The sequence below is a fragment of the Salvia hispanica genome, chromosome 1 (assembly GCF_029641045.1).
Source record: "Salvia hispanica isolate PSC_SH4W2 chromosome 1, Shi_PSC_v1, whole genome shotgun sequence".
Classification (NCBI taxonomy): domain Eukaryota; kingdom Viridiplantae; phylum Streptophyta; class Magnoliopsida; order Lamiales; family Lamiaceae; genus Salvia; species Salvia hispanica.
In genome coordinates this window covers 39,217,853-39,358,715 of record NC_142692.1, presented here as the reverse complement: position 1 = coordinate 39,358,715, position 140,863 = coordinate 39,217,853, and the positions used below count along the sequence as shown (strand labels likewise).

At 34.3% G+C, this 140,863-nt stretch overlaps 20 protein-coding genes, 1 long non-coding RNA gene and 3 pseudogenes across 27 annotated transcripts in view; 9 read left to right on the top strand and 15 right to left on the bottom strand.

The window, feature by feature from the left end:
* LOC125219080 (transcriptional corepressor SEUSS-like) overlaps window positions 1-328 on the bottom strand; it is a 6,737-nt gene extending 6,409 nt beyond the window's left edge. The window contains exon 1 of the mRNA XM_048120945.2: window positions 1-328. This exon is cut by the window's left edge and continues 29 nt beyond it. The gene's annotated coding sequence lies outside the window, so the exon portion shown is untranslated.
* A 7,251-nt stretch (window positions 329-7,579) lies between these two features.
* On the top strand, window positions 7,580-12,348 carry LOC125218215 (uncharacterized). Of its 2 annotated transcripts, none has more exons than XM_048119844.2 (2): window positions 7,580-7,768; window positions 11,244-12,348. In XM_048119844.2, exons 1-2 carry the CDS (start codon window positions 7,746-7,748, stop codon window positions 12,085-12,087), a joined length of 867 nt encoding a protein of 288 aa, XP_047975801.1. In that variant the 5' UTR covers window positions 7,580-7,745; the 3' UTR covers window positions 12,088-12,348. The 2 variants fall into 2 exon arrangements, with proteins under 2 accessions (XP_047975801.1, XP_047975802.1); XM_048119845.2 differs by having other exon boundaries at window positions 7,580-10,340.
* Window positions 12,349-21,610: 9,262 nt separating this feature from the next.
* Window positions 21,611-26,759, top strand: LOC125222650 (uncharacterized). 3 transcript variants are annotated; one of them, XM_048125379.2, is made up of 4 exons: window positions 21,611-24,065; window positions 24,155-24,214; window positions 25,148-25,546; window positions 25,883-26,759. In XM_048125379.2, the coding sequence occupies exons 3-4, from the start codon at window positions 25,194-25,196 to the stop codon at window positions 26,652-26,654; spliced, it is 1,125 nt and encodes a 374-aa protein (XP_047981336.1). In that variant the 5' UTR covers window positions 21,611-24,065; window positions 24,155-24,214; window positions 25,148-25,193; the 3' UTR covers window positions 26,655-26,759. The 3 variants fall into 3 exon arrangements, with proteins under 3 accessions (XP_047981336.1, XP_047981335.1, XP_047981334.2); XM_048125378.2 differs by having other exon boundaries at window positions 21,611-24,214; XM_048125377.2 differs by lacking the exons at window positions 21,611-24,065; window positions 24,155-24,214 and having other exon boundaries at window positions 25,113-25,546.
* A 2,964-nt stretch (window positions 26,760-29,723) lies between these two features.
* ADH1 (alcohol dehydrogenase 1) lies at window positions 29,724-32,442 on the bottom strand. Its single transcript, XM_048123968.1, has 10 exons — window positions 32,303-32,442; window positions 32,055-32,191; window positions 31,414-31,460; window positions 31,009-31,334; window positions 30,753-30,835; window positions 30,602-30,677; window positions 30,459-30,520; window positions 30,290-30,385; window positions 30,054-30,209; window positions 29,724-29,953 (listed from the first exon to the last, which is right to left on the bottom strand). Exons 1-10 carry the CDS (start codon window positions 32,364-32,366, stop codon window positions 29,831-29,833), a joined length of 1,170 nt encoding a protein of 389 aa, XP_047979925.1. The 5' UTR covers window positions 32,367-32,442; the 3' UTR covers window positions 29,724-29,830.
* Window positions 32,443-32,949: 507 nt separating this feature from the next.
* On the bottom strand, window positions 32,950-39,054 carry PIN6 (Auxin efflux carrier family protein). The gene is made up of 7 exons (XM_048121854.2): window positions 38,568-39,054; window positions 36,813-37,342; window positions 34,698-34,887; window positions 34,101-34,186; window positions 33,805-33,962; window positions 33,412-33,488; window positions 32,950-33,097 (listed from the first exon to the last, which is right to left on the bottom strand). The coding sequence occupies exons 1-7, from the start codon at window positions 38,993-38,995 to the stop codon at window positions 33,031-33,033; spliced, it is 1,536 nt and encodes a 511-aa protein (XP_047977811.1). The 5' UTR covers window positions 38,996-39,054; the 3' UTR covers window positions 32,950-33,030.
* Window positions 39,055-43,857: 4,803 nt separating this feature from the next.
* Window positions 43,858-45,692, top strand: LOC125224219 (uncharacterized). Its single transcript, XR_007176844.2, has 2 exons — window positions 43,858-44,132; window positions 45,152-45,692. It is a non-coding gene; the product is annotated as an uncharacterized LOC125224219 (long non-coding RNA).
* Window positions 45,693-51,434: 5,742 nt separating this feature from the next.
* LOC148933768 (uncharacterized) lies at window positions 51,435-52,608 on the bottom strand. The gene is made up of 3 exons (XM_089061435.1): window positions 52,494-52,608; window positions 52,156-52,415; window positions 51,435-51,683 (listed from the first exon to the last, which is right to left on the bottom strand). Exons 1-3 carry the CDS (start codon window positions 52,606-52,608, stop codon window positions 51,435-51,437), a joined length of 624 nt encoding a protein of 207 aa, XP_088917561.1.
* Window positions 52,609-64,371: 11,763 nt separating this feature from the next.
* On the top strand, window positions 64,372-65,177 carry LOC148933767 (uncharacterized). The gene has a single exon (XM_089063424.1). It carries the CDS (start codon window positions 64,379-64,381, stop codon window positions 65,174-65,176), a length of 798 nt encoding a protein of 265 aa, XP_088919550.1. The 5' UTR covers window positions 64,372-64,378; the 3' UTR covers window position 65,177.
* A 35-nt stretch (window positions 65,178-65,212) lies between these two features.
* LOC125220720 (uncharacterized) lies at window positions 65,213-66,551 on the top strand. The gene has a single exon (XM_089063420.1). The coding sequence runs from the start codon at window positions 65,213-65,215 to the stop codon at window positions 66,500-66,502; it is 1,290 nt and encodes a 429-aa protein (XP_088919546.1). The 3' UTR covers window positions 66,503-66,551.
* Window positions 66,552-68,395: 1,844 nt separating this feature from the next.
* LOC148933766 (receptor-like protein EIX2) lies at window positions 68,396-71,275 on the bottom strand (annotated as a pseudogene).
* Window positions 71,276-75,637: 4,362 nt separating this feature from the next.
* LOC125218412 (Spc97 / Spc98 family of spindle pole body (SBP) component) lies at window positions 75,638-82,723 on the bottom strand. Of its 3 annotated transcripts, XM_048120069.2 has the most exons (21): window positions 82,459-82,723; window positions 81,142-81,248; window positions 80,644-80,689; window positions 80,284-80,418; window positions 80,028-80,159; window positions 79,455-79,538; window positions 79,272-79,370; window positions 79,098-79,189; window positions 78,596-78,668; window positions 78,374-78,526; window positions 78,173-78,292; window positions 78,026-78,079; window positions 77,703-77,786; window positions 77,549-77,623; window positions 77,321-77,452; window positions 77,020-77,145; window positions 76,833-76,940; window positions 76,662-76,724; window positions 76,504-76,578; window positions 76,087-76,274; window positions 75,638-75,999 (listed from the first exon to the last, which is right to left on the bottom strand). In XM_048120069.2, the coding sequence occupies exons 2-21, from the start codon at window positions 81,243-81,245 to the stop codon at window positions 75,876-75,878; spliced, it is 2,067 nt and encodes a 688-aa protein (XP_047976026.1). In that variant the 5' UTR covers window positions 81,246-81,248; window positions 82,459-82,723; the 3' UTR covers window positions 75,638-75,875. The 3 variants fall into 3 exon arrangements, with proteins under 3 accessions (XP_047976026.1, XP_088917732.1, XP_047976028.1); XM_089061606.1 differs by lacking the exon at window positions 81,142-81,248; XM_048120071.2 differs by lacking the exon at window positions 82,459-82,723 and having other exon boundaries at window positions 81,149-81,248.
* A 629-nt stretch (window positions 82,724-83,352) lies between these two features.
* On the top strand, window positions 83,353-83,751 carry LOC125220721 (cuscuta receptor 1-like). The gene has a single exon (XM_048122870.1). The coding sequence runs from the start codon at window positions 83,353-83,355 to the stop codon at window positions 83,749-83,751; it is 399 nt and encodes a 132-aa protein (XP_047978827.1).
* A 355-nt stretch (window positions 83,752-84,106) lies between these two features.
* Window positions 84,107-86,021, bottom strand: LOC125218200 (transcription factor VIP1-like). Its single transcript, XM_048119824.2, has 4 exons — window positions 85,490-86,021; window positions 85,068-85,200; window positions 84,562-84,646; window positions 84,107-84,481 (listed from the first exon to the last, which is right to left on the bottom strand). The coding sequence occupies exons 1-4, from the start codon at window positions 85,852-85,854 to the stop codon at window positions 84,348-84,350; spliced, it is 717 nt and encodes a 238-aa protein (XP_047975781.1). The 5' UTR covers window positions 85,855-86,021; the 3' UTR covers window positions 84,107-84,347.
* A 4,699-nt stretch (window positions 86,022-90,720) lies between these two features.
* ETFALPHA (electron transfer flavoprotein alpha) lies at window positions 90,721-94,071 on the bottom strand. Its single transcript, XM_048121486.2, has 8 exons — window positions 93,916-94,071; window positions 93,357-93,539; window positions 92,153-92,364; window positions 91,891-92,051; window positions 91,567-91,728; window positions 91,341-91,393; window positions 91,086-91,226; window positions 90,721-90,922 (listed from the first exon to the last, which is right to left on the bottom strand). The coding sequence occupies exons 1-8, from the start codon at window positions 93,988-93,990 to the stop codon at window positions 90,845-90,847; spliced, it is 1,065 nt and encodes a 354-aa protein (XP_047977443.1). The 5' UTR covers window positions 93,991-94,071; the 3' UTR covers window positions 90,721-90,844.
* Window positions 94,072-98,699: 4,628 nt separating this feature from the next.
* On the top strand, window positions 98,700-99,627 carry LOC125222432 (vacuolar iron transporter homolog 4-like). Its single transcript, XM_048125037.2, has one exon. The coding sequence runs from the start codon at window positions 98,750-98,752 to the stop codon at window positions 99,353-99,355; it is 606 nt and encodes a 201-aa protein (XP_047980994.1). The 5' UTR covers window positions 98,700-98,749; the 3' UTR covers window positions 99,356-99,627.
* A 1,243-nt stretch (window positions 99,628-100,870) lies between these two features.
* LOC125222433 (cytochrome b-c1 complex subunit 6-1, mitochondrial-like) lies at window positions 100,871-102,612 on the top strand. Of its 2 annotated transcripts, XM_048125039.2 has the most exons (5): window positions 100,871-100,923; window positions 101,229-101,273; window positions 101,366-101,444; window positions 102,239-102,328; window positions 102,397-102,612. In XM_048125039.2, coding segments are annotated over exons 2-5 (204 nt in total). In that variant the 5' UTR covers window positions 100,871-100,923; window positions 101,229-101,271; the 3' UTR covers window positions 102,430-102,612. The 2 variants fall into 2 exon arrangements, with proteins under 2 accessions (XP_047980996.1, XP_047980995.1); XM_048125038.2 differs by lacking the exon at window positions 100,871-100,923 and having other exon boundaries at window positions 101,073-101,273.
* Window positions 102,613-103,077: 465 nt separating this feature from the next.
* LOC125220723 (actin-58-like) lies at window positions 103,078-103,995 on the bottom strand (annotated as a pseudogene).
* Window positions 103,996-104,855: 860 nt separating this feature from the next.
* LOC125223889 (actin-11-like) lies at window positions 104,856-106,853 on the bottom strand. The gene is made up of 5 exons (XM_048127200.1): window positions 106,745-106,853; window positions 106,534-106,602; window positions 106,103-106,466; window positions 105,229-105,800; window positions 104,856-105,158 (listed from the first exon to the last, which is right to left on the bottom strand). The coding sequence occupies exons 2-5, from the start codon at window positions 106,591-106,593 to the stop codon at window positions 105,093-105,095; spliced, it is 1,062 nt and encodes a 353-aa protein (XP_047983157.1). The 5' UTR covers window positions 106,594-106,602; window positions 106,745-106,853; the 3' UTR covers window positions 104,856-105,092.
* A 437-nt stretch (window positions 106,854-107,290) lies between these two features.
* LOC148933765 (actin-like) lies at window positions 107,291-107,686 on the bottom strand (annotated as a pseudogene).
* LOC125223890 (actin-3-like) lies at window positions 107,686-109,959 on the bottom strand (the record flags this gene model as incomplete). Its single annotated transcript, XM_089061429.1, has 3 exons — window positions 109,894-109,959; window positions 109,269-109,593; window positions 107,686-107,846 (listed from the first exon to the last, which is right to left on the bottom strand). Coding segments are annotated over exons 1-3 (552 nt in total), but the record flags the coding sequence as incomplete, so codon positions are not given.
* Window positions 109,960-111,751: 1,792 nt separating this feature from the next.
* LOC125223129 (actin-like) lies at window positions 111,752-113,947 on the bottom strand. Its single transcript, XM_048126121.1, has 4 exons — window positions 113,820-113,947; window positions 113,258-113,326; window positions 112,154-113,161; window positions 111,752-112,058 (listed from the first exon to the last, which is right to left on the bottom strand). Exons 2-4 carry the CDS (start codon window positions 113,315-113,317, stop codon window positions 111,993-111,995), a joined length of 1,134 nt encoding a protein of 377 aa, XP_047982078.1. The 5' UTR covers window positions 113,318-113,326; window positions 113,820-113,947; the 3' UTR covers window positions 111,752-111,992.
* A 1,298-nt stretch (window positions 113,948-115,245) lies between these two features.
* Window positions 115,246-121,796, bottom strand: LOC125222673 (uncharacterized). The gene is made up of 7 exons (XM_048125414.2): window positions 121,047-121,796; window positions 118,707-118,785; window positions 117,958-118,106; window positions 116,939-117,062; window positions 116,587-116,772; window positions 116,302-116,373; window positions 115,246-116,209 (listed from the first exon to the last, which is right to left on the bottom strand). The coding sequence occupies exons 1-7, from the start codon at window positions 121,550-121,552 to the stop codon at window positions 115,409-115,411; spliced, it is 1,917 nt and encodes a 638-aa protein (XP_047981371.1). The 5' UTR covers window positions 121,553-121,796; the 3' UTR covers window positions 115,246-115,408.
* Window positions 121,797-122,630: 834 nt separating this feature from the next.
* On the top strand, window positions 122,631-132,109 carry LOC125222298 (exocyst complex component SEC5A-like). The gene is made up of 21 exons (XM_048124822.2): window positions 122,631-123,338; window positions 123,716-123,852; window positions 123,932-124,026; window positions 124,456-124,650; window positions 124,729-124,856; window positions 124,936-125,094; window positions 125,628-125,732; window positions 126,080-126,154; window positions 126,419-126,556; window positions 126,643-126,813; window positions 127,329-127,448; window positions 127,752-127,878; window positions 127,988-128,198; window positions 128,909-129,024; window positions 129,134-129,371; window positions 129,661-129,754; window positions 130,402-130,479; window positions 130,568-130,624; window positions 130,878-131,027; window positions 131,343-131,543; window positions 131,737-132,109. The coding sequence occupies exons 1-21, from the start codon at window positions 122,955-122,957 to the stop codon at window positions 131,959-131,961; spliced, it is 3,204 nt and encodes a 1,067-aa protein (XP_047980779.1). The 5' UTR covers window positions 122,631-122,954; the 3' UTR covers window positions 131,962-132,109.
* A 540-nt stretch (window positions 132,110-132,649) lies between these two features.
* Window positions 132,650-134,341, bottom strand: LOC125218617 (sm-like protein LSM3A). Its single transcript, XM_048120328.2, has 3 exons — window positions 134,171-134,341; window positions 133,377-133,472; window positions 132,650-132,922 (listed from the first exon to the last, which is right to left on the bottom strand). Exons 1-3 carry the CDS (start codon window positions 134,285-134,287, stop codon window positions 132,842-132,844), a joined length of 294 nt encoding a protein of 97 aa, XP_047976285.1. The 5' UTR covers window positions 134,288-134,341; the 3' UTR covers window positions 132,650-132,841.
* Between the last annotated feature and the right edge of the window lie 6,522 nt (window positions 134,342-140,863).

Genomic DNA, 140,863 nt, shown 5'->3' with positions numbered 1-140,863 from the left:
TAAATCCTCGTAATTGAAGCTAAAACACACAATATGTTCCCTTTCCAGCTCTTTCGAGCATCAATATGGATAAATTCAGCTTCCTCCTTCAAACGAAACCCCCAAAGTCAAGCGCACACAACTTGTGCGTTTCCAGTTTCTACAGTGCGTGTATCGAAAAAAGTCGTCCCCAAATCTTTCAGCGAACTAGAGAGAGAAGCAGACAGTTGATTTGAGCTCACTTTTTAGAGAGAGAGATGAACAGAGAGCTGAGTTTGGATGGGTTTTATTGCGGACGTCAAAATTCCATTTGATTGGATTGGATTTTTTCTCTCTCTTTTCCATTCTCTCTCTAAACGAAGTCAAATCCTCTTCCTAGCTTATGCCCTATGGTATGGATGTATGGGTATCAATGGCCATGATTTCATGATGCTGTATGTATGTGTCTAATGATTGCATGCATCATCATTATTAGCGAAGACAGCTCACCGGTATTTGCGTGATTACCTCTTTGGCCTGGTAATTGGATTAATTTACAGAGATGCCACTACATTTTTATTGGATGTGGGCGCGAATTGCATACTATTGTGGAAAGCTATATTTATAAGCGTGATTGTTTAATAAAGTTTTTATTTCTATATATATTGGTAGAGAATGATATTATATATTAGAATGAGAAATTTACTAAAAATAGAAAGTGATCAATTTACCGTCTAAAATAAATCAGATTATGACCGTGACTAGTGTTTTATAATTAAGAGGGAATTATACTTGATCTTTCACTTTCGCACATAAATTATACCTAATTTTTATATTATATTGTTTTTGTACCACATGATAAAAATAACCCTAGGTACCAAACATGTGATTGTTTGTTATGGAGAATATTTTTGGAAATTTTAAATGAATAGAACCAAATATATGATTTTTTTTCTTCCTTTCTTATTTCTTTTTTTCTCCTTTAGTTTATCCTTTTTTTCTTTTTCTTTTTTCTTCTTCATTTTCTTCTTTCTTTTTAGTATTTTATCTTCCTTTCTTATTTCTTTTTTTCTCCTTTAGTTTATCCTTTTTTCTTTTTCTTTTTTCTTCTTCATTTTCTTCTTTCTTTTTAGTATTTTATCTTCCTTTCTTCTTTCTTTTTAGTGTTTTATACACACATATAATTGCATTCATAATATAAATTAATAATAAAACACCTAATTAAATTAATTATTTAAAGTAATTAAATCAATTGAATGTTTTTAATTAAATTATTTATACTCATTTTAGGGTCGAAACACCTAACTAAAAATATTCAACTCTTTATCATTATGAATACAATTCACAATTTTAAACTTTGATTAAGACTATATTGATTAGCTATTACTAATATAATATAAAATAATAAATATTATTTATTAACATTACTACTAGTTTTTACTATTATAACAATAATATTATTATAATAATTAAATATAATTCTGATTAAATATATTTAAATGATATTAAAAATTAATTAATTATTACTTTATAACATCAAAGTAATAATATTAATATTGATTAATAATAATAGTATAAAGAGTGAGGAAAATGAGAGAATGTATTATAATATCACTTTTGGTACTAGTTTTGTCAATGCCCAAAATACCCTTAATAACACAAATGGGAAAATAAATTTGTTAAGAGGATATTTTGGAGTGAAAATTGCATCAGGTACTAAAAATGTGATTAATAGATACCAAAAACGATATAAAATAAAAATCAGGTACCATTTATGTGCGAAAGTGAAAGATCATGTACTGTTTATGTAGTTCACTCTATAACTAGAGATCAAGTTGTTTATAAATCGAGACTTGATTCAGTCTGATTCGCATCTTTTGATCAATTGGTTAACAAACTGCTTTAAATCAGAAAAACTTATGGATTTATTGTCAGCCGTCAACCAATTGAATCATTTTTTAATTTTGCAAATATTATTTATAAAAGGTTTTGAATTTGCTTAATTAGTTTTTATATTTTGACGCGTGGCCAATTGAATCATTTTTTAATTTTGCAAATATTATTTATAAAAGGTTTTGAATTTGCTTAATTAGTTTTTATATTTTGACGCGTGGTCAAGTTGTAAACACATCTATCATACCAAAAGCATTAATTTTTAATATTTTTATATGATGTATATTATAATAGAGGCACATTATGGTCCATAAAGCAGATTCTGTCAAAAATCAAAGCAAATATCAGCCATTGGATTCTTAGATTGGATGGTTGTGATCATCATATCCGAGCTACATTATTGCACTAAAAGCGTTACATTATTAACTAGACTACATTATTAGACTGCACAATCTACATCATTAGACTAAAGCGCGTTACATTATTAGACTACACGATCTACATTATTAGATTACACGTGGCATTAATCTAACGGTTACATTACAGGATCCAATGGCTGAGATTTGCTTTGATTTTTTACAGAATTTCACTTATAGACTTGATCACATCCCTACTATAATAATTATTATATATGAGAAAAAAAAGTTATGTATTTTCAGTTAAATGTATATAAAGTAGTGTATTTTGGTTTGACAAGTGATCAAACCAATTCGATCGAGGAAAACATGCTTGACAAAACAAATAAAATTACTTGAAAAATGGTTAACTTTGGAAAACGTATAAATTAATTGTAACTGGGGACCTAAACCATTCAAAAGTTTCGATTAGGTACATATTTAATGTATCACAATTAATTACACCAACTCTATGTAGTTTAGAATTGCTACATTACTAACCTATATTTGCTGATTATCCCCATGCTACAGTAGATTCCCATCTAAGTTCGATTCTTTTTACTACATATTAATTTATTACATCACTTATTTAGCTAAGTATGCTCGAATATATTGACACAGTATAGATGTGTGTATATGTAGGTATTGGTTATACTACCAATTACTATATTGTTTTTAAAATGAGAATACATAACAATCATAATGCAACTGTATTTACAATTAAAATGAATTATCCATATCAATGGGTTATACCGCATAGTTATGGTAATCTTGAGGTCACGAATTCAAACTCCATCACCTATTAATAGACTTTTGGCCTCAGTAATAGTTATTTTTTCCGTTTTTAATTTACATTTGAGTAAAAAAATTATTGAATGGATGTATATATATACGCATTAGATAACTATTTATAATTATAGAGATGAGTAGTATTGAATGATTGTTTTCTAGATTATCACATCATTCATTATGTATGTATGTTTGAATTCTTGGTTTCACTATTATAAAATGGCATGCTTATAGCGTTGATGGTGTGTCATGTTTGGGCAAAGAGACACGTGTTTTTTTTATTTGTGTTTGTTACAAAATTGAATCTAATAAAGTTGATCACATTATCTTTCATATACTATTAAAATTGTCTTTCTGATGCTCCTTTAGCTATATTAGTTGAGTAAGAGTATTATTATGTTTCAATTGATTCTCCCCTATCACATAATGATCGAACACACCTCTAGAAGGAAAAGTACAGTAATATTTGATTTTGTTTTTACACTTCAAGTTTCTAAAATAATTTTTAAAATTGTCATAATCTTGATTCATATTGATGGGAGAGGGTAACTGGGTAAGTATGTAAAAGTATTTATCCTATAGGTAGCAATTATCACGGCTCGAACAAATTATTCTCCGTTCACTTTTATGACTAATGTGACTCGAATCTCAATAAAACTGTGTTGCCTAACGCGATAATATACGTTGAAATTTTGAAATATACTAAAGGAAAAAATCTTACTATTCTCATTAAAGCACGTCTATATATTAGTAGTATGTATATTACATAAAGTGGGGATATGATAATATGATCATATCAATTGATTTCTATATCAAGCCCACGGAATAAAGTCCTTCAACTTAGACATTAAAAACTTTAAAGCTTGTGACACCAAAAAAATTATAGCCAAAAATCTAGGCATACTCCTAAATTGCTAAATAAGGGGCAACACCTCAGCATGTATCACATGTTATTTGTCCATTTGGTGAAAGTACTAATGCATATTCTTTCATTTTTATTGACGTAAAATGAACCTTCTCCCCTAAAAAAACATGAAAGGAATAAATTTGAATATAGATATTAATTGAGCAAAAAATTAGTGATCCAAAAGTACATTATTACATTGTATATTTAGCCAACCACAAATATAGAATTACAGTCACTGTTGGTACATACTAGAAGTAAATTATTCAATAAACTTTCTAATATGGTACTACTTACTTTGATAATCAATACTGCCTTCGTCCCTAAAAGTTTAGCATAGTTTACCATTTCAGTCCGTCCCTAAAAGTTTGACACACTTTCTTTTGTTATTATTATTTTTAGTAGGGGACCTCATATTTCACTAACTCATTCTTTCTCACATTTTATTATAAAACTAATACTTTAAAAGTATGACCCACATCCGACCAACTTTTTCAACTCACTTTCCATTACATTTTTTAAAACTCGTGTCGGAGCAAAGTATGTCAATATTTGAGGGGGCAGATGTATGAAGAAAGAGTTCATCAAATAGTCAAATAAGAGTATATCAGTAAATGAGTTTATACAAATAAAATTGTATATTTGGGACATTAAAAAAACAAGAACAACAAGCATAATATAATTTAGAAAATTAATGGATTAATAGTTTCTTATTTCCCTTATTGAAATTAAAACTAGTTTCTGTGCATTTATTATCAAACATAAAACATAAAAAAAAAAAAAAAAATTACTAACAAATAAAATGACAATACTTAAATTTCCTTATTATTGATATGGCTGGATGCCAAAGAATACCCTAGCCAGATATAAATGAACATAAAACTAAATAATAATGCTGTATAAAGAAAGAATATACACATGATTTTGTATTAATAAATAACATCATTTAACTAATGCTAATGCAGATGTTATCCACGTATGCTTTTTCACCACAGCATGCATGCATATGCAAACCCATCCACATGCATTGATGGCAATTGACGGAGTGGGACACGTGGCATTGAGATCGACGGAAAAGCAGAAACCGTTAAGGGAAATAACGGCCGTGAAAAGCTATATATTTGGCTCTGCTGACAGTTGGGTTTTGGCTCTTAACTGGTTTCTAAGGGAGATTCTCTCTCTTATTTAATATGGCATTTGGGATCCGGTTGCCTGTCGCTCATTCCACCGCAATAAGATGCACCCTCATCGTTTAGCGTGCATGTGGCTCTGTTGTGATGATTGGGCAGTTTGAGTGGCTGAAAATCTCAACCAGATAGAGCTCTGTCGCACATGATCTTGGCCGTAGATTATCATTATCTTTCCCATAATGGCACTGTTTAATTTTTTTAATAGTGCTTCAATATCAGATGAGAATAATTTGAGTTTTATATGTATGGATGACATTTTAAAAATTTTGGTGAGAGTATCAGGTATATTAAATTCGATAAATAAAAAATAGGTTAATTATCCATTGATACGACGCTTCATCTCCTATGTTAGATGTTCAAATTGTACACATGTAAATTTCTTTAATTAATATCTTGAAACCATAATTACTTTCATATGTAATGTTCTATAGTCACTCCACGCAGAGAAGTTTTATTCTAGAAAAAAAAAATAAAATTAAAAAGTGTCTTAAATAATTACTCTGATCATGTTCCAAAGTAGACGTTACAATTTTTTTAGTTTGTTTAATTATATTTTCCTTTTTGGAAAAAATTATCTCACATCATATTAAAATATATTTTCACCTTCCATTTAACATATTAAGTATAAAATAAAATTTTCTAAAATCTCAGTGTGAAATCTATTATTAGAGTAATAGTGTTTTAAAGTTAGCTTAAATGTTTTTTTTTTTATAAGGCTACATATTGGGCCTAAATATTTCGGTTATATATGGGTCGAATAAGTATTGAAAATATGCACACACATCAGATCACTTTAGCCCATTAAAAGTCCCTATCACTTTTTTATTCCCCTTGTCCCAAAAAATTTTTAATATTAAATTCACCATCACCTTTGACAAAGATAAAAAATGCATGGAAAATTATAATAAGTGTGTGAGTTGTGACTGTTACTTCGGCAAATTTCATTTTAAGTTAGTTTACCTGAAACAAGTGTGTTATAAAAAAATGAACGGAAAATTATAATAAGTGTGTCATAAAAAAAATGGAATTCAACAGGTTGTATCACAGTTGACAGCGTGGAGTTGTGGTGATCTTGAACTCATGAGATCAAATCTGCTACCTGCTGAGAAATTTTCGGTCTTAATCTGCAAACTTAGTCAAAAATGATTATCGAGATTCGGTACACCTGTAGTAAAAGAAAATGCATAGAAAATTATTATAAGTGTGTCATAAAAAAAATGCATGGAAATTCAATGGATAGATCAATACCTTTGGTATAGAGAAATTTTAAATTATTGGACTAATTATTTATGTTTATAAATCAACATGATAATTAGGGATGTCAATCGGGCCGGCCCATCGGGTTTCGGGCAAACCCTACTCGGGTTGCGGGTCAATCGGGTGCGGGCTTGCCGGGTTGTGATTTTTTTCGGGTTGTAAAAGTTCGGCCCTAACCCTAAAAGCTCGGGTTTCGGGCTAGCCCGTCGGGTTAATCGGGTTGCTACCGATAAGGTTAAGGCTCGAACAATCCAATAAATCGTGATGAAAATTAGTTATATTTATAAAATATAAAATATTTAATTATGATAAATTTGATATATATGCTTAAACTCAATCATAAAATACTAATATTTGTGATATTTCGTGAAATTTTAATGCATGTTAAATTTAAATATTCTTCTAGTGAGATTAATTTATTTAACAATTATTATATTAATAAAAATTCAATATATAATTTATATATTTACCATAAAATTTTTATTGAAAGTTATCTTTTTTTAGTTATCTATGTCGTAAAATTAGTCAACGAAGTGTCAATTAGGAGTAAAAAAATGAAAACTATAAATTTTACCGGGTTATCGGGCCAGCCCATCGGATTTTCGGGTCTGGCCCTAATGAGTTGCGGGCTAATCGGGTGCGGGCTTATCGGGTTTTATTTTTATCGAGCTAGAAATTTCTGACCCTAACCCTATAAATTTAGCGGGCTATTCCGGCCAGCCCACGGGTTGCGGACTACATTGACGTCCCTAATGATAATAGTCATAAATAAGCTCCCAACCCGTGGTCTAATAATAAAATAAAAAATGTATGCAAGTTATAGTTAAGTGCCAAAAGAATGTGTCCACTGTCCGCTATAATGGGACGAAATGAATAAATAACTAATAGTACTATTGTAGTATTTAATTTTAATTTTTTGAAATGTAATTACCTAATAACTTTGTACCAAAAATGACTATATTATAGTGAGCTAAAAGAATTATAATAAAAATATTTAATATTTCTCTTCAGTTTTTATATTTAAAAATAATTACGCTTTATAATTTTGATACATGTAAATATTGGATAGAATTGGTAAAGTTAATAGAAATTGACATAACATTAATAAGTACTATCAAAATTTAAGATAAAATTGATAAAATCAGTAAAAATCTGGAAAACGACAAAAGATAAAAAAGTTGAGTAGTTGGATTCAGTGCAAAAACTAAGGTCAATTGTTTGATTATACACACAAGAAAACCCAATTAGTCTTGTTAGCGATTCCAATGCCGATTCTTACCAACCATTTCAATCGAACGGCCGGAAAGACGTCGGAGCTCCGGCGGAAGATGCAGAAGCCCCTCCGTCTCCGGAAATGGGATGGCTACATCTATTGTATACAGGTGAACAAATTCCGTTGATTTTTTGGCCCTCCATGCCCTCTATCTGTTTGACGAAATGCCCAAACGTCGATTTTGTTAATAATGCCTGTGTCCTGCTCTTGATTTCCTCATTTGCTGTGTGCAATGCGCTCTCCTGAATTTACTTGGATTGCTGGTCCCTTGTAGTGTTGAATTAATCTATTCTGTACAAGTTCAATCCAATGTCTGCTCTACGAATTAGTGTAACTATTGTTTGAAGTGGCGATGCGACTTGCTATTTTAATATCTCTCATGTTTTTGAATGTGGATAAGTTTGATTTGATTAACTGAATAAAGTTTCGAATTACTGTGAAATATGATGATCTTTAACACCTAGGGAGTGTCTCAGTGCTTGTTCTCAGCTGCAAAGGAACACATAAGTACTGTGGCAGTGTGGCTTATGTCGGATTTTTTTTGTAGAAGTCGTAGTTTTAGTAGTAGAAGAGTTTGCCGTATAAAGAGATATGCTACAGATAACTTATAAACAAGATGATTAAGATACCTGTGAGGATTGTTACTCGAACAGATATAACACTTCCAAGTGTAGGTAGAAAAACAAAACAATCATGGATTTCTATCACGACCTTAGGGGAACATAGTCTAAACAATCATGGTTTGCTATCACGACCTTTGGGGAACACAATGTAAACATTTCTTTGTCTAGTGTATTCTAAAAGTAGTGAACGCAAACGAATTCATTTGGGGGGCTATTGTTCAAAGTTCATATATGGGGTATATATATATTTTAAAATGGATTATTTTGTTTGAGGGCAGGGGGGGCTTCAGCCCTCCTCAGCACCCTGGCATATTATTTCAAGCAATCCAACAGAATTTATGGAATCCATCCCATACCTTGTTTTTTTTTGGAGAACAAATCATCTGTATCTCTATTTTAATTGGGAACCACACTCAAGAATATAAATTTTCAAGCAGTTCAGAAAGAAAAACTAATTGTAATAATCAACCATAACTCGCATTTTACTAACTAAAAATGAAAATATAAAAATAAAAGATATTTATAAAACACTAACTATGAAATATAGAAGAAAAGTTGAAAAGGTTGATAGTGGTAGAGATATGGTACACCACAGCTTGGTATATAAAATAAAAGATAGGAAAAGAAAACAAAAAATAGTACTCCCTCCGTCCCGGAGTATTAGACTCACTTCTTTTGGGCACATGATTTAAGGAATTGATATTTAAATAGTTAAAGTGGAGAGAGTAAAGTATGAGAGAGGGAAAAAGTAGGGAAGAGAAGAGAGAAAAAAGTAGGTGGAGAATAAAATAAGATAGATGTTTTTTGCTAAAAAAGGAAATGAGTCTAATATGTTGGGACATCCCAAAAAGGAAAGTTGGTCTAATACCTTGGGACGGAGGGAGTACCAGCACACAGTTTCTCTTTGTCAAAATATGTGATTCTTTTCACATTTACAAAATTACTTCCATATTGGCCCATGGTGCTATGAAAACAGGGTTCGGATGGAACTGAGTGAATATAAATCTGGCATTCAACAATCTTAATCTGTTTTGTAGTTAATGATAGCGTCATAGAAAATGTAATGGATGCAACAATGGGCTGAAACTGGCCCAAATCATTGATTATCAAAGCAATCAAGTACATGCATATTTTCATCAGCTACATTATAAATTTGTGATATATGTTGCCTAATGTAATATGTTTAGAATTAGTAAGGTGATTGCTTCTCATTGCTCAAGATTGAGTACTCTACCTCATTCATGTGTAGTCCTATTAGTCAACTCTAATAATGTAATCCATATTATTTCTATTATTTTCTCATACGTTCTGCTTGCAGTAGATTATCCAACTAATAACTGGTGTTTGGTGTCAAAGTAAATTCTTATGTTCGTTAATCAAATACACATATGCGATAAGTTAATTACACAAATGCAATAATAAGAAAATAGTAGATTACAAAGGTGGCCAAGTGGCTTCTGAGAAGCTACACACGTAAATTTTTTCCGAAATAGAATAGTTGAAAATAGCATTAATCACACCTTACTTATAATGCTTGCATACGTAACATCTATCATAACACGTCACAAGACCTTTATGGCACCCACACTCACAATCACTGACCCTACAATCATATACGTGTGAACGAGTGAGTATCTTTTATTAAATCAACTGTGATTGTAAGGGATTATTACAAAACATAAAGATTAAGAAAGCCAGGTGGCTGTTAAGCGATACCACTGGCCACTTGTTCCAGGCCAATCAACTTTACTCCATGTAACAAAAAGGATTATTGCAAAACAAAAAGATTAAGAGAGCCAGGTGGCTGCTAAGCAATACATACAGGACAAAAAAAGACAGTAGGATCATTTAATTTTGTAACGTACGCGCACTAGCTTGCTTGCCCAGCGCCTATATAAGAAGCACAGGTTAGTCCATTGTCTATGCTTCTTCAGAGTAAATATTACTACTATAAATCTAGTGGCCGGAAATTTCTCAGAGAATAAGCATATTTCTAAGGATTTGGAGGCCACAGTTGCCTTTTTTGTGCAGTCTTCGCCAAGAATTATTTCCTTGAAGGTAGATCTGTCGTTTAAAGAATTTTAGTTACATAGCTATACACAAATGAAGAAAAAATTGCATCTTTTTTTATATATTTTCATGAAGGTATAAACTTAATTAATGGTTTAGTTTCTCCATTGTGTAGTTAATGACAATCGATAGATTATATGTTTTATATGACTGCATGTTGAAATTCCATGGAAGGGAAAGAAGATCTGGTATGTTGATGTTGTTTGTGAAATAATTGTCCGAATCAATGATGTTCACATTAATGCTTTAGCAAATAAAGTAAGAGAAAAAGCACAAATAACTAGAGAAAAGTAAATGTGGAGCAATCGCTGAAATTGAGATTCTTGATTTTATTTTGGAAAACATTTCTGAGTATTTTAAGTTCATGTTTTTGGTGATGTTCAAAATGATGTTGCACGGATTAAGTTCATGAAGCATTGTTCTTTTAGTTGGAGTGCTTGGAATTAATGGTGTCGCAGATGCGAGTGTGGGACTTTTTCTTATTCCCAATTTTTTTTTGGATTCTTCAATTGTATGCATGTTTATACTCTCCTGCTTGTATATTTCCAAATAAACAATTTAGGGATCAGTCCTTTACTTTTACTCATTTTCACAATCAGTTTTAATGAGTAACAGTTGATAATTTTTACATTTTAACCCTGTTTGAGTAATCACTTCTGTCATGTCATACTTTCCTAGTATTTTTATTTTACAAGTTGTCATAAAAAACACCCCATTATTTTCACTTCTGTAATATATTTTGTTTTGCATGTATGTGTATATAAAACAAAGACACACATCTAAAGTGCACATATATTTTAGTTCTTCGTGAATTCTTGAGGTCCTAAGCAAAATGAGATGAATTTGATGCCAGTTTTCTCAATAAAATTTGATGAGTTCAAAAATTTACAGGTCAGCATTCTCTGTTCTCAGTCAAGCTTTCCCAGTTGCCTCAAACATGAATTCAGACCGGACATCCAACAACTGCTTCTGGTCGATGGGGGTGGATGATGCTGCATCAAATGATGCACACACATCTTTGAATTGGACAAGGGAGGAGGACAAGGCATTCGAGATTGCTCTCTTTACCCACTATAATCATGCTGATATGTGGGGTAAGATCGCATTGGCAGTTCCTGGGAAAACAGTTCAAGATCTAAAACTTCACTATGAAGCCTTAAGTTTGATGGCTCTTGAGTCTGGCAAGATGCCTCTGTCCATTTATTCGACAAAAGGCGATGTTCTAGAAGAGAAGAAGCTGAAGTCACAGCAAGCGACACGAGAGTCTTCTACATCTAGAACCGGAGAATTGCTTCCTGGAAATCTTGGGAGAGCAGCAGCGCATGCTGGAACCCAACTGCTGTCAGGATGCGCAACGGTCGCTTCAGGTGATGCTTTCGGGAAGCGCAGGCGCCCTAAGAAAGCTTCGAGGACCGATGAAAACAAGCTGATGCTGGGGGCAAGGTATCCTAGTAAAAAGAATGCTGTTGCACGTAACGAGAGCCAATTGCTGCCCGGGAAGCTACTGTGGTCCGGGTACCCTCATGAAGCTCAAAAGGATATCGGGTATCAACTGCTGTGTGGGTACCCTAATCAACTGGGCCTCCCATCTGGCTCACTCCCGACTACTTCATATGGCACAGGTGCAGCAATGCAGGATGTTGACGAGCTTGCTGATGGTCGATTTGATATCGGTTCTAGCACCGATATTTTGGATGATCCGGATCTCTCTTTGTTCCCTTATTTTTGGAATTGAAATGGTTTCAAGGAAGTTAATACATTTTTCTTTCAGAAAAGCGCACTTTTGATGGGATGGTTTGTAATAAAGTTTGCTAATCTCTACAATGTTTCATCTTCTTTAATTAAGTTCTATGCGTTTGGTTATAGCTTACTATTTCCTATCTTCACCTTCTTTTTTGTTTTTGTTTGCTTAGAGATTATGGTTGAAACAAATGGGAACATGATAGTGAAGTGTAATATATAGATTGCATTCATTATTCCATTGGTTATTTTTTGATGAGATTTGTTAATATGGGGATCAGATTCATTATCCCAATTGTTTTTTTAATAAGGTTTGTTAATGTGAAGATGATGTGTTGATGATATTTATTATTCCATTTCTCTTTTTAATGATGTGTTAAAGGATTCTCTAATGTGAGTCCTCCACAACACCTGCTACTATGCACATAACTACACTGTTTCATTTTTTTTTTCAATATCCTTCTATTTTTAGTATATATGTACAATCCATTATTGTAATTATTTTTGTGTTCCGAATACCCATACTAGTTTATTATTGGACTTATTTTTATGTGCACTAAAATTATACAGTGTTTTATTCAAATTCCTTTTTAAATTTTATAATCCTTACAATAATAAAATAAAAATGTCATGTAAATAATACTCCCTCTGTCCCATTAGAAATGCAACGTTTTCCTTTTTGGATTGTCCCACTAAAAATGAAACGTTTTCTAAAATGGAAACATCACTCTCTCTATTTTTCCCTCTCTCTTACTTTATTCTCTCTTCATTAACTCACAAACCAACACTTGCATAAAATCCTGTGCCGGAAACCAAATGTTTCATTTTTATTGGGACGGAGGGAGTATAATTGTTTGATTTCAATATGTAAACAAATAACTCGTCTTAGTTATGTCAAATTTTCATAACTAGAGCTCATTGTGATCTTTTATTTTTATTTTTATATTATACAATAATTCATTTAATTGTAGTCAGATCATGGATTTTATTCTTACTCAATCTTTCTTTTTTTTTTTATAAAGAAAGCAGGCTAAACCTAAGAAGAAAGGAAACTAACGACAATAAGAAATGCCTAACCCTTTAAACCATCCTAACCCTCGTCTATCAGTTTACAATATCCTTAAACAATCCTAACCCTTTACATAATGCATATAAAGGAATATGAATAAAATACAACACAATTTTAGTGCACGTACAAATAAATTATTAAAAAAATTTAGTTATATGAACAATAGAATAGTATTAAAAATGTTAAAAAAATAAACAAACTAGAACAACTAATTTTATTAATGCAACAACTATTTTTTATTAGACCAGATGCCAAAATGAAGAGGAAATGAAAAAAAAGTGATGAAGAACCAGTGCCGTCATCAATATTGGTGCATGTAGAAATGAGTTTAATAGAAAAAGATAAATGGTGCAGATTTGTGCACATCACCTACTGCTATGCACAAAGCTGCACAATAAAAGATAGTGAAGGAGTTATAACCACACCCATGATGCCTCTGTCCATTTATTCGACAAAAGGCGATGTTCTAGAAGAGAAGAAGTTGAAGTAAGAGCAAGTGACACGAGAGTCTTCTACAGCTAGAACCAGAGAATTGCTTCCTGAAAATCTCGAGAGAGCAGCAGCGCACGCTGGAACCCAACTGCGGTCCGGATGCGCCACGGTAGCTTCAGGTAATGCTTTCGGGAAGCACGAGCACCCTAAGAAAGCTTCGAATACAGATGAAAACAAGCTGATGCTGGGGGCAAGATATCTCAATAAAAGGAAAACTCTTTTAATGAGGTTTGTAGGAATAGATAATGTAATGTGCAGTTTTGTGCACAACACCAGGTGATGTGCACAAAACAGCACCACTCAATCACTTTTATATTTTATTTATTTCCTACTACTCCTTCCGTTCCGCGTTAGTTGAGTCATTTCATTTTCTGCACTCATTTTGCAAGATGCCTCTGTTGAGTCTGGCAAGATGCCTCTGTCCATTTATTCGAAAAAAGGCGATGTTCTAGAAGAGAAGAAGCTGAAGTCAAAGCAAGTGACACGAGAGTCTTCTACAGCTAGAATCAGAGAATTGCTTCCTGGAAATCTCAAGAGAGCAGCAGCGCACTCTGGAACCCAACTGTAGTCCGGATGCGCCACGAAAGCTTCAGGTAATGCTTTCGGGAAGCACGAGCACCCTAAGAAAACTTCGAATACTGATGAAAACAAACTGATGCTGGAGGCAAGGTATCTCAATAAAAGGAAAACTCATTTAATGAAGTTTATAGGAATAGATTATGTAATGTGCAGTTTTGTGCACAACAACAGGTGATGTGCACAAAACAGCACCGTTCAATCACTTTTATATTTGAATTATTTCCTTCTACTCCTTCCATTCCGCGGTAGTTGAGTCATTTCATTTTCTGCACTCATTTTGCAAGATGCCTCTGTTGAGTCTGGCAAGATGCCTCTGTTCATTTATTCGACAAAAGGCGATGTTCAAGAAGAGAAGAAGCTGAAGTCAGAGCAAGTGACACGAGAGTCTTCTACAGCTAGAACCAGAGAATTGCTTCCTGGAAATCTCGAGAGAGCAGCAGCGCACGCTGGAACCCAACTACTGACCGGATGCGCCACGGTAGCTTCAGGTAATGCTTTCGGGAAGCACGAGCACCCTAAGAAAGCTTCGAATACTGATGAAAACAAGCTGATGCTGGGGGCAAGGTACCCCAATAAAAGGAAAACTCTTTTAATGAGGTTTGTAGGAATGGATTATGTAATGTGCAGTTTTGGGCACAACACCAGGTGATGTGCACAAAACAACACCGTTCAATCACTTTTATATTTTATTTATTTCCTTCTACTCCCTCCGTTCCGCGGTAGTTGAGTCATTTCATTTTCTGCACTCATTTTGCAAGGATGCCTCTGTTGAGTCTGGCAAGATGCCTCTGTCAATTTATTCGACAAAAGGCGATGTTCTAGAAGAGAAGAAGCTGAAGTCAGAGCAAGTGACACGAGAGTCTTCTACAGCTAGAATCAGGGAATTGCTTCCTGGAAATCTCGAGAGAGCAGCAGCGCACGCTGGAATCCAACTGCTATCTGGATGCGCCACGATACCTTCAGGTAATGCTTTTGGGAAGCACGGGCACCCTAAGAAAGCTTCGCATACTGATGAAAACAAGCTGATGCTGGAGGCAAGGTATCTCAATAAAAGGAAAACTCATTTAATGAAGTTTGTAGGAATAAATTATGTAATGTGCAGTTTTGTGCACAACAACAGGTGATGTGCACAAAACAGCACCGTTCAATCACTTTTATATTTGAATTATTTCCTTCTACTACTTCCGTTCCGCGGTAGTTGAGTTATTTCATTTTCTGCTCTCATTTTGCAAGATGCCTCTGTTGAGTCTGGCAAGATGCCTCTGTCCATTTATTCGACAAAAGGCGATGTTCAAGAAGAGAATAAGCTGAAGTCAGAACAAGTGACACGAGAGTCTTCTACAGCTAGAACCAGAGAATCGCTTCCTGGAAATCTCGAGAGAGCAGCAGCGCACGCTGGAACCCAACTGCTGACCGGATGCGCCACGGTAGCTTCAGGTAATGTTTTCGGGAAGCACGAGCACCCTAAGAGAGCTTAGAATACTGATGAAAACAAGCTGATGCTGGGGGCAAGGTATCCCAATAAAAGGAAAAGTCTTTTAATGAGGTTTGTAGGAATGGATTATGTAATGTGCAGTTTTGTGCACAACACCAAGTGATGTGCATAAAACAGCACCGTTCAATCACTCTTATATTTTATTTATTTCCTTCTACTCCCTCCGTTCTGCGGTAGTTGAGTCATTTCATTTTCTGCACCCATTTTGCAAGATGGCTCTTTTGAGTGTGGCAAGATGCCCTTGTCCATTTATTCGACAAAAGGCGATGTTCTAGAAGAGAAGAAGCTGAAGTCAGAGCAAGTGACACGAGACTCTTCTACAGCTAGAACCAGAGAATTGCTTCCTGGAAATCTCGAGAGAGCAGCAGCGCACGCTGGAACGCAATGCTTTGGGAAGCACGAGCACCCTAAGAAAGCTTCGAATACTGATGAAAACAAGCTGATGCCGGGGGCAAGGTATCCCAATAAAAGGAAAACTCTTTTAATGAGGTTTGTAGGAATGGATTATGTAATGTGCAGTTTTTTGCACAACACCAGGTGATGTGCACAAAACAGCACCGTTCAATCACTTTTATATTTTATTTATTTCCTTCTACTCCTTCCGTTCCGCGGTAGTTGAGTCATTTCATTTTTTGCACTCATTTTGCTAGATGCCTCTGTTGAGTCTGGCAAGATGCCTCAGTCAATTTATTCGACAAAAGGCGATGTTCTAGAAGAGAAGAAGCTGAAGTTAGAGCAAGTGACACGAGAGTCTTCTACAGCTAGAACCAGAGAATTTCTTCTTGGAAATCTCGAGAGAGCTGTAGCGCACGCTAGAACCCAACTGCTGTCCGGATGCGCCACGATAGCTTGAGGTAATGCTTTCGGGAAGCTCGAGCACCCTAAGAAAGTTTCGAATACGGATGAAAACAAGCTGATGCTGGGGGCAAGGTATCCCAATAAAAGGAAAACTCTTTTAATGAGGTTTGTGGAATGGATTATGTAATGTGCAGTTTTGTGCACAACACCAGGTAATGTGCACAAAATAGCACCGTTCAATCACTTTTATATTTTATTTATTTCCTTCTACTCCCTCCGTTCCGCAGTAGTTGAGTCATTTCATATTCTGCACTCATTTTGCAAGGATGCCTCTGTCAATTTATTCGACAAAAGGCGATGTTCTAGAAGAGAAGAAGCTGAAGTCAGAACAAGTGACACGAGAGTCTTCTACAGCTAGAAACAGGGAATTGCTTCCTGGAAATTTCGAGAGAGCAGCAGCGCACGCTGGAATCCAACTGCTGTCTGGATGCGCCACGATACCTTCAGGTAATGCTTTCGGGAAGCACGGGCACCCTAAGAAAGCTTCGCATACTAATGAAAACAAGCTGATGCTGGAGGCAAGGTATCTCAATAAAAGGAAAACTCATTTAATGAAGTTTGTAGGAATAAATTATGTAATGTGCAGTTTTGTGCACAACAACAGGTGATGTGCACAAAACAGCACCGTTCAATCACTTTTATATTTGAATTATTTCCTTCTACTACTTTCGTTCCGCGGTAGTTGAGTTATTTCATTTTCTGCACTCATTTTGCAAGATGCCTTTGTTGAGTCTGGCAAGATGCCTCTGTCCATTTATTCGACAAAAGGCGATGTTCTAGAAGAGAAGAAGCTGAAGTCAGAACAAGTGACACGAGAGTCTTCTACAGCTAGAACCAGAGAATTGCTTAGTGGAAATCTCAAGAGAGCAGCAACGTACGATGGAACCCAACTGCTGACCGGATGCGCCACGGTAGCTTTAGGTAATGCTTTCGGGATGCACGAGCACCCTAAGAAAGCTTCGAATGCTGATGAAAACAAGCTGATGTTGGGGGCAAGGTATCCCAATAAAAGGAAAACTCTTTTAATGAGGTTTTTAGGAATGGATTATGTAATATGCAGTTTTGTGCACAACACCAGGTGATGTGCACAAAACAGCACCGTTCAATCACTTTTATATTTTATTTATTTCCTTCTACTCCCTCCGTTCCGCGGTAGTTGAGTCATTTCATATTTTGCACTCATTTTGCAAGATGCCTCTGTTGAGTCTGGCAAGATGCCTCTGTCCATTTATTCGACAAAAGGCGATGTTCTAGAAGAGAAGAAGCTGAAGTCAGAGCAACTGACACGTGAGTCTTCTACAGCTAGAACTAGAGAATTGCTTCTTGGAAATCTCGAGAGAGCAGCAGCGCACGCTGGAATCCAACTGCTGTCCGGATGCGCCACGGTAGCTTCAGGTAATGTTTTCGGGAAGTACGAGCACCCTAAGAAAGCTTCGAATGCTGATGAAAACAAGCTGATGCTGGGGGCAAGGTATCCCAATAAAAGGAAAACTCTTTTAACGAGGTTTGTAGGAATGAATTATGTAATATGCAGTTTTGTGCACAACACCAGGTGATGTGCACAAAACAACACCGTTCAATCACTTTTATATTTTATTTATTTCCTTCTACTCCCTCCGTTCCGCGGTAGTTGAGTTATTTCATTTTCTGCACTCATTTTGCAAGATGCCTCTGTTGAGTATGGCAAGATGCCTCTGTCCATTTATTCGACAAAAGGCGATGTTCTAGAAGAGAAGAAGCTGAAGTCAGAGCAAGTGACACGTGAGTCTTCTACAGCTAGAACCAGAGAATTGCTTCTTGGAAATCTCGATAGAGCAGCAGCGCACGCTGGAATCCACCTGCTGTCCGGATGCGCCACGGTAGCTTCAGGTAATGTTTTCGGGAAGTACGAGCACCCTAAGAAAGCTTCGAATGCTGATGAAAACAAGCTGATGCTGGGGGCAAGGTATCCCAGTAAAAGGAAAACTCTTTTAATGAGGTTTGTAGGAATGGATTATGTAATGTGCAGTTTTGTGCACAACACCAGGTGATGTGCACAAAACTGCACCGTTCAATCACTTTTATATTTTAATTATTTCCTTCTACTCCTTCCGTTCCGCGGTAGTTGAGTCATTTCATTTTCTTTACTCGTTTTGCAAAAATAATATAATAAATAGTTAAAATGGAAAGAGAGTAAAGTATGTGACAGAATAAGGTAGATAAGATTTTTATCTACATTATTCTCTCTCTTACTTTATTTTTTCTCCATTTTAACTATTTATTCTCATTTTTCTAAAATGAGTGCAGAAAAAGAAATTACTCAACTAGCGTAGAACATAGGGAGTACTTTTTTGGCTATTAGTATGTACATAATAAATACTTTATGCTAAGTAGTTGTCATTTAGTTTATGTATAATCCACTATTTTTATTATTCTAGTGTTCCTTTTAATTAGTTTATTATTTAACTTATTTCTACGTGCACAAATATTGTGCGATGGCTGCACCGATTTCTATGAAGAAATATATCGTCTTAGCCGGGCCGTGGAAGTAGTATTATTACTAGTGTAGAAATAGTCGAGGTACTAGCATAGAAATAATTAAGGATGTCAATTGGGCTAATCCACTCGGGTTCGGGTCAAACTACTCGGGTTGTCGGGCTATTTGGGTGCGGGTTATTCGGGCTATGGATTTTTCAGGTTATAAATTTTTGGCCCTGACCCTAACTCTTCGGGTTACGAGCTAACCCACGGGCTATTCGGGTCAGAAGTGATCTTATTTGTTTCTTTTTATCCAATTCAATATTCTAAGTTATAAAAAAACAAATTGTCGTAAAGTGAAATATTAGCAAAGTGATCAAGAGAGGAAAATAATAGCTATTGAAAATTGAAACAAAATACATAAACATATCGCTCAAATAGTAGCATGTGTGAATCTGAATACTAAATGACAATTAAATAGAAATCATGCATTTCAAAAGGAGTTAAATAACTTTATTAATTGTATAAAAAAAAATAAATTCTAATAAGTTAAAAAAGATAGTATAGATAATAGTATGTCAAAAAATAAATTCTATGAAGTTTAATGTGATTATATGAGTACATATTATTATATTAATATACTCTATATTTCATATAACCCTAACTTTAATTTGAGAAAGAAGACATAATTACCATATATAATTCATATGCCATATATATTTCATATATATAAGTATATAAACCCAAAATTTGATAGTAATATTTTTTTTAATTGCTCAACCCATGGGCTAACCCGCAACCCACCCGGGCCAGCCCGTGTAGCCCTGTTATGTATTTGGGTTACAATTTTCTGACCCTAACCCTATGATTTTACCGGGTTATTTGGGTCGATCCGCAGGTTTCGAGCTAGATTGACATCCCTAGAAATAATCGAGGATCTAATTTTTTGAAAAATTTTAATTAACGAGATATCATTTACTTGCACAACACTAATAATGGGCCTAACTGTGGATTATCATCCCCATAATGACTGTTTAATTTTATTAATAATGCTTAAATATCACATGAGTATAATTGGAGTTTAATATGTATGGATAATTTTTTAAAACTTTCGGTGAAAGAATAAGGTATTTTAATTCAATGATAAAACACAATTCATCTGATAAGACACTTCATCTTCGATCAGTGGTGAAGCCAGAAGTTTTACGGTGGGAGCCAAAATTATTGTTAATAGTTATAGAATTTTTTCGATGTTCATGACGTCAAAAGCTCGATTATTTGATATTTTCAATTTTTACGTAAGTATAATGGATGGAAACGAATTTTTTACGATGTTTAAATGTCACCATAGAAAATATCAACAAAAATATAAATTATAAAAAATAGAATACAATATTTTTTGTAATGACTATAATGATGGAAGAAAATAATTTCGAAATAATAAAGAATTAAAATTAGCATAATTAGTAATGTAAAAGAAAATAGATAGAAATTATATTTTAAAAAATAGAAAGCAAAAGAAAAATAAAATATACACATTATACTAAATAAACAGAAAAAAGAATTAAAAAAGTTGTATAAATATAAAGTAGAGAAAATAAACTTTAGAAAATTGTCACCAAAGAGGTAAAAGTAGCATAATTAGTGGTGTAAAAGAAAACAGATAGAAACTATATTTTAAAAAATAGAAAGCAAAAGAAAAATAAAATATATACATTATACTACATAAACAGAAAAAAGAATTAAAAAAGTTGTATAAATATAAAGTAGAGAAAATAAACTTTAGAAAATCGTCACCAAAGAGGATCGAAGGTAGGACATTTTTACTAGAGACATAGTACCTAACCTACGGAGCCACCAAATTCATATGTAAACATTTATTACACAAACTATATATACATAAAAGGAAATTTGATGGGGGACCAGGCCCCCCCAACCCCAACACTGTCTTCGATCAATATATTGGAGGTTTGAATCTTATTAGGTTTAACTTTCTTTAGTTAATATCTTAATAAGAGTATAGTTTTAAGTAATCTTAAATGTTTGTTTTTTAATTAGGCTATGTAATGGGCCTAAGTATGCTGATAAATATGGCTCCAAAAATAATTGAAAATATGCAAACACATCAGCCCACTTTAGCCCATCAAAAATCACTATCACCTCACTTTAGCCCATCAAATAATCACTATCACCTTCTTTCAGATAAAAACATTAAACAATTAATAAGTCTTTGTTAGTTGGACGGATTTCATAAAATGTTCATTATCCTAAAATAAATGTTTCATAAAAAAATATATGAAAATTATAATAAGCCTGTTATAAAAAAAATTCATGAAAATTTACAAACGGATCACTACTATCAAATATGGAATAATTTTAATTGTTAGACCAGTTATTCCATCATTTGAGATGTCTATAAATCATGAAGTAATAATAATTATAATGAGATAATGACCTAAAATAAATATTAATATTTCTCTTTAGTTTTTTTTTTTTTAAATAATCACCTAAAAACCCTTTATAATTTCAATACAAGCAAATATTGTTATAAAATTGATTTAATTAAGAGAAATTGACTTATAATTAGTAAGTTTCAAAGTTTAGGATAAAATTGATAAAATTAGTAAAGTCACAAGCTCAAAGATGCAAAGATTAAACCCTTATACCAGTTGTTGGATTCATTGCAAAAATCAAGCTCGATTGTTTGATTATACACACATGAAAACCCAATTAGTCTTGTTAGTGATTCCAATGCCGATTGTTACCAACCATGAGCGGCCGGAAAGGCGTCCGAGCTCCGGCGGTATTCTCGCCGCCGGAAGCTTGGAGGGCTATATCTACTGCATACAGGTGAACAAAGTCCGTTAATTTAATTTCAGCCACTTAACGCTGCTTCTCCATGCTCTCTATCTGTTCGATGAAATGCCTGAATGACGATTGTGTTAATAATGCCTGTGTCCATATGATCTGAATGTCGATTAACTTGGATTGTTGGTTGCATTGCGGTGTTGAATTGTTATGTTAATTAGTCTATGTTTTTCTGTACAAGTTCAATTCAGTGTCTGCTCTACAAATTAGTATAACTATTGTGTTTCAATGTCTCACATGTTTTCGGAATGTGGATGAATTTGATTTTGTTGCTTGTTCTTTGTTATCTTCTTAGCTCAATGAAGTTTGGAATTACTGTGAAATAAAATATGATGATCTTTATCAAGTAGGGAGTGTGTCAGTGCTTATTTTCAGCTGCAAAGGAAGACATAAGTAAAGCAGTTTATGTTGGATTTTTTGTGCGGAAGTTGTAGTTTTAGTAGTAGAAGAGTTTGCCATAAATAATAGTAAAAGAAGTATGCCACACAGCTACAGATAACTAATACAGTAAACAAGATGATTAAGATATTTGCGAGATTGTTACTCGAACAAATATGGAACTTCCAAGTGTAAGTAGAAAAACAGAACAATCATGGATTCCTATGAAGACCTTTGGGGAACATAATGTAAATCTTTTTCTTGGTCTGGTGTATTCTAAAAGTAGCGGACGCAAACAAATTCATTATGGGGATATTGTTCGAAGTTCATATATAAGCGTATATATTTTTCTTGATCAAGTATAGATATTTTGAAAAAAGGATTATTTTGTTTGGGGAAGAGGGGGGGGGGGGCTTCCGCCCTCCTCAGCACCTCTGGTATATTATTTCAAGCAATCCAACAGAATTTATGGAATCCATCCCATACCTTGTTTTTTTGGAGAACAATCATCTGGACCTCTATTTTAGTTGGGAACCACACTCAAGAATATAAATTTTACCAACAGTTGAGAATGAAAAACTAATTGTAATAATCAACCATAACTCACATTTTACTAACTAAAAAAAAGTTGATAGTGGTAGAGATATGGTACACCACAGGTTGGTATATAGAACAAAAGATAGGAAAAGCAAACAAAAAAATGTACCAGCACACAGCTTCTCTTTCGTTAAAATGTGTGATTCTTTTCACATTTACAAAATTACTTCCATATTGGCCCATGGTGCTATGAAAACAAGGTTCGGAAATCTGCTGGGTTAGAATACTGTGCACTCAACAATCTTAATCTGTTTTGTAGTTAATGATAGTGTCATAGAAAATGTAATGGATACAACAATGGGCTGAAACTGGCCCAAATCATTGATTATCAAAGCAATCAAATACATGCATATTTTCTTCAGCTACATTATAAATTTGTGTTATATGTTGCCTAATCTAATATATTTAGAATTAGTAAGGTGATTACTTCTCATTGTTCAAGATTGCTATGACTTATTATTGTTTTGTGTGAAAGTACTCTGCCTCATTCATGAGTAGTCGTATTAGTCGACTCTAAAATAATGTAATCCGTATTATTACTAATATTTTCTCAGACGCTCTGCCTGTTGTAGATCATCCAACTAATAACTGGTTTTTGGTATCAATGTAAAAATTCTTATGTTCTTTAATCAAATACACGTGCGATAAGTTTATTACAGGAATACAATAATAAGAACATATTAATAGTAGATTACAAAGGTGGCCAAGTGGCTTCTGAGCAGCCACACGTTAACTTATTCCGAAATAGAATAGTGGAAAATAGCATTAATCACACCTTACTTATAAGTTATAACGCTTGCTCAAATGCTTTCATACGTAACATCTATCCTCACACGTCACAAGACCTTTATGGCACCTACACTCACCATCACTGACCCTACAATCATATACGTGTAAAGGAGTTTGTATCTTTTAGCAAGTCAACTTTGATTGTAAGGGATTATTACAAAACAAAAGATTAAAAAAGCCAGGTGGCTGTTAAGCGATACCACTGGCCACTTATTCCAGTCCAATCGACCTTACTCCATGTTACAAAAATGATTATTACAAAACAAAAAGACTAAGAGAGCAAGGTGGCTGCTAAGCAATACACACAGGACAAAAAGCGACAGCAGGATCATTTAATTTTATAACGCATGCGCACTAGTTTGCATGCCCAGCGCCTATATAAGAAACACAGGTTAGTCCATTGCTTATGCTTCTTCAGAGTAAATGTTACTGTAAATCTAGAGGGCTGAAACATCTCAGAGAACAAGCGTATTTTCTAAGGATTTGGAGGCCACAGCATCCGTTTTTGTGCAGTCTTCGCCAAGAATTATATTCTTGAAGGTAGATCTATCGTTTAAAGAGTTTTAATTGCATAGCTATACACAAATGAGGAAAAAATTGCATCTTTTTTTATAGATTTTCATGAAAGTATAAACTTAGTTAATGGTTTAGTTTCTCTGTTGTGTAGTTAATGATAGATTATGTGTTTGAAATGGCTGCATGTGAAATTCCTTAGAAGAGAAAGTAGATCTGGTAACTTGATTTTGTTTGTGAAATAAATGTCTGAATCAATGAAGTTCACATTAATGCTTTAGCAAATAAAGTAAGAGAGAAAACACAAATTACTACCGAAAAGTATATGAGGAGCAATCGCTGAAATTGAGATTCTTGATTTTATTTTGGTTAACATTTCTGAGTATTTTAAGTTCAATTTTTTATGATAATTTTGTGTCCATGGTTGCTATTGACAAATTTATTTTAAAAATAATGTTGCAAGGATTAAGTTCATGAATCAGTGTTCCTTTTTGCTGCATTATTACACAAAATGTCGATTTTTAGTTGGAGTTGGATGTAATGGTGTCGCAGATGCGAGTGTGGGACTGCTTTTCTTTTCCCCAATTTTTTTTTTTGGATTCTTCAATTGTATGCATATTTTATACTCTCCTGCTTGTATATTTCCAAATAAACAATTCAGGGATCAGTCCCTTAATGGTAATTGGATGCAAAATTCCTCTATCTCTACTCGTTGTCACAATTAGTTTTAATGAGTAAGAATTGATAATTTTTACATTTTAACCCTGTTTGAGTAGTCATTTTTGTCATGCTATTACTTCTGTACACATTTTGTTTTGCCTGTATGTGTATACAAAACGAAGACACATCTAAAGTGCACACATATTTTAGTTCTTTGTGAATTCTTGAGGTCCTAAGCAAGATGAGGTTAATTTGATGCTAGTTTTCTCAATAAAATTTGATGAGTTCAAAAATTTACAGGTCAGTATTCTCTGTTCTCAGTCAAGCTTCCCCAGTTGCCTTAAACATGAATTCAGATCGGACATCCAACAACTGCTTCTGGACGATGGGAGTGGATGATGCTGCATCAAATGATGCAAGCACATCTTTGAATTGGACAAGGGAGGAGGACAAGGCATTTGAGATTGCTCTCTTTACCCACTATAATCATGCTGATATGTGGGGTAAGATCGCATTGGCAGTTCCTGGGAAAACAGTTCAAGATCTAAAACTTCACTATGAAGCCTTAAGTTTGATGGCTTTTGAGTCTGGTAAGATGCCTCTGTCCGTTTATTCGACAAAAGGCGATGTTCTAGAAGAGAAGAAGCTGAAGCCAGAGCAAGCTACACGAGGGGCCCGTTGGACAGAAGAGGAACACAGGTAAAAAGCGTTTAGCACATCTTACTTGCATGAAGAAATATTATAATTTTGCCAAGATCGCTAAGTGCTTTATACTGTTGATGTGCCTAATGTCCACTATATATATTGAGACGAGACAGTACAATTTTTCTCAATGTCACGCCTGTTGAAAGGCATTGCCTGTCCAAAGGCATTCATCATAGCCAAGTCATGGCTTCATATAATCATGTTCTGCATCTTCACTTATAAAGTTACATTTTGATTCTGATAAAAACTGAAATTCCACATATTTGAGAAGCATCGTTTGTTGGAACAGGTTCAACTAATGAATGACCACAAATTCTGTGTTTGTTGCAGTCAATTTCTAGATGGTTTGGAGAAGTATGGTAAGGGTTCTTGGAAGGACATTTCGGAAAATTTCGTGCATACTAGATCAAGTACCCAAGTTGCAAGCCATGCTCAAAAGTACTACAGAAGGCAGAGTTCGACTAAGAAAGAGGGTAAACGGCTCAGTATTTATGATATCACAACTCTGAAACCCAAGAAATTGTTACCCTTCGAGAAGGCAACGGCAACCTGCATGCCTGAATGCTGCAAGGGAGAGTCTTCTACAGCTGGAACCGAAGAATTACTTCCTGGAAATCCTGAGAAAGCAGCAGCGCACACTGGAACCCAACTGCTGCCTAGATCCGCCATGGGAGCTTCAGGTAATCCTTCCGGGAAGCGCGGGCGCCCTAAGAATGCTTCGAGTACTGATGGAAACAAGCCAATGCTGGGGGGAAGGTATCCACAGAAAAAGAAAGCTCTTGCATGTAACGGGAGCCAATTGCTGATTGGGCCAAAGAAAGCTCCATCTGATGCTGGGAAGCTATTGCTGTCTGGGTGCCCTAACGAAACTCCCAAGGATATCGGGTATCACCTGCTGTCTGGATACCCTAATCAACTGGGCCCCCCATCTGGTTCACTCAAGATAGTAGGCCACCCGACTCCATCCGGGACGGTTGGGCGTAGAAGAGGTCCACCAGTGCAAGACATTGACGTGATTGCTGATTGTCTACTCGATATTGGTTCTGACACCGAATCTCTAGATGATTTGGATCTGACTTTGTTCCCTCATTTTCTGGATTGAAATGCTTGTGAGGAAGTGTAATAAATTTTCCAAAATACTATTTCCATGACTAATGCCTACAATGTTTTACTTCTTTGATAAAGTTAATGTATTTGGTTATAACTCCTTCTCTACCTTAATCTTCTTTCTTTGTTTTTTGTTTGCTTAGAGATTACACTTATGGTTGAAATAAATGTGAACATGTTAGTGTTAATGTAATCTACAGATGATATTCATTATCCCATTTGTATTTAGTGAGGTTTGTTAATATGGAGATGAAATTCATTATCCATAGCTTTTTTCATGAGGTTTGTTAGGTTAAATATAATGTGCAGATGACATTTATTATCATTTTTATATTATGCAATAATTCATTTAATGTATACATAGATATTCGTTATTGTAGTTCGATCCATGATTTTTTTCCTTCCTAAATATTTCTCATTTATCAGTTTACAACATCCCCAAACCATCCTAACACGTGATACTCCATAATGCATATAAAGGAATATGAGTAAAATATAACACAATTTTAGTGCACATGCAAATAAATTTAATATCAATTTTTAATTATATAAACAGTAAAATAGTAAAAGTGTTAAACAATACAAAAATTAGAAATCAGGCCATATTTGTGCATGTAGAAATCAGTTTGATAAAAAAAAAGTAATGAACATTGCATTTTTGTGCACATCATCTATGTTGTGCACAAAATTGCACAGTAAAAGATCATTTATAATGAATGTCACCTATACATTACATTTACACTAACATATTCACGTTTGTTTCAATCATAAGTATAATTTCTAAGCAAACAAAAAACAAAAAAGAAGATGAAGATGGGGAAGGAGTTATAACCAAACACATAACTTTGTTAAAGCAGATAAAACACTGTAGACATTAGCCATGAAAAATAGTACTGCCATTACAAGCCATCCCATGAAAAGTACGCTTTCCCGAAAGGAAAATTTATTAACTTCCTCACAACCATTTCAATCCAGAAAATGAGGGAACAAAGAGAGATCCAGATCATCCATAATTTTTTGCTAGAACCGATATCAATACCTTGCATTGCTACACCCATCCAACATGAAGGTGTCGGGTGCCCTGTGATGAAACTGTGCAGTTTTGTGCACAATCAACACCAGATGTTGTGGAGGTCGACTCCACAATGGAGGATATTTTCCGAGGTGGGCTAGTATAAATCTAAAGTATAGATGGCATTCATTATCCCATTTGTCTTTTAATGAGTGTGTTAGTGTAAATGTAATGTATAGATGGTATTGTGTGCAAACTAGATCAAGTAGCGAAGTAGCAAGCCATACTCAAAAGTACTTCAAAAGGCTGGCTTCGACTAAAAAAGAGAGTAAACTCCTCAGTATTAATGATATCACAACTCTGAAAATGCAATGTTGCAACGGAGAGTCTTCTACAGCTGGAACCGGAAAATTGCTTCATGGAAATCTCGAGAGAGCAGCAGTGCACGCTGGAACCTAACTGCAATCCGGATGCGCCACGGTAGCTTCGGGTAATGCTTTCGGGAAGCGTGGGCGCCCTAAGAAAGCTTCGAGTACAGATGATGTTGGGGGCAAGGTATCCCAGGAAAATGAAAACTCTTTTAATGATGTTTGTAGGAAAAGATTCTCTAATGTGCAGTTTTGTGCACAACGCCAGGTGATGTGCCCAAAACTATACCGTTTCATCACTTTTATTTATTTTTTTAATTCCTTCTACTCTTTTGGGCTATTAGTATGTACATAACAAATATTCTATACTAAGTGGCTGTCCTTGAGTTTATGTATAATCCATCATTTTTATTATATATTCTAGTGTTCTTTGTTTATTATTAAACTTATATCTACTTGCACCAATATTGTGCGATGGCTGCATTGATTTCTACTAAGAAATGTATCATCATAGACGAGAAGTAGTATTATTACTAGCATAGAAATAATTGAGGATCTATCTTTTTGAAAATTTTTAATTAACGAGATATCATTTACTTGCACAACACTAATAATAGGCCAAGCCGTCGATTATCATCTTCCCCATAATGACACTGTTTAGTTTTATTAATAATGCTTAAATATAATATGAGTATAATATGAGTTTTATATGTATGGATAATTTTTAAAAACTTTTTGTGAGAAAATAAGGTATTTTAATTCGATGATAAAGCACAATTCATCTGATTAGACGCTTCATCTTCGATCAATATATTGGAGGTTTAAATCGTATTAGGTGTAACTTTCTTTAGTTAATATCTTAAAATCATGATTATTTTCTTAGGTAATGCTCTAAATTCACTCCCGCATAGAAATTCTTTTTTTTTTTCAGATAGTAAAAGAAAAAGTTAAAGAATGTCTTTAATAGGAGTATAGTTTTCAGATATGTATGAACAAAATAATGTAAATGTTGTGTTCTATTCATTTTTATTTGTTTCTAAGGATTAATTGCATATTAAGTTTAAAGACGACCAAAACTTTGTACTTTGGGATTTAGGGGTGAGAGAAAATACTGAATAATCAATATATCATCCTTACCGTATTAACAAAAAAATAAAAAATCTTGACTTTCGGCATTTTGGGTAAAGTATGATACCATATCCGTAAATTTTGGCATGATAACAATATCATTTTCCAAATAGTACTAAGTATACTAATGTAATATAATAATCTTTAAGAAAAACGGTAATATACTGTGGTATATAGGAGTACTATTATTATTAGTAGCATAGAAAATTAGAAATCATTGTAGATCTATTTTATTGGAAAATTTTAATTAACAAGATTTATTTGCGTATAACGCTATAGTAAAAGGCTAGGCCCAATAATATACTGCCTATGTTGTTGTCTTTTTAATAACTTAGGGTCTAGCCCAATCAATTTTCACAACTTATATCTATGACTATGAGGGCCTAATTATCAATAACCAAATTGATTTACTTATAATATTTTCTTATTTTATTTACAAAATAATTTAGTAAAATTATTGATATGTATACTTAATCATATGATATGATGTTGAAACCATTTTGTAACTACATCCTTCTAATATCGGAAGACTTAGGCTACTTGTGTTGTTACAATGTAGGCCAAAATCTCATGTTTATTATAGTTAAACTACACATAAGAGACATTTTATAAGAGTACATTCTAAGACATTGTTTATTTTATTTATTGATATTCGAAACTCGATCAGTTGTCCATGGTGATGATGCAGCGGATCGATTCGCCTCGGAGCATATAGTCGAAGGCCTTGTTGATCTCCGAGAAGGGAACGCGGTGCGTGATGAACTTGTCCAGCTCGAGCCCCATCTCCTTCAACGCCAATCAAAATCAATTTAAATTAGCCTGATTGATCAGAGAGTAAACGTCTTATCAACTAAGACACGTTTCATCACTAACGTCTAAATTTTACCTTGTAACGTTCAACGACTACCGGAATATCCGTGCGGGGCTTGTAATTGCCAAAAAATGTCCCTTTCAAAGTCCTCTCATTCAACAAATTCATAGGATGCGTTTTGAACGCGTCGTCTTTGTTAGGAACCCCGACCAGCACGGCCACGCCCCAACCCTGCCAACGACCCGACATATCAACCATAGTACGAGACAACATTATAATACGAGAGTACGAGGTGTCAAAGTTAGTTATACATCATGAACACATTCAAATGCGGATATCATCGCGCTAACGTTCCCCGTGCACTCGATGCTACGGTCGACTCCACCATCGGTCATCCCGAGTAGGACCTAAACAATTCACCAATAACATCTTAATCACCAAGAAATGTTCAAAGATTTGAAACAAGGAACCATTATCTACCTCCTGAATAGGCTTGTCATGATCTTTTGGATTCACGAATTCGGTGACACCAAATTTCTTCGCTGCAAGAAAAAAAAACGCAACAGTAAATTTCAACGATCGTTACCAAACGGAACATGCTTCGAAGATGGATTATGACATACCTTCATTGAAACGGTTCGCGTTAAGATCAACACCGATGATCCTTGAAGAGCCAGCTATCCGAGCCCCTTCTGCAGCCTGAAAATCGACACTTCAATAACACTTTAAAAAATTAATAACGTGCTACGAAAAATGTGGATTTGTGACACTCACAGCAAGGCCAACCGCACCCAACCCGAATATAGCAACGGTCGAGCCTTTTATCGGTTTGGCGACATTCAGAGCCGCACCAAGTCCTAAAATCCCCAAAATCAAACCACAACTCAACATCAACAAACAAATAACCAATAACATAACACCCCAAAATCAAATCAAATCATATCAAATCGAATCACAACGAGCAAATAATCGATAAAACAACATCATCTTCATCAACATTACGAGTCGAAATCAGGGTAACCCGACCGACCTGTGGAAATGCCACAGCTGAGGATACAAACTTTATCCATGGGGGCGGCCGGATTTATCTTCGCGAGGCAACCAACGTGGACGACCGTGTACTCACTAAAGGTCGAGGTTCCAACAAAGTGGTAAATAGGCTTCCCGTCTTTGGAGAACCTCGACTTACCATCCCCGATCATCACTCCCCTGTCCGTGTTTATCCGGAGGAGGTCACACATGTTGCTCTCGGCTGATTTGCAATGGCGACACTCCTTGCACTCGCCCGTGAAGACGGGGAGCACGTGGTCCCCTGGCGCGAGCTCGGTCACACCTTCACCTACACTCTCCACAATTCTATGCACAACATACAAATCAAACACATCATAATCAACAAGATATCACAATTGCGTGCGAATTTTCGACATGATCATACCCTCCGGCTTCGTGGCCAAAGATCCGAGGAAACAGAGGTGTCTGTCCCTGCACGATTCCACATCGTTTGTGTGAGATTTATAGACTAAATAAGCTGTCTCTTCTATCTAATAGAGGAATTTTTAAGTTCTCCTTTTTTATGTGAAAAAGTGCCGTGTTTCATTAAAATAAGTATTTTTTTTCTTTATATTCCTTTAGTTACTCATTTCTTTTCTTATTTAGAGAAATAATGTCGTTTTTAACCTCAGATAATATAGAAATATTGAAATTTCGCAATTTAATATTCCAATTTCAAAGGTCGTGAGACGAATCAGAATTTAACAAAATTTTATGATTTAAACGACTATTAACCTTTATAATATTAGTAATTTTATTGGAAGGCCTAGTAACTCATAATGGCGGCCTGATAAAGAAACCAACCTTAACTAACGTGGAGGTGACTAACGAGGACGTTTTGTGAGGCAATTCAGAGTGGTAAGTTGACAAAGTAATTAATGGATGAGTGCTTTAGCACTTAGGAGAAGTCGATTATTACATACTCCAATGTCCTAAATGGTCTTTACACTGCTAAGACGAGTATTTTGGGATGAGTTCTCGGTTTTTCATATGTATAAATAATAAAGCATGTAAATGCAACTATACCTTGGCCTCCCAGAAATGGACATCAGTGTGGCAAAGGGAGGTGAACAGAATCTTCACACGGACTTCCATTTTCTGCGGCGGCGCCACCTCAACTTCCTCAATCACCAAAGGCTTTCCGGCCTCCCACGCCACCGCCGCTACCACACAAATTAATTCACACAATTATTTAAATTAAATCCAACAAATCCTACAAAATTATGGATGTATTCACAAACATAAAATAGTAAAAATTGTGATCAAGGAAGCACCTTTGCATCGAATAACTTGGGAGTTAGTGCTAGACATATTTTCTTTTCGGTGTAGATGAATCATGAATATATGATTATATATATAGTACTATAAAGGTGGTACGTGGAAGCACTATATATGTTGCATTGAGGTTATCAAAAATGGGATTAAATTAAGAAATGGAAAATTGGAAGGCACAATCAAATCCCAATTTGGACACTTGAAAAAGGTTACCTCACTTGTGGCGAATTCGTGTCGGTTAATTAATGCAATATTTGTCGGAAGTTGGAAAATAGAGTCCGGTCAATGCTGAATTGTAGTCAAATTAAATAATAAAAACTAATTTATATTTTGATTTTTTATGAATACTAAATCGAATTGTTTTAATGTGAACGATCTTTCAACTCATGGGCTTGGTGGAGGCTGGCAATTTTTTTCTCCAACGAAATTATATTTTAAAGTAAAAGAGGTATGAGATGTAATAAAATTTGAAGATATGTATATTCTCATAGTACATTTCACATATAATTTTGCTAGTTTTAAGTAAATTGTGAATTGTTGATACGAATTGAACTAGATCGGCGATCAATAGTTTATAGTTTAATAACTTGGCTGTAAACATGAATTATAAATTTGTAATTATTAGTACCAAATTACACACATAATGTATAAATTGAAAATCATTTGTGTATTTGCGAATTAGATATGCAGTCATACATAGTTAGGACAAAAATATGATCGTTTCTCTTCACAAGCCCAGCAGTATGTAATATAATAGGGTTACTGGCAAAGAGACCAACATTCCAAAAATGACCCTGCAAATATAAAAGGATTATTGTTAATTATTTTGGATAGATTCATAATCATATTATGGTCCACTCTAATAAAATGAGAAACTAGAATATTAAATTATAAAATTTTAATACTACTACTATTTTCCAATTGTCTCATCCATGTACAAAACAATTGCAAAGGTTCAAAAAAACATTATTTCATTTAAAAAATGTATATTCATATTCTCATCAAATCCTGCGTTGAAAAAATAATAAAATTGTAGTTTAATATTTCGTTTTAAAACTCTATGTAACTGATAATTTAACTGAAAATCTTGATTTAAATTAGAGTTTACCCAGTGCTTAGTATGTCAGGGTGTAACCCATACTCTCGTGCAAATACAAATGGGACAATTCCTTGCGGCAGAGCTGCCTATATTTTGAGAGAAAAAAATTAGTCAAAAAAAAATAGCAAGAATAAATTAACTAGTAAAAAAATGAAATCAATTTGATATTGGAATGTGAATGATTTCACGCCTATCATATCAAATATAATTTCATAAAATAATTCATAGCTGATAATTACGATAAAATTCAAACTACATACTACGATTTTTCGGTTCATTTTTAAACTTACGCAACTGACTAAAATTTGATCCAACTTTATGTTTTTTTTCCGTCAATTTACCATTTTCATAGGTTTATTGGTAAACCATAATCAACACGCAATAAATAGATTATCGACGTACCTGAACCATCGCAGCGTGAAGATGCGTGCCTCTAAGGCCCACAGCTACGGATGCAGCCGACATCACCACGGGGCCGGCGATGAAACGAATGGCCATGGATATTGCCGCCATTTTTGCCCCACAAGCTATTATCCGAGGCTGAAGTGCCATGAACAATCCTGCAATACTAATTTCTTTAAATCTTTCACTATATATAGAGTTAACAATTTATTTGATAGATTTTGGTGACATAATTTAGGCAGCTGTGAAATTCTCTTTTGACTTAGTAATAAAATGAAATAGAAATAAATGCATACCTAAGCTGAACATGGCCATCCCAAGGCCAGCATCAGAAATGATTTTGATTGAGTATTTCACCACACTTGGCATCCCTATATTCCATCTGTAATTTGATCACACAATAGAAATTAGTTAATTTATTTTATCACACAATAGAAATCAGTAGAACATACTTCTTCATTTAATACATTCTTTGTATTTTACTAATCTTACATTAAAACTTATATAATTATATCTATATATCCTACATCTATAGGCAAACAAAGTAAGAAGGGTTTCGTGTTGGATTATGAAGTCTGAAAGGAAATAAATCAGTTTACGGCCACTACTTTTGTCTATATATATTCTCTCTTATTATAAACTTTATTCGACAATTATATACTCAAAGTCATGCCTTGCCATCACTTCTAATGTGCTAGATATACATTATTCAAATTAGGTAAACAATTCTTTGACTTTGTCGTTTTATATTCATAATTACATTTGTAATTATTTACTAAAATTCCGTCTCTACCAATTTTTTACTACTTTATAAGTTGTGGTAATTATTAAAAATATCTTCATTTCTTATCAAATTGACACCTAGAAAACTATACAAATAAATAAGGACTTACTTGAAAGAGATTAGAGACCATATTAGGCCTAAAACACTTGAATAAGTATTTGGATTACGAGAAAGCTTCCTTCCAACCATAGTCAAAATTAGTTTTAGCATAACCAGAGCACGTGGCATCTCTTGATTGGTTGTTGCATCTCCCTCCCTCATTTCGATCTTTGCGCAGTCTCTGAAGCTAAGATCTTTTTCTGCATTAATATAAAACATAATATTTTTTCATAAAAAATTATACTACTACTTAATATATAATGATTAATTAGATTTAATTAAACTAACTACAAAAATTTAATTATAAATTAATAAATTATCATCATTCAAAGTAACACATTTCGCCTTTTGTGATGCACTATTCAAAGTAACACATTCTAAAAAATAGAAAATGTATGAAGTTTAATGTTGAAAAAAATTCAAATAATATGAGGAAACTTAAAGAAATAAAGTTAAAATTGGAATGACACAATAATTACTAGAATTGACAAAGAGGGACAAACAAATGTAGTGGGAAGATCATCAAACTGTCTTTACTACATAATTCAAATGGGGAAATAATTGAATCCCACATATCAAATCCCAATTATAACACACGTGCTTTTATGTAATAATGTAATCCATTAATAAAAGTTTTTCAACATCATTGTTTCATCTCCAAATCCAACCACTAATTAATGGACTAACCCCTCACATTAAAATGAAATAAATTATAAATATAAGGAAACAAAACTAAGAAGATGAAGATAGAGTATGGAAATAATTTTCCACCATTTGATAATAAAATAATTTTCCACCATTTGATAATAAAACTATTCAACCACATTACGACTGTCAAAGAATGTTTTTTAGTGGATACATAGATAGGATAACTTAATTTTAATAATTTAAATATCAATAATTTAAAATTTAAAAAGTATTTATAGACAGTCATAATGTTGTTGTGACTAAAACTATAGTCCCGGCACAAATTATGAGAAATTAATCACTTTTTGGGAAAAGGGAACAGTAAAAATAACTTTAGAATATATCAATAAATAAAGAAAAGAACATGTGCAATTAGTATGTAATTAAAAGTGAAGAACCTTTATAATTATGATAAAAGAATCCTAGAGCATTGTGACACCAAAACTTTATTGGTTTTGCTTCAGTTACAAGCTTACTTAATTGCAATTCAATTAATTTAGACACAATTATAATCTGTATAAGAATCTTATCCTCCTTCAATTTCTTCAATTTATGTATTTCGCATAAAAATCAACACATTTAATTTAATCTCTTTCTCATATTATAAAAGAGGTAACATTATTAACAAAACAAATGAGACATTGAAATTGAAAGTGGTAGAGTCAATTCCTGTCTGGTTAGACCAAGTATATGACAAAATGAAAACAGAATCTTGTGACATAAATATACATGCAAAACCCAATTTGACAGCTACACCTCTCTGCATGTACATATATAGCCTACTGTTCTTGTTCCCTAATTCATTCTCTTTTTTAATATAAAATATTCAGAGTAATTGTACATAAAATTATACTCCCTCCTTTATATACTAATGGGGGCAAAAAATTTTGGCACGAATATTAAGAAAAATTGTGTTAAGTGAGTTAAGTAAAAAGAGAATAAAGTGGAAAATGAAAAAGGTAGAGAGATGAAGAGAGAAAAAAATAAGAGAGAAAAAAGTAGGTGTGGAAAAATGTGTTGACTTTTACTAAAAAGAGAAATGACTCTATTACTATGGAACAGACGGAAATGGAAAAACGTCCTTATTACTATGGAACGGAGGGAGTATATTTTTGCAATTGTTCAACAATAATTAAAATTAAAATATGTGAGTGCTAATCAGATATAATGTGACAACAAAACCAAGTTATCCATGACAAGTATTTTCTTTTATTATTATGAAACAATCGCTAAAAATAAAAAAGATGTGATTCGAATAAAACTTGTCTTGTTTAAAAATTAAAATGACTTGTCACAAAATTTCAATTTTTCACAATTGTCTAAACAATTACGACGAACTAAATCGCAATATATCATCCAATTTTTAAAATTACGAGACGAACCAGAATTCGACAACTAATAATTAATTATTCATGCACAATGATCAAATGCGACATACCGTAAACATCGCCGCTGAATCCATACGCCTCCGCCGGCGCCGGCGACGGCGACTCCCACACCATCTTCACCGCCGGCGACGCCTGCCGAAACACCTTCCCCGTCGGCGGGCTGACAGCGACGGAGATATCAAACTCATTGAAGTTAGACGCCCTCGGAGTGGGCTGCAGCGAGTAGGCGTCCGACGAGGCGTAGCCCGACAGCCTCGGGCTGACGGGCCGGAGCCCGAACCCGAACTCGTGGGGCGTGTTGATGGAAAAAATCTCGGCGTTGGAGAGGTTCGACGCCCTGGGCGTGGGGCCCACGGAGGAGGACGGGGCCGCGGACGACGTGGACCGTCGGATCCTCACGCGGATGCGGCCGTTGTCGTCGATCTCCGAGTCCGTGCAGAGCGGGTCCCGCCCGTCGAGGGAGATGACGTCGTTGTCGATTTCGAATCGGGTTATCGCAGCGGCGGTTTGGCCCGGGAATTGGGTTTGGATTAGGATCTTTGCGGCCCGGTACTCGAAGAGGAAGAGGAGTAGGGTGTACCTAAGAATTAAAATTAAATAAAATTAAATAATTAATCAATTATCTTTTCATTTAATTTGATTTATAAAATAATTACTTTTGAGATCACTTATTTAAGCTAAAACATGATGACTAGTTTGTTAAAAAAAAAGAAATTCATTAGTAACGAATTGACTAATCTTATCGTGAGAGACGGCTCATTTAATCTATAAAATACGGATCGATTGTCTTATTGGATTAATGATGTATTATTCCAAATATGTTGGTATGATTACCCATCAATTTTTATGACATATGGTGCAGGCTCATAAATGGAGACCTATAGAGTAAACAAAATATATTTTTTGGACATTTAGTTAGATTTGTAGCCAAATTCAAAATCGACACCTAATTTTTATCAATGAACGTGTGACAGATAGTGACTTTACATTATGATAAACAAATTGCGAAATGCAATAAATGTCATGTGACAAGTTTTTCAAATCAAACAAATGATGATTAAAGAAAAACAAAAATGGTGCAAGATTTTCTAAAGTTTGAGGAATCCAAAGGTGAAAGCGACAGTGTAAGAAACATATGTGTAGAGTGGTCAAAAGATAAATGAACAATCACATTCCTACCTTCACAATTATGTATCTTGTATTTTTAGGCCAAAAAAAGTTTCACTTTATGGCTGCCCCCCATATGTTTGACTTGTGTTCCCCCTACTCACTTTTGTATACTAAGTTTTTCACTTAATAGTTAATAACAACAAAGTCTTAACTCCTTAAAATGATGTCATTTATTGGTTTTTTTACTTATCATATTATATTTATTATTTATTAGTAGAAAATTAAACAAACAAATACTAGTATCATACACAAATCACATGTTGGTTTTATTTTAAAATTCATGAAATTCTATCATAATATCGGATTGGGTCATCGACTGGCACAACCATATAACCAAGCCGAAACACACATTAATATTTGACTCAACTATATAAATGAGCTTAATTTGGTCAAATTTCAATGGATGGCGAATTAAACGAACAAATATCTCACATTAAATGTAACTTTAGAACTCGACCAAAATCATTATATAAGTCTCATTGTCAGCTTCGAAGACATGTCCATCTTGATCAGAAAAATGATTGACGCAACAATATATTCAGTCTAGTTTGAACCAATAAAAAATATTCCAACCCTAACTCGAAGTATTAACAAAACAAACAAATATCCCACACCAGTGTAAAAAGAGAACGTACCAAATAATGCATTGGAGAACAACAAGCTGGACCATCAATGTCTGCGTGAACTCCCCATACATGGCTTTAAGCAAAGGGATTCCCATCACCAAAGTGTTGGGCAGAGTCGAGACCGAAAACAGCGTGATGAGCCACTCGAGCCGGCCCCCGAGGAGGAGGCACCAAGCCGAGAGAAGCGCGAGGACGAAGGCCTTCGAGAGCGTGTCAGCGAGTATGAACTTGGCGTCCATTTGGTAGGGGTTGTTGTGGGCGATGAAGTGGAAGGAGAGGACGGGGACCGCGAAGACGGCCACGAAGCGGTTCACACCCGAGCACTGCTCGGGGGTGAACATCTTCCACCACTTGACCGAGGCATAGGCGACCAGCATTGCGGAGTAGAGCGGGACCATGGCGCACATCACGCTATAGAGGTCGTCGCCGCTTATCATATTGAGTGAGTGAGTGAGGAGTGGTTGTGAGGGAGGGGGTGATATTATGTAGTGTTGGAGTGAGTTTGTGGGGTTGGGGGATTTTGTTTTTACTTTACGTTATGTAAGATAGGTAAATATTTACTTATGTGTTCCACTTTGACTCTGTCATGAGCTTTAATAAAAGGGGAAATAGTCATTTAAATTATTATGTTTGGTCAAAATTTGGTCTATCCCACAAAGTTTGAAATCCGTTAATTAAATCATGAAGTTTTAATTTTTCTAGTTTATCACATAAGTCGAATTTTAGGAGGAATCTTTGTTGACGTGGATTGACATTTATACCACAAAACAGATGCGTGTATAGTCCGAAGTGTGATCACAAGGAGCTTGATCTTAAAGTTAAATTGAGATTTCAAGATGAATTTCAATGTAGAGATGCAAATATTCCACCTGAAATTTGACCCGTGGGATAAACTAGAAAAATTGAAGCTTCGTGAATTAATTAGCGGATTTTAAACTTTGTGGGATAGACCAGATTTTGACCAAACTTGGTGATATAAATGGTTATTCACCCTTAATAAAATGTAAGTTAAGAAATTTAGAGGAAAGAACTTCATATCCTCCCTAGGTCGTACTTTAAGTGGAGCAATTTTTTATTCGACATGAAATTTTATAGAGTTTCGGTTTGTGAGTTGAGTGGAAATTAAGAATAAATATTCATATTTTAGGATGTGTTATTTAGAGAGGGACATCTATAAAAAAAAAAGTAAAATGAATCACTTAAAGTAGAAAAAAATGAGTTAGTTTTATAAATAAAATGTAAATAAAAATATATTTGTGGAATGGAAAAATGAGATACGTATTACTACCTCCGTCCCCCAAAATTTGCTACACTTTGACCCGACACGGGTTTTAAGAAGTGTAATGGAAAGTGAATTGAAAAAGTTGATGGGATGTGGGTCCTACTTTTAAAGTATTAGTTTTATAATAAAATGTTAGTAGGAATGAGTTAGTGGAATATGGGGTCCACTACCAAAAATGGTAAAAGTGAAGTGTATCAAATTTTCAGGGACGGACTGAAATGGTAATATGTATCAAATTTTCAGGGACAGTAGTTTTTTTCAAAGATGAAAAAATAAGACACATGCTACTAGACAGACAATCTCTATTTATGAATTATACTGTTTGATGTGTTATAAATCATAATAGAGGATCTTGAATACGTATAACCTCCTTTTTGGAGTTGACTCCTATTACAAATTTTTTTAATAAAGAACATAATACTCACAAAAATGCATTAGAAAAAAGAGTGAAGTATTGATTATAGAACATGGCCGGATTTTATTGCGTCATGATTTGTTCGTGCGTTTGTTGTGTGTTATATATCATGAAAAGCTTTTTAGGCGTGCAAAATGAGGTCTGAATATTGTATGAAGAAGATCTAGCCTCAAATTCAATCATTGTTATCAAACTCATATACTTTTACCTTTTCAATTTAACCCCCACAAAAGTTGTCCTATTTTTGTGATTTTTCTATTTTTTTTGCTAGCTATCAGATCTCTATGATGAATGATGTTGGAAGATAAAATTCGGATGAGTTATGTTAATTGCCTACTGTTTTTGTCTATTGATTGATTTCAGTATTTTTGCATGCCAATTTTTGGCCCTGTTAATTTCCATGGCTTAAGTTATGAGTTAGGTCGGTGAAATATACTTTATCAAAATTGACAATTGATACGAATAAAAGCACATGGTTACTTTATCAAATTTTTCAATAATACCAAAATTTTGATATGATCAACTTAAATAAATGTTATATGGAAATATCGTTATATCAAAATCTTATTTCATACAGTTATATATAATATATATATCGAACTTTAATGTTAAAAGTGGGTGGTTTTAGGGTTCGACACAAACAATAATTAATGTAACAATGTGTAGTAAATGTCACTATCCAACAGTTGAAACTTTTGTTATGTCTCCAAAGTTGTGCAACTTTTCTAATTTATTGCTTTCGAAAAATAGTATCATACCCTATACATATAATTTTAAATACATTCAGCGTATAAAGTTAAGATAATTATATTACTTATTGTTTTATTTCCGGACTAATTAAAGTTCACATTTCTAAGTTTACCTTGCACTGCTGATATCACAGCAATGGGAGATGGAATATCTCAATAAAATACTTGAGGAAACACATTTTGATTTTAAAAGATGCAGATCTAGAATTGCTTTTGCAATGATATTTTATATTAGCTGCTTAATCTAGGGAACTCTAGGTTTCATCCTTAACTGAAATCACAACATACTTCCAATCTCATGCTGACGCATGACATGTAACATGCAACATTGTAAACACTAACATACAATATATATCTGTGGAAGTTTTAGATGGAGTTTTGCATATTGCATTTTAGTTATAAGTAGATTGCATTTTAGTTATAAGTAGATTACATTTTATATTGTTGAGTTTTGAGTATATACTTGATTTCTAAACATTATCATCCAATGGAATAATAGTCATTAACATTCAATTAATTTCATACTAACACTAATGATATTTCATACTAGTAACATGTTTGGATCTAACGATGAAGACGAAATATTGTGTACGAACGAGTCGAACAACGCTCCGAGGATGAATTTCAATTCCGAAAATTTGTATAAATATAATAGACAACTAACAAGAGGAGAAAATACGAGAAGGTTCACAAAACGAGATGATACGAAAAGTATTATTTGGATGACAACATTAAAAAATTAAGAAATTAGATGTAAATAAGTATTGGAGTATTGTTTGATTGGATATAAATAAGTATTATTATTATTTCATTAAATGTTAACATTGGGAAATTAATTACATATGCATGTAGTCATTTTTATAAATAAGTATTCTAAAAATGATTTAGTATTAAAAAATTAATTGAATGTTAATGATTATTATTCCATTGGATGATAATGTTTAGAAATTAAGTATATACGCATATATTCATTTTAATAACTTAAAATTTAAAGAATTATTTAGTAATAAAAAATAATTGGACGTGAATGACTACTTAATATTTCGTTGGATGATGACGTAAAGGAATAAAGTATATGCACATGGAGTTGTTTTTATAACTTAGAATTTAAAGTTTAATTAACAATAAAATAATTGGATGTGAATGGATATGATTATTTCATTAGATGACAATAATAAAGAAATTAACTTAAAATTTTAAGAAATTGGATCGAAATGACTACTCATATTTCATATTGGATGATAACATTAAAAATTATACTCCTATTCTATAATATAAAAAGTGAATATTGAATTAATGGTCTCAATAAGAAACAAAGTTGTGAAAAATGATGAATATACAATCGGAAGATGAAATAAGTAGTATATAAATTAGTAGTAGACATTTTCCATAATAATAATAATACCACAAATTAGTTGCGATAATAAAAAATTGTTTATCAGAAATATCAAAAGTTCTGAAACATTAAACAACTAAACATTTTCATCGTCAAAAAAAGAAAAAAATGTAACACCCGCCTTTTTCTATTCTTTTGGGATTTTATTTTTAATGTTTTCGAATTATTTTTTTATTCATTCCTTGTTTTGTTTATGTTATGTTTTGAAGAAATTCAAGCATTAGGCCTACTTCATCTAGCCCAATTCTTCTTTTAGTTGTTGAGCCCAAAATCAGTCCTCTTAATTTTCTTTTTCAGTCCATGAAGTGCTTTAATAAAACTGTGGAATAAATAAAAGAATAGTTTTGAGTAATAATTATAGTAGTTAATAAGAGATTTTTTTCTTCTACTTTTGAGTGAGTGATATTTAAATGAATTTATAAAAGGAGTGTGAATTTTGCTATTTAGTGAGATAAATCGAGAGAGAGAGTAACGAAACTTAGGAGTGATCTGCAAATTGAGATTTGTTTTTAATTCTTTAATATTTTTTTAATGTTCCCTCTATCTCATTAAAAATGATTCATTTCATTTTTTTAGACATATTTTAAAAAAATTATATTAATAAATAGTTAAAGTTAAGAAAAAACAAAGTATATAAAATACATGCGAAGAAAAAAGAGTCATCTTAACTGGGAGGGAGTATAATTTATTTGGAATTAAGTTTAATAGTTTCTTATACTATTATTATTAGTATATACCATATCATATTTAAATATTATGATATTATTTTTTAGTGCTAACTACTTTTATATGGTTATATTCTGAATCATTTAAATAGAATTAAGATAATATATTTTATTTTAATGAATCTCGTAATTTTATTAAAATTCGTGGATAATGATGTGAAATGCACAATGTCGTGGCCCAATCAAACCAATATCTACGTAACAATAAAAAATCTCAAATATTTAATCTCAAATAAATGTTGCAATTATTTCAAAGTTCTCAAACTAAGAATCAATTATCGTATTGGTTAAACTAATAATTATACTAATTATTTTTGTTGTCTAACGACATCCGAGCTCAACGATTGAACACGTAAAATTAATTATTAAGATCACCTAAACAATTAAAAACAACCCAACTACATCATTCTCTTGGCCCACACCTAAATCAAGGATTAATTTGGCCCAGGTGATTTTTAATTATTCCATCCCAAACAACAATTTAAAGTGGCCCAAACAATTAAGGTGACCAAACACAAAGGACTTTGACACTTATATACATTCGACTCGGGGTGTATTAGGGTCCTTACACCTCCTTAGTCTTAAACACAGCACTAATATCATCCATTGGATGATAGTTTCGGATGGTTGAGATTTAAAATCAGTGCGGTACATTAATCCAATTTCCGGATACATTATAAGGGTAAAAATGGAACCATTTCAAGTAAACAGTCCGTTTCAACTGCATGTCCATAATTTTTGGGATTTTAATTACACCCACGATACGTTTCACTCTCTCTCCATCACGTATTCATTCCAGTCTCCCCATATTCTCTCAAATTTCAATCACAACCCGCCGCCACATCTGAGAAGCAAAAACCTAGTTTTCACGCTTGAATCTGAAGACTCGCCGGCGCTGACAACTCTGTTTTTAATCGAACCCGTTGTCTACATTATTTGGCTTTGTTGTGTTGATTTAATCATCTAGCGCGTTCTTCTGGGTAGGTTTCACGCGTGACGAGAACAAGGTAACAATAGTTGACCACGAATCTGGGGGAAATTTGCTTAATTGAACTCATACTTCTGATTTTTGTGTTGTTGAGAAAGTTTTGTTGGTCTTGTTTCCAGTTTGGTTTATATTACGGTAAGAATTTCAGCGATTTTCATCATTTTTTCAATGATTTCGGTGCATTTGGTTTGTGTTTTTGTTGTTTCTTTTCGTTGATTCGATTGAACCATGTAAAGCAGATTTTTTTAGCAGGGAAAGAAATCGGCATTTTTTTTGCTTATGCTTTGCTACATTATTCATGTTGTCTACTTGTGTTATGTTAATGTTGTACTTTATTGCTTTTACATTATCCCAATAATTTGCTACATTATATGGTTACATCTGGAATTTGATTATCATGTGTTATTACATTATTTCACTGATGAGCTACATTATATGGTAAACTCCATTCTCTGATGTCTCTGTACATTGTTTACTTGAGGAGCTACATTATCTGGTCAACTCCATTCTCTGATGTCTCTGTGTACATTGTTTTCTTGATGAGCTACATTATCTGGTCAACTCCATTCTTGAGGTCTCTGTATACATTGTTTACTTGATGAGCTACATTATCTGGTCAAATTCATTGTCGGATGTCACTGCGCATTGTTTTTGATAAGCTACATTATCTGGTCAATTCCATTCTCTTATGTCTTATGTCAAAGCCATTGTCTAATGTCTCTGTACATTGTTAGTTTTTGAGATACATTATTTGGTCAATGCCATTGTGCTTGTACATTAATTCTATGAAAAATGTACAGTATCGGGTTCAAATATGCATTTGTTGGTGTTTTTTTTTAATACATTATACCCAACGGTGCACCCCAACCATTATCTGGATCAACCACGTCGGTATATTTGTTGTATTTGTACATTATATCATGATGGAGCAACATTATATGCATAACTGTTGCATTTGTTGGTGTTTACATTTAATCCTCAATTAGCTACATTATCAGGTTGAGAAATGCATTTTAATGTAACTTCAATTCTGCATAGGAAGTACCTAGCTGATGCACTCGTGAAGTTCAGAAGACCCAAGCTAGCATGGCTAATTCGTAAATGTTCAACCTATCTACTCTCTATGCCATGGAGAGGCCATTTCAGCAAGGTTGACAGTGGTGTGTACTTGATGGGCCATATGAAAACCTTTTTCAGAGAAAAAGACAAAGAATGGGAATGTGGGTTCACGGCATGGAGCACTAAAAGCGTGGAAATGTCAAGGATTAAGTTCAACACGACCTTACTCCCATTTGAGCAAAATATCAGAGGAAAGGTGAATCAAATTGCAACAACTAAGCACAGGAAAGAGAAGCCGTCAAAGTTCACTTTCGAAAAGTATGTTCAAATTTATGGTTTGGAATGAATGATGTGCCTGTCAGAATTGATTTGTGAGAGACATAGATTGTTTTGCTGTTTTTTTTGTGGAAACTAGATTAGAACTGGTTATACTTTTTGCACCTATGTGTTTTCGGAACTATGTTAAGCACTACTCTATTACATTATTGCAGAAGTGTGGCTACTTTCGTTTTGGTTTTTACATTTGTGCATAGGGGTGGAAATATGATGACACATGACAGTGTGTAACAGATTAATCAAAAATTTGTTCTCCAGTAATGTACTGTTACTATATTGAAACAATTACAAAAACCCTTTGGTGAAGAAAATTGATGACACTTGTAAAATACAAATTAATCGTTGAGAGAAGGTTATAGATGAATCTAAACTTCGTTCGTGATTAATGTAATGTTTACTTAACTAAATACAGTTCTTTTTTTTTCTTCCTTAAATAAATTGGTGTGGCAAGTGAAATTTACATTAAAGAAATGATAAGGAAATCGTAAACTCTTATGTGAAATTCATAACACTAGTCAGGTAACATATCAGACTTAACAATTTACTGTTTAAAATTACAATTATATTATTTGAGGCAAATATATATATTACTGACGAATAATTGATTCCTCTGATGAATTCCTTTCTGTTAGTTTTGAATAAAAAACGAATGTAACACTGTGGTATACCATTCTTGCTCTAAACATGTATAAGTCAATAATAAGAGGAATAATGTAGCGGCAACAGAAATAATGTACTGCGACAAAAGTCAATAATAAGTGGAATAATGTAGTGTCTAATTGACAATAATGTACTACGATGACAAAGAGGAATGAATATTTCTCTGTGTGAGTTTCTGTAGATAGGAGATTAAGAAAAGAAAAAAAATCAAAACAAAATCAAAGTAAATATACCATGAAATACACGTCTACATAGAAGGAGATAATCAAGGGAATTGAATAACTGCTGCATTGAGGATATGCCTAAACTAACCTTTTGGTATTTTAAAATTAATATTGTTAATTACACATGGCATGAAAATCGGCCATTAGATGGCAAATATCAATGGCTTGGGATTTGTTTTATGTTTTACAAATATTTGTTGTAAGGACCTGAATACATCCCCATTCGACTCACTCTCTCATCTCAATAATTTCTTTCGTCCCAAACAAGGCAAATTCAGCGCAACTATCATCAACAAATTTTCACCTCTCTCCCCTCTCACCTCTCATCTTCTTCCTTCTCCAACTCTCTCTACAATTTTCCTTAAAACATATATACTTTATCTTATTTTCTTTGATATGCAGGGTAGCATTTCAAATTTGAGATTCATATGATCGTTCTCTAGGTAGAAACCTTTCTTTTTTTTTATAAACTTAAATAACTAATTGTGTTTGTTCTTTTTTTGGTTTGGTTGTGGTGCAAATGTAGTTGTTTTTTTCGTATCTTGTTAAGGAGAAACCACTCAAAAAAAGGTCTTAACCTTTAACCTTTTTTTGAGTGGTTTCTCCTTAGTAGAAACGGAAAAGCCAACTGCATTTGCACCACTGACCAAACCTTAAAAAAAAAAAAAAAATTAGTTCTTTAATTTTATAAAAAAGAAAAGAAAGGTTTCTACCTAGGTAACTGATCAACTTTATGGTTACATCCAACATTGGTGGCGGCACTTTCTCTTGAAGATTAAATTTAGAGGTGCCTTAATTTGTTGCGGAATTTTTCGAAATGAAATGGTGTGTGATTTGGTGTTTGGAGTTATTATCTCTAATGTTATTTTGTATTCTGTTTTAATCTTTGACCCTTTTTAAAATTCATTTATGCGTGCTTTTGAAGTTTATCAATTTTAATCTCACAATTTTTATATACCCATTTTTACCTATATACAATATAGTTGTTCTTTCGTTGAAAGATCTCATCCTTAAGTGTAAAAGACATCGTATATGGAATTGGATACAAATTAATGCATTTATTCGTTATAGTTTGTGCTTTTGTTTTCTACCGATTAAAATTTATATAATTAATATTTGAAACTGAATCATAGTAGGATAAATACTCGCGGAGGTTGTAGTACCATAATTATGTCATATTTTCCTCTTTGATAAACTTTATTCTCTCTTAATTTTTCTATCTTTTTTTCTTTTTTTGCTTTATTATTTATATTTATTTATCTCAGTTAATATAATTTTTCTTAAATTTTGTACCGAAAATAATGTCTCAACAACGTATGGACGGATGGAGAATATATTGATGACGAGAAAAAGGCCAGTGGTGAGGCTCATAGTTGTTTGACTGCTTTTACTATTGGAATTCAGTAGTTGGATTTTTATTTATAGTATTTAAAATTTTTGGAACTAAATTCACATAAATATTTACAGTTGAATTTGCGGAAGTTGGATTATTTATTTTATTTTTTATTTTTTTTTTGGGGGGGGGGGTGGTTCTCATAAATGTTTTACAGTTGTAAGTGGAGAAGTTGGTTGGTTTAAAAAAAAGAAAAGTGGAGTAGTTGGTTTTTATATATTTTATTTTATTTTTTAGATCTAAGTAGTAGACATATCAGTTTATCACTAATTATAAGATTGTAGCACTATCCACGAAAATTAATCTTCATAATACTAAAAAATGAATACATATTATTAACAAAAAATGAGATCTATTATGTCAAATATAAATATTTAACACGTAAAATTAATTTTAGTCAGCAAATTAAAATGTAAAAATATGACTATTTTTTTATTAATTGAATAGTTGTTCACTTCAAGTATGGAGGTCATTTTTAGATATATTCAACTAATTTTTATTTACATTTCTTAAAACTCGTGCTCTAACGAATTACCATTTATGATAAAAGTGAATCGGAACTCCTATTTGCGGATGGACTAAAGTGGAAAAACAAGACTCTTATTATTTATTGCATCCACGAATATTCCTCGAATATTCATCCAGGAAAATGCATTAGAAAAAAAGAGTGAAATATTGATTATAGAATATAAAATATGGCCGGATTATATTGCGCCATGATTTTATTACTGTATATATCATGAAAAGCTTTTTAGGCGTGCAAAATGAGGTCTGAATATTGTATGATGAAAATCTAGCCTCAAATTCAATCATATTAAACCCCCACAAAAGTTTTTCATCTTTTGATTTTTCTATTTTTATTTTTAGAAGATAATATTGGGATGAGTTATGTTATTCATCTATTGTGTTTCCTCTGTTTGTTCTTCAAATGTTAGATAAATCTTAAGATTTAAAGCATAATAACATTTGTGCCACAGAGAATTAAAATATGTAAAATCACTGCTTTTACATTGAAACTAACTATATTACGAAAAAATAAAATTAATAAAAACTGGCCCTCACAGTGAAATACTAAACCTAAATATAGTGGAGAAAATTAGTAATGCAATGATATAATTTATGACAGACCCGGTTTAAACTAACCAAATTCTGATTTCATCAGGGGTATTATGCATGCACATTTACATAAATTTATTTTTTTTCTCATATTTAAAATATTTGGAATATTGAATTTCCAATTGTTTGCCTCCTTACAATGGGAATCTAATGGGAATCTGCGAAAATATCAAGTGCCACATCACACATTTCCATTTGATAAAGAAGAATCTCATTTTGGAACACCCTTTTACTCATTGTGTAAAAGTAGAGAAGATGATGGTGGTCTTTGCAAAAATAAAATCCCATCAATTCAAAGAGAAGTACTACTTTGAATTTAATGATAACATTGTTTTATTTGTGAAACATTTTTCACTGCAAAGCTCCGTTGCAGCTTTTTTTCTTATAAAGGCTTTGAACACTACACTATCTCCTTTGGACGTTTGTGCACTAGTACAATTATTTTTTCATTCGCACACAATTGCATTTTGGGGGGTGTCGATTGAAAGTAGGAAATATTAAACAATATGCTGCCAATTTTTAACTATTTTAATTTCAAAACAAAGTGATTATATATAGTACTTATTTTGAGATGAATTTAATTTTTTGACTTGATGAAGTCCCAATCTGTTTATGCCAAGCCCAATTGACAGCAATAATTTCTAACAATTATGCAATCCATCCATAACAGCTTAGGCCTATATCCTAGCCCAAGCCCAAGCCCAAGCCCAACCAACCAGAATTATACACAAATAAAGGAGGTCTTTTAATAGATTAAGAAGATAATTTGATGAATTAAGAGCATCCTCACATGCGGATGTCCCATAGCCTTCCCGACGGACATCCCAAAAACACCTCATGCCACGTCATCAAGGACATCTCCTAGCCTTTCCAGCACTGCCACGTCATAAGGACATTCCATAGCCTTCCCTGCACAGTGGCGGACATCCCATAGTCTTCCCGCGCGGACTTCACGCAATAAAAAAAAATCACAAATGCACCCAATTAACAATTTACGAAATTAAACAATGTACGGTATTAAAATTTCGGCACAAATACAGAGAAAATGCAACTACTTTATTTTTTTAAAAAAATACACACTACTAGAAAATTCACATATTATGACATGTATAAATGCAACTAGAAAACTATTTTCTTGACACTTTAGGTGTAATGGCACTTATTGCACATGTGAGGAAAAAAAGTGTGATAACAAGCATAGTGTGAAGATAAATCCTTCTTTATCACACTCAAAAAGTGTCAAGAAAAAATTCTTGTCATCGCAATTTATATTGTCACAAACTCTTATTTTAAACTACACTATAAATACACGAAAGTTTACAAATAAACCCCACAAATATATATTATTACAACTTCCAACCTATATTTATTTGATTTATACTTTTGACCTACAAATTGCTATAATTTGTATTTTCATCCTATAAATATTTATAAATTACATTTAATCCTTCATATTATTATATTTACATCTTTATTAAATATATAATTACATTTTCACTTTCAATGTAAAAAAATTATATTAAATTGCTATTAACCATCCAACAAAATTTATATAAACAACTAATTCAAATAAAATAAAATGCTAAATTTGAATAACAAAAATATATAATTACATTTTCACTTTCAATGTAAAAAAATCATATTAAATTGCTATTAACCATCCAACAAAATTTATATAAACAACTAATTAAAATAAAATGCTAAAGTTGAATAAAAAATCTAATGTCATAATGATCTTACATCAAAAACCTACGAATAAATAGTAGTAGTACTAATAATTGAGGTCCAAATATTTTTAAAAGTGCAACACATATTTGAAACATAATACTTCAGCCTTGCAAATCTGCCAACCTGCAATAAAGAATAGAAGTAGGAGCATTAAATAATATAAACAATCACATAATCAAGCATTAAATAACATACACAATCACATAATGAACAACTCGTCATCTTTACTATGTGTCGCCATCACCTCTCTCTCTCTCTCCATACACTTTGCGGGGGGATAAGTTAATGGCAATGACAAATTTTGGAGTAAGAAAACAAATCTAAACAAAATTTTGTAAATTATTGCATATGCAAATAAAATTCTACAACTTTGAATGATAACAACTGAACACTAATCATAAACATTAATGCAAATCTATAAAATAACTACAGAAAATAGTATATTCTAATATCCACATACAAAGACCGGGCAAAAACAATACATGTAGAGCACTTATCTAGTGAATTAAAATATAAATATCCAACTAAAATTGAATTCAATAGTAGTACGTCCACACACAGAGAGAATGCACATGTCCACTAAAAAGTAGTAGTATAAATTAACACGAGTAGTTCAAACAATATAATTAGTAATCAAATTTAGAGTACCTGTCATCTTAATGTGGATCGGAAATTATAAATATCCAATGGATGTCACGCAAATTATGTATTTCCTGCTCTTTGATTCACCAACTTCTTTGCTCGAGCTTTTTGGTTTCTCTTATATATTCAAATAGCAAGTCAAAAATCAAAATGATAAGTAGATTCATAGCTTAAATGAAATATCATTACACATAGAAAAACTAGAATAAACCTTCGTATCTTCCGCTCTCCAGTAAGCAAGACATTTGATCCATTGATCTTCCAAAACTCTATCATCCTTGGCATGTATTAATTGCTCGATAGGTACGTCAGCCCAATACCTCGTTTTCAAATAATGCTTCCAGCTTCTCCATTTAACTCTGATGGAGGACAAAACCCATTTTTCGGCAATGATAGGGATAGTGAATCGTAACTACATTAGACAGACAAACATTGTTATACTATGTATATACAATTGCCAATGGCCTGGAACAAAAAATAGATTACACTAATTCTTGAAGAGTTAAATAAAATAGAACTTAAATAACAATTGATAATGATATCATGTGATAATCGAGAGTATTCTGATTTGATGTCCAAAAAAGTACTCTTAACAAAGCTACATCCAATGATTTAAACTTCATGCAAGAACTCATACATGTGTCAGCTTCATAGCAAGAATTCAGCTAGTAATGAGTCCTAAGTATATGTGATAATAGGATTCATATGAAAAATAAGCATTAAAAAGTAAGATCAATGCATGTCAAAACATAAGCCACAAGTTAAATAACATAACAAATGCTTAATAAATGTATTAAATGAGAAAGCTAATTTAGTCCAAAAGCATAGAAGGATAAACGAGCATGATAAATTAAATAATCTACACTCTTTTTAAATGTTATTACCTTTACAACTTCAAGCATCTCAACTTTTTTCCCCCTCGGTATGGCATGCCAATTAATAACATCTAATGGACAATATTTACCATTTCTTGCGATTGAAACTAAGAAATGGCAAAGCTTGCTTCTTTCACCACCTATAGGCTGACCAAACTCATTATACTCAATAGAAATGAGTGGTGGGTTTGGAGGGCGGCCCCAAATATCTGCCATAAAGGTAGGGCCTCTGCTTTCCTTTCCAATAGATTCAGGTCCAGATGCACTACCTTTAAGCACAAAAAAATATGATTAGTCTATTATCTAAAAGATTAAGGAGCTTATCAGAGTGCGTGATTGCCCATTACTTTCCTCCTCTTCTTCGACGTCAACACTTATATCCTCATTTGGCAATTGTGGCACACTCCCATGCCTATGGTTTGAATATGGAAACATGTTCAAAGCTTCTTTATTATTGCTCATTGTTGTCTTAGTTGTAAAACCTGCTAATCATTATAAAATTTATATTAAAAGATATGTTAACTACCTAACAATATAGTACGACCAAAGAAAAGATCAACTCAATCAGGTAATTTAAATTTTAACAAGTACTACAAAAATTACTAGTAAAGATAAATTTTTTAATATGTAGTATTATATTTTTGAGACATCCGAAACAAAAGATTATATCATGTCAATTGAACGGATAAGTGGTGATTATAACTAAATAATTGAAACTCAATTAATGATGAAAGGCTTCTCAAATTAACAAGTACTACAAAGTACTAAAAATAGGAAGAAAATTTAGAATTTAATAATGCATCAATGAGATTATTAAGATTACAGCATGGAAAAATGGAATTTAGGGGTGAAATTATTTGAATCAAGATGTTTTATAGTTGTCAAAATAAATCCATCAGATTCTATTTAGTTTCACTATTTAATCGAAACATAACACGATTTTCTTTCCCAACTATCACCTAGAAACCGAGTATTTTTTTTTTACCTTCACTAGTATAAACCTTTGTGCTGACATATTTCGTTCCTCATGCAAATGAGCACTTTTTTAAATCTGTATCCCTCCTTTAGAAGTCATATGTAACTACATACATTGAAGTGAAAATAAGTAAAGACAATAGGTGGCAAAAATGATAGTGAAACTTGAGATCATTTCATCAAACTTTTGGGGGTTAAAACAAAAAATTACTTTAAACTTGATCACATCGCATAATAAAATTCAATTGAAATCTATAATACGTGATTAAAACATAATAACCTATGTCAGCAACAATAGATTATCATTCCCATGAATATATTACATCATTCGTTCTCAAAATAATTTCACAGAAAAACTCACCTTGCAAGAATCAAAGGTAGACCTCAGCTTGAATTTCTTCTCGTCTTTATTCTCTGTGCTAAACTATTTGATATAATTGTGAATTCCTGAATTTGCTTAGAGTTGTGGGAGGAGTGGACGGTGGTGAGATTCATGTTTTGGCACATGATGTATCTCCCGCTAAATCCCTAATTTGTTCTCTCTTAATGTATCCCCGCTAAATCCTTAATTTGTTCTCCCTAATTTATCAATAAAGATATTCGACATCTGTACATAAATTGGATTAATACTTTTAAATATATTTGATATATACATTATATATTGTACACATCGACAAAGATATGTATGTAATAATGATAAAATAATAGAAAAGTATTCCACCAATTTTCTAAACATGTTTCGTTTCTTTCTTTAATATTATAAAATTAATAATCATTAATTTAATAATCAGCTCGTCTACCACAATGCTAAGATTATAATGTACTCCCCTTTGTCTGCGAATAGGAGCCCCGTTTTTCCATTTTAGTCCATCCGCGAATAAGAGTCCTGGTTCACTTTGACCATAAATAGTAATAGGGTCCTACCTTCCACTAACGCATTTCACTCACATTTCATTTAAAACTAATATATACAATTAGGACCCTTATTCCACTAACTTTTTTCCACTCATTTTTCTTAACATTTTTTAAAACCCGTGCCGCCCATGAATGAGACTCCTAATGACGGACGGAGGGAGTATCTCACAAATATTCATCGTAAAACACCCTTGTGACTTATTTAGTGCTAAGTGCACTCTATTTTAACTTATTTCCTATTGCATTTCAATATTATTTTGTCTAACGCATCGAACACCATCGTAATATATAAGCAATACATTACAAACACGTGCGGACGCAGAAATAATAGTAGAGGCGAATCCAAAATCGAAAAGTGGAGGGGTCGGAGTTGCCACTATGCTTCGTCCTCGGTGTCACAAAAACATGCATCAAAATGAAAACCAAAAAAAAATATGCCTCATTTTTTAGTGATATAAGTAGTATTTTTTTATTTTTTCCACTTAATTCATAAAACAACACTACATAAAATCTCGTGCCGAAATAAAAAATATTCCACTTAGAATGGGACGGAGGGAGTATGATACGAGCATTATTAGTTAGATAAATTAGGATTTGCATATCTTTTTCATATCTTTGTTTTCTTGTTCATTAAGTTAGTTATTAGCTTTATAAATATGAGCTATTGTAATAATTTGATAAATCAATCAATAGAATATCAATATTATCGTTCATTCTGTTCTCCAAGTGATAAAACCGTCGTGCTCGACGGGCACTTGCCCGCGACATGCATTTATCGATCGTCAATCTACGGACGCCGATCAGCCCGGTAGGAGGTTTATCCTATCAGAGTAGTATCTACTAAAATATACGTACAACATTTTTTTATATATTATATTTAAGTCATTCACAATTTTAATCAAATATATGTTAAAATCTTTACTACATATCTTTTTTGTATTCTTTTAAAAGCATAATCTTTTATTAATAAAGACTCTTACGTACATATTTTCTACCACTATAATCATATTATAAATAAAAATTGATTTTAAATATATAAAAATAATTTACATAGCAAGATTTAATATATAAAAGTTTAGTATACCAAAAATTCCGCCAAACTAAGTAATCATATCATAACTAAAATTTAATTAGATATAATAATTAGAATTAACAAATACTCCATAGAACAAAATTATTCATTTTCCACCAACATAATATCTTATCATTCCTGCTTGCGTTGCGAGAAGCACATGCCAAAAAAGATTGAAATCCATTTTAGTATTCCGTTGTTATTCTTAACTTTGTCATCCAACTACTATTCATATTGTTTCAATATATTCCATCAAATCTATATAAATAATAAAGTAAATATAAACAACTTAGTAAATTGGATAATGGATTAAAAATAAAATACCAAACAAAACTATGTAAACATTTTTGTTTTGTAAAAGTAGCTGTGCTCAATCAACAAGCACTTAAGAAATCCATTAGTAAAGTAGTTGAATTAGGAGTTCATCGTGTGTGTTACAAAATTCACTTGTCTGTGGGCTATAACAGAAACACGAAAATGACCAAATTACCGTCTCCATTAATTTTTCCAACTTATGAGAACCACAAAAGCAATTATATTAGGACGTGTTTCATGTACACAGTTATAGTGATTTTGGTTAGTCAAATTTCTCTGTTTTGCATCTAGGGGCTCCAAAAAACTTAGAGGGAAAAATTTAGATTTTAATTTCAATTTTGGCAATTATGCTAGGTCTAAAGTGATAATTGAATGGCTGAAAAAGGCCTACTTTGGAGCCCCTATAAGCAAAGTGCAAATTTGCACTTACATGGCTGAAAAAGGCCTACTATGAGAGAAAAGGACTAAAGTGCAAATTGAAAATTATACAAGAATGTATACGGGAGTATTAGTATTATTAATAAAATAATATTATTAACAAAAATAGTAATTTAATGAATAAAATTATTAGTCATAATTATATTTATTAAATATTTTATTCCGTAATGAATCATGGACGAGTGTTGTTGTAAAATTTATTACTATAAAACAATAGTTGTTTGCTATTAATTTTTTTAACTAATTTACAAACCACTTTTACGTATATATATACACTCTTTGTATATAATGATGTGAGAAATATCATTTAATTTTCTCATGTGCACTGCGTTTAAATATGTCAACTAAAAATGAAGTTAGAGATTGAAACATTAGAATTGTAGAAATTATAATAAAAATAGTGTAAGTATATAATCTTTCTTGGTTTTTTTAATTATTATTAACTACTTAAATTTATATACTAATTTATTTTCTGAATTCATATAAAAGTTTTCTTTAAAAGACAGTAATAACTCAGTTAATTATTCTAAACATAATCGGTGGATATAATCATATAGTCGTGTAGGCATAATTTATTTTATATTCTATTTAATCTAAAAATCAGAGCATATATATTCTTAATACCGATTTTCATTTTCTAATTAAATTTATACCTAAATTTAGACTTAATATTTAGCATTATAATCATAAGACACGTATTGAAATGTCATTAAGGGAATCCTCTTTTGACATTTATTTAAAATGCAGCAATAATGCATATTATAAATGCCATGATACGTTGATGCGGTGATTGGATATATATGTTGACATCTTTTATGAAGTGTCATATTGTAAGTGTGAGAATAGCTCATTTTTCTAGTAGTGACATAATTATTAAAAAAAAAAACTTAATCAACAAAAAAAAAATAAGCTTCGACAAATTGTTCCCCCAGTCTCATTTCCCGACATCAGACTCGTCCTCCCCTTCGGCGGTTTTGGTGTCGGCATCGGGCAGGGGTGGCAGCCTCAGATTTCTCCTCATAGTGTCGATCCAATCCTTCAACATCCGCTTGTACAGGAGAGCCGTCGCTGCATGCCACTTCTACATGGGATCCCCCCCTTCATTTGAGGTTGTTGTATCATCGTCGACATTCCGGGCATCATCCCGGACATCAGTGCACTTCCGCTGGCATTTCCCCCAAATCGAGATGGAATACACGAGGAGGAAATATTATGCGTTTGTGACTCGCTTGTGACGGGGAAATCACTATCGTAATGCGACATATTTCGTCAAAAGAAATGAATAAATGACACCTCTTTTGGGTAGTACAATCATGATTACTCTGGCGTAATCATGATTGTACTACTCTAAATAGATAATGGTAGTACAATCTTTCAAAGTACAATCTTTTGGGAAGAGATAATGGTAGTATAATCTTTCAAAGTATGTTTATTCTAAGGATAGATAGGTAATATATTAATTATTTTTCAAATAATAAAAAATTAGGAACTAGTTACAAAGATAAAATACCTAAAATATCCAATTATGCACGTATAATTTATGTATGTTTATCACTACTATCGTGTTAATATATATAGCTCCGTGATGATATACTAAGTTATATTAAGTCATAAAATTAAGTTAAGAGAAATGTAACAAGAGAAGTGGTCAACAGAAATATAATGTAAGAAGAAGTGGTCAACAGATATGTACATGTCATAAAAGTATAATGATATGTATAAATAACTACGATTCCTATTATTGTTATTTTTAAATTACATCAAACGTTTTCACTTCGTTTTATATTTCTTTATAGAAATATGTCCATTTTTGTGTGTGATCGCACTGAGTGGAACCTGATTGATTATTTGAGTTTATATATGAAATTTATTAATTATATGTTAGTATTATTGTATACGAAAATTACTATTTATATACTAATCTTGAAAAAATATAATATGATCACATTGTTACAATCTAGTAATAATTTATATACTACAATGGTATTCGATTTCCTACATAAAATTGTATCAAAATATAATTTATGATTAAATTGTGAGATTATTTTAATTGAAGTGGGTTGAGTGTGACTAATTATCACATGATTATCCTTTTAAGATTGAGTTATGATATTCAATCTTATAGACCAAATACACTTTATATTTAATCCAATAATACAACTTGCAAATCGAACAAATCCAACTAATTTATACATGAGCTTATACAATAATAATGAGTTATATTTAATCACCTTTATTGATAAGAAAAATAAGAAAATAGTAGCACCCTTATTGATAAGAAAATCACAAGAAAAAAAGAAAGAAAGCAAAAGTAAAAAAATAAAAATATTGAAATACAAAAATCCTTATTAATAGTACAGAATTTAACGAAGTGAAATAAATCAGATCACATTTGGACTTAAATCGATAAGTTATATAGTAGAAAGAAGAAAAACAAAAATTGCTCATATTTAATTTAGCCTAAAACTAGGTCGTATCCATTCCACAGCACGCTTCTCCATAATATAAATGCAGGCGTGCTTTTCCCCTCACCTCACACCTCTCTCCTCCTCTCTCCTGTATCTTCTTCCCCAACTTTTTGCAATTTTAATGTTGTTGCATTTTATATTTTACTTCTCAAATCAAATTTGAATTGAGATTTGAATTAAGATGTTGCGTTAGAATAACGGAGCATCTCAATTCAAATTTGATTTGAGAAGTAAAATATAAAATGCAACAACATTGAAATTGCAAAGAGTTGGGGAAGAAGATACCTCTCACCTATATCTTCTTCCCTAACTCTTTGCGCCGTGATTTTATTACTGTATATATCATGAAAAGCTTTTTAGGCGTGCAAAATGAGGTCTGAATATTGTACGATGAAAATTTAGCCTCAAATTCAATCATATTTAACCCCCACAAAAGTTTTTCATCTTCTAATTTTTCTATTTTTATTTTTAGAAGATAATATTGGGATGAGTTATGTTATTCATCTATTGTGTTTCCTCTGTTTGTTCTTCAAATGTTAGATAAATCTTAAGATTTAAAGCATAATAACATTTATGCCACAGAGAATTAAAATACTGCACAAAACATATAAAATCACTGCTTTTACATTGAAACTAACTATATTACGAAAAAATAAAATTAATAAAAACTGGCCCTTACAGTGAAATACTAAACCCTAAATATAGTGGAGAAAATTAGTAATACAATGATATAATTTATGACAAACCCGGTTTAAACTAACCAAATTCTGATTTCATCAGGAGTATTATGCATGCACATTTACATAAATTTATTTTTTTTTCCTCATATTTAAAATATTTGGAATATTGAATTTCCAATTGTTTGCCTCCTTACAATGGGAATCTGCGAAAAAATTCTCATTTGGAACACCCTTTTACTCATTGTGTAAAAGTAGAGAAGATGATGGTGGTCTTTGCAAAAATAAAATCCCATCAATTCAAAGAGAAGTATTACTTTGAATTTAATGATAACATTGTTTTATTTGTGAAACATTTTCACTCACTTCACAAAAGGACGAGTCTGATGTCGAGGAATGAGACTGGGGGAACAATTTGTCGAAGCTTGTTTTTTTTTTTGTTGGTTAAGTTTTTTTTTTATTTAATAATTATGTATTTTTTTACAAAATAAAGTAGTTGCATTTTCTCCGTATTTGTGCCGAAATTTTAATACCGTACATTGTTTAATTCAGTAAATTGTTAATTGGGTGCATTTGTGATTTTTTTTTATTGCGGGAAGTCCGCGCGGGAAGACTATGGGATGTCCGCCACTGTGCAGGGAAGGCTATGGAATGTCCTTATGACGTGGCAGTGCTGGGAAGGCTAGGAGATGTCCTTGATGACGTGGCATGAGGTGTTTTTGGGATGTCCGTCGGGAAGGCTATGGGACATCCGCATGTGAGGATGCTCTTAATTCATCAAATTATCTTCTTAATCTATTAAAAGACCTCCTTTATTTGTGTATAATTCTGGTTGGTTGGGCTTGGGCTTGGGCTTGGGCTAGGATATAGGCCTAAGCTGTTATGGATGGATTGCATAATTGTTAGAAATTATTGCTGTCAATTGGGCTTGGCATAAACAGATTGGGACTTCATCAAGTCAAAAAATTAAATTCATCTCAAAATAAGTACTATATATAATCACTTTGTTTTGAAATTAAAATAGTTAAAAATTGGCAGCATATTGTTTAATATTTCCTACTTTCAATCGACACCCCCCAAAATGCAATTGTGTGCGAATGAAAAAATAATTGTACTAGTGCACAAACGTCCAAAGGAGATAGTGTAGTGTTCAAAGCCTTTATAAGAAAAAAAGCTGCAACGGAGCTTTGCAGTGAAAAATGTTTCACAAATAAAACAATGTTATCATTAAATTCAAAGTAGTACTTCTCTTTGAATTGATGGGATTTTATTTTTGCAAAGACCACCATCATCTTCTCTACTTTTACACAATGAGTAAAAGGCAATGTTTTAAAAATCGGATCGGTCGGTGAACCGGTGAGGCTACTGATTCACGGTTCAACCGGTCCGACCATTATTATTATTATTATTATTATTATTATTATTATTATTATTATTATTATTATTATTATTATTATTATTATTAATAGTTATTCACTTTCAATTTCTTAATTTCTTAATGTTATCATCCAAACAAATACCTTCTTGTATCATCTCGTTTTTGTGAACCTTCGCGTACTATCTCATTTTGTGAATCTTCTCGTCATGTGAGTTGTGTGTATCATCTTTTTACAATTTTTCGGAATTGAATTTCATCCCCGGGGCATTTTTCGACACATTCGTACACAATATTTCATCTTCATCGTTGAATTCAAATATATTAGTACAAAATATCATAGATATTAATATTACTCAAATTTTTGAGGATTCAACCACTTTCTTAATAAATTTAAAAGTTCCAAATAATCTTATATTTTGTATGTTTATCGCATTTCTAAATACATTATTAAACTGATTTGTTTATGACATGCATAAAACACAATTTGAAATTTGAAAATTAGATTAGCTCGATTTGAAATTTCCCCAAAATAATGGAATGGTTTGTATTGCGCCAGAATTTAATTGTACTATATCCAATCAATGTAATTTGACAAGAATTTAATTATACATTATGCAATCAATGTAATTAGAGAGTGATATGACTTTACATATATAATAAAAAGGGTAATGTAGTAATGAAATAATAGTTGATAAGAAAATCGGTTTAAATAAAAACCAGTTCAAAATTGAAGGACATTTTGTTTATACAATTTTTGTTAATTTATCTTTACCCTTTATAAAATTTTATCTACATCACATGAAATGTGCTATAAAACTGTGAACTTTATAAATAACAATGCATGTATTCTACTGGTCAATTTGACCACTCTAAAAATGTATACTTGCTAAATTGGGTTCAAATGTAATAAGTGCTAAAAATCTACATTGAACTCAATTGATTTTTTGAATTCAAATTTTAAACTATGATCCATTTATCGTTGCCTAGATTTAAATTACTAATCGTTCCTCTAATAAAATTCTTATCTCTATCAAAATAAAGAGATTATTAATTTTCCTATATACTTTTGAGGCAAATTGAAGCATCCAATCCGTAATAAAACTACAAAAATCAGTAAAAAAAAAAGTCAGGAGTATAAATTTTTTGAATTTATTCTTAATTTCCCCACAACAAAAAAATATAGGTGGTTTAAGAGTAAATTTCTAATATAATTGTTGATATTTTTGAATCAGACATCAACTTTTCGCTATACTATTTTATAAAATTGAGAATAAGCCAAATTTACAATAAAACTAGGCCGCCAAGAAAAAATGAAAAGCAAAATAAAAAATACGCAAAGTAAATAAATAATAATATTCGGTAAAAATATCTGGTTCTCATTTCTCATCGTCTTCTTCATCCCCCCATCCGACGGCGGAGAATCTCGAACCAATCTGAACCGTAGATCTTCAATCAACGGTCACAATCAAACGCAGATGGCCCCACCATATTCCTCCTCTTCAAAAAACCCGGACCAGTCTGATCATTTCCGCAGCTTCAAACTCTTTCTTCTCTCTCTCTCTCTCTAAAATTTCAGACACACTCTTGACTCTTCCTCTCTCACCCACGCAACAACAAACTCTCTTCTCTCTTCTACGCTAATCTTTGCTCCCCCCAACGGCGGAGCTTGGCCTAAAAATGGACGGTCAGAAAAGCCAGCTGAAGCTCACTAGAACTAACTCCTCTCTGCTCCGCTCATCGATTCAGAGCCTTTCATCAGTGAGCGAGATTGATTCCGATCAGGAAATAGCAGACCTTGAGGAGCATGCAGGACTTGGACTTGAGACTTTTTCATAAACTAGTTAGGGGTTGAAATTTTAATTGCGACTATAATTTTTATTGTCATCAAACCTAAAAAGGCTCATGCACGACTTGGACATAGTCTATGTCACATACACTTTTTAAACAATTTCATATTCAATTTGACACGTGTCTTAAAATAATTTGGATGAAAATCCTCAATTTCTTAAGTCTCCATCTACCTCATTGACATATAGTCGTATAGTCCCTTCGTCCCAATTTACGTAAAGTATTTCAAATTCAGCATGAGATTTTATATAATAGTATTATTTTGTGTATACTGACTGTAGTGGAGAAAATAAAGTAAGAGAGTGAAAAAATAGAGAGTGGTGTTTCTATATTTAAAAATATGACATTCAAAGTATGACATCCAAAAAAGAAAAATGTGTCACTTAGAGTGGGACAGAAGGAGTATTGAAATATATAGAAAAGAATAATTTTGATTATAGGTGGCATACATTTTAATACTCTTTTCGTTTCAAGCTACTCGCTCGATAAAACTTTATAGGTTGTCTCAAGCCATCTGTTCAATTTCAATTTTTTTTTTCAAAAACCTTGCCCCTCTATTTTTCTCTTTTACTTACTTTATTTCCTTTTCACTTAACCTTTAAATATCAATATATAAATCTCGTGCAAAAAAAACATGGGACAGTTAATAAAATATAGGGATAAAAACGATTGATGTTAATTATAATTAAAAATGATTAACTAGGAGTATAAGAGAGAAAATATGAGTATGAGAAAAGTAATGGGCCATATGCCAAAGCGGAAAAAAAAGTTATAGACAATTCAAAATAAATAAAGTATTGCTTATATGATTGAAAGTAGAGTAGTATAATTAAAATGTCTTGGTCTACCAATGAAATGGTCAATGATATTCTTCAAAATTATGGCATTGATATTCTTCAAAAATTAGAGCTGCAATTACAAATAAACAAAGTAGTAGTAGAATTCTACTACTTTTATCACTAATGGACACGAGATTAAATGACAAATTGGTAAATGTAAAAGAAAAGCATTAATTAAAATATTATTAGTTGATAGAAGATAGATAAAATATAATTAGAAGAGAAAGAGAATGCAAGGAGAAAGTATCTTCAGATCGGAAATAGGGTTGGGGAAAAATACCGAAATACCGACCTTATCGTATCCAAAAAATACCGAAAATACCGAATTTTCGGTATACCGTGACTTTCGGTACGATATGATACCTTACCGAAATCTTTCGGTAAGGTAATGATATGAATTTTCAAATATCGCGGTATACCCAGTGGCGCATGGAGTAGGGAACAAGAATTTTTTATTTTTTTTTTAATACTATTATACATATCCTTTATTTTTGTTAATTATATACTGATATTGTACCCCTAAATATTTAGGAAAAATATTACTCCTATACGGTTAATATTTCAAAGAAAGAAGGAAGGAAATAAACATGATACAAAGGTAAAAAAAGAGAACAAATTTAAAAGATATTCGGATGTTTTAGAGGAGCTGGGGAGAAGAGAAGGAAAATTTCAAATTAAATTTGGAGAAGGAAATAAATACATAAGGTAAAAAAAATTGAAATTAAAACATCAAGCCCTATAAATTTCGCCCAAATTAAACCTCTAGATTCAAATCGAGTTCTTTGACAAGAGCTTTCTCCTCCGAGTCACCGCTTTGACTGCGTGTAGTGCAGGTGCAGCGTCCGTCGTCTCCGGTTGAGAATTCTCTCTCTCGCCTCCTCGGTTCTCCAAAGACGGAGAGATACCACACAATTTATCTACTTTGAAAACTGAAAAGGTCAGTAAATAATGGGTTTAAAGAGGGTGAATTTATTAAGTTTGTTAGATTGTTTCGATATTAATTTCAGTTTCCAAGAAAAATTGAAGCAAATACAATTATATAGAATAGTTCAATAATTTCAAATTATTTGAAAATTGATTAATGCTTTTATATTTATTGTTTAGGGGAGTGTACAACCGTGACTCACTATTTAACAATGTAAATTATCAATTCTTTATTATTTTAGAGTAGAATATTAGAATCTACTACAATACAGTTTCAATTTAAAGCTCAATCGTATGGTTTTGTGATGTTAATATTTGTGATTCAATTATTTATAATTTTAGTTTGTAATGATTTTGAATATATTTGCAGAAAATTAAAAAAAATGAGAAAACAATCTGATCTTCGACAATTTCTCTCCAAAAAGAGAAAATCTTGTGATAGTGTAAGCTCTCCTGCTTCTAGCTCTCAACCAGCAAACCCTCCTGCTTCAAACTCTCCAGAAAATCCTCCTGCTTCAAACACTCCTGCTTTAATTGATAATGTGTCTCCTTCAAATACTAGTGTGTCATCACGCGAGAAAGAATTGATTTATGATATTGAATACGTTCCTCAAGATCCTGGAAAAAGAAGAGACATAATGGAGTATCCTCCACATGAGCGAGATGCAGTTAGAAGAGCCTGCATTCTCAGAAAACCTTGTCAACCAAAAAATCATAAATTTCCTCGAAAAGAAATTGGAGGTTCGCGTCGATTTATGATTTCATGGTATAATAAATGGGATTGGCTTGAATATAGCATGACAGAAGATGCTGCATTTTGTTTTGTTTGCTACTTGTTCAAGAATGAAGTTGGACTTAATGCGGGGGGAGACGCGTTTGTAAATAAAGGATTTAAGTCATGGAATAAAAAGCCAGATAGATTTACTAAACATATTGGTGGGATTAGAAGTGCTCATAATCGTGCTTATGAGAAATATGTGAACCAAAGGGATGGCAAAAAAAAATCGATTCTTGTTTCTTTAGATAATGTCAGTGATGTGATTAACAGAGAGTATGATATTCGCTTGAGGGCTTCAATTTCTTGTTTACGTTATCTATTGCGACAAGGCTTGGCATTTCGTGGGCATAGAGAAAGTGAAGAATCCCTTAATAGGGGAAATTTTCTTGAACTCTTGAAATGATTGAGGACACATAATGAAACTATTTCAAAAGTGACTATGGAAAATGCACCTGGAAATTGTCAATTGATATCTCCAATTATTCAAAATGATATTATTAATTGTTGTGCTAAAGAAACAACTAAGCGAATTATGGATGATCTTGGTGAGGACTACTTTGCTATATTAGCCGATGAATCAAGCGATGTGTCGCAAAAGGAACAATTAGCCCTTTGCTTGCGCTATGTTGAAAAAAAAAGTGGAAGGGTAGTTGAACGATTCATTGGTCTAATGCATGTCGCTGATACAACAGCTTTGTCTCTTAGAAGTGCAATTTTAGCTTTGCTTGCTGAACATTCACTGAGTCCATCTAAGATTCGAGGACAAGGATATGATGGGGCTAGTAACATGAAGGGTGAGATACATGGACTTAAGACTTTGATTATGGAAGATACTCCAAGTGCTTACTATATTCACTGCTTTGCGCACCAGCTTCAACTAACTCTTGTAGCCATTTCCAAAAGGAACGATGAGTGTATTTGGCTTTTTGATGCTATTGCAAATTTGTTGAACGTAATTGGAGTTTCTTGTAAGAGAAGGGAAATGATTCGTGAAATTCAAGCACAAAAAAACGCTAAAGCCTTAGAGATTGACGAACTTGAAACAGGAACAGGGTTGAATCAAGAACTTGGTTTGAAAAGGCCTGGAGACACTCGTTGGAGTTCTCACTACAAGACTCTTTTGAATGTCATGGACTTGTTTTCTGCAATTGTTAACGTTCTAGTGATAATTGGGAAGAATGGTTCTTCAGATGATAAGCCAAAAGCTCAAGGCGTTTTGTACTCAATAGAGTCATTTCATTTTATTTTTATGGCACAGCTAATGACCACTATATTCGGGTACACTAATGATTTGTGTCTTGCTTTACAAAGAAGGGATCAAGATATTATTAACGCTATGAGGCTCGTTAATTTAACCAAGGACCAGTTACAGAAAATGAGGAATGTCGGATGTGAGATTCAACTGAATAAGGTAATCTCAATTTGCAACAATCTTGGCATTGTTGTTCCAGATATGGAAGCTCAATATATCCCTCAAGGAAGATCAAAGCGTTTTGTTCAAGATGTTTCCTATCTTCATCATTTTCGGGTTGATGTGTTTATAAAGGTAATTGATTTATTACTTCAAGAACTTGATAACCGATTTGATGAGGTAAATATGGAGTTGATTAGGTGTATGGCTTGCTTCAATCCTAAAGATAACTTCTCTTCTTTTGACAAGGAAAAGGTACTTAAACTTGCCACTTTTTATCCTTCCGACTTTTCAAACTGTGAATTGGTGGCTATTTAGTACCAACTTGATTTATTCATCGAAGATGTGAAAAATGATAGTGACTTTCAAAATTTACAAGATATTGGTTCTCTTCTGATGAAACTTGTTGAAACAAAGAGAGATGTCGCTTATCCTCTTGTGTTTTTGTAAGTTGATTTTGATTCTTCCGGTTGCTACTGCAAGTGTGGAGAGAGTGTTTTCCGGAATGACGTTTGTGAAGAATAAGTTGCGAAATAGGAGGGGTGATCAATCTTTGAATGATTGTTTGGTCACTTTCATTGAGAAGGATATATTTCTACAAGTTTCTGACGACGCTGTAGTCAAACGCTTTGGAGAAATGAAGACACGTCGAAAAATAAACTAGATGTTATGTATTTTTCTTTTATATTTTGAATTGTATAGACTTAAAACTAAATATTGTTTCAAAATACTATATTATTTCTAGCATTAGTTTTTTTTTTGTCATGTTATACCATTATTTATTGTTGAAGTCGTACCCCCATACCAAAAATCCTGTATACGCCACTGGGTATACCGCTGCATACCGAAATTTGGTATATACCGTAAACTAAGGTATATACCGTAAACTAAGGTATATACCACAAAAATATAAACACAATTATATATAAAATATATTTTATATATTTTTAAATTATAAAATCTATTGTGAAATATAAATATAATTATGAATAAATTATATTTAATTTATTTTTAAAATTATAAATTATAAATAATATTCTAAATACTCTAATTTTCTATTTTGATTGATGTTAAAAGTCAGGTATACCGCAAAAGTAAGGTATACCGAACTTCGGTACGATATACCGAAAATGAGGTACGGTATCGGTATGGAAATTCGTCATACCGAAAATAAGGTATACCGAAAACTTTGATAAGGTAAAGGTATGACTTTTTCGCATACCATATTTACGGTAAGGTATACGGTATGGTGGTTTCGATAAGGTATACCTTACCTACCCACCCCTAATCGGAAATGAGCAACTTAAAATCTTAATTTTACTTATTCTATAATTCAATAATGTCTTAATTGAGAAGCCTTGTGGGCCACTCGACCCAACATCTGCATGCGATTGAGGCCATTGGGCTTGGCCTTTTTATTATATCTTCTTCAACCAAATGAAATAATGCAGGGCGAATCTAGCTATATGCTAGAAGGGGCATTTGCCCCCCTCCAATTACACCAATTCTATATAAAATATGTATTATAAAATTTATTTGTTCTATTTTTTCATTAAATGCCCCTGCTAGAACTCTTCAATTTTTACTCATGTAATATTTTGATCCCGTCGGCATAAATTTCTGGCTCCGCCCCTTAATAAGGAATGTCAGAATTAATATAAGAAAAGCCTATTTTTTCACCATGAGTTAAAATTGTTGACAGTTCCTGTTTGATAAAATGGCCCAACCAAACTTGTGCTCTCTTCTTTCTTTGCTCAGAATTTGTTATCAACAACTTAAATATGGAAAGTTGATGCAAGGTTATGATAGTTTTTGTTAAAATGAGAGAAAAGGAAAACAGCATTGTTAGTTTAGTGTATATGTTGTGTGGCTTATCTGCATCCTCTCTAGCAAACCCAAAATTTGCAAGCGGTGAAGAAGCAATGCGTTGTTTCAGGTTAGACTGTTTATGAGCATAATAATCAATAAATTGAATGGGAAATGCTTTGTGTTCTGCCGATTTCTATCGGAAATTATAAGTTATGGACAGTTCCTGTTTGATAAAATGCGCCAACCACTTTGCTCAGAAATTTGATCAGAACAACTTAGCTATTGTACATCATATCTAAGGAAAGTTGATTTAGGATATAACAGATTTAGCTAAACTGGGAGAAAAGGAAAACAACATTACACTATAGAACTTGAGAGTAGAGGCATAATAGATTGCTAATCCTATGTAGATGTTGTGAGGCTTATCCACATTCTCTCCAGCAACCCAAAATATGCATCTCTCCATGCCTTCTTCAACACTAATGTTGTGCAAACCACTGAAAATCCCAATGCATAACCCAAAGACAGCAGCACATAAAACCACTCAATCTCTGCAGCTTTCTCACTCATCTCTTTAATATCCCCTTCACTGCAGTTGCTAGTCAATGGCAGGCCGCAGAGATGGTTACCGACGAAGCTTGAAGCGTTGAAGCGCTGGAGCTGCGTGCCCTCTGGAATCCTTCCTGTTTAAGTTGTTGTAAGACAAGTCGAGATAACCCAATCCAGATATGGATGCAAGACTTCTGGGAATTCGACCCCAAAGGGAGTTTCTTGATAGATCAAGAGATTCCAACTGCTTCATTTCTCCAATATTTTCGGGGATCAAACCATTCAGCTGATTCCCTGACAAGTTTAAGGATCCCAACTCCGACAAACTTGTTAACTCATTTGGGATTTCTCCGGACAGACTGTTCGCCGAAAGGTCAATGCTGGTAACCAAGGGAAGAATGCTGTCGAACTCCAGTTTACCGCCTTTTATCACTATCAGTGCGCTCTCTCTGAATGCTCCTGCGTTGAAAAGGGAGTAAGAGTACCATGATTTCTCTTTTCCATACTGTCTGAATAGATCTGACAAACTCCTCTTCATAACCATTGCAGTGAAGTTATGAATACATCTCGGTATCATGCCTGGGAGTTCATTGTTGGAGAGATCCAATATCTGGAGATAGCTCAGCTGGCAAATGTCTGAAGATATCTTACCACTCATGTTGTTTGAGCACAGTATCAGAATCCTCAACTCGACTAGGCTTGTTCCTATCCACGCCGGTATGTTCCCTGTAAGATTGTTATCTGCAAGCCCCATCTTCACCAGCTTAATGCAGTTGTGCATTGCAAAAGGTATCTTCCCGGAGAATCTATTGTTTTGAAGATTCAAAGATTCAAGATTAGCAAGAAAGCCAATAGAAGGTGGAATGCTTCCATACATTTGGTTATTGCCTAGGCTCAGATATCTCAACGAAGGCCATTTGTTCCAACAATCTGGCAATTCCCCACTTAATAGATTTTCTCCCAGATGAAGAATCTCCAACGAATATGTTGGATATGTCTCATCACATAGAAAGTGAGCTATGCCTCCGGAGAATGAATTATTGGACAAATCAAGCTCCTTCAAAGTATCTCCAACTCGAGGCAACAGGCCTTCGAGTTTGTTAGAACTCAAGTATATAAACTGGGCAGCGCCACGGACATCTGGGAGCTCTCCGTGAAGATGGTTATGGGAGAGATTCAAGAACCAAGTATTCCAGAACCAGCTTGGAACACTACCTGAGATTCCAGTACCAGCCAGATTGAGATAGTGGGAAAGATTCTTCTGTGTCTCGAGCCAGGAAGGAATCTTGGAGCTGGAGCCTAAGCCCCATGATCCTAGCCCAAGAGAATTAAGTTGGAAGGGGGGGATCCAACTTGGGCTTATATTCAAACTTAATTGATTGGAAGCAGCTGAAAAAACCTCGAGTTTAGTGAGATTTGCGAAGAGGGATTCAGTCACTACTCCTTCCAGCTTGTTGTAAAAGATACAAATCGATTCAAGATTACAAAGTTGGCCCAAACTATGAGGAAGGTTTTGAGTTAGTTTGTTATCACCTAATGCCAAAACTTTCAAAGATGACAACTTTCCCATGCTGGCTGGAATTGGACCAGTTAGTAAATTCTTGTTGAGATTAAGATATTCAAGACTCTTAAACCCCCTAGTTGATCTATCAACTGACCTGAGATTTGATTAAACTTCAAATCTAGGACTTCCAATGTTTCCAAGAAGCACTCTGACATATTTCCAAATAAATCAGATATATTTCCTTGGAAATTATTGTTGGATAAGGACAACCTTCTTGTTTTGCACAGGTTAGTAAATCCTGCTGGAACTGCACCAGTTAGGAAGTTGTAATCCAAAATAACAAACTCCAAATCTATACAAGAATAGAGTCAACTTGGCACTGTGGAGTTTAAAAAATTGAAAGAGAGATCAATATACTTCAGTTTGGTGGCATTGCTATTAGCTGGAATTGGACCTAAGAAAGAGTTGTTCCTTAGATCAAGAAAATGAAGATTGTGAAGCCCAAATATCCATTTTGGGACTTCAGGGGAATGGAAGTTGTTGGAAGAGAGATCAAGAAGAGTTAATGAAGTGATGTTGATATAACTCAGAGAAGATATGTAACCAAGACTGCAATTTTGAAAATGAAGCTGTTGCAAAGAAGGGAGTGTGTTGATCACCTGCACCCAATCTGTAGCTCTGCTGAGGTTCACAAAGTTCATATTGAGATGCTCGAGTCCAGAAAGCCGCGATAACCATTCAAGATTATCAACTTGTAGCAGGTTTGGAAAGCTTACATAAGCAGCAAATTCCATGTCTGGGTAACCACCATAAGTTGTGGTGTGATAGTAGTTTTTGTGACCAGCAGACGCGATGTTTGGAAAGCCGGCCATATCTAGAGTGCGTAGATATGAAAGGTTCCCGATGGTATGCGGAATCACCCCATGAAATCCAGCAAAAGAGAGGTTGAAAAACTCGAGCTTTGTGAATGAAGGAAGGTATTGTTTGTTTGAAGTTGTTGAGACTCAAGTCAAGATGAATCAAGTGTTTGAGATTGAGCAAAGATGAATTGATTTGGCCTCTCAAACTCAAACCACGGAGATGGAGTTGGTGAACATGGCCAGTTGAGTTGTTGCAAACTACACCATTCCATTTGCAACAGTTGACATCATTACCATCATCCCATGAAGAGAGTTGATGGTATGGATCTTGCAAGTAGTGCTTGAAACTTAGGAGGGACTGTTTTTCAATTTGTGGGCAGAAAATAAAGTTGCATTGGCATAGGTTGAAACAAGTAATAAGGTAAAAAATAAGGAAGAAAGAGTGAGCTGCAATGCTTGGATTTGAGCTGCCCATCTTTGTTGTATTAAGGCAAGGGATGATTAGGAAGATATATAGAGACTTTGTGCTTGTATGACCTTTCTATTTCCTTTCTATTATAATGCCAATAATTTTAATGCTAAAAGAATTAGAGGGTGTGAATAGTATTATTCATTAGCTATTGAGTCTACCTCAAATCTATTGGCAAATGAAACAAGCAAATGCTTCATTGTAATTAATCCCTTTACTTATCATGATTCATGAATTGGTTTTAAGTGGAAACCTTGTGAACTTCTATCATGATATTAGAGTGGGCCGTCCACGGAAATAAATAAAATGACTTTTCCTATATGAACAAGTTTGATGTCAGGTTGGTTCAAACTTCAACCCGATCAGAAAAAAGTCCCACCGGAATCGTGTGCTGCAATTGAGAGCTCACAAATTCACTCGTCATTAAAATTGACACTCTAGCATTTTAAATTTAATATATGGATTTTGTTGCAAATTAGACCCATTTTAAAAGTGTTTCAATAATACCGCAAATTTGAACTTGAGACTACTCACGACAACTCTTTAAACCCATTGTCATGCTTTATCAAAAGTCGTCATTAGTTGGAGAAATATTCACTCCAAACTACTGTGTGTGGATCAAATTATGTTTACTTTTTATCTCTCTAAAATCAAAATAAAGAAATAATATGAAGTGAGAATCATATTTTGTTTTATCTGGCTTATTTTGAACGATCATTATCATGCTTTTTTATCTCTAAATAGAGAAATATTTAAGTATGTTCACGATAAAATATCAAAATTGCTTTCATGCCATGTTGTGGTTTTTTAGCTCAAAATGACATTGCAAAAGTTTTTTAACCAAGTAAATATCAAAATTGCTTTCATGCCATGTTGTTTTTTAGCTCTAAATGACGGTACAAAAGTTTTTTAACCAAGTAAATTTTAAAAATAATATAAAATCACAACACTTTTCCTTATACTATATAGTAGTATAAATCATACACTTTCCTTAGATATGAATTTATAACTAAATCCAACATACACTCAAACAAAATAAATGAAACGGTACGTGGGTTGGACTAGTTGTAATGTGGTTAAAAACCTGAGGCCAAATGTCTCAGAATTCGAGTCCTCATAGCCTTTGAAACGATATTTAACTTTTATACCTAATAGAATGTATAATTACACAAAATAGAGGGATTAATTTCACAATTGTGCACTACTTCATCCGTCCTAAAAAAAATGGCATTTAAAGCGACACGGAAATTAATACATGATTGGTAAGTAAGAGACGGAAAGGTAGTTAAAATAATATTAATAGATTGTGTGACCCACAATATTATTAGTGTTTAATGGTAGAGGCCTTAGTGGTATAAGTTGTAAATAAATTGATGTATATGAGTAATGACTAATGAGTTTAGGATAACTTTGCAAAAACGGAAATAAGATATTTTTAGAAAAAGGATGAAAAAGAAAAGTATCATTATTTTTATAGGACGAAAGAATTTCAATACCAATTACCGCTAGGGGTGTGCATTCGGGTTTCGGTTCGGTTTTTCGCCCAAACCGAACCGAACCCGAAAACCGAATTTAGGTTAAAATTGAAACCGAACCAAACCGAAAAACCGAAAAACCGAAACCGAACTTAAAAAACCAAACTAAACCGAAAAAACCGAAATTTCAAAACAAAACCGAAAAACCGAAAAAAATAGTATATTTTAATATATCTAATTTAATTTATTTTATATACTAATAGAATATAAATATATATAATATAAAATTAATATATAATATTTATTATATAAAAATATATTAGAAGAATATATGTTATATATATGATATAATATACTAAATTAATAGGATAAAAATATATAATAATATATTTAAAATATAATTCGGTTTTTCGGTTTTTTTTTTCGCCCAAACCGAACCGAACCGAAAAAACGAAATTTTTGTATTTTTAAAACCGAACCGAACCGAAAAACCGAAAAAACCGAACCGAATTTCAAAATTTCGGTTTGGTTCGGTTCGGATATTCGGTTTTCGGTTATTTTGCTCACCCCTAGTTACCGCACTAACAAGTCAAGTTGAAGAAGACAGACACGACCTAGACTTGACTTTTAAAAGAACTAGTGTTAGCCCACGCGCAATGCGCGACATATAATATTTTTATTCTATTAATTAGATATTGTGAATAGATTAAAAACTATTGTACTTCTATTATATAGTAACAATATGTTAAATAATTATAAATATAAAATTAAATAAATTTTAAATTAAAGCAACATGCATGAAATTATTTGTTAATTGCGACACTTATCGTTACAATATACATACTTCAATACTAAAATACCATCAATATTTATTCATATAAAATATTAAATATACAACTAAAAATGATAATGAGGACAATAACATCGTCATACAAAGATAAAATGGTGTACAAACATATATAAACACTAGAACAATAAAATAATAGTTTGTAAGACGTGAACAAACTTATACGTGAACAAACTTAATTGTACAATAATAAGAATAGCCAAATAAATAATAAAATACAAACTCCAATATCCATGTGACTCTTCCTCGACCTTATTTTCCTCCTTAATCTCCAAATTAATGCATAGGTGTAAAAAATAATGTGATAGTTTATTATCTTCGTCTTTTTTTGCTTCTTTTCTTCATTTCATTGCTTTAGGTGATTTCTTTGCATGAAAACTATTGAGTGACGAAATTGGTGACAAATGTGTAATGTTGTACCTTCAAAATATTACACATAGTCAAACGCTTATGTGGTTTCAATATTTGTGGAAAAAAAACTATTACAGCCTACACAGAAAAATTAAAACAAAACTAACAAAAATAAAATAAACTAACATTAAGAAAAAACTTAAATATGAACTAACACCACAAATTAATTGCATATAAATGTAATATTATATAGGTAAAGAGTAATAACTATACCGAGAAAAATTCTTCTTTTTGCAAAGGATCCGTGATGCAATGGGACAAGACAATGCGGAATAAATTATAAGCTAGCAAATGATACGTATTTATAGACAAAAAGTTGAAAGTATTATGTAAATTCCTTGTAACCGTGGCTTGAATTCTTGTTCCATGCATGGAAAAATAACAATGAATGATTTTTAGTTTTAGATAAATAACTAAAAAATAGTAATAAGCTAAACAACAACACGTATACCATCCGATCATAAAACACACACTCCAAGAAGATTACATTGATTTGTCCACGTTTAATGCACATAAACATGTATGCACCTCACTCGAATCACTGACGAAGTATTGTTAGGCTGTAGATCATTAAGGAATGTGAATTCCCTGATGTGAACAAATTTTTCCATTTGCAGAAAATTTGTGATGGAGTGAGGGGAGACAATGAAGAAGTGAAATAGAACCTTGCAAATGATACATATTTATAGATATAAACTATTGAAAAGGAATATTAATGTGGCGGTTACAAATTAATAAGGAACAATGTAACGTAAATATACATAAATAGAATATGAATGACCATTGCAAGAAATTAGTTATTCCACAAATATTTAAATTAATCTCACGACTTATAAATATTCTAGAATAAGATAAAACTTATAAATATTTGAAAAGAAGGACAAAACTCGTCTTTTATATATGTTTAGATAAATTACTTTATAATTTATAAATGATAACTTTTTTTAACTTATCTAAACTTAATTAAATGTAATTTATTTATGTATTTGAATTAAACTTCAATATCGAGAATATAAGTAGCCTGGTATATGAACAAATATTAAATATAAGATTTAAAGTGATAATAATTATATTTACTTATTTGCACATAGTAGTCATAGTTATCATTTATAAAAAAGTAACGGCAATTCAAACTCTTAATTAAATGATAGTAGTCATAGTCATACTTAAGCGTTTTTTTCATAAAACTGCCGGCTAATCTAATAATAATGTTATTATAGCTTTCTAACCTTTCATTTTCTATAATAATACATATTTTATAAATATTGAAATTCAGCCCATAACTTACAAATATTTCAAAATAAGGCCAAAACTCGCCTTTTATAGATGTATAGACTTCATACGTCCTAAACTTTTGGACGACTCGTACATGTCCCTGGTTACTACTACTACTATCACTATCCACTTACAATAGCGTGGCACATATTTTAATACTCCCTTTTTCCATAAAAAATAGTCTCATCGAAGTTACTGATCATGGTCATATTACGAAAAATGAAAAGAGACTAATTTTTATAGACAAACCGAAATGTTAAAAATGAACTAGTATTTGTTATGGAAGAAGGCTATCTTGATAAACTTTTGAACCCACAACATAACTATTATAGAACAGACACTATCCATAGTTTGAAATTGGCAATGGATTTCTAAAACAAATCTCCTCAACTAATCAAAAACACAAAAGGGAAAAAGGTAAAATAGAAAACCAACAACAAGATGAACATAAAGCAGGGAAATGGGCAAACCATAGATAGATGTCGCTGCATCTTAGTCGCTTCCCACGCCAAGAAGCCACTGTGCAAGATGAGTCAAGTATGGCTCTGCACGAGAACTACTGCTCAATATCGGTCCTAGACTCTGAAGCTCAGCAGAAAATTTGCGTTCAAACTTCCTGAAAGAGGGAGGTCAACAAGAACATCAACGACACAGTCGAATGCACCGAGAGAGAAAAGAGTAACAGGAAATTGTTGGAACGTACAAGATAGATTCAATGACAGTTGCATTTTCAGCTGTTACTTTCTGAGTCTGAGAACGCGTCCTTAGTTTCAACTTGTTGTATTTATCCAGCTCGGGACTGTCGGTCTTGGGAGCATCGATGGAATAGGTAACCAGCCATTGCGCTGCTGCTGCATACTGAAGGCATATCGATTTCATTGTCTCTAGCTTCTGCAATGGACAAAAATCACCAATGAGCAAGCTGTCTAACTCGAGGTAGAACAACACGTAGCATGCTACCTAGCGTCAATCTAACACAAAAATGGAATCTCAAGTGGCCCAATTAGATATGAGGTTGCAAGTTTGAATATGAAAACGCTACATACACACAGAAAATGAAATGTTAAGCTCCGGAGAGCATTTGTGAGAGCATGTTAGTAGGATGTAATAGACGACTAACCTTGAGAAGAACAGGTGAGAGAAGCAAGCACTCTCTCAAACACTTGTCAAGGAAAAAATCATGATGTTGTAAAACCTGCACCAAAATGAAGTCGCAACAGTAAAAAACATTACAGAATTTCAAACAAAACAAGTATGAAAGGAAAATAGATCCCCAACCTCGTCAATACTCTTTGCAGTTTGAAGTCTATTGTCCATGATATGCCAATTTGGTTCGAGAACCTGAAAGTGAATGCAGTATCACGAAAAGAGTATTAGGTAGTTACTTAATAATTCCACCCCAGCCAGTCCATAGACATTTACGAGGAAAACTGAAGTAGAGAAACCTGCCTCAAATGTCAGATAATGCAGAAGGCTATTGATGAACTTGAGCATATTCCGGCATAGCAAAGATGACACTGAAATCGCTATTCCTTGCTTATCAAGTCTTCGCAGACCCTATAATATACGACTTAGGTAAGCATCACGAAGGTGGGAAGATAATAAGAGACAGATAGAAGAGTTACAAGAATCATACTTGATGCAACTGCCATGCAGCACCAAGTTGCCGATTCACATACTTGCAGTGAAACAGACACCGAAATATTAGCTGATATTTGGTCAAAGCCTTTTTTGAGATCACAAGTGATAAAGGCCATTGAACCTGAAAAAAATAATCACTTAAGACTTTCAGTAACATTATGGAGCTTATTATCACTGAGATGCTGCATTTAGACAAGTTGACCAGCAGAAAACGTGATTGTATGATTCTTGCATGAGCAAATAGACCAGGACCCATGCCTAACCACAAAAAAATAAAAGAAACACTTGTTACAAACCTTGAAACTCAAAGAAAATGTTTCCAATCCTGTAACGCTCAAAGGCTCTTCGAGATCATCATTGCCGGAAATAGTGTGGCTGATCTGAAGATCTTTAAGTTCAATCAACCTTTTCAATAAAGTTGTCTTTTCCTGGAAACAACATAGTAAATATTGTTGAGAAGGTAGCACAGTAGAGTTCCACGACACTATAAGTAACCACTAACCACAAAAATTTTAATTACTAACCACACAACATGTCAAGTCTTCATGATATGGATCTGCCACAGCTGCCGTGGATCGTAATGCAAGGTCCAGGAGAGACTAGTACCAAGTGCAACAATTATTTATGAGAAATTACAAGACAAACGTAAATTCTCTTGCAAATAATACACCTACACACCTGCAGCTTTTCAACTGAAATTTCATCTGGCTTTTTCATGAGTTCCTCCCGAGCAATATCCATGAAGTGGACCAAAAAATCACCCTGGAATCATAATTTATAAGAAAAGGAAACTAAGACACAGTAGCTTTCCTACAAAGTTCTAATTCAAAAGTCACAAATGGATGAAAGTTCTACACTTCTACTGGAATAATGGTTCTGTTTTTATTACTTCAGAAATACATTTAAGTATCCCCAATCTACCAATAAATTTTTTGCAGAAAAAAGAAATTCTGAATCCCACATTTACTTGGAGAAAGCACAATTGTATATGTTAGTCATACCTGATCGAGAAGGAGATAATGTTTGATTGACATCAGCTTTCCCTTTAAGTCATACTGCAGTAGTAACATAGAGATTAAGTTGAGAGGTAGATACAGTGGAAATGAAAGCAGTGAGGTAGAATCGAATGCTTATTTCCTGAACAAGACCTTGTCTTTAATGAGGTTCAATAATTCACCACTAGCAAAATCATAAGCAGCTTTAATGCACTCAAGGTAGCGATGATTAGAGCCAACCATTGTCAACTTTGTGTTTTCTGCTACAGGAACCTGCTTAAAACAACCAAATCATCACCGTTGACCATTGAACTCAAAGGCGTATTAGAACCAGAGAAATATCACAAGATAAACCTGAATACAGTGCCCACATTCTCTCATGACATTTAGATATTTTCCTGTGGTCAAAATTGTTTCAGCAGCATTGGCAAGGAAACTGGGGATATCATCTTTCAAGCTGTAGCGTTGTTGCCAATAATTCGTGTAATAATCTTGCGTGAGACTTTCCTGTTTAAAAAAATTAGCACAGCCGCTATAACTTAAACCTGAAGCCCACACTTATAAGTGAAGACATACCTTTTGAAGAGACTTGTTCTCAGCGATAAAAAATTCCCCATATGGGTCATCAATTACGCCCTCGTATACCCACCTACAATTGAAACATATTTCCCTTCAGATATGGAGTACGAAATATCTGTTCTAGATACAATGCAACTAATTGGCACTGCCCTGCTATTTTTCCTTCACGATGCTTTGTCACAACAGTAGAAATTATAAGTTAATCCCTCCATCCCATTTCTAATTTGGCACAGGATTTTATGTAGTGTTATTTTGTGAGTTAAGTGGAGAGAATAAATTAGAAGAGAGGGAAAAGTAGAGAGTGTGATGTTTTTATACTTAGATATGTGTCATTTAGAGTGAGACATCCCAAAAAGGAAAATGTGTTACTTAGAGTGGGATGGAGGGAGTACTTCGAAGGAGAGCATTTAAGCATCAGGTCTAATAATGCCTATACCATTCCAAGGGTAAATCCAGAAATCATATTGCTTAACCATGCAAGCATCAACTGCAATTGTACCTCTCTAATATTACAAGATATGCTTGGCTTGCACTTTGTGACATCTTTTCCAGCAAAGACCTCACTACATGATCGCCAGCCATGGCCTTGGCCTGAAATTGTAAAGAAAATATGATTGCCAGGCAATAATCTGGACAAAAACATTCAGTGGCATTAACTAAGATGTAGCCAAACCTGGCTTTGTAGGAGGTTAAGAACAGCAGAGCCAATAAAATTACTGGTTGAAGCATTCTTAATCACTATGGTTAAAGCTTGCATTGCCCCCAACATTGGCTGCATTGGAAAAAATTTTATAACCTTGATATGAAGGGAGGGGGGGTGTTGAGGAATGCAATAAGTTAGGTATGGAAGTAAAACCTGGCAATAGAACCATAGTCCTTGAACTGAAAGTTTTCCAAGACGAAACTGATGTTCAAGTTGTGCCACCATGGCTTGGTAATCCTAATACACAAATTTATTCATAAAACATTAGTTTTCTAAAATAAGCAATACATGGGATGACACTGACGAGCATATAGACTAGGGAGTCAAAACTAGCTCGGTTTGACAGACATATTAAGCAATACCCAATTTTCTGAACATGCTTGGAAATAGATTAGCTTTTGTTTTTCTTGGCGGAAAACAATGTAAGGTGTGAGCTCTTCTTCAACCACATGGTTATGTCATTTAGTTTTGTCAGAACCTTTTACAACAGCAACTGTGCATTTCATTGTGGTCATGTTATCAACTATAGCAGAATAAAAGACACTTCTGCCACATTCTGGCATAAAATGCCACACACAAGACATGCAAAACTATGACAATAAAACTAATTGCCCTTTTCTTCCATAAACCATCCTAGAAATTGAGTATCATGCTGATTAAATCACCAGAATTAAGAAAGTCCAAAACTTAATAGAGAGTGAAATGGAGAGATGAAGAGAAACCTACAAGAAGTAATGTCCGAAGTGCTGCTGCAAAAGCATGATTGACAAGACCGCTCTTGAACTGGGACCTTGACTCAACAAACTGACTTATAAGTATGTAGCTCTCGCATAAAGGAAATATTCTTTTTGCAGATTCCTGCAAACATCAGGATATATGATTAGGTTTAAGAAGTCCCGATGAAAACAAGTCTTCTGTGAAAGCAAAATTGGAAAACATTCATTCCATTAGAATAGAAAAAGAAATGAATTAGAATTCTTGCCTGAAGTGCCAAATCCATAGATGCATCAACTTGGAAGGACACAGAATCATCCTTCCCTTGTACTCTACGGATAGAGATATAACGTCCGTCAATCCCAACCAATGCTGACAAGATATCATCAATGACAATTAACTCCTGCATAAGGCACAGCTCATATTCATAACTGATTGAAGGCAGCATAGCAATTTAATAGGCAGTAAGAGGTGGCCAACTAATGCATGAACCACATACCAACAGAGTATTCTACTTTTTTCCTTTACTATATCATCTAACATCCATAAATCTCATCAATTTCATAGATATGCTCAAGACACGACTTACATGGTTAAAAAAATGCATAGTATAACTTTGGCATATTACCTGAATTGCTGCATGGAAGCAACCTATGGGCTTGTCCACCCCAGAACTGCATGTAAAAAAGAAACAAGCTGAACATCACCAATAAAGAATAATATAAACTATTCTATATATTAGAACTCAATGCTTGCAAGAGTTTTTCCCGCCAAAAAACATGGCATGCATGCATGCAATATTACACTTTCGGCCACCCAAAACTAAGTAAAGATTTTGGCTGTATATTTGAAATTTTGTTAGGCTGCTTGCCTGGGTAGCCGCAGCTATTGTCTAGGCTAAATTTTAAATTCAATTAATTTATATGGAGCCAATTTTTATATTTACACTCTATATATAGGCCACTTCAGATATATTCATGATTCATATGTTCATTAATTTTCAGGGCCAGTTTTGTTTGTCTTTATGTGTGCCTTAGTAAATTAGATTTAGCACATACATATTTACAGTTTACATTTTCTATCATGAAAACTGAGTACAGAAAACCAAAATTGAACAGGAACTTGCGATCTACATCCTTCAAGTGCAGACGGCTGCTTCGAAGCTTCAGTTGGTGCATGCAACGGCTGCATTGAAGGTTCAACTAGCAAGTTCTTATGGTATTCATCCATCAACTGGGAACAAGAAAAGTATGGTTATAGCGAGGCATTTTTCTAGCTCAAAACTATGTCAAACTAAAAAGCAGTATCTTGTAAATAAATATGCATATGTTCTGTTACGAACTTGAATCCTTCGAGTGGATTTTAACTCCAACAAAATAACTAAACGTATGGAAATTTAAGAAGACTTGATACTCTAATGGAAAGGAACTTGATAAACTAAAGGAAAGGGAAATATGTTTCTCTATTATAGACAAATGATTAACTAACCACTACTACTCTACTTAAGATAATGGAGCATAGTGAAACATGGGAAACTAACATGCACTACAAAGAAACTTGGGAAACCAACTAAGACTAATTGCATTTAGTGATGTGGCAGATACATGCTCGTATCATGTTTTGTCACCATAGATCTCTCATGTTGGTTTTACAGTTTTCATAAACCAGATTCCGTATGTTTCTACAGTTACAGAAACACATCGACTAAAAGCTTTGTATGAGTTCCATAATGTCAAAGATTGATGCCTTGCTCAGTCTATCACCCGCACAGTGGAAATTACATGCGCTGTCACATTGCAGTTTTCCTTAAGAAAGTTGTCCTTATTCTAGTTTGACGATTGAAATTGGTAAGCTAAGAGAAGAGCATCCGGGAATCTAACTGGCCCAAAGATACAAAAGGAAATAAAAGAAAAGAAAAACTCATTAAATCAAATTAAAAATTCAATAACCATATCACTACACTATATTAAACACAATTTGAAAGCATTTGGTGCCAATTTGCTAGGCTGTTTTCGCCATTTTTATAATTAAAATCAAAATTTCCAAACCTGATTTCACACATCCAATTATCTGCGCTGATATTTGCATTAACAGTTAACTTAGCAGACTAAGTGATGATGACTTGTGTCTCACATAAAAACTGACAGCGTTTGCTATTTTTAGGTGCTAAAACTGTATCCACAACACATTGCCATCTATTTTCCAGATTTTTAGTAAAAACAAGGGCATACATTCACTAAAAACATAAACAAACAGATAAGAGCATAATTCAGATCAGAAATTGACTGAGACGCGTCTACGAAATTCCCTTCCCAGCTTCGGAAACAATGTATCTCTCTATCTCAGGTGTTGCGAATGAAAATCGGCCATGACGAAGCAGAATCCATAAAAATAAACTATGTTTGCTTTGTATCAAGCGATTAAAACTCAAATACATACTTACCTTAGATCGTGCGAATCTGCAACAAATGCGCAACTTCTATCGCCGCCAGTGCTATACCTCTTAGCTTTATCTCAGAATTTAGGGCATAAAAGGTTGAATGGATTAGCGGAATTTTGATACCAAAGGGTTTTTGAGTACTGATTAGAAAATGAGGAAGAAGAATTATGCAGCAAACAAAAAGTTAGATTACAAATGGATATTATGAATCAATTATCATTGAATTCGAAAGAATTCAAAAAAATGTTGCGCGAACTGTATTTTTCTCTTTTTTCTTTTCGTTATCCAATATTGCTCAGTAATAGTATTGTTTTAATAAAATTAATGAAAAATATTAATTAAAAAATTTATTTTCTACTTTTACAATACTAATAATCATATTTTTTAAAGAGTGGACTACAAAATTGGCCCACAGGTCGAACACTAGAAAGGTACCCATGTTTAAAAAAATGCATTGTAAGCCCCTATGTATGGGTAAATATCATTTCAGACCCTTTTTCACTATTTTGAGTCTTTTATACTATTTTCCCTCACTTTTAACCTAATTGAAATAAGGATGTTTTAATGTTTCTCATTTTTATTACTATGCACTATGTTTATTTTATATTAAAATATTATTTTCATTTAATTCATAAATATTGTAAATTTAATTAGATTGATAACTTAAAATACTTATAAATAGTTATTATAAAAATGATTTATATTTTTATTTTATTTTAAACTAAATAGAAAATTAGATTAATATTAAAATTAAATAGAAGATGTTTAACTAAAATATTAAACATAAATTCTAATATTGGAGAAATCCCAAATGAGTTAACAAGTTTGTCGGAGTTGGGATCCTTAAACTTGTCGGTGAATCAGCTGAGCGGTTTGATCCCAGAGAATATTGGAGAAATGAAGCAGTTGGAATCTCTCGATCTATCAAGAAACTCCCTTTATGGTCGAATTCCCAGCAGCCTTGCATCCATATCTGGTTTGGGTTATCTAGACTTGTCTTACAACAACTTAACAGGAAGGATTCCAGACGGCACACAGCTCCAGAGCTTCAATGCTTCAAGCTTCGTCGGTAACCATCTCTGTGGCCTGCCATTGACAAACAGCTGCAGTGAAGGAGGAATTGAAGAGATGAATGAGAAAGCTGCAGAGATTGAGTGGTTTTATGTGATGTTGTCATTGAGTTATGCAGTGGGATTTTCAGTGGCTTGTACAGCATTAGTGTTGAAGAAGGCGTGGAGAGTTGCATATTTTGGGTTGATAGAGAGGATGTGGATAAGATTCACAACATCTACATAGGATTAATAATGTATTATGCCTCTACTCTCAAATTATCTAGTGTAATGTTGCTTTCTTTTATTCCCAGTTTAGCTACAACTATTGTAACTTTAAATCAACTTTCCATATGTATGATGATGCATAATAGCTAAGTTGTTGATCAAAAATTTTGAGCAAAGTGGTTGGGGCATTTTATCAAATAGGAACTGTCCATAACTTCAACTCACGAAAGAAATTGGCAGAACACAGAGCATTCCTAATTCAATTTATTGATTATTATGCTCATAAACAGTCAAACCTGAAACATCGCATTGCTTCTTCACCGCTTGCAGATTTTGGGTTTGGTAGAGAGGATGTAGATAAGCCTCACAACATATACACAAAATTAACAATGCTGTTTTCCTTTTCTCTCAATTTAGATAAAACTATCATAACCTTACATCAACTTTCCATATTTAAGTTGTTGATGACAAGTTTTATTGAACTTTCACTACTACAAATTATACAACTCTATGTATGCCTCTACACTTTATAGCAACTTATCCATGAACTTTTACACACAACAACACAATTAACTCTGCACAAGCTTGAAACCCCGGATTACGATGCCGCTCTGTTCACTCTGGAGCATCATTGTGGCTGCTGAGCCGCTGCTGCTGCGATTGGTGGTTAGCAAAGTAGTGGGGAGACGGAGCTTGGCCGGCTGCAATCTTGAGATGCTGCAGCTCATTCCTCAGCGAATCATTCAGAGCTGAATCAATGCACCACACAACATCAAAACCTCGTCACTACAAAGACATACGACATAATAAGACAGAGATAGATATACACCTTCTCTCAGCTCTGCTTGCTGCTGCAAAGCCTGCAGCTTAAGCTTGAGTTCCTTGTTCGCAGCTGTCAATCCACCGGCATCTCTCTGCATTGGATACATCACACATTAAGTCGCATATCATTATACCTGTCATGCATATTCAAGTTCTCAACGAGCACAACTAAGCCCGTAACTGGTGCAGAATTGATGTATACGTGAAAGCATGATTCAAGAAAGTCGATCAACTAACTACTGTTGGGGCAATTCTGTTAGAAGAGCACGAAGAACAGAAAACAGCAAACTATCGAACCAAGAACAGATAACTCCAAAAAGGGCCACATCACAGCAAAGGCCTTCACAGCAAATCTCAACTATTTTTTGGATACCATAAACTAAGAAATCCAAGAAACTAAAGACTCGAAAAACATACTCAAACTTTGAACAGATAAACTAACAAACTCGAAGATGAACTTGATAGAAATCTACATATCATGAATTGCATTGAATTGAAGTGTTATTACGTAACCTGCAACACTGTAATCTGAGCTGATAGTGTGGTTGCTTCAGTTTGCAGAGTCTGAACCTTCCTCTCGAGCTCACTCGTGTAACGGGTTTTACGCTCTTTTGATCGGGCTGCGGATTGCCTATTCGCAAGAATCCTACAAATAAAGGTGACTTTGTAAACTTCCAACCTCACAAAATTTCTCCAATCCATCAAAAAAAATCTCAACTTGATTGAACAAAAAGAGCAAGAGCAAACACAAAGGGATAGATAGTCTGGATTTTAGTTCTCCGTTGCTCGATTACAATTAACATACTACAAATTATGACTCACAAATGCATAATTTCTCCAACACACACCTCAGAAACTTCAATTTCACAACAATTAAAGATGAATTGGATCAGATTAAAGCTCAATTGAGTTAGGGTTCATAAAAAAAAGCACACCTTTTAGCTCTTTTGGGGTCAAGCAGAGCGAGTTCGGAAAGCCCTTCCATGGAGTTGCTATGCCGATGCTTTGGCGGCGGTGGAGCATCCACCTTGAGCCCGTCGAAGAAGTCGGCATCCAGCGACAAACTCCTCAGCGGCGCGGCGTCGCTCGCCGGCGGGAGGAGCGACGGGGGAAGGTCGAGATTGAGCTCCACCATGACGTCGTCGTCGAGGAGGATCTCGTCGAGGTCGAGGAAGCGGAATTGGGTCTCCGACTGCGCGCGGCGGTGCTGGGCGCGGCGGGTTGGGGTGTCTGGCATCTGGTCGAGCTCGGCCCGGCCCGGGAAGTAGGGGCCAGAGTTCACGGGCTTTCCGGTGAACATAGGTTAATTGAATTTGGGGGAAAAGTGCGGAAATGGTGAATTGGAGGTAGGAGATATAGGATTGAAGAAGAAGGGATTGAAATTGGGATTGGGTTGTTGATGGAAAGGGGGGAAAGTGGGGCCCGAGACGCCATGTTTGAGCAAAAAAGGCTTGTGAGAGTTGGTGCTGAGCTACTGCAGAAAGACTTGTTTTGTTTTACTATCTCTTTTTTCTTCCTTTTTTTCAGTCATACGTTTTTCGATCTCATCATGACGTCATACGGGATATTAGAATAAGTATTTAAAGTATTATCAAAATTAGAAATTGCATATTCTCGTGGAACGGACTAAAAAGAAAAGAGCGCATATTCTTATGGGACGGAGAGATTAAGAGCATTCCCATCCGTGCTCTTAGCTAAGAGCAAGGAGGTGGGCCCGGATCCACTTTTACTCCCTGTCCTTAGCTAAGAGCACAACACCCACATCCGTGCTCTTAGCTAAAGACAAGCTTAAGAGTCTCATCATTCTATTATTCAATTTAAATACTTCAATTGCTAAAAAAATTTCTACATTATAAAAAATACATTAAAAAATAAAAATTACATAATTAAAATCCTAAAATAAAAATACATAATTAAAATCCTAGAAAATAAAAAAATGCATAATTAAAATCCTACAAATTAAAAATTCACATAATTAAAGTGTTATGAGAATTTTTTTGTGTTGAAGTGAAGGTATTTATAGATGAAAATGTCAATTTTGGGAAAAAAAATTAAAAAATAAATTAAAAGTGGATAGGAAACGGATATAATTTTTTGGAAAGTGGGAAAATATTTTTTTAATTTTAAAACATTTTTTTAAATTAATTTCGAATTTAAAAAAAAATTGAATATGCCAACGGTTAAGCCGTTGGCCAATCAGAGAGCGCCACGTAAGGGTGTTCAGCGGCACGGACGTGCTCTTAGCTAAGAGCAGCGCCGTGCCGCTGGCACAGACGGACGAGCCGGTGGTCAGTGGCACGGACGGACGAGCAGCTCTAAAAGCACCGCTGCGGATGCTCTAATATCTTCACATTCTTTAATTGAGTATTTTATGTCGTCTCCAAGTCCAATAAAGCAGAGTTATTGGATTGGAAGAAGCAAACTTGGAAATGAGAAAATAAAAAATTAAGACATTTTTATAATTTTAATTAAAATGAAATTTGATACTGTAATTTTTTTTATTCAGAATGGACATTTCTAAACAAATGCAACTAAACATTGTGAATGATGTAGTCTCATTTTTGTCATTTTTATCTGTCATAAAATTACTCCACTCTAGTTTTATTAATTTGTTTTGTCTCTTTTTTATTACCAATTCATAATAAACCATGTGTAAGCCCAAAATTATGTACTCCATCTATTTTTTAAAATTAACAATTATTTCCATTTTGGGTCATTCTTTAAAAATAAAAACTTTAAAAATCTTTCTATTTTAGGACATGGAATCCACAATCCACTAATTATTTCAGAACTCTTTCATTTCATCTCTCTTACTTTACTCATTTTTCTTTTCTTTTCTCTTACTTAACCAATTATTTTCACTTACTATATCAATGTGTATTAAAATCTGTGTCGTTTTAAATATTTCAATTTTTTGAATACGAAGGGAGTATTTGTATGGGACATTGGGAATATTTATTACTCCCTCCGTCCCAGATAATTCGTCCCAGTATTCCATTTTGGTCCGTCCCACATAATTTGTCTCACTTCACTTTTACCATTTTTGGTAGTGGACCCCATATTCCACTAACTCATTCCTACTCACATTTTATTATAAAACTAATACTTTAAAAGTAGGACCCACATCCCACCAACTTTTTTAACTCACTTTCCATTACATTTCTTAAAATCCGTGCCCGGTTAAAGTGGGACGAATTATCCGGGACGGAGGGAGTAACTTTAAATCCATGGCCGACTAGGGAAGTGTTTGGTAAGACAGAAATACGTGATCCTCCAATCACTAAGATGTAATATGAAACATCAACTTCAATCAACGTTATTGATTCTGGAAATGTTGTCTTTTCGGACATGATGATGTATGAAACATCAACTGCAATAGGGATTGTTTTGTCTGGAATCTATTAATAGTACTCATTAAACTTAATATTTGGAATTTTTTTGAAAGACAGTCGTGTTTTAAGATGCTAATTGCGAAAATATATCAACTCGATTAATTTTTATCAAAATAGTATTGAACTTGTAAGCTTGGGTATTAAAGGATAAATATGAGGTTAAGATATTTCAAACACGCTCAAAAAATTACCTCATTTTTAACTATAAGGTTAGTTTTTTGGTGGACTTGTTCAACTAAATTGAAAGGCAATATATCATAATTACTTTGAAAAAGTACATAATAAGTGAATAATAAGTGAATGCAGAACCAAAAGGTCACAATCATATCGAATCAAGAATAATCAATCAGCTTACATTGGATGTACATACATTTTCATAATTGACAGAATATCCAACCACGTTATACATCATAATTTTTTTTGTAAATTACTCATCCACATATAATATAATATTAGTCCCCTTTAATTTATATAAAAAATAATATTAATCATGAAATACTTAATCGTGTATTTGAAAATATAAAAAACTATTAGGATTCTGAATTTGTATTTATTATTGAAATTCTAACAAACTAGTAATAGATTGAATAACTATTTTTATAAATTCAACTACGTACCTTTTTGCAACTTTTTCCATTTTGTATGACTTTGACTGTTCTTTTTGCATGAAATATGTGGAAGTGACGAAGTTAGAGATGTGTATGTAATGCATTAACTTCAAAATATTATAGATAGTCAGTATCTGTGATTTATTCTATTTGTAAAAAATATTATAGCTAAGACAAAAAAATTAAAATAAAACTAACAAAAAATAAAACAAACTAACATTAAGAAAAAAACTTACATATGGACTAATATCACTCAAACAAAATATGATCCTTAAAATAAGATTTAAAAGTGCTATTTTCCTCTGAGCTTATCTCCCACAAGTGTATCACTGACTCTACCTTAGTCTATTTTCCTTTTGCTATTTTGTTGACTTTGGGTGTTCTCTTTGCATGAAACATGTGGAAGCTATGAAGTTCGAGATGAATATGCAATACATTAACTTCAAGATATTATAGATAGTCAATTTCTATGATTTATTCTATTCGTAAATAAAATTATAGCTGAGTCAAAAAAAATTAAATAAAACTAACAAAAACTAAAACAAAGTAACATTAAGAAAAAAACTTAAGTATGGACTAATATCACTCAAATATAACATGATCCCCAAAATATGATTTAAATGTAATATTTCCTTTTACCTTCTCTCATATGAGTCTCTCTCCACAATTTTCGACTCGCCTTTGGCTCTTTGCCTTTCATTCTTTCTTATAGGACCATATCTCCACCGCCTCCGTCTCCATATATTATTGTAGGAGAACTCTCGTCGTTGGCCGCTTGAATTCTTCGAGGACACAATAATGAAATTTATCTAATGTTTGTATTGAAAAGATAATTCCACAATGAAAGAACATGTATTTATAGACAAAAATTAAAGATCTCAACAATTTTTAAAACCTCATCATACATCATAGAAATAAAAATGCATTTATCTTACCGATAATAACAATTAAAATGACTATTAATTTATAATTAAATCATTATTTGATAAAATTAGTGTAGCCGCCAGACATCCTTTAACCATGGCTGAATCATAGCATGTTTTGTATATGCCATACGCTGAATTACGGAGTATATATTTGGGATAAGGGTAATGATAAAATGCAAACTTATATATTGTACAAACTCAAACTATTCAATACAGCTTCAACACAATATCAATACAGTGTAAAATTTCAAGATTTTAATGTTAACACAGTATCAACACAATATCAACACAACATCAATCATTGACTACCATTGAAATTCTGTTGACATTTTCCCGTTGATGTTTTTTTTGTGATCTGTTGACATTTTTGTCAATAGTCCAGATCATAGTTTTGAGTTTGTACAATATTTAGAGTTTTCATTTGATCACATTCCTTTGGGGTGATGTTTTGTAACTGATATCCACATTAAAAAAGTAGTATAAATTTACATGTGGTTACATTACTCCCTCCGTCCCCCATTAATTATCCACTTTTGCTATTTTCGTCCGTCCCCGATTAATTGTCCACTTTCACTTTTACCATAAATAGTAAGTAGGCTTCACATTCCACATTAATGGGGTACGGAGGAAGTATTATTTTTTTTGGCTATAGTTGAATTTGTTTAGTCACGTGAGTGATATTTTATAAGATGTCATATTAAATAATTTTTTGTATAAAAATAAAGTACTCCCTCCGTCCCATTGAAGATGACCCACTTTCCTTTTTGGTTTGTCCCAACCAAGATGACCCATTACTTAAAATGGAAATACCTTTATCTCTACTTTATTCTCTCTCCCTTACTTTACTCTCTCCTCTTAACACACAAAATATAACTGCATAAAATCCCGTGCCGCCCAAGGAAGGGGTCATCTTCCTTGGGACGGAGGGAGTAGTTGCATACAAAATCATGTAATCGCCTATTATTTATTCCACCCGTCACATAAAAATATGAGCAATTGATAAGACACGAGAATTAAGATAAAATTGATAAAATAAGAGAGAGCATAAAAATGAGAGTTAAATAGTCTTAATGGATAGTAGAACTTACATTATTAATAGTGTTTGATGGTGGTATAAGTTGTAAATAAGTTGATGTATAGAGATAGTAAATTGAGATATGTTTCTAAACATAGAATGCACATATTTTTGTGATACAAACGAAAATAGAAAGTGCACATATTTTTGTGATACAAACGAAAATAGAATTAAGTATTCAATATTGGAACTTAAAGATATTCAATTTCATATCCAAAACTTATAAATTATTAAAATTAAGGCCAAAACTCGCCTTTTATATGGTTGCTATAGCTAGATGTCACAACATCTATTTTTTCTCAGGAAGTTTCTCTAACAATTCCGGTATGATATCAAAAAGGTCACCCACAAGTCCATAATCCGCAACCTGCAATTCCAGCATATGCCAAGACGACGAACACGAAGCACAAATTAGCGTCTCGAGACGGAGATCTTCAGTTTAACAGTTATAACGGCTCAAGATTTCAATATATACGTTTTATTGGAACACGGAAATTAGAAACCATAAGGATAGGATGTGTGTGAATGACCTGAAATATCGGTGCATCAGCATCTTTATTAACAGCAACGATGACTTTTGAATCTCTAATTCCAGCTAAGTGTTGAATAGCTCCAGAAACACCAAAAGCCATGTATAGTTCCGGAGCAACAATTTTCCCGGTCTGACCAACCTACATAATATTGATCGATTTGTCACAAAAACGGCAGCACCACAACAGTACACACATGTGTAGTTTTGGAAACATGGACGAATTACAACAATGCATGAAGACTCTTCGTCTTACCTGGAGTTCATTTGGAACAAATCCTGCATCAACTGCAGCACGAGTGGCTCCAACTGCAAGAAATTGGACATTAGACGGAAGAGAAATTTCGTGTATAATAACAATATTATGGAGTACTAAATTTTCATCCATAGAACTGATGCAGGCAACTTAAACGTTTCTTGAGAAAAGATTTATAGACCACAACGTTGCGACTTATGAGTCTAAGATCCTTAAGAATAATAACCTGCAGCACCAAGTTTCTCAGCAAGCTTCTCGATCATTTTAAAATTCTCAGCACTTTTTAGACCTCGCCCTCCAGTGACAACAATGCGTGCGTTTGCCAGATCTGGGCGTTCTGTATCCTGAGAGGAGATGCTTACATACCTCGATTTTCCATCTGCATCATCTGAAACAACAACGAGATGTTTCTAGATTATAGTTTCTGAAAGGAGAATTAAACATGATGCAATAGAATAAATAAGGTTATGCAGTCACTCAAATCTCTTCTATGTAAACAACCAAAACCATGAAGCTGAGGATACATTTTGGCATCAAATATATGACAAACCTTCGCTGAAGGCTGAAAGATCAATCTTTTCGATACATTTGTCATTTGAAACTGAAGCTGGCGCCATTCCCGTAGGAAATGAAGTAGCTCTAATAGTCAGCATACAAGGGTTTGAACCGGTGTATCGAACAGTACTAAGTGCATTTCCAGCATATATTGGCCTGCTCTGTGAAAGAATACGCAAGTAAAATGCAATTATATATTCATATTTGTTGACATGCTACCAGTATTAACTTGTATCAGCCAGACAACAATAGATTACCTAACAAAAAGATTCGAGCCGCTAATCTCTGTAACATCGGTGATAGGTGAAACATCGAGAAGTGCTGCTGCACGAGGGAGAACATTCTTTCCAAAAGAACCTGATCCAGCAATTATGTGAGAATAGCTATGTTTCTGCTGTACAAGATGCACCAGTTTAGCCCATGGTTCTGCTAGAGCATATGTGAACCTCTCCGAATCAGCAAGAAGGACCTGAGCAACAAATAGGTACGCATATGTAATATCCGAAAGACCGAAAGACTAGAACATATTCCTCATGAAACCGTATTGCTTCGTGTAATCGTGTTGCAAAACCATTTCTGTTAACAATAACTTGTCAAACTCCACTGTGATTGACTTCCATTTTATACCACGTAAGAACCAACTATCAACACGTAAAATGCACTACTTATTCCAAACAATAAGCTACTATCTCCGTTTTTAACAAAAGTAGGTTGGTTATCCTAATTTATGTGTTTAAAACAATACAACTTTATTAGCAGGCTAACGCTCTCCCATTTAATAGGAGAGACAAGAAGAATATTTGTTTTCTTGATTCTATCATTTTTTTTTTATAATTTTTGTAACAAATGAGATCATGGTCCACTACACACTAGTATTTCTTAAAACTACACAGAACCACAAAACACACGCAATATGCTTCACAACCATTCCCTACTGAACATGTTCCATCTTAAGGAAGGCTATAGATGAATGAAGCTACTCGGATCCCATCTCCGATAAAAGCTCGTGCAAGTTGCTTAGTGAAACTCATTAACTGAAGTACTCGAGTTTGAGATTGACAGTACAAAGCATGCCGAACTGACCTTGCTTGATATTATAATTGTTAACTTGGTACAACTTATTCTTATATACTTTAATTAGTAATAAGTACACCGAATATACAAATAATTTTATTTGTTTATAGATAATAAAAAGCAAGAACTATATAAATGCAAATCTAAATTTAAATCTAGTAAGCTTGTCTGGGCTCGATTAAGCTCATGAGACTCAAAGTGTTGATAAATAAAGCTCAACAAATTAGCCAGGCTTGAGCTTAGCACGATCGACTCAACTCCAATCAAGCTCTTAAAAAATCACAACACCACAAAAACTAAGCAATACCCTTCCCTCATTACACAAGTTGCATCATAACAAGCCCATTGAAATGCAATTGATCATCATCCATAAAATGTTGGGAATACCTTAGAAATGGAAGGGTGGAAGCAAGCAGCATGAGCAGCAGCCTCCTGCAAGGAAGGACCCGAACCAGCAAGGAGCAAAGACACAGAATTGTCTCCACCCAAACGCTTAGCAGCCTCCACTGCACACAACGAAGACGCCTCGATGGATCCCCCCTTGTGCTCCCCCAAAACCAGAGTGCTAAGCTATATCAAAAAAGGAGAAAAAAGAAACTAATTCATAACATTCAGCTATTAGACATTGAAGTTGAACTCTTCATCACACAATTCACTCTTCAATTTTGCATAAATTTAAATTGCCACTAAACAATCAATGTGAACAACGCAAATGCCAATTCTTAGCAAATAAAGCCATCTGCAATCACTAACAAGTGTTCTAAACAATCCGTGGACAACTAAAATCACATTATTACTCCTCCATTGCTAACAAAATCCGCAGAGTGATGAACAACGATTCGCATAAATGAAATTACAAGCATGAAACTGGAAAAAAAAAAAAAAAAAAGGTACGGAATTGTTGATTTCTTACTGAGATACGGAAATTGGAAAAACGAGAACTTACAAATCGCGAAGAATGAGCCACGCGAGTAGCAAACGAACGCCTCCGAATCGATCCGAGCAGAGCTTGAATTGTCATCTTCTTCGATTGTGTATAATGTGAGTTTCAGTTTTCAGTTTGCTTTTATAAGTTCAAATAAAGCTCGGTTTTTTCACTCAATTTATTTTAAAGATTTTATATTATTTGACGTTTTTATTTTTTACCCTCTTACATTAATTGAATTCAGATTTTTTTTCCAGGGATGGGGAGTGGAGTGTTTTTTTCTTTTATATATTTTGAATTTTGACTCTTTTTTATTAAAAAAAATACTAAGTGGTGGACTATTAAATAGATATTGTAACTAATTAAAATAATATAAAAATATTTATATATTATGGAGAAAAATCAGTGTATGGTTTTGGATTGAGTTGACACCTATCCATTAAGTAATCAGTTACAAAAAACAAAAGAAGTTGCGTCTTTCCCTTTTGTTCTATCAATATAATTTAGTGAATTTTTAATGAAAATCAGTGAATTTCTCATTGTTGTATAAAATTTAGAATAATTGGGTATCAATTCATATACTTCTATTAAACACAATAATGATAAAAAAAAGTCATAAACCTACAAATAAAATTTAAATTCATAAAATTATAATGACAATGTACATACTTTTGATGCAATTCGCTTAAATAAGTTAAATTATAGGTAAATAGTGCTATTTTGCATAAGACGACCAAGACGATCCAACCTCGTGTTTTCGTCTAGTGTTGTTTGTAGCTTTCATCCAACAAAAGAGCTTGAATTTTGGGAACCAGGAGCAGCTTGAGAAGAGATGAAAGTGGCGTGGGGAATAAGAAGGTTCTTTTTGGAAAGATGAATTTTTTATAGCAAATATTTTGAATGCAGAATATAATCATAGCATTTTTTTTGGAAAAGTTATCGGGTGAAAGCTATTATTGTTTATCAGGCTTTTTGCGGGTCCGTATAGTTTAGCGGACTTTGAGAAAAAGCAAATTGATATCAAACATTGGAATAATTAAGAAATTGAGCTCTTTTCAGTGCTATTGAATGGCATCAAACGTACCCTAACATATTTATATCTTAAATAATAATTGGGCCTCATCGTATTACTTGAAGCCCATTAATATCATATTGGGCCGAAATTCAGAAAGTAAAAGCTAGACAACAATAAACTAGGTTAATGTAAAAATTAATTAAATTTAATTTAATCTCAATAATACGTAAATCAATTGAATAAATCATAGCCTAATAAACTCCAGCTCAATTCTCACTCTTTTTTTAAGGTAGAAGCTAATTATCACTCAAAATCTCTAAATAGGTATAACAGATTTTTTTATAAGTTGCTTATTTAATGTAACACTCAAAATAGAAAGGATAAATTGTTAGAAAAACATAAGTTTTGGTCAACTTGGGTCAATTCTATAACTCTTTAGTTGATGATTATATCATAACTTTGACACTTTTCTCGATTACCGCATTGGTTTATGGAAAATTATATATATATAAGCTTAATTTATGTATTCTATGTTTTTCAAACTTAATTCTATGAGTTTCGTGAGCATTATACAAATATGATGAAAGTCATGAATTTCAGCTTCTACTTGATAGACAATTTTCTCAAATTTAACTTAATAGAACAATTGAGAAAATATTAAAGTTATAACGTAATCAATTCAATTGTATTCTAAAGATGCGGTATCTACAACTAATTTTCTTAGTTTTTACTTGCCCAAATAATAATAAAAAAATACTAGTAGCACTTAGCGATTCTATAGTATGATAGCATCTCCATAAGATGGAGATTCTATGCGAATCTACCAATATCAATAGAATGGATACAATCATTATCGCTTTACTAATTTATATTCATATAATATTTTTAAAAATATTATTATAATATAATTAGCTTAATTTTAGAATTATGAATTTGTTTTATGCAAGAGCTTTAGTTATATTACTATTTATTCTAAAATTAATATAAAAAGGTGATATATGCTTATCTTAAGTTTTTTTTTACTTTAAATATTTAAGAGTTTTGGAAATAAATTTAAATATTTATATATTTTAGGCATGAATTTGAATATTTATAAATAACTATCATGAGTATTTATTTGAATTACAATGAATAACCGGCGGTTACAAATCTTAAATAGGATAATAAGCCTTTAACAAATTTTGTAACCTCTATTGTCTTAATTTTATAATTACCTAAGTTGACAACATACGAAACTTAAGAATATCCATCTGGGGTGTGATAATATGACAATTGTTCACATGCTTAATGAGAAAGAAGCCAATTTTCTAGATCGATATCCTCTTCTTTGTAACAAAAAATTATAAATATTTACTACTATGCGTTGATTAAATTATTGTCTCAATTTTATATTAAAAGTTAATTAAAGTAAATTTTGCTAAATTTATAAAAATAGATAGTGGTGTGTGGAGCCATTTATTGTTCATTTTTATCTTATTTTTTTTCGTATCAAAATAAAGGTGGTCTAAATGGTCATAATTGGGAAATATAAATGGGAACCCAAATGCCCCACTAATGAATTCTAATTTTATGTTGGAAAAAGCTTAATGTAGTTTTAATATTTAAATATCGAATAAGGTGGGATTCGTGTGGAATGCACACTCCTTTCATATTTTATATTTGTTAAAAGTAATTAAATAATTTATTTTCTTCATTAGTGCTTTCCTCTTCATCAATCCATTCCAATCGTTATTGGCTCCTAAGAAAGTGGATAAGTTAGGTATGCATATTTCTACTTCTATATAGTACTATGTCGTAATTAGTTATGGAAAATAAATCGAAAATTATTTGACTCCCAAAAAAGCAAGAAAACCATGTACTTTCTATAGATTTGTTTGTTTTGCAATTCATTTTTTAATAAAAAAAATAACTGACCAATATTTTCTATGGACTATGTATAACTAACTATAACTAGATCATACTATAATTCCTAAGTAGATGGAACACACATGGTCAATTAGGTTTGTAGTTGTTTCTTAACTAACATGCTATTTCTAAAGTATTATGAACTTCTTCGTAATGGTGACCTTCGTTGTATACTCATTTCTGCAAATTTAATCATAAAAAATTGTGATTAATTTTTTTTAAGCCATTGCATGGTTAATAAGATATATTCGAAATAGAAAGACTTTCCAAAATTTGAGTTAATCTAAAATTATTATTATAAAATGGGTTATTCTTTGCTTGGTTGAAAATATCAACAACCGGATTTTTTTTTCTTTGCGGGATAATTGCAAATGAATTTAAATTTCTAATTTTTAAACTAATTATTAATGCGGTGTGGACTAGAATTTAACCGAACTTCATAATTTTTCCAATAATTTGAGAAACTATAAATGTATGCATGCTTTCCTCATGATGTCCATCAGAAATCAATTTCTGGTGCAACTGCCTCATAAAAATTGCATCACTAGTATGCTTCAATATCCACAATTCAAGGCTTTTTATAAGGAAAAAGTACTCCGTATATGGTTAGTTCTATTGTCATTTACGCAAGTAGATTGCTTTATTTCTTTATAAGTTTATAGTTATTTAGTATTCCCTCCGTTCCATAGTAATAGGGGCGTTTTTCCATTTCCGTCCGTTCCATAGTAATAGAGTCATTTCCCTTTTTAGTAAAAGTCAACACAATTTTTCTTAATCTCCGTACCGAAAAGTTTTGCCTCCATTACTATGGAACGGAGGGAGTACTAATTATAGTTAATATGGTGTATTAAAATTTAAAATTATAAACGGACTAATTAATCATAGTCTTAATTAAATATATATTGTGATCTTTCTTATTTATCATCTAGAATTAAGATAATTGATACATTGATTATATATAAGGATGTAATCGTTAGGATTGAAATATTGATTATATATAAGGACTTAGGGGTGCGTTATATTGCTAACTATTTAAGTTGCTAACTCTGCTAACTTATCAATGCAGCGTATTATAAATGTCAACACGGTGACATTAAAATGTCAACACATAATATCAACACATTATATTAAAGTTCAACAAAATCATGTGTTGACATTTTAATATCATCGTGTTGACATTTTTAACACATTGCATTGATGAGTTAACAACTTAAGAAAATTAGCAATTGATCACACCCCTATGTAATCGTTAGATTTCGTGTTCTAACATCTCTCAACTTATTCTTAATATACGCTACAATAAATTTACATAATTACTCATTATATTTGAAGATTTTTCAATAGATTACATTCCAACTAACTAACTTCATCTTCGTTTTATTTTACCACTTCATCCATCATTACTACGTACAGACGTACAGTAACAGTATGTATGAATTTCATCACAAATGCCATACTAAAAATAACTAAACAATGATACTACTAGTTTATCAATACGTACAATAAATTGATGCACGAAACTCCCTTCGTCCTTAGGTAGTAGTACAATACATTGTCCATATTTTGAGTATAGTAGATGACATCCCTTAACTCATGATTAATTGTAACACGTCCAGTAATAATTTTTCGACCGCCATGTCAAATACGATTTCATCAATTATTTCGTGACGCGAACAAATTCAAACCTCATGATTCATCTGACTGATTTTCAAAGTTGCGTAGCTAATCAGAATGGTCCAAAATACCATTAGATTTTGTCAATTTGGGACTTTGTAAGATGAAATATCTTATTCCATTAATTACAAAGGTGGAGATGACTAATCCCATGATCTCCTCATCTATAAATAACCATTTGTTGGAGGCGTGTGTCCACCACACTCTCCTTTGCTTACTCCATCACAACACAAAATTCAGTTAACTCCATTTTTTTGTTCCATGGCTTCTTCCAAGCTCCCCACCGCCCCGGCCCCGGCGCCCCTCGACGTCGAAAACCTCGAGGAATTCGACTACTCCACGCGCTCCCAGTGGCTCCGCGCGGCCGTCCTCGGCGCCAACGACGGCCTCGTCTCCACCGCCTCCCTCATGATGGGCGTCGGCGCCGTCAAGCAGGACGTCAAGGCGATGATTCTCACCGGCTTCGCCGGCCTCGTCGCCGGCGCCTGCTCCATGGCCATCGGCGAGTTCGTCTCCGTCTACTCCCAGCGCGACATCGAGCTAGCTCAGATGAAGCGCGACTCGGCCGGAGAGGAAAGCCGGGAGGGGCTGCCGAAGCCGATGCAGGCGGCGGCGGCCTCGGCGCTGGCGTTCTCCGTCGGGGCGATGGTGCCGCTGCTGGCGGCGAGCTTTGTGAGGGAGTATAGGGTGAGGGTGGGGGTCGTGGTGGCGGCGGTGACGGTGGCGCTGGTGGTGTTCGGGTGGCTCGGGGCTGTGCTGGGGAGGGCGCCGGTGGCGAGGTCGGCTGCGAGGGTTTTGGTCGGAGGGTGGCTGGCGATGGCGGTCACGTTTGGACTTACTAAGTTGATTGGATCGAAAGGGTTGTGATTTTTTTCGGACTGAAAAAAAATATTAGTGTGTTGATATGTTTTAAAAATTGGATCTGAGACGCTGGTTTGATCGGTTAAGACGTGAACTGGTGCGCTGATCAGTCTGATTTAATGATAAAAATTCAGGTCATTTTGGATCGGGAAAATCGGTCGGTTTGATCATGAACCATAGGCCGGTTGAACCAAAGGAATGTTACTAATGTATGTGATTAATTTTGTTTGCTTTTGGCTTTATGATTCATATGGAATCAAAGGAATTAGATTCTGATATGAGCATATAAATAAATATAAAAGAAAAATAAATTTATAAAGTAAAGTTTGTTCGTTTCATATTTTCGAGAGATAGTATTTTTTACAAACTAAAAAATTACATGACCAGCAAAACACGGCAAGCAACAAGTCCAAACAAACAAGAATTAAAGGAAACTTTCAACACCAGCAACAAAATAACAATCGAAATTACACTCATAAGATAATTAAGCTTGAAATTTTTTTGTCAAATAATAGTCTAAGAGTGTCTACAATGGCGGACGTCCTACCCGACGTCCGCCACTGTGAACGGGCGCCCGCGCCCGTCCCAAGTGCCCATCCCATGTCCTCGCCCCTCAGCCCCACGGGCGGGCGGACGTCCGCCACTGTGGCGACGGTAGGACGTCCCACTCGGACGTACGAGTTTTATTTTTGAATTTTTTTATTTATTTTTATTTTTTTAACTCTATAAATACGACTCGTGTCGAAATTTTAATTCCGTAAATTTTAGTTTCGTAAATTGAATAATTGTGAATTTAATTGCGGGAAGTCCTAGTGGGAAGTCCTAGTGCAGTGGAAAGGGCTAGTGATGTGGCAGTGAAATGGGAAGGGCTAGTGCTGACGTGGCAGGCAGTTTGTGTGGGAAGGGCTAGTGGAGGTCCTAGTGGGAAGTCCACCACTGGAGACACTCAAGAAAAAGCAACCGCAAAACTAACTAGTGCGATCCAACAACTAGAACACTTATGACAATCGTAGACAAACAAGCATGATATATAGTACATCAAACATACAGTGATCGTTAACGTGAAATCTTGTTATCTCATGAGTTTCCATATCATCACCAACTTCTAACATCCTTTCGGATTGTCAATCAACTCCCCTAGCCACTCTAGCTAGCTCATCACCTGTCCTAGGTTCGGGTTTTGTCCAAATAATTATTTTTAAGGTTTCATCTTAAAAGTTCTGAATTCCATACGATTTTACCATTTTCTCCTACACTATTTGAATTTTCTTGTATTTTAGAATAATTCCACGTTAACCAAATGATTTCTTCATTTTACTTACTGAAATTTCACGACATGTAAAAATATTTGTATAGAATTTCAGCTCTCTAATACAAACACAAAAATATAATTTGGATATGAAGTTTAAAGTGACTAGAAATCTACTTAATTGTAATGTTTCTACTTTTTCATTTAAAACTACAAGGTAGTGGTAAAGCTAAAGTGGCGTGAGCCATGGCGTAGACCAATTTTCCACGTAACAACACGAGAAGGAAACTCGGCTAGATTGCTACGACGAATCACCATTTAATTGGTAAGACATTTCTTCTCAAATTAATTAATCAGAAATTTAAGCAATTGCAAAAAATGGTAGTTCATATAATAAAGCTAAAACATCAAAAAAATAAACTATACACTTATTTCAAACATAATTTTTAAACACATAATTTATTGAAAGGTTGTTTGAATATAGAGTAATAAATTGACATACTCATGCAATTTTTAATTTTATTTATGATATTTTAAGGAATTAACGAAACCTATATAGAGAGATCTGTTTAACGAATTCCGAATCTCTGATTTCACTGTATAAGCCACATTAGTTTTTCGCAATTACAGGTTTCTCTGCTGAATTCGTTGTAAAATTATCAGTTGCTCATCAATGTAAGCATATATACGAACAGCGGAGATAATTTGATTTCAATTTTTCGGTTATGATTTTTGTTGATTTGATTGAATGCTGTTATGTGATGCAGGGAGGATGCTGTGGATCAGAAGAAGGCTCTTGAGGAATCCTGCAAATCTAGATGCACAAAGCCTTATGTTGAATACAAGGTGCTCGACGAAATGTTTTCAAGCTCTAATCTTTCCAGTTTGAATAATCTGTCTATCTATGATCTATCTAGCTTGAAATTTGGAGTCTGTTATTTGAATTATTTTGCAGCAATGAGTGATACTGATAGCTAATTATCTTTAAAATTTGTTTACAATGCCATATTATGCTTCTCTCTATGTCTCATCATCATTCCTGTGATTGAAAGGCCTGGCATTGTATCACGAAAACGTTCTATACATCGATTTCGATCAACCTTAAAATCAGATTGTATCTAATAGTGAATGTGTACATAAGGAGAGTGTGAGGAAGCTCAAGGATTAGTTGTTGATTAGTATCAGTAATTATGAGGAGCATTCAGTTATATCATCGTCCAAGAGGGAAGGGCGCGACCTCTGTAACGGTGGAGGTGAAATTGCAATTACGACATTTTAGTGATGTGCATAGTTCATTCTAAGCTGAGAAGAAAGAAAGCAAACTCTGCTAATTAGCTAACATTTTGTATGGCTAGATAACTCGTCTGCGTTCAGCTCTAAAAGCATCCTAATTCAATTAGGGAAAACTGTGTAATATTCTAAAGTGAACAACTAGCATTGACACTATATGTTTTCCTATTACTTGAAATAGATGCACAACTTTTTTGGTAGATTGACAAAATAGGTCAGTGTATCATGTACTCAGTGGAATGGCTGGAAGTTCATCTTTCGAACTTCTTTTGCTCTTAAAATTATGATTTTCCGTTCTGCCTTGTTTACTACGCAGACCAATACTGATGTTTTCTCTGTTGTGCTCGCAGCAATGTGTTAAGAGAGTTGATGGTGATGACTCTGGACAGAAGCACTGCACAGGGCAATACTTCGACTACTGGTCATGCGTAGACAAATGTGTAAGTTCTGTCAATTCTAATGTTTCGAATGCCAACTCTTTCCGTCTGATGGTATTTTCTGAATGTAGGTTGCACCGAAGCTCTTTCAGGAGCTGAAGTGAATGGTGGTGCTCTAGCGTCGCCCGTTTTTCTTGTGTAGGTAAACTCTCGGCTGCTGCCGTCTAGCTTATAATCTGAATGCCTGTTAACTGCTTTGTTGTTAACAGAACTTGGGCATTCCAGAATAAGTTTTGGTGCATTTGTTGAGTATTAAATTTAGAGTAATGAAATAATGATTGGATCAACCATCAGTTTCTTTGACCATAACATTGTCTTACTTTTGAAAACATAAATATAGATATAAGATAAATACTCTAAAAACATTCCAAAACCAGAACTAAGACCTTAGAGAAAAACTTCAGCACCCCACAACTGTAATCCAATTCACCCTGCATCCATGAAAAACTCAACGATACCTCGATCAACAGCTTAGGGGCACTTTGTGTGAACAATCTTAGCACCCGACTCCTCGTAATCTGCCTTTGTTATCCACATCTGCATGAATATCAAAACCACAAATCAAAATGTTTGGTAAAATCTAAGCAGTGATACAGGTTTAGATTAACTAAAGAGAGCACGAACACAAACCTCCTTAAAATTAATATCGGATGCTAGGCTGGATCCTCCTATCCAGGCGCTGTACTTCCTCTCAGGGGGCGCGACCACCTTAATCTTCATGCTGCTCGGAGCAAGGGCCGTTATCTCCTTGCTCATCCTATCCGCAAGACCAGGGAACATGGTTGATCCGCCACTGAGAACGATGTTTCCATAGAGATCCTTCCTGATATTCTCATTACATTTCATGATGGAGTTGTAGGTCATTTCGTGGATTCCATCATCTTCCATTCCAACCACTGATGGCTGGAACAGCGCCTCCGGGCAGTATAACCTCTCAGCACCAATCGTGATGACCTGACCATCGGGAAGCTCATAAATCTTCTCCACTGATGCTTCAGTTTCCTCCTCGAAATCAAGTGTAACGTACGCAAGCTCCTCCTTCACATCGCGGGCGGTTGTGGTGGACATGTCGTGTCCGCTCTCGGTCAGGATCCTCATGAGATAGTCACTGAGCTCACGGCCAGCGAGTTCCAACCTCAATATGGCATGGGGAAGAGCAAAGCCGTCGTATATAGGAACCGCGTGGGTCACACCATCACCACAGTCAAGCACAATACCTGTTCAAGAGAGGTTAAATTTACAGTAACTGATACAAAAGACGGCCTGTTATATACCTTTGGTGCGACCAGTAGCATAAAGTGCGAGGACAGCCTGGCTAGCAACGTACATGGCCGGGACGTGGAAGGTCTCAAACATGATCTCAGTCATTTTCTCTTTATTAGGCTTCGGGTTAAGAGGTGCCTCGGTGATCAGAACAGGGTGCTCGTCAGGAGCAACACAAAGCTTGTCGAACGTGCTGCGCCAGATCGTAGTTATGTCTTCCCAGTTGCTCACTAAACCGAACACTTCCGGGCTTCTTCACCAGCAAAGCCAGCCTGATATATAAACAACAATCAAGCAAAGCTAATATCATTGCTAAACCCAATTTATGCAAAAAAAAAAATGCTCACCTTCACCATACTGGTACCGTTGTCAATAACAACAGGTCGAGTATCATCTCCTTCCGCCATCTCAGTTTACTGTAAAACGAAGGGCACGAATGAGCGTATTATTCAAACAGAGTTAATCGACTCGTATTCCTTTTCAAGAAGTTAAATGTGTCATTTCCACCTTTTGCCAAAAATCAATTTGAAGAGAATAGATGGAACACAATTAAGTGAAACATAAACGATCAATTGGAGTGGTAATGCATGAGGCCAAAGGTCTTGGAGTCAAGTCCATCATGGTACAGCCTTTAAATTTATTTTCATTTGCCCTTTAAGAACGAAACGATCAAGTGGAAGCTACTCAGCTAGTATTATAGATTTGGGTCTCGTAACTCACCTACGATCTGGTTCGAGAAACGAAAGTTTGAATGCGCGACTGAGAAGACTGATAGCAAAGAAATTAGCGTTGGAGCTATTTAATAACCCTACATGAAGAAGGAACACCAAGAATATGACGAATTTTATTAGTATCATATTCTTTTGAGCTGAATTCTTACTTTTGAATGCAATATTTTTTCTTCATATGTTTGTCACGTTTGAATGCAATATTTTTTCATGTATGTTTGTTACCTACTTACCAGGTTAGGTTGCAGCAATTTCTTCTATGTGTGACCCTTTTGTCCCAATTCAATTTTTTTATCAGTCTTCTCTCTCATTTTTGGCATCTACGGATCACTCATCAATCAATTATAGTATAATGTTGTTGTAGATTAATAACTTATGCATAAGTTAGAAAATTATCAACCAAGATTAATACTTTAGCCATTCACATTACATAACCGATAAAAATGTAAGACCTGTGAATATTTCAATAATGAGGTTGCATGAGATATTGAAACCTCTTGTTGTCCCTCCACTTTTACAAGCCCTTTAGAGAAATTAAATTTCATAAATCTTGTAACATTAGGAGACTTTGGAAGCCCTTTATTTTTTTGGTAATTACATATTCATCAGCGATTATTAGGTATCTCATAAATGTGACCACTGGCCAAGCCTAAGGATTTAAGGTTGCTCCAAATCCAAAGGAAAATGCACAAACAAAAAAATTAAAGAAATTAACATTCCATTCGTATCTTCGTTCTATTCTTACCATTCCAAACCAGAACTTATAAAAGCCTTAATTAGTAGCACTTCTTGTGAACAATCTTAGCACCCAACTCCTCGTATTCTGCCTTTGTTATCCACATCTACATGAATATCAAAACCACAGATGAGTGTTATACTAGTAGAAACTAAAGGGAGCATGACGAAACGAACCTCAGGCCGTGGAGTAGATGCTAGGATGGATCCTCCCTTCCAGACGCTATACATCCTCTCAGGGGGCGCGACCACCTTGATCTCCATGCTGCTCGGAGCAAGAGCCTTCATCTCCTTGCTCATCCTGTCCGCGAAGCCAGGGAACATGGTTGATCCGCCGCTAAGAAGGATGTGTCCATAGAGATCCTTCCTGATATCTATGTCACATTTCATGATGGAGTCGTAGGTCATTTCGTGGATTCCAACAACATCTTCCTTTCCAATCAACGCAGGCTGGAACAGCGCCTCCGGGCACCCGAACCTCTCAGCACCAATCATCACCACCTCACCATCCGGAAGCTCATAACTCTTCTCAACTGGTGCTTTTGTTTCCTCCTCGAAATCAAGTGCAATGTACGCGAGCTTCTCCTTCACATCGCGCACAATTTCTGGCGCAGCGGATGTGTGGCTCGTGAGATAGTCATCGAGATCACGACCACCGAGATTCAGCCTCAATATAGCTTGGGGAAGCGCATAATCGTCGTATATAGGAACCGCGTGGCTCACACCTTCACCACAGTCTAGCACCATACCTGTTCTATTCAACCAAGGGCGGAGCCAGGAATTAAACTTAAGAGGGGCAAAAATATACATAAGCAAATAATTTATAGAATTGAGAAGGGGGCATTTATGAAGAAACTCAAATAAATATTCAAATTTGAAGAAACTACAAGTCTATGTAGATCCGCAACAGAGCTTCTTCACTAAATTAATTGATCTAGTAATTGAGTTTCATGGAATTATATAGTGTGTGAAGTGCATGAAATTGAAATTCCATTTATCTAGAATTTTTTGCGGTACCAAACATTAGAACGAAAGACGGCCTGTTGCATACCTGTGGTGCGACCAGTAGCATGAAGTGCGAGGACGGCCTGTTTAGCAACGTACAAGGCCGGGACGTTGAAGGTCTCGAACATGATTTGAGTCATTTTCTCTCTATTAGCCATAGAATTAAAAGGTGCCTCGGTAAGCAGAACAGGGTGTTCGTCAGGAGCAGCACGAAGCTCGTTGTGGAACGTGTGGTGCCAGATCTTCTCCATGTCGTCCCAGTCGCGCACTATGCCACGCTGGATGGGGTAATTCAACGTGACAAGACCTCGTTTCGACTCAGCTTCATCCCCTACATAAACATCCTCCCCGTCCCGCCCTACAATGCTCGGGAACACTGCCCTCGGCGCTTCTTCACCACCAAAGCCGGCCTAATGAGGCAAATATATTTATTGGTAAAGCCAATTTATGCAAATCAATAAGCAAACAATTTCTCACCTTCACACTTCTGGAACCATTGTCAATCACCACGGCTCGAATAGCCTCTCCTTCCACCATCTCGATTTACTGTAAAACAAAACAGAGTTAATCGATTCATATTCCTTTTCGAGAGTCATTTCCACTCGTTCAATTTTTTTAAATTTATATTCATTTGCCCATAAAAAGAAAAGAAACGATCGGTATTATAAATTTCGGTCTCGTAACTCACCTGCGATCTGCTTAGAAAAATGACTGACAAGAAGAAGGATCACCCGGAATTTGACGAATTTTATTCCTAGTATTTCATATGTTTGTTACGTTTGAATACGATATTTTTGCATATGGTAACAAGTGTATACTATTATTCATATGACTAAAAAGACATCAAGTTTGGTCTGATTTGTTCAATTATTTTAAAAATTAATAGTAAAAGGTTATGATCACCTACATGTAATATGTTGATTTAAATTTTTTTAGTGTTTCAGTTAACATTTGTTGAGTACATTAAGTTAATTAAATTTAGATAAAGATTGGATCAACCATCAGTTTCTTTGACCATAACATTGTCTTACTCTTGAATCTTCATGAAATATCATTGGATTTTACATGCATGACTCAGTACTCTGACATATATATGGATATAAGATTAATACATTCTAATTAAACATTACAAACCACCTTAGAGAAAATCTTCACAACCTCAACACTGCAATCCAATTCACCCTGCACCCAAATAGTCCGACAAGAAAAACTCAACGATAGCTCGACCAACGTCTTAAAAGCACTTCCTGTTAACAATCGAGGGACCACATTCATCGTAATCTGCCTTGCTTATCCACATCTACACGAATATCAAAACCACAAATCAGAATGTTTGGTAAAATCTAAATAGTGATATAAGTTAACTAAAGAGGGCACCACACCGACACGGACCTGTTGGAAAGTACTGAGGGATGCTAGGATCGATCCGCCTATCCAGGCGCTATACTTCCTCTCAGGGGGCTCGACCACCTTAATGTTCATGCTTTTGGGAGCAAGAGCAGCTATCTCCTTGCTCATCCTATCCGCGAGGCCAGGGAACATGGTTGATCCGCCACTGAGAAACGATGTTTTCGTAGAGATCCTTCCTGATATCTATGTCACACTTCATGATGGAGATGTAGATCATTTCATGGAGATGTTTTCGTAGAGATCCAACCTCGATATAGCATGGGGAAGCGCGTAGCCTTTGTATATAGGAACCGTGTGGCTCACGCCATCACCAGGGTCGACCACGACACCCGTGGTGCGACCACTGGCATAAAGTGCGAGGACGGGCTGCAGAATGTATGCTGCCAAACCGCCTCCATGTTGTCCCAGTCGCCTACTATACCGTGCTCGATGGGGTTCTTCAACGTGAGAATACCTCGACTCGACTGAGCTTCATCCCCTACAAAAACATCCTCGTGACCACCCTTCCATACCTTCACCCCTGTGGGCCAGGGTCGGCCTACAATGCTCGGGAAAGCTGCCCTCGGAGAATCATCACCAGCAAAGCCAGCCTGCGTAGCACGATAAATAAACAACAAAATGACACTCAAGCAAAGCTAATACTCAATTCGTTCCTTGTTAACAGACTCATTTTTCCATTTCACGAAATTCCAACATAATTGAGTTATTCCTATTTTAGACAAAAAAATAGTATTCTCTCCTATTTTATTTTCCGTGTGTACGGAAAAGAAGTGACTCAGTTAATTGCTCACCACCATTCCGTTAATAATCTCGTTTGAATGCAATAATATACTCTTTTCATTTGTTTGTTAAGGAATTTTATTACTACCATTACCATATTCTTACAAGCTGAATATGCTCGTTTGAATGCAATACTATGTTGTCATTGTTGTGTGACCCTTTTAAAATAATTAAATCTAAACGAGGTCAGTTTCACGAGATAATTTTAAATCACTTCGCCAAGACCATGAAATTTACTTAGCTATTCATATAGGTGAACTTGCCATATTACTGGAAAAAAAAGAGTATCAACTGCAAAGAAATTAAATTTCATAAATCAAAACATAAAACATTAGAAGACTTTGGAGGTTCAAAATGTTAAACGGGGCACACTACTCTGGCCTAGAGTTGTCAAACGTCTGACCAGGCCCACCGGTGAAGTGGATTGGGCCGACTTCTTTGTATAAATTCAGACAAGCCCGCCAACAGTGAGCTGGGTTGCATAAAAAAATTATTAATCATACATTTTTTTTAAAATAAAAATTGCATAATATTGAATTTTATACTCTCAACATCTCAGATTCTCAATTAAAATGTTATCTTTCCTTTTCCTTTTTAGTCTGTCTTTCCATTTTAGTTTCTCTCATATAATACCAAAAATATCCCTCTTTTTATCATCTATTAGTCCTTTCACTCTATTTTGCCATTACTTAACTACTACACCTAAATTCTCATGCCATTATAAAAGTATAGCCATGTTTAATGGAACAGAGGGGGTGTTAGATATTACAAAAGGAACTCGACATGTAGTTTTTTTTTTCCGTCCGTATCAGAATTTGAAGTTGTCGTCTTCGTTTTCGTTGTTAGTGCAATATGTAATGACGTGAGTACTAAACAGTGTCCATTGTTATGACTAAAATATTGGGCATAAAAAGGAGCCATCAAAAGAAAAAGATGAAACACCAATTGCAACAAATCCATTCCAAACATGAACTAAGACCTTCAAGCCAAAATATTACTCCCTCCGTCCCACATAATTTGACCCAGTATTCCATTTTGGGTCGTCCCACATAATTTGTCCCATTTCGCTTTTACCATTTTTGGTAGTGCGACCACTGGCATAAAGCGAGAGGACGGCCTGGACGGCGACGTACGTGGCCGGGACCAGATCTTCTCCATGTCGTCCCAGTCGCTCACTATACCGTGCTCGATGGGGTACTTCAACGTGAGAATGCCTCGTCTCGACTGAGCTTCGTCCCCTACATAAGCATCCTTTTGGCCCGTCCCGACCATCACTCCTGTGTGCCGGGGCCGGCCTACTATGCTCGGGAAAACTGCCCTCGGAGCATCATCACCAGCAACGCCAGCCTGCGTAGCACAATAAATAAACAACAATCAAGTTTAGCTATGCAAATTAATAAAGCTAATAATTATGGCGCGAAATTCTAATTTGGGAGAGATCTACCGTTGAGCTTCCCAATTTGGAACGCTCTTTTTTGTAAATTCAAGTTTGTGAAAGACGCATGAACTCATGCGTTTCATTAAAGTGGAATACGCATGAGTTTCATTGTCTCTCACAAATTTGGATTTTAAAAAAAATAGCTTCCCGAATTGGGAAGCTCGGTGACAAAATGCTCCCAAAGTAGAATTTCGCCAATAATTGGTTACCTTGACCATTCCGCTGCCGTTGTCAACAACAAGGGGTGGTTCACTAATATACACTACTTCCGACATCTCAAATTACCGTAAAACGAAGGGCATTCATCAGCGTATTTATTTTTTCTCATACTTTATTTTCTCCACTTAACTCATTAAACAATTTTCTCTTAAATCACGTGTAGAAAAGAAATTGTCTCGATTAAATGGGAACGGAGGGAGTAATAAGTTATCTTAAGTTGTCTTTGGAAAAACTCAATCTCTTTTTCTTAGCTAGTTACTTTCAAGTTTCAAGCATAAATACAAAGACTTAAAAGCAATACGCTGCGAAGACAGTAGATCGAACACAATTAAGTGAAACATAAACTATCAAGTGGAAGCTAGTATTATAGATTTCATATGTTTGTTACGTTTGAATGCAGTATTATTGTTCATATGTTTGTTACGTTTGGATGCAATATTTTTACATATGTTTGTTTTCATTGTTTTGCCTCCAATTCAATTTTATTTTATTTTTTTTGGCTTCTACTCCGAGCAATCATAATGTTGTTGTAGATTTATAATTTCTGCATAAGTTAGAAAAATTATCAAGGTAGATTCACCTGAAATAACACCTTCAAATTAGCTAGCCATTCACATTTGCATCACCGATTAATTAATGCAAATGGAATGGGAAATGGCAACAATGAGCATTTTAATTTGTCTCGTAATTTATTTTTTAAGAATTAATTGCAAAACTATAACTTTAGAATTTTTCTTAATAAATATAAGTTTTTTTTATTGGAATATGGTTAGTGATAGTAGACACTCATAGTAAACACTTAAGTTGTCAAAAGTGTTAGGCCCAATCCAAGCTAGTCGATGTGTTAATTCTCATCAATTTTGCGAACCGAGTCCGGTCCGAAATCATTTTTGTGAAAAAAATACTGTGGGTGGAGTTGGAGATGGAGATGTTAGTCTGGCTAGAATTTTGGGCCGAATTGACTCCTTCCCCTTGGGCCGACTGGCCGTAGTCGAAATAAGACTGAATCAGTCCACTTTTGACAACCCTGGTAAACACAAGGTGTTTTTTCTTACTTGGGTTGGAATCGATTTCAAAAATGAGTTGTGCTTTATCAATCTAAAGATGATTTGCTAATAAACCAGTTACAATTGAAATTTTGGCAAGACCTTTGCATCTTAGTAGTAATAAATAAAATCAATAGTGGTTCTAAGTTATACCTAAATGTGTTCAACGTTGAAGATAACAAATACATACGGAGTAGTAGTATTTAATTTTCAGTCTTTGGTTGTTAACTTTCCAAGTCCATTTCATTATAAATTTATTCATCTTTTAAACTACGTTATGTTACTCAAGCTTGGCCACCTACCACCTACAAAATTAATGAATTACTTTCAAGCTAAGATTTTGGAAAAATATTATTGTGCATATCACAATTCTGACTTTGCATTGAATATTCAAGTCTGATAGCTTGATAGCAATATTAAATTATTATTACTGCTTGGCTCGTAAATTCCATTAATCACCCACCACCTCAAATCCCACGATAGTTCTAACTCTGCCTCAATCCTTCTCGTTTTATATAATTTTGATTGAAGAACAATATTTCAATAACAAATCTAAGGTTAATAATTTATTAATTTAGATTCTTCAGGGACACAATAGGTGCAATTATTTTACAAATTTACAAATTCTATAATTTCTAATCTGACATACATGTTATTTTTCCGTGAATCAGAATTTAAATTTGTCATCTTCGTTTTCGTTTTCATTGCAATAATAAGTATTGTAGTGAGTACTAAACACTATAAAGTTGGTTAAAAAAAACACTCCACTGAATTTGAAATAAAGAAAAAGATGAAACACCAATTGCAACAAACCCATTCCATTCCAATCCAAAGATGATAGTAACAGATAAAAAGATGTAAAATGTTCAGTGCAAGCCAAAATATTACTACAAGGACTTCCACTGCTATATAGTAGTAGATAAGATAAATTACACTGTAAACATTCCAAACCAGAACTAAGACCTTAGAGAAAAACTTCACAGCCTCAAAACTGCAAACCAAATAGTCGACACGAAAATCTGAACGATACCTCGATCAACGTCTTAGAAGCACTTCCTGTGAACAATCGCAGGACCCGACTCATCATACTCTGCCTTGGCTATCCACATCTACACGAATATCAAAACCGAAAAATCAGAAATGTTTGGTAAAATCTAAGCAGTGATAATAGGTTTCGGTTAACTAAAGAGAGCACGAAACGAACCTGCTGGAAAGTACTGAGGGATGTTAGAATCGATCCGCCTATCCAGACGCTATACTTCCTCTCAGGGGGCGCGACCACCTTAATCTTCATGCTGCTCGGAGCAAGGGCCGTTATCTCCTTGCCCATCCTATCCGCGATGCCAGGGAACATGGTTGATCCGCCACTGAGAACGATGTTCGCATAGAGATCCTTCCTGATATCCACGTCACACTTCATGATGGAGTTGTAGGTCGTCTCGTGGATCCCGGCAGCTTCCATTCCAACCAGTGATGGCTGGAACAGCACCTCCGGGCAGCGGAACCTCTCAGCACCAATCGTGATGACCTGTCCATCCGGAAGCTCGTAGCTCTTCTCCAAGGAAGAGCTACTCTTCGATTCCTCTGTTTCCTCCTCGAAATCTAGTGCAACGTACGCAAGCTTCTCCTTCACATCACGGACGATTTCTCGCTCCGCGGATGTGGTGAACATGTAGCCTCTCTCGGTTAGGATCTTCATGAGATGGTCAGTGAGATCGCGGCCAGCAAGATCCAACCGCAGTATAGCGTGGGGAAGCGCGTAGCCTTCGTATACAGGAACCGTGTGGCTCACGCCATCACCAGAGTCGAGCACGATACCTGTGGTGCGACCACTGGCATAAAGTGAGAGGACGGCCTGGATAGCGACGTACATGGCCGGGGTATTGAAGGTCTCGAACATGATTTGAGTCATTTTCTCCCTATTCGCCTTCGGGTTGAGAGGTGCCTCGGTGAGCATAACAGGGTGCTCTTCAGGAGCAACACGAAGCTCGTTGTAGAACGTGTGGTGCCAGATCTTCTCCATGTCGTCCCAGTTGCTCACTATACCGTGCTCAATAGGGTACTTCAACGTGAGAATACCTCGTTTCGCCTGAGCCTCATCCCCTACATAAGCATCCTTTTGGCCCATCCCGATCATCACTCCTGTGCCCCGGGGTCGGCCTACTATGCTCGGGAACACTGCCCTCGGACCATCTTCACCAGCAAAGCCGGCCTGATAAATAAACAACAAAAAGGACACTCATCAAGCAAAGCTAAAATCATTGCTAAACCCAATTTATGCAAATCAATAAAGCAAACAATTGCTCACCTTCACCATTCCGGTGCCATTGTCAACAACAAGGGGTTGAACATCCTCTCCATCCGCCATCTCAACTTACTGTAAAACAGAGGGCGTGAATGAGCCTATCTATTCAAACGAGTTAATCGATTCGTATTCCTTTCCCCGACCTCCCAAGTTAAATGAGTCATTTCCACTTTTTGCCAAAAATCAAATCATTGGAGATGGAGAAGAACGATAAAATAGCAGTCATGATGCGGCAAATTTCTCATATATCAAATTAAAAATCACATAAAACTAACGATCTTCTTAATAATATTAACAAACATGTAAACTGCAAAAATTATGTTAACAAAGAAACAGCAAAAGTTGTTTCCGTTACTTAATCCACGTCTTAAAACAACAGACACCGATTACTTTTTCATCACTGCAGATCAGAAATTTGACGAGATTCTGCGATGAACACTCCAAATTAAGCGAGTAAATTCATAAATATAGAGCGAAATTAACACAAAAGCAATACGCAGCCAAGACAACACAAATCAAAACGATCAACTGAAAGTTATTGATAGATTTCGGTCTCGTAACTCACCTACGATTTGCTTCGAGAATCGAAAGTTTGAATGCTTAAAGCAGAGAAAATTAGCGAGCTGAATATTTAAAGAGGGAGAGAATGAATGTTGCTTTTATACACGAGTTCGAGAGCTGTTGCAATATGAAATGAAAATGGCAACAATTAGACTATAAATTATGGAAATATATTTAATTTTTTCAAAACAATATTACATTAAATTATAGAAACCATGACATATTTATTGCTAATATTATATACACTAATACACATAATATTTTTATATATATTCACATAATCTTCAAATAAATAATATAAAAATAATCATTTATGGGAGTCATTTCAAATTTGATAGGATTTCTTTTCTATTTTTCTTGATTACCATAATTAAATTATTAATTGTGGAAATTGTAAATTGAATATATAAATGATTATAGATTATATTAAAATATAATTGTAGTAATAATAATAATAGTTTGAAAGTTAATTTTTTTTTTATTTATGTAGATTATTAGTATATATCAAGAAAAAAGTTAAGCAATCCAATCAAATTTTAAATGTCTAGCGTAATATGATTATTTTTTCTACTATTCGTTTGAAGATTATAAGTGTGTATATTTATGTAAATATTATATGTATATGATTACCAATAAATTTGGCATAATTTTCATAATTTAATCATGTAATACTTTTTTTTTGGCAAAAAAAATGGAATTATATTCTTTATTTTGTTTTTGCTCCTATTTATTTTCTACTACTAGTATATAGCATAAAATCTTACAACAAACAAAAAAATGTGTTGTTTGGAATAGTAAGATTCAATTTAAAGACTTTTTCGTTCCTTCTCTTGTGTAGAAAGCTTTTATATTAAAATATAATTAAATCTCTCAATTACTCGAGAAAATTACTCTAGCCCGAACTTGAAAAATTGAAATAGTTAGATTTATTGCACCGCCCAAATTAAATCAGCATTCCATTTTAGAAATTACTCTTTGTTTGAATTTTGAATGTTGTCCATGAATGTCATGATCCGAAATTATGATTAAACTTAAAGTTTAGATAGTTATAATTAATTTTAAATTTTGAACTGGCTTTAGAGTAAAATAAAGTGATATTTCTATTTTAGAAAATAATAAAAAAAATCTCTAAAGTCTAAACTGTACGGTATTATGGAACTGAGCTCGTAGAAGGAGCTTTCAATTCTAAATGACTAAATCCAATGCTTACAAAAAATTTGAAATTGAAATTGAATTACAATTCTAATTCCTGCTAATTCCACGATTTGAATTGTTTGAATTTCACATCAAATGTATACGCACACATCGCACATATAGTAAATAAATTTGACAATAAGAAAAGGGACTTTGTGAACTTGCAAAATCGTTTTGATTAACATCAATAAAAAGAGAAAAAAAAAAAAAAAAAAGGCTTCTCTAATTTTACAACATACAGACAACGGTATGTGTATATCGTTTCTTTGCTTTGAAAAAAAAAATTAAATTCCAAAACTCAAACAAATCCTTCTTCTCACTGGACATACAGTTGTGGGAAAAAATATGTAGTTTGTATCTTAAACAGTTGTAAGCTATAACATTAATGGGATGATGCCATCAAACGATGCTTGGTGCATCACCTTCCCAATTGCAGACGGAACGAGGCCAACGCGTTCTGATGCAATCGACCAGGGGCGCGTGCTGACCCGGTGCAGGTTTAGATACTTCACCCGAGTTACCGGAATCTCTAGTTTCTGGGCCGGCCATGAATTCCTCGGGTGTCCATCTCGGGGGAACTGACACCCTCAGTTTCGTTATCCTAGGTCTCTGGATCGGGCTCTCGTTTCCCAATGCTTGGCTGCCATTCACAACTGATTTCGCGATCCCATTAAAATGGTAGAGATCGAAGACCTTCCTTCCCATGTGCCCGCTCGAATCCTTCATGCCTCCGAGGCTCTTGTCTAAGTCGAGGAGAGCCTGCCAAAACTCACTCCACACGATGAACCCCGTGCTGCAGAGATGCTCGATCTTGTCGGCTGGGAGGTTGATGTTCGTCTCCCTGATGACGTGATGGAAGCCTTCGACTCCAATGAAGCCACCGCCCCCGCTCTGATCTTGGGTATCGAACGCTCTCCGGATCTGTGATTCCCTGTATTCGAACTCGTTCTCGTCTTGGACTTTGGTGTCGAGAGCGAACAGGACTGTGTAGTGAGATTCGCTTCCGACCACCCAAATAGGCCACCTTGGACATTTCAGATACTGGCCGACCTTGCAATAGTTGAGCGACTCGAGGAGAGTGAGGAACCCAACTTCTACTGGCGTCGAAAGGCCCTTCACGAACATGCCGCCGCCCAAATCTATCTTCCCATCAAACACATTTGGAACTGCACTCCCGGAAAGCAAGAGGTTCACAATTTCCTATTTTGGCAGAAGTCAAAAGGCGAGAAGGTTAAAGACGAAGAAAAATCATAACATCGAGCATAGATGACAGCCTCGTTGTATAATAGTACCTGTGATGCATGCCCGAAAGGAGCAGTGACTAATGGTAGAGTAGGATCGTCCCTGTCCTCTTGCGCATTATCCTGTTAACGAAACGGGAATCACAATAAATCAAAAGGGATGAGCAAAATAATTTTAATTGAACTGCACACACACATATGCATCGAAGCCTTCCATTTCGTCCACTAACTAAATCGAGGAGCACATATATTTATCGAAGAATGAATGAATGTGATGAGAGTAGAGTGTCTTGGCCGATATAAGTGAGAAACCTGATATAGGAGGAGGTAACATACCAGTCCTCGAGACAACAAAGCCGATATGAGAAAAAGCAACGCTCCCATACGGCTTCGAAATACAGGAAGCATGGCTTCCAGCCTCTCAATTGCAGTCGGCCATGAAGTGCAGGTATGCACTGTTAAAACCTTATGCAAGTCAGCCCCAGATTCAACTGAAAGGCCTCCAAATACCTCGGCAATGACCTGGATAAAAAGCTATTATTAATCACGAGATAAACTTCATATGTGATAAGATTACTGCATCAATTTGCACAAGAAGCATTAATGAAAACAATGAAGGATGTTCCAGCTGGAAAAAGGAACCCGAAGAAATGTGACATAAAGTTTGTTGAAGATGATAAAAACGCACCTCATCCTCCGAGCGATTAGCAGACTTGATAGAATCAGAGCCGGCAGTGTTCAGAGACACTATTACAGCTCTTTCACCACGTCCGCAGAGAAAGAGAATCTCGCACATACTCCTTACCAAGGCTCTGTTTGAAGGTAAAATACTTACTTATAAGTAACAGTAGTCAAAACACTTACGAGAGAATTGAAGTGAACGAAAATATTTAAGCATTATTTCAAGTAGAATAATAGATCCGAATATAGCCATGTCGGTTTCACAAAACAAAACTTTTCAATAGATGAGGTAATCACTTTTCCAGGTACAGTTTCCAATTAAAGCAATCTTTCAAAGCCCATTTTCTTGGGTACACTTCTCAACACTTGTTAGCTTTGGCATCAGCCACGATGTGTGTCTTCAAAGAATGAGAAAGAAGTCAAGAACTAAAACACTCAAGCTCCGTTTGGTATCATGGAATTGGAGCCTTCAATTCCAAATCCAATGTTTGGTCCAAAATTTGAATTCCATATCAAAAGTACATAATTGGAATTCAAATAGTTATAAAATTGGGCACCTTCACACACTACACACACTGCACACACACGACACAGTGACACACACACAGCACTCACACGGCACACACTACACACCCACGGACATGGTTATGGTGCGATGAAAATGGCCAAATGACAAGTCTTGCTTGAAGTTATGGAAGCATATATACATTAGTTTCTGTGCAAAACATCCCATTATCACTAATAACGGAGAGAACAGTTCAACCATATATCACCAGATATGGGTCTTTTACTGTCACATCCTTTTTCCCAACTATTATGCTGGACGACAGGAATATATTTAACCGCATATCACAATTATCTTAATGTAATGGCGCACAAATTGATACAATAGGAAGAGGGAACAGAAAGACTGGGATGATTCAAGCGAATTCCGGCCTAAAATGCCCCTTTAGTTTATACAGTAAATCATAAGAACAAGAGCAAGTAAGTCTCTGAAGGAAGGAGAAGGGATAAAAGTTTCTTGACCTGGATTTTTTCTCTTCCGAAAGTGATGAGAAAATATCTGCAGCAACAAATTCATTTATGGGCAGTCTTCTCATAGACAAATTTGACATATGCTGTGAAGCATTAACAGTATCTTCTGGAGAAAACAGGAGATACTTAAGTACATATGCCTGCATAGCAATAGAATCTGCTGTTAAGGGAAATTTTGGATCTGAAATAAAAATCCACACTAAACAGAAAAAAGGATATAAGAAACCAGATTGACAGATCCATATTCTCAACGAAACCTAAAGCTTCAAGCATGAAAAGGACTTCATCTGGGAAGTGTTTAATAATCTATATCCCTCGGATTTTAAACACACAACAATCCACAAAAAGGAAATATATACTTTTTCCCCTAAAATCCCAAACTTATAAAGGAAAAATTTCTTAAAAAGGTCCCTAGTAGAGACTAAATATCAATCATCCATTCATCTCCTTATTAGTAGTTTCCAGATAAAGGGCTTAAGAAGCTTAGGTGAGTCGACCTCAAGTTATCAGTATTATATGCGCCGATAACTCTCAACTCATAACTTCCATCTTTACCAGAAGAAATATCATGGATGAAAGAATATATCGTAATCCAAACCAGATTTTTTTTGAAGGAAAACATAAAATAAAAAGTGCTAACCAGAAAAAAATGATTATATCTAAGTTATGATAAGGCCATGAAAGGTAACACTTAAATTTATGTTAACTAGGAAGGTAAAATGAGATATAAAAGTTATTACTTGTATTGCCGCTAACACGCCACAGGGCCCACCCTCATGCTGTACAAGCCCCATAGATGTCTCCGGATCATCACTGAACCTGCAAGGGTGTCAGTTTTAAGGAGCTACAGAAGACACACACTATGTACTGCTTAATAGACATGAAATAATTTAATTGCAACCACCATAAAATTGATTCAAAAGATAATTAGGAGCCTTTGAAGACAAATCAACAAACTTCAGCACATTCGAGTTTCAATAAGAACTCATCATTGAAAAAACAGATACACTCGAAACATCTATCAGGAGATGGATTTGGAATTGGCGCGTATAAAAGTGTGAAGTATACAAGACCATGCCTGCTGATAAAATCAAACGTTTCTAGATGCTATTAGACAACTAAAGATCATGGTCAGTTCAATATATAATCTCGTAAATTAACAGGTTAACAAATAATATGTGAGATTCATGAACTGAAAGGGGGCATACCATATAGAGGTAATTAATAAAGGATCAAAAGGTTGGACTAGAGGATTAGTGCAACATGTATGACTTGACATTGGAGGTTTAAAAAAAGTTAAACTGTATCTCTCGACTTTGGCTATATATGGGTAATGGGGGAAAATGACATTATTGACGAAACGACAAGGGGGGAAAATGATATTATGATGAAATGACAAAAGCGGTGAAGAGTTAACGACAAGGGGGGGAATGACATTATTGACGATACGACAAAAGCGGTGAAGAGTTAACGACAAGGGGGGGAATGACATTATTGACGATACGACAAAAGCGGTGAAGAGTTGATACACTAAAGGTCGGCGTCTATCTGGATGGTCCCTTCCATGAGTAATTTTACCACCTACTCAGGTTAAGTGAGGTCTTAAATATCATTAGCAGTGTTTCACAAATGCTTAGTGCCCCGTCTTTGGCCTGGTCGGCCTCGTTGGCGTCAGGCAGGCCTGGCAGCTTCTAAGTAGCCCATCATTTAGTTTTTCTTTTTTAAAGTATGATAAACACACTTGCTTCACAGTATATTCTGAACTCTTATTTATTGGATTTACATTTTCAGATACTAAGAGCTTGACTTAAATAGTGATAGTAACGATGTTGATATGGAGTGAAAGGCGGAAGTAAAACAAGAACAGGAATTTAATATCAAAAGAAGAACAATCCTCCGAAGAGGCCCAATACAATCCTCCGAGGAGGCCTACGGTTGATACCGTCATAAAACACTTTATTTTTCGAAATATCTAGTTCTTCTAAAGAGGAGCTATTTATAGGACTCCTACCAACTCTAATCTACGACAGTGAATCAACATATAAATAAACAAGGAAACAAATACTCAGCATTTAAAGTGATCTTTGAACAATCTCCGTAATAATGAAAATAATCTCAAGAGATAATGGAGATCATTAGCTTGATCTCTATCAAATGTTGAAGATGATAATGGTATGAGGGAATAAAATATGCGATGCCAACTAGTCCTAAACCAAATATGTGATCACTAGCTCCGCGATTTAAATTTATCTGAGAATAATCCCTGAACTTAACTGAGGAATAGAAACATCTCTCTTGTTAATTGATATTAAGTGAATGCCAATTTGCAGACCATGAAGGAAAAACTGCATAGCAAAGAATATCCTACAAATATTAAATGAGTTAGTTATGAGTTATACATTATTAAATATTGTATGCTTTCACGCCTAAAGTTATGACACAAAATTGTAAGGTCTGCATGGAGCACAACAACGTGCAACGTGCTTCATAAATACATTTACATAATCCCAGAACTTAATTGATGAATAGAAACATCTCTCTTGTTCTTAAGTCTAGCATGAAGGGAAAACTGCATAGCAAATCCTTACAAATATTAAATGCGTTAGTTTATGAGTTATACATCATTAAATATTAGGTGCTTTCTTGCCTTTAAAGTTATGACACAAAATTATAAGTTCTCCATGGAGCACGATTACGCGTAACGTGCTTCATAAATACACTTACACTAATTGCAATAACCATTGGTAAATGAATACAGCTGATATATCTCTATTAAACTCCCATTTTATTAAAGCCATATTTCCAAATTAACTAGACCAACTCCTTTTACCTTTGTTCTCACTAACCTAATACCATATTTGATGTTCCTTTCCAATAAATTCTAATAAGATCTTCTACAGTTCTATATCAACAATCACTATACAATGATCATAGCATATCACCATTTTTGGTGGTGAAAAAGTTCAATCTTTCTCTCCCCTTTCTAACTCCTAATCGATTCGAACATTCACTCCAAATAAGCAGATTGAAATTGAGTATAACATGAACTCTGCCACCAGCATTTTAACAACATAACCTACCTGATACCCTGATTGGTCCACTGCGTAAGCACATCTTTCGAAACTCCATTGCCAAATATCATGAAGAAAAGCTCGTCAGCTTCCAACACCGACAACGAGATATCAGAAATTCCACTTGTACTCTGCATTCCCTCCATAGCGATGACACCTTTACCTCTACTACTAGCACCCTCTAACTCCTGAACCTTCACATCCCCTACACTCTCTACATTCTCCACTGCTGTCGCCACCGCAGCAACACTCTGTCCCTCCACTAACCGTTGCTGTTCAACTTCCCCACCTTTCCCACTCCCTACTACACTACTCCCCGCAGCTGAGGCAGTACCTCTGGCCGCCGCCATCCGCTTCTCCGCAGCAGCCGCCCTCAATTCCCGCTGCATACGCCGCTGGGAATCCTCCCCACCGGAACTGTCCCTGGGCTTGCTCCTCTTCGGCTCCGGCGATTCGTGCGGCTGTGAGTCATGTCTCAACGCCATCTTCATCTCCACGTCTTCTTGATCTACCATCGAGCGGAGATCAACCCGCAATTCAATCTCCAATCCGGAAATCAAAGCTGCAATTCGGTGAAATGAGCCAAGCTCGCAGCTTTAATCCACCAATTGGGGTTTTTGATAAACAAGACCTTCGAATTCGAGTCTTCTAACAAGCTACGCCTGCCTTTCAATGCCAATTCAGCACTTAATTTACGGAATCGAGAAGATGATTGGGAAATAATTGTGAAAGCTGAAGTAGGGTTCCTAAAATCGAAATGAAAAGGGAAACATTTTCAGGTAGTTGGGAATAACATGGTACGTCGTCGTTCTGTGGGAAACACGTTGCGAATTGACGGTTTCATCCTTGTACAGATAAGCGAGCTGCGGTTACGTACCAGGGGTAGGATGGGAACGGGCAGTTAAAATGGATATGTCGGGATACATTGGCTTATTTTGAGAGCAAATCCTAAAAAGGGAAGTCAAACTTTTTCAATTAATTTTGTATGAGTGGTAATACGTTTTTTTCTTATTTGAGGCAAGTTATTAAATGATATGAGTGATAATACATTTTTATTTTATTAGAGGCAGGTTATATTAAATGATACAACACTTTTTTTTATTAGAGGCAAATTATGTTAAATGATATGAGTAGTAATACATTTCTTTTTTTATTTGAGACAAGTTATATTAAATGATATGAGTGGTAATACTATATGAGACAAGTTTTATTAAATGATATGAGTGGTAATATATTAGTATGTTCGGTTTTTGAAATTGGCCTTGGATTCAGTCTCAGCATGACTACATGACTTCAGTTCGGTTATCGTGACAATTTTTACACTTCACCTAATACCCTTTCCGTTTTTCTGAAATATACTATAGTATTTTTTAAAACAACAATGTTTTAATGTACAATTGATAAAGTTTCAAAAACTGAAAAAAAAATATATATATATTTGATAACAACACCATATCATTTATAAACAAAAATATATGTTTTATGTAGCAAACATATCATTTATAAATCCCTCCAAATATCATTTTACATTCAAAACAATAACCAAATATAAGATTAGTAGTAATATGGAGTATTAATAAAAATAGTAAGTGGAGTACTATATCTCTATTATTTTATTGAATATTTTAATATTTTATTATGATTTCAGGTTGAACTGTTGAACATGATACAAAACATGCACGCTACTACTAAAAGAAGAAAGCCGCGTGGCATCCGCGGACAGCAGTCATGACATTTCTAAGTTAGCGCGCGAGGCACTGGATTATTACCCATCGCCTTCAGCAGAAACTTCTGTTGAAAATTCTCTAATTTTGATCAATTAACTCTCCAGTCAGATCTAATTTCACATTTTTTTCCCACAAAATTCACACACATTTACACACAATCACCCCTAATTGTCGAATTCCGTGCTGAAAAATGTCGAGCGGCGACGATTTGGATGAGGACGAGCTGCTGCAGATGGCTCTGAAGGAGCAATCGCAGCGCAATGTCAATTACCAGAAGCCGTCGTCTAAGTCGAAGCCCGTGCGCAACTTCGTGCAGCTTCCGGCACGCGTCGGCGCCCATAAGATCGCCCACGCAGTGCACCATCATCATAAGAAGGGGCACCATAAGAAAAAGAAGCAAATGGAAGAAGAAGAAGACGAGGATTCGGAGGTGGAGATGCTGAGCATTTCATCCGGGGACGAGGATGATCGCGGCGGCGCGGCTGCTAAGAACCGCGGTGGCGGTAAGAAGCATGCCGATAAGGCGTATGATGGAGGGGAGCCGAGTTGCTGGAAGCATGTTGATGAAACTGAGGTATTGTGTATCTGATATGATTGACTATGCATCTATGCAATTTGGATCATTTACTGCTGTAGATTCTTAATTTAGTTGTTAATTTAAGTGGAGTTTTGCTTAGTTTTGATTCGAAGTTGAGATTAATGGATATTACAATTTATGTGTTAGTTTATTGCAAAAGAGGCATTTCATGAGTGAGCTAGTTTTTCTTTCATAATTTATTTTCATTAATCTATGTGAAGCACCAAAGTTCACAGACTATATTAGGACTGCAGGCTACTATTGTTTTCATATTTACTTTCCTCTGAATTTATTTGATATCCTGGATGTTTGCTATTTATCACATTCTCTACTAATACATGGAAACAACTTATACAAGTGAATTTATTCATCAGCTGGCCCGGAGAGTCCGTGAAATGAGGGATGCGAAAGCAGTTTCTGCACTCCCAAAGTATGATCCCAAGCCTAAAAATTTGACCACTGTACAGTCACTTCCCCGCGGCATGGAGTGGGTGGATCCTCTTGGATTGGGGTAAGCCGTATAGGTTGAGCCTCTTTCCCTCCTTTAAGTTGCTTACTGATTGTTTGCTAATGTACTTATATGTGGCCAGGCTAATTAACCACAAGACGTTCAGATTGATCAGTGACAATATAGGAAGTGCCATGTTCACTACTGACGTGGAACCTCTGGATCAAAGTGCACGAGGTATTTGCTTTTAGTATATCAATGTTGTAGTGCATGTCTTTTTGTCCCAGTCATTAACAGCTCATGTCTAGAGGCTTCTTTCTTCAAGGATGAACCCTTTCATATGGAGGTTGCTCCAACTTTTTATGTTTGTTCCCACACCAGAAAATATGAGGCAAAAGCTCCGTAAAAGAGACCCATTAAAAGTTATTTTTGCTGAATGCGAGAATTGTGAAAACAGTATTATCTTGATTTCTTTAACATGGACGGGGTACTTGATAGAAGTATCTGATATGGTTTTTTTGGAAGAGGCAGGGAATTCAACATTAGACATAATTGAGTGTGAGGGTAGCTGTTGCTCAACTTTTATGATTCGAGTTAGAGAAATTCTGTTTGAATAGAGGCATTGCTGATTAGATTTGAAGGCTTCCCTATTTCCATGTTTTGCAGAAAAATTAAACTATTACTCAGAGAACTTTGATGCAAAACTTTTTTTATCACGAGTCCACCAAGATACTAGTGCGGCCGAATTGGAAGCTGGTGCCTTTGCATTAAAGAATGATCTTAAAGGACGCACCCAACAAAGAAAGCAGTTGGTCAAAGAGAACTTTGATTGTTTTGTTTCATGCAAAACAACTATTGATGGTCAGTTGGTAATGGTATGGTATTTGATACATTTTCAGTGAACACACTGAACTTCTTATATGCTTGTGTTTGCTGCAGATATTGAATCAAAATTGAAAAGAATTGAGGAAGATCCTGATGGTGCTGGAACAACTCAGTTGTTCAATAGTATTGAGGGAGTTAGTTCACTTGCTAACCGTGCTTTTGGACCTCTATTTGAGAGACAGGTAGGTAGGACCCAAATCATGTAGTAGTTTATTGATAACACTAATAATTATCTAATTGAAACAATTGACTCTTTTTAAGGCTCAAGCGGAGAAGATTAGGTCTGTCCAGGGAATGCTTCAGAGGTTTCGAACACTATTTAACCTGCCCAGTGCAATTCGTGGTAACATTAGCAAGGGTGAATATGATTTGGCAGTAAGAGAGTACAGAAAAGCGAAGTCAATTGTCCTGCCTTCTCATGTACGTCTTCCTTCTTTCACATTAAGTATGTACTGTTACTCAATAAGCTTCTTATAGTTCTTCCTTCTGGAAAATGTAAAATGTCTCATCCAGGTTTAGTGCTAAAAACATTCACTCTCCACTCTCCAGACAATTTTGTTGGCTAAGAAATTGTTGTTCATTCTACCATCTCACTTTATTCATGCTGATATTTTACCTTGATTATTTTATTATTTTTTTTATTTTGTGTATCGATTTAGATTTCAGAGTTTGAGATTTATGTCCCACTTTTACTTTTTATATGTATGGAATTTTTTATACCCCTCTTATTGGTGTTCTCTGACATAGTAGCATTCTGAAACAACTTTAAGTGTATCATTTGTAGTATAACTTTTCTTATCATAAAGGCATGCTTTGAGCGTTCTTGTGCTTTTTATTTTATTTTATGCTCCTTGTTCTCCCAAGAAAACTGCTTAATCTTTCTCCATGGGAATGGAGATGTCCGCCAATTCTTCTTGAACCTTCTATATGTGTGTGGAACTTATTGATTTCAGGTGGGAATTCTCAAACGTGTTCTTGAAGAGGTCGAAAAAGTAATGCAAGAGTTCAAAGCCATGCTTTACAAGACCATGGAAGATCCAAATATTGATCTAACAAGTGTAAGATCTGTTATATACAAGTCTAGATATAGAGTTGCTGAGGGAGATACCTTATTGGTTATGTTATGAGAGGAATTGATAATTTGATATAGATGTTGGCCATCTGGTTCTTTAGGCCTTCGGTGATGTCATCAGAGAAATATTATCTTTCTCCCAGAACAAGAAAAATATTTTAGAACTAAGATATGAAGAAAAGGAAAGTCTATCAAGAATTAAATTTGTATCAAAATGTGTAGTATTTTTGTTAGTTTTATCACCCAACCTTTCTGTTAAGCACAAACCTATACCTTTGATTATAGTATATATCTGTGGCTAATTGCTTAATTGGTTATTTGATGTTTTTGTAGCTTGAAAATACTGTGCGGCTTTTACTGGAGCTTGAGCCTGAGTCCGATCCTATAAAGCATTATTTGAATATACAGGTGCGGAGTTTCTAGGTCTTACTCTAACCATCCATTTAATTTAATTAACTGTGAATATATTTCTAATCACCCTGTAATGGTGGTTATTTAAACATGTTCTCTGTATACAAGATATTTGTGCAACATTCATATGGTAGAAAATGAGATAATTGTAGTTCTCTTGTAATACCACTTGTTTACCTTTGAAATTTCATGAGTGCAGTCTTAATAACTGGAGAACTGTTATGCTAAACTTTGGTGTTACATCTCTTACCTGTGCCACAGAACCAAAAAATTAGAGGGTTGCTTGAAAAATGCACTTTGGCTCATGAAGCAAGAATGGAGAATATGCAGAATGAGCTTCGTGAAAAAGCACTCTCTGATGCTAAGTGGAGGCAAATTCAGCAAGATATGAATCAATCAGTAAGTGCAAGACTTAGAATTCTATCAAATTTGTATTTAGCTGGCATCCTTCTGCCTAACAATTATGTTTTGTTTTCAACCATCAGTCAGCTTTGGATCACTATATGGCTGGAGATATACTCCCAGCAGAAATGACCAGCGAAGAACTTGATGCTCTTCGCGCTAGATATATTCGCCAATTAACTGGTGTGCTTATCCATCACATACCTGCTTTCTGGAAAGTTGCACTTTCAGTGTCAAGCGGAAAATTCGCAAAGGTATGTTTTCAAGTCTGTCATGTTAGGTTACTTTAACTTCATTGATATTAGGTTAGGACTTCTCTTCCTGATAATCCGCATCACAACAATTATGGCTGGCAAAACATTTGCTTAGAATTACACATCATGATTTATTCTTCGATACCTGTTACCACCAGACTTTCTTAAGGCTTATTGTGATATATTCTTCTAACCTTTTTCACCTCGGGTTCTGTTTTACTATACATATATTTGATAAACACCTGGGTTATGTTTATTATATTAAGGATTAAGAAATAGATAATATTGTAGTATCCAACACCTACGACAACTTGCATAGTGACTATTGGTTGCCAATGAGGAACCTGATGTTATCTTCTGTTATCAAAGTATGAATATATCTTTTCTAGAAATTGACTTTTTTTTCTTGTTGTTGGTCCTTACGTAATTAATCAAGGATTATTAGATCCCAAGTATAGTCAATGTTAAGGTCTTAGCCAATTCTTGTTGTAATATATGCATCTTCCCTTCTTCAGTCTTCCCAAGTATCTGCTGATACAAGTACAAGTGGTTCTGTGACTAGAGTTGAGGTGGGCGATACTCTCGATGAAGTTGCTGGGATGATACGCAATACTCTATCAGCATACGAGTCTAAGGTAAATGCCTCTTCATTTTATGTTTGATTCAGAGTTGTCGCAAGGCTTAAAAGGAATCACATCAGTAATAAATAATATGCAGAACTCCAAGGCTGGTGATCAGCAAAAGAGGTCTGTATTTATGGGGCTCCTTAATGGCCCTTCAAATTTCATTATCAAAAGTAGACCTGATGAAGTTTAGCACTTCTAATGACTACACTTCTTGGAATCTTCGTATTAGCTTTCGATGTGCTTTAGTTTGTGCATGTGCAAACTTTTTTTGCTTCAAATTAGAACTCAGGTTGCTATTTTCTTATGTGCCAGGTCCTTGGTACGTTTCGCGATCTTGAGGAATCCAACATCCTCAGTCCTCACATGAATGATGCTGTAAAGGAGGTCTGCAGGGCTGGCCAAGCTTTTGAAGCAAAAGAATCTGCCCCTCCAGTTGCTGGTACTATTCTACCAGCAGGAAAATGGAATTATTTTTCCTGACTCCATTTTACAAGGAGATTCTTATATTTGAGATAGTATTGTTTTAAGTAGTTTTATTTTATTTGCAGTTTCTGCAATAAGGACACTTGAATATGAGATCTCAAAAATCTACATAGTCAGGCTTTGTTCTTGGATGCGGAGTTCAATAGAAGAGATATCAAAAGATGAATCTTGGGTTCCTGTGTCTATCTTAGAAAGAAACAAGTCACCGTATTCAATCTCATCATTGCCTCTTGCATTCCGGGCAGTTATGATCTCCGCTATGGATCAAATCAATGAGTTAGCATCCAAACTCATTCTTTTAGTTTCTTTTTTATTGGAATTAGAATTTTGTTATTTCCACTGTTTGGACAATTTTTTCAATCGAACCAAGTAAAAGAAATAAATATAGAAACAGAAGAGAGGAACGAAAAAAAGTAAGAGAAAAAAGTTTTAGGCATGCCAGTATCATGGATATTATAATCAATGATACATAGACACGATGCTTGCAAGTAAGAGTGAATGGACCGTCTGAACATTTTTTGAAATATGAAGAAGCTTTTGTTGGTTTGACACAGCTGCAGAAGCTGTGGATATATAAATACTGTAGCAGGAGAAAAAAACCAAAAGAAGAGTATAACTTTTTGAATTACTCTCATTTGAGCATCATATCTTTGTGGTGAGGTCACGAAAATACTTAAGCCAACAGCCCATGTAAGTTATTTTGACCTTCGATTACCTGGAGTTGATTTCTGTCTAAAGTCCTGTCTAAATCTAAATCCCATGCAACTGTCCACTCCAAAGAAATTCACTGCCCCCTCTCTAGCTGCATCTAACAAATAAATTTTGCTCTCATGCATTAATCTTGTAAGGTGATAATGCATGCCAGAGTACTGGTGCTATTATAGTTTGAATAACTAAACCTAAATAGAGTTGTATGTGAACTGCACCTTATTGAGAACTTTGGGCCCCTGTTAGGTATCTATTCACTTCTCAAATCTTGTTTTCAGGATGCTTCAGTCTTTGCAAAGTGAATCAGCAAAATCTGAAGATGCTTTTGCTCAGCTTCAAGAAATTCAAGAATCAGTTAGACTTGCTCTGTTGAACTGTTTGTTGGATTTTGCTGGTATGAAGAATGATGAACCTTGTGCTGAATCTATTTAATACTATTAATTTGAAATGATCGAGGTAATAGTGACTGGGGATTCTATCTTTTTCGTGGATGCAATAACCAGGTCACTTGGAGCATATCGGCTCTGAACTTACACAGAATAGACCAGACATTGGAAGCCTGCACTTCCAAAATGGATATTCTCATGAACCAGTTGAAATATCTGATGATCCTCTTCCTGGAAGTATTACTGACCCGCATCAAAAGTTCCTGATGGTCCTAAGCAATATTGGGTATTGCAAAGATGAACTTTCTGTGGAGTTGTATGGGAAATACAAAAATATATGGCTACAACAGTCCAGGTACATAATAAAGCAACAGTTGTGTATAAAAACTGTGAGAAAGCAGTATCTGTCATCGTAGTGGGAGTAAAGTTGATCAATACAATTCTAGTGTATACTCTGTTGAATGTTTACGTGCTAATTAACTTTATTTTCTCCATAAACTTTACCTGAAAGGACTGGTCATTCTCAGAAACTAATGTACTCATTCTCTTTACCTATCATGTTTTCTCCGAATGCCTCTTACTTTGGTGACCTTCTTTTTATATCTTCTGGGAAATTACATGCTGTAGTTTACTTTTCTATTCAGCGGTAAAGTTGAGGATGATGGTGACATTCAAGAGCTGGTTATATCTTTTACTGGTCTTGAAGAGAAGGTCATCGAACAGTATACTCTGGCCAAGGTATGAGAATTGTGTTGGGTTGGCTTGTAAGGTTATTAGACTTCTATAGTGCATATTGATGTGTATTATCCAGAAACTATTGCATACTTTACCTAATGATACTGTTTGCTAGCTGAATTGTAGATAATGAGTTTCCCTATGTGGCTTCTTAATAACCTTTCTGCTGGGAGTTATCTGTGATAGGGTGCTGACAATAGTGAACAATGTTTCCACCTCTGGGTTCTGCGTTGAATCATATCAAAATGTTCACTGCAGAAGTTAATCGTGATATTTCTAAGATGTACACGTTCTGAGTTTGGTTGCGTATAGGCAGTGTTTAACTCTATTAGGAAGTTTCAAGGTTGCTCTCAAAGTATTGCCACTGAATAACCTCTCCTTGAGTATATTTAAGTTTTTGAATTGACCAGTTCGATTTGATTACCATAAGACTGGTATACGTGTGGCACTGTGGTGAGGATTGTTGGTTTGCAAGATTATTATATTTGATTCCCAGCCTGAAATTTGTGCCTCAGAGACGAAAAGTTACATCTCATTGTATGTTCCTATTGGGGTAAACTGTTAGATGTTCAGTTTCTGTTGGGCTTGAAATTCTGTTTTACTACTTTAATGCTTCATTCACATTATCATTTTTGCATTATTTTTTCTAGACAAATTTGATTAGAGAAGCCGCAACAAACTACTTGTTGGATGCTGGGGTTCAGTGGGGAGCAGCACCTGCGATCAAAGTGAGGATTCTGTATACTTCTTAATTTTCACACTTTCCTGACTTGAAGAGAGTAATACGTATTTCTAATAATACAAAACATTTGCCAGGGTGTCAGAGATGCCGCTGTTGACCTACTTCACACCCTGGTAGCTGTACATGCAGAGGTATTTTTTCTCGACTCAAGAAACTTCGGTTTCTTCATCCTTTCTTTGTTGTACAACATAACAAATAAATTCAGATTTTCTTCTTCCTTACTCTGTTGTACAACTTGGCACATTCAAGCACAGATTTCTAGAAGGTCTTTATATCCTTTTCTGAAATTGTGCATCAAATTAAGTCTCATGGAGATGGGCAAAGTTACCAGGTGCTACGTAGTTTTACTTTGACCTCTTTCAAGAACGGAAATTCTTCATGCAGGTATTTTCTGGCTGCAAGCCTTTACTGGACAAGGTTCTCGGAATTCTTGTTGAAGGCCTGATCGATATACTTCTTGGTCTCTTTAATGAAAACAAAAGTAGAGATCTTAGGGCATTGGATCCAAGTGGATTTTGTCAGCTTATGCTTGAGGTAAGTCTATAGAGTTTTATAGTTTTTTATGCTTTTCCTTCTCGTTCTGCATAATGAATACCGAGATACCATTAACATGCCTCGAGACAAGGACATGATTAGAACTTGTTTGCAAAATAGTATTACACATCGTTTGCTGAATGTGGCAATTATTTGTGAGAACATGTTCAGAGAGAGAGGAAAGTGTAATAGTATGCTGCAGTCTGCACACTAGTTTTGTTCGATTAAGATCTAACTAGTTTCTCATTATGGCTCTTTTTTCTCTAATATATAGTATGATGGTTTATCAGCTGATTATTTCTTCATTTTCTGCAGCTTGAATATTTCGAAACCATATTGAATCCCTATTTCACTCACGATGCAAGAGAGTCTCTCAAGTCCTTACAAGGGGTCCTGCTAGAGAAGGCTATAGAAACTGTCACAGAGTCTGATCAGCCCCGGGCTACACGTGGAAGTGATGATGCAACGGCAGATGACAGGCTGTCAGGATCATCTGCATCCCCGGATGACCTCATTGTGAGAAAACACTCAAATCCCTTTTCTGTTTTGTTCACCCCCGCACGACAAACAATGTTACTCGCCATTTTTGGTACTACCATATAGTATCTGCAATTGCTTCCCTTTTCTGGCATCATGCATGTAGCTTCAGGAGTAAACCACTTCGCTTCGCCACTTACATATTCTCGCTTTTAAATTGTTGTTTTCCCAGGCGCTCGCTCAACAGTACAGCTCGGAACTACTTCAATCTGAGCTGGAGAGGACAAGGATCAACACTGCGTGCTTCGTGGAGTCGCTTCCATTGGACTCTCTACCAGAATCAGCCAAAGCAGCGTATGCTTCGTTTAGAGGGTCGATGGATTCTCCCAGCAGAAACTACAGGAACTCGCCGTCTTTTAGTGGCTCACCAGGTTACTCCAGGCAAAGACATAGATAAACCGGTAACTATATTTGTATCTTCTTGTCACGTTGCATTTTTTGGCTATATTCTTTTGGAATTGGTGTATGTCTCTGTTTGTAATTCACATTGATGTGTGTATCCCAAACTGTTATTAATATTCATAGGGATAAAATTTTGTGTGATAGCTGATGCTAATTTAGTTTTGTAATTTTTCAGTATCGGCAATTCTTTGATTGGTTTGTTTGGTATAATGAAATTGGATGTGTTGCAATTGTGGCTTTTTGGAATTGAATTTGAAGCCATAATAGTATTATCCAAATATAAAGCAGTAGTAGTTGATATAAAACTATTGTAATATAAATTCTTTGTTCGCTAATCAAAAGTTAGTGAGTGTAGGCATTGTGCATTATATATTTATTTATATGTATAATGTTGTATTGTGTTGTATTGTGTTGTGTGTGCGCAGTGTGTTTGAGAGGTATTTAATTTCACCTATTTGCAAGTTTCAAATAATTTATTTAGGTATAGAATTTAGAGTTTCTACTAGTAGAATACAGAATTTAATTGATACTATTCAATTTCAAATTTTAATTCAAAATGCAAGGTTCAAATTCTAAATCCAAGCTCTGTGATGCGTATTTAAATTTAAATATTTCTCATTTTCTACATAATAAAAGTTACTATATTAAAAGCAAAGGATATTACTAATGATATCAGAAAGGCATTTAAAGCAAATGCAAATGATCTCAGAAACGAACATTGCATTTTCTACATTAGACAGAATAAACGTTGAAACAATCATTCATAGCAGTAAAAATACACAAATCAAGAAGTTCCATCCAATTTCCAGAGAAGCAAAGGATTACATATAAAAACCCTTTGTTTTCGGCCTTCCAAGTCTCTTAAATCTTCCATGTCAGGCTGTTCTAAGTGGTGGTGACACCAAAATGACACCATCCCCTCTGACGAATAGGAATGGCACCGTGCGTCTCGTGGTCTGTAAAGGCGAGACAAATCATATCAGATGTTAATACCATTACAAACTATCAAGCAATGACTCTTTCTAAGTAATTAATAAACCCGAACAGAAGGATCACTTAGCCCTATAAGATTATCAAGTTTATGTGTCGAAACACCGTCCTCTGAATCTTACTGTCAACGATACTTTAGCCCAGGTAAAAAAACACTACTCTAGTTCTAATATTCTATTTGGAAATATATGAGCAAAGGGTGAGACGGATTTTGATCAACCCCTCAGCCTGAATATAAACTACGTAAACAAGTCCAAGTTGGTAGAAGTAAATCAATGTTTCTTTTCGTTACTGAACTGGCATAGAATAACTAGAAAATCGTATTTCTGGTTGTTGGACCGAAAAAATGTGGGATAACGTATACAGATAATGTGCTACAGAATGTTTAACGATAGCATATGCAATAATGTATCAACATACCCTGACAATTTCCTCATACGTTTCATCATCTATCTCTACTGTTGTAACAATCTCTTCAACATCACCCAGAATCATGTTCAAATGCTGATCATAAGCCTGCAAAATTAACTCAACAACAAATTAGAGGAAGCAAAACCCTCAAGAATAGCATAACACGTAAAGCTCACTTTGCCGCATCTAATCTAAGACAATGATAAACGAGTTCACAGCAACACTGCTAATTCCGTAAATCGTAACCTAAATGAAGCTGGAATGCCTCAGTAACAGTGCAACTGTGCAAGTATCCTTGAAGAGGCACCGTGAGAGCACAAGTCATTACCATATGTCTGTATCCGCACACACCTCGGTGAAGCATGCTCACAGTAAAATCTAACAATTCAAGAAGATCCAAAACTAGTTTCCACAAATTCTTAGCTAAACTGAAATCCCTAAAACTACACAGCCAAAATCAATTTTACCAATCAAAGAAGCTAATAGTCCAGAAAGAAGTGAAATGTGATCTAATCAACAAAAAATGTAAACAATTCAAAGCTAATAGTTGGAAATGTAAACAATTCAAAACTTTCCAAAACCCTAATCACCCAGCAAAACCCCTCCATCAACCGCAGACCTAATTTCACTCAAATTTCAATTGCTCCTCAAACATAACACTACCAACGCTACTCAATTATCGATTATACCATCACAATATCATCAATTACAAGTGAAATCGAGCAGCACACAACCAAAATAAAGATCAGCACGCACATAATAACAACAATCGTAGAAAAACAGAGAGGGAGAGAGAGAGAGACATGGAGCCTTCCACGGAGCTCTCGGTCGTGGCGGAGCTTGACGTAGATGCGCTCGTCGAGGCTGAGACGAATGAGATCCAATGGCTCTTTGACGGCGTTCTCCTCTTCGCTTCCCATCTTTCTTCTTTCTCTCTCTCTCAACTTTTTTCTCAAAATTTCTCTTTTTTTGTTCTTTCGCGGTTGCCGTTTTTACAGCTACAAACGCTTTTTCACTTAAAACGCGATTTTTATGTACTCCTACTAAATTGCCTTCTTTTAATATTGAGAAAAATAAAACATGAGTCTTTTCACATATTAATTTTATTTAGATTTTTAAATTTATGTGTCATGAAGTTTGGGAATTTACAAAAGTTCATGACATTTTTCTGTATTTTGTAAAATACACGTTCTAAAGTTTTTCGGGCAAAAGCCAAATAACAAGATCCGTCAGTGTCTAATCTCGAACATGCACTTCCCATTCACATATGCATTCATACGGGTTGACAAGAAATCCACTGAGAAGGTCCTTCTCGATGTACATGACACATCGCTGCAGATTCAAACTATATATAAACCGTCAATCCTCCTTATATCAAACATTAACCTACACTCACTTCAAATTATCCTATAACTTATAATTATAACAACAACTGCTAGAATGCACTTTCTTCCTCCAATAATCTTAATGGCAAAGTGCTTTTGCAATTTCTAAACCAGAAAGATGCACTAAATTTCAGCATCGTCTGCACCATCACGTAACAGTCAAAAGTGACATAAATTATGTCAACAAAATATTGTGACATGTTTTTGTTGTAAAATTTTAGGTCGTCGCCATTATTACTAGAGTGAAAAAATGATTATGCATTAGTTTCAAATCACTTTTTCGAACTCAATCATTCACAATAGAACATGGGTTTCCAAAAAAAAGTTTAATATAATATAAGGATTGGTTATGCTACAAATTATTTTTAAAACAAAAATGTGAAAAAAAAAACTTGTATTTAACGTATAACATGAAAGTCTGATTAGTTCTTTTCATTTATTTATTTCAAGTTATGAGAAACGAACAAATCGGCTTTTTGATTGTCGTGTACTTCGTAAATTACTTATTCAAAATACTCCCTCGGTCCCGGATAATTCGTCCCACTTTGACTGGGCACATGTTTTAAGAAATGTAATGGAAAGTGAGTTGAAAAAGTTGGTGGGATGTGGGTCATACTTTTAAAGTATTAGTTTTATAATAAAATGTGAGTATGAATGAGTTAGTGGAATATGGGGTCCATTACCAAAAATGGTAAAAGTGAAGTGGGACAAATTATGTGGGACGGATCAAAATGGAATATTGGGACGAATTATCTGGGACGGAGGGAGTAACTTTTAAGGTATTAGAATAAAAATAAATGCAGATGTAATGTGGTATAAAATAATAAAATAATATTATAAGCATGCATATATTTTCAGCCCACCCAACCAGCACACATTGGTGGGCTGTCAAATGGGGCACATTAGAGCTGAAAATTGGTTTAAGTTGGGTAATTAATATGGGCTTTTCAGTGATAAATTTAGGTGAATGGGGCCTCAAAATAGTGTAAACTTTACAAAAAGCAACAATTTTCTTTTATCTTCACTTTTTTTAATTTCTTCTTTATCAGATGGTGGGGGGTTTGGGTTTTATGATTTCCCCTTTTTCTTCTCTTTTATCTTTGTCTTTTATTGCTTCAATTATTATTAGATTTCAAAAGAACAGGTATTTTTTCCTGGGATTTTGTCACTTCGAAAGAATAAAAAAGAAGCCTTTGACTGATTTCATAATTGAGAGAATGTTTGAAAAAACTATAGGATTTTAAATGTATTTTTGATATGAGATATAACTATTTTGACTTTACACAAATTAAATGTGTGATAGTACTATCTAATTGTGAGCTTGAATAAGATTCAAATGCGAATTTAAATTAATATTTCAGTAGTTTATGGTATTTGCAATTATAAAATTCAGTTTCGATTTTGACTATAGTGTAGTTATAGTTTAACATTCAAATTTCAAAAATTATAAAATTACCAGAAAAGTCAACACAAATTGTGATTTAAATGACAATAATAATCTTATTTAACAATTATTAATGTATCTTATTTAGATATAACTAATATATTTATTTCAGTTCAATTATCAAAATATAATTATTGCAATTAATAAATTTCTAGCTCGAGTTTGTTGAAGGAATAAAGTTGAATTTGAACAATAATTGTTGTAAATATATGGATGTGAACATATTAATTAAATGGCTTGTCAATGGTAACAATGAAAAGACTTTTGTGGCTTCTTGACATGACTTTCCCGGTTTTATCTTCTCCATTAATAATAATTAAAATTATTATCACCAAAATAATGATTATAGTCCTTTCTACTCTCCCAATTAAAATCATCACCTATTTAATTACTTATTTCATTTGAAGTATAGAGAGGGGACCCGTTTTTACATGGTGCACCTTATCTTGTAATTAAATTACCGTGTTATTTTTTTTATCAAATTTATTATAGCTCTTAAATGTCAATAAGTGTTAGTACTACTTTAATAGTTCATGGATAAAGAAATAAAGAAGTTCATTAAACTTTGAAAATATGGATTTTTGTAGGTTTTCAATGCTATGTACATGCATCTACCTCATTTCGCCTCAATTATATGCTTGACCTTATTTTTGCACATATAGGAAAAGGGAAATATAGAAAAATGTAACATATTTTTTTAAATAGTGTACCAAAATTCAGTTAAATATTTATTGAATATGTAATTTAAGTTTATGAATTTTTTCTCCTCGACCGGGCATTGAAACCAAGTTTTTTTTTTTTTTAATAATTCTCCAATATATATAATTCTTAAATTAATTAATGCTTGTAGCCCTTCTTGTCACGACACGCAATCTACCTATAAATCAATACAAATAATTAACTATCAATAAACAAATTTTATAATCCAAACTAAATCTTGACAAACCAATCTACATAAATATAGCATGCTAGATAATAATGAATAAATGAGCTGGTATTTTTTAAGTATATAGTTTCATGCCTAATCTAATTATATTGAGCTACACAAATTAATTAGATGGGTATATTAATTATCTCAATTATGATCACACCCTGTAAGTTATGTAAAAATACAGTTGCATCATGTGGTTAACAATCATGGTTTTGCCTTTCAATTCACATGTTCACATGTTTTCTTATTAACTCCCTAGCTAGTTAGGAATTCACTAATTGTATTTATTATTTAAAAAAAATTCTTTAATTTTGTTTAGTGATCATACAATCTTGTAGGAGTATGTAAAAGAATTAACTAAAACAAAACTATGCTCACCATACAAGATTTTTTAGTAGAAATTCGATAATTAATAATTCTGATTAATATTAAAATACATATGTTAATAATTAACTATATATTTGAAGTTATAATTGAATTTCATTAATTGTATTAAATTAAAAATAAAAATTCAAGTGTCAATTCCAGGTGTACGATTGACTTACATCTGTAAGTACAAGTTATCTGATATGTACTTGCCACTGCCATATTGGTAAATTATGGAAATTTGATACATCAACAATTAATTAGGGTGAAGAGCAATTTTTTTTGTTGTTGTTTTTAATTATACATAACTGGCTATTTACATTTATTTTAGAATAAAATTTATCTTTTTTTAGTTATTAAAATATTTAACTATCTCTTCATCTCTACCTTTTAGCACCTAATGGTGTCATCTAGAATCATGTTTTATTCGAGAAAATGGTCATAATAAGAAATAGAAAAAATACTAAAAACAGATGGAATAATCAATCCCAGTCATGAAAAGGATGAAAAAGGGAGTAGATATTAAAAAAAATGTGGTTGCTGATGGTGCATAGCTAATGCCAGATAAAAATAAAAATTTGGAAAAGGGTTAATCCACATGGATGACACATGATTTATGTCTACATTCACATGCCAACCATGTTCAATTAAACCCTTTGTGTACATGTAACTTTTCCTAAATGGACCATCATAAATATTTAGATGAGACAATTCATATTGGCCCATGTCACTACACCTCATAGTAAAACACTAAAACTAGCTGTTGAGAAGAATTTATATAATAATACATGATTATTTGCCACCTAATTCTTGTTCTAACAAAATGCTACGTGTACATGCATGTATAGGCCACATACCATCTTCCATGTCGCATCCACAAACATATCCACATAGGAACAAGAGAGTATACATGTTAATTCATATTTTTCATAAATTTATATAATTATTAATTGTACTTCTAAGTTTTGTTTAAATTACATGTGCTAAGGATTAATACAATCATGTAGCCTTATAATTAACATTTTTGTAGTAATATTTAAATTTAATAAATTGATTTGGAGACAATTTTAACAAAATTGCAAATACATGATGAATATAATAATAGTGATAATAATAATAATAATAATAATAATAATAATAATAATAATAATAATAAATTTACATCTATGCACAAGCACCCATTATTTACTTCTCCATAAAATATAAATAGATACTCCACAATGAAAAGTGTGGAGAAAATGAAAGATTGGTGTAAGTATTGCTATTTATTCTATGTATGATGTAACAGTTAATGATTATGCCATTCTATTGTTGATAATTTTGCATGTGGGATGTTAGATACTTTGTTGCTATTATAGTGGATATAGATATGTATGAAAAGGAATGTTAAAAAGAGAGGACCCCTTTTTAGAAATGGGGTGAAGCATTTCCATTGCTGTGAAAAAAGACTATGTAATCCTTCTCCATTTTCAAAATACATTTTTGTGTGTGTTCATCAACTAGTTTAACAAATAAACAAGAATCGAATTCATCTCATCAATATTACATTCAGATAACTCGTGTGGCATATACATAAAGAATAATTCTTCTTAGTTTTTTATTTTGTCCCTTTCTTAACCACAAAGATCGTTTTATGTTTGCGCATGCAACGATCAATACATCTTTTGTTACTATGTTCGGATAAACGATGCTCAATATATGTGGTTCGTATTTATCTGAATAAGAAAAGATGACCATCAATATCAATTGATATTAATTATTAACCGTCATACATGTTGAATACAATTGAAACATAAAGTGGAAGCGTTTCTTGTATTCATATCATTGTTTGAAGAATCTAAAGTTTGTAGAAATCGTCTTCCAAATGTCGATGTTCTTGACAAAATCTGTCTCTCTATTTTGTGTCTCGTCAACAAGAATGAGATTATATTGATATATTTATATGTTTCACGTGGGGACCATAACCTAGTATTTAGCGATCGAGCCTTTAGCTTTATTAGTACACCATAACTTTAATTTCACCCATAATAAAATTGAAATTATCTAAAATAAATATCTGCACAACAATCCTCATACTTTTATAGATGATCGCTTGCTTCTAAAAGTTATATAAACCGAGTAGATCACCTGATCATAACATGATGATTGATGGAAAATAACTTGATATGTGATGTTCGGTTCAGATAGAACTTTTGCTTTGTCGTAACGTTGATTTACTGCTAGCTCGCCATTGTTTTGGCTCGAAAGAACACCATAAAAAAAAAAACTTTCAAACTTTTGTACACTTCTCAGATCGGTTTCGATTTTCTCTCCTTTTGTGGAAAAGATATGTGGAGTATTTAAATTAAGAACATATCCAGCGAGGGTGCTATGCATGTTGCGTAGAATATATTTGCGTAGGAATCGCATAATATTTTACTATGAAAGTACATTTTCAAACTATGTTTATGCTTCAAAATAAAGTAATCAAAAGTATTCAATAAGTAATTATGGTTGGAAGATTGTGTCTCCACAACGTTTATATTTTGATTAGAACACACTATTTAATCTCTATTTCTATTTAATTAGAACACACTTAGGAAGTCAAGATTTTTGCAAGAAGAAGATGCAGACCGAAAAGTAGAGTGACACATAAGAGACAACTGCAAAATCGCCAAATGTAGTTTGAGAGGAGGGGATTTAAGAACATATATAGGGCTTCAAGCCAATTCTAATTATAAAAAGGGTAAAATATGACTTGAAGAAGGTAAACAAACACAATTGATGTAAAAGATTATTAAATTTATTGATAAATATTGAAATGATCAAAATACTCTGGTTTATAGAATTGTATAGTTATATTACACAATAGAAAACAGAAGAATATTTTTTAGGTTACTGAAAATGATTAACATATTTTTTTATTGAAACTAATCAATGAAGAGATACTGTATAGATATTTCAATTTTTAAACTCTTCTCATAATTATTAAAAAATGGTGCTAGCAACTTAAAGACAGTGACACTCCATCGCAATCACACCAAAGCATATTTTTTTACTTTTCACAATTAAATAAAGCTAAAATCTTCTATACGAAAAATAACTTTACAATTATATTGGATATTTAATTTGGTCAGATTTTGAATTTAATTATATATATTATAACCAGTATACAAATACATTATTACAATCGATTTGTTAATCGACAATTTAGCTAATATTTCCAAATTGGATTATAGTAGTTTATTTTTTTTATCTAATGCTTTTAAATTGAAATATAATATATAGTTTGGCTGGCAACTTTGGGATCAGCAGATTTTACTGTCTTGTTTCTCTCACATTAAATAGTGGACATAATCATGTACAGTACTTTTCTTGATCGGTGAAATTA

Coding starts and splice junctions, on each gene's coding strand:
- LOC125218215 (XM_048119844.2), top strand. CDS start 7,746: ATGGCTACATCTATTGTATACAG. Junction 7,769..11,243: donor GCTACATCTATTGTATACAG/GTGAACAAATTC, acceptor AAAAATTTACAG/GTCAGCATTCTCTGTTCTCA.
- LOC125222650 (XM_048125377.2), top strand. CDS start 25,128: ATGAGTTCAAAAATTTACAGGTCAGTATTCTCTGTTCTCAGTCAAGCT. Junction 25,547..25,882: donor TGGACAGAAGAGGAACACAG/GTAAAAAGCGTT, acceptor TGTTTGTTGCAG/TCAATTTCTAGATGGTTTGG.
- ADH1 (XM_048123968.1), bottom strand. CDS start 32,366: ATGATTCATCTACACCGAAAAGAAAATATGTCTAGCACTAACTCCCAA. Junction 30,836..31,008: donor CAGCTGTGGCATTTCCACAG/GTCGGTCGGGTT, acceptor TGGGGATTTTAG/GACTTGGTGCGGCTCTGAAT. Junction 29,954..30,053: donor TAGTCGTTGAACGTTACAAG/GTAAAATTTAGA, acceptor TTGGCGTTGAAG/GAGATGGGGCTCGAGCTGGA.
- PIN6 (XM_048121854.2), bottom strand. CDS start 38,995: ATGATAAGCGGCGACGACCTCTATAGCGTGATGTGCGCCATGGTCCCG. Junction 34,888..36,812: donor ATTCAGCGGCGATGTTTACG/GTATGTCGCATT, acceptor ATATTAATGCAG/AAAAAGATCTTAGCTTCAGA. Junction 33,489..33,804: donor TTCACGCTGCGATGGTTCAG/GTACGTCGATAA, acceptor CTCAAAATATAG/GCAGCTCTGCCGCAAGGAAT.
- LOC148933768 (XM_089061435.1), bottom strand. CDS start 52,608: ATGAGCAATAATAAAGAAGCTTTGAACATGTTTCCATATTCAAACCAT. Junction 52,416..52,493: donor CGTCGAAGAAGAGGAGGAAA/GTAATGGGCAAT, acceptor TTGTGCTTAAAG/GTAGTGCATCTGGACCTGAA. Junction 51,684..52,155: donor AGATGCTTGAAGTTGTAAAG/GTAATAACATTT, acceptor TGTCTAATGTAG/TTACGATTCACTATCCCTAT.
- LOC148933767 (XM_089063424.1), top strand. CDS start 64,379: ATGAGAAAACAATCTGATCTTCGACAATTTCTCTCCAAAAAGAGAAAA.
- LOC125220720 (XM_089063420.1), top strand. CDS start 65,213: ATGGAAAATGCACCTGGAAATTGTCAATTGATATCTCCAATTATTCAA.
- LOC125218412 (XM_048120069.2), bottom strand. CDS start 81,245: ATGGATGAATACCATAAGAACTTGCTAGTTGAACCTTCAATGCAGCCG. Junction 80,419..80,643: donor GCTTCCATGCAGCAATTCAG/GTAATATGCCAA, acceptor TGCCTTATGCAG/GAGTTAATTGTCATTGATGA. Junction 77,453..77,548: donor AAGACTTGACATGTTGTGTG/GTTAGTAATTAA, acceptor TGTTGTTTCCAG/GAAAAGACAACTTTATTGAA.
- LOC125220721 (XM_048122870.1), top strand. CDS start 83,353: ATGAAGCAGTTGGAATCTCTCGATCTATCAAGAAACTCCCTTTATGGT.
- LOC125218200 (XM_048119824.2), bottom strand. CDS start 85,854: ATGTTCACCGGAAAGCCCGTGAACTCTGGCCCCTACTTCCCGGGCCGG. Junction 85,201..85,489: donor GACCCCAAAAGAGCTAAAAG/GTGTGCTTTTTT, acceptor CTTTATTTGTAG/GATTCTTGCGAATAGGCAAT. Junction 84,482..84,561: donor GCAAGCAGAGCTGAGAGAAG/GTGTATATCTAT, acceptor GCATTGATTCAG/CTCTGAATGATTCGCTGAGG.
- ETFALPHA (XM_048121486.2), bottom strand. CDS start 93,990: ATGACAATTCAAGCTCTGCTCGGATCGATTCGGAGGCGTTCGTTTGCT. Junction 92,365..93,356: donor TCCACCCTTCCATTTCTAAG/GTATTCCCAACA, acceptor TTTGTTGCTCAG/GTCCTTCTTGCTGATTCGGA. Junction 90,923..91,085: donor CTGATGCACCGATATTTCAG/GTCATTCACACA, acceptor CTGGAATTGCAG/GTTGCGGATTATGGACTTGT.
- LOC125222432 (XM_048125037.2), top strand. CDS start 98,750: ATGGCTTCTTCCAAGCTCCCCACCGCCCCGGCCCCGGCGCCCCTCGAC.
- LOC125222433 (XM_048125039.2), top strand. Junction 101,445..102,238: donor AGCCTTATGTTGAATACAAG/GTGCTCGACGAA, acceptor TTGTGCTCGCAG/CAATGTGTTAAGAGAGTTGA. Junction 102,329..102,396: donor GGTCATGCGTAGACAAATGT/GTAAGTTCTGTC, acceptor TTCTGAATGTAG/GTTGCACCGAAGCTCTTTCA.
- LOC125223889 (XM_048127200.1), bottom strand. CDS start 106,593: ATGGTGGAAGGAGAGGCTATTCGAGCCGTGGTGATTGACAATGGTTCC. Junction 106,467..106,533: donor ATGGTTCCAGAAGTGTGAAG/GTGAGAAATTGT, acceptor TTGCCTCATTAG/GCCGGCTTTGGTGGTGAAGA. Junction 105,159..105,228: donor CATCTACTCCACGGCCTGAG/GTTCGTTTCGTC, acceptor ATATTCATGTAG/ATGTGGATAACAAAGGCAGA.
- LOC125223129 (XM_048126121.1), bottom strand. CDS start 113,317: ATGGCGGATGGAGAGGATGTTCAACCCCTTGTTGTTGACAATGGCACC. Junction 113,162..113,257: donor ATGGCACCGGAATGGTGAAG/GTGAGCAATTGT, acceptor TTTATTTATCAG/GCCGGCTTTGCTGGTGAAGA. Junction 112,059..112,153: donor CCCTCAGTACTTTCCAGCAG/GTTCGTTTCGTG, acceptor ATATTCGTGTAG/ATGTGGATAGCCAAGGCAGA.
- LOC125222673 (XM_048125414.2), bottom strand. CDS start 121,552: ATGGTAGATCAAGAAGACGTGGAGATGAAGATGGCGTTGAGACATGAC. Junction 116,773..116,938: donor CTAATCGCTCGGAGGATGAG/GTGCGTTTTTAT, acceptor CTTTTTATCCAG/GTCATTGCCGAGGTATTTGG. Junction 116,210..116,301: donor CTTTCGGGCATGCATCACAG/GTACTATTATAC, acceptor CTGCCAAAATAG/GAAATTGTGAACCTCTTGCT.
- LOC125222298 (XM_048124822.2), top strand. CDS start 122,955: ATGTCGAGCGGCGACGATTTGGATGAGGACGAGCTGCTGCAGATGGCT. Junction 130,625..130,877: donor TGGTAGCTGTACATGCAGAG/GTATTTTTTCTC, acceptor TTCTTCATGCAG/GTATTTTCTGGCTGCAAGCC. Junction 131,028..131,342: donor TTTGTCAGCTTATGCTTGAG/GTAAGTCTATAG, acceptor CATTTTCTGCAG/CTTGAATATTTCGAAACCAT.
- LOC125218617 (XM_048120328.2), bottom strand. CDS start 134,287: ATGGGAAGCGAAGAGGAGAACGCCGTCAAAGAGCCATTGGATCTCATT. Junction 133,473..134,170: donor AGCTCCGTGGAAGGCTCCAT/GTCTCTCTCTCT, acceptor TTAATTTTGCAG/GCTTATGATCAGCATTTGAA. Junction 132,923..133,376: donor CGTATGAGGAAATTGTCAGG/GTATGTTGATAC, acceptor TCGCCTTTACAG/ACCACGAGACGCACGGTGCC.